The sequence below is a fragment of the Electrophorus electricus genome, chromosome 5, assembly GCF_013358815.1.
Source record: "Electrophorus electricus isolate fEleEle1 chromosome 5, fEleEle1.pri, whole genome shotgun sequence".
Taxonomy (NCBI): domain Eukaryota; kingdom Metazoa; phylum Chordata; class Actinopteri; order Gymnotiformes; family Gymnotidae; genus Electrophorus; species Electrophorus electricus.
The window spans coordinates 23,809,488-23,934,339 of record NC_049539.1 but is presented as its reverse complement, the minus strand read 5'-3'; the positions used below and the strand labels follow the sequence as shown (position 1 = coordinate 23,934,339).

Sequence of the window (124,852 nt, the reverse complement as noted above, 5' to 3'; positions counted from 1 at the left end):
AGCACCAAGCAGGACAGACAAGCACTCCAAAGGGTAGTGCGTTCAGCAGAGCGCATCACTCACACGGAACTTCCTGACCTGCAGACCATCTAATACAAGCGGTGCCAGACCAAGGCCAGGAAAATTGTGAAGGACCCCACCCATCCCAACAATAGACTCTTCTCTCTGTTGAGGTCAGGGAGGCGCTTCCGCTCCCTGAAGACCAAGACAGAGAAGCTGAAGAGGAGCTTCTTCCCACAGGCCATTCGGGCCCTGAATCAGGGAAACTGAATAAACTGGGGACCACCACCACCATGTAACATGACTGTATATCTGTACATCTGTATATATAGATTTATACTCAATTACCTTGTTACACAACAACTGTAGATATGTTATTATACAAAATGGATCTGTACATTCTGTAGATTGTGTACATATATACCCAACCATATACATTGTACATTGTGTATATAATCATAATATACATATGTTGTACATACATTGTTAATATATTTTGTACATACATAGAATATATATATTTATCTGCATATATATATTTTTCTCTATGCACCCCTGTTTCTCTTCCTCAGTTTGGACAGAGCACTCTCCACCATTTCACTGCGAGTTATACTGTGTATGACTATGTATGTGACGAATAAACCGAACTTGAACTTGAACGTTAGACGTATCCAAAACTAGGACAGTGTGTACATGCAGAATTGGGTTTTCTAATACTGGTCCATAATGGTAAATACCTCCCTTTTATTGATATTAATTAAATGTACTGTGGCCTTTTAAAATACGGTGATACATCCTTTAAAGTTCACCTAGTAAAACAGAAATTGATGGTTAAGTTTGTTGTTGTCTAAACTTTAATTGTTTTCAAATCGATTTGTTCCAGAACAATAGCAAGCAAGAACATTTCTATAGTTAAATGTTTACTTAGACAGAGAGTGAGTGTGTCATGCTGATTCCTGGCGCTGCCGCTCCATACTCAACTTCCCAGGATGCCTCAGTCAGTCATGTGGAGAGCCTTCCAGCAGATCCCACCTATCCGAGAATTCACTTACGATATACATCGCTAGAGTACTAGTCACACTCACCTGTTACTTATTAACGTTATACTTAAACGCTTGTTCGTTTCTCATCGTTAGGAGGCATTGCCGTTATACTTGATCTGCATACTAAGTGTTCTCTCTGGTCAGTTTGTGGTCTTGTCTATTTTCTGGACTATCCATGTTTGCATTTGTACTTATGTTCCATTGGTTGATTACTGCCTACTCGATTTTTACATCATTTATTAAAAAATGTTTGTCGGTTTAAACAAAACATTTTAAATACTTTTATGACTCATTGCTAAAAGGTCTCTCTCCTTAAAGAGTTGTTTAATTAGCACAATATCTTACAAGCATTAAACATTCTGTTCTACACATACAAAAGCACAATCATGAACATATTTGCATGGAAAAAAACCTTTTTAAGTGCGATTTTAGGAGGTCCTTGTACCAGATTATCACTCCCCTGTGTCTCGGGCAGATGTTCTACTGGTGTGTTTGAATGAAGGTTGGGGGATTTACCTGTAGCCTGGGGGACAGTGAGTATCTGCATTTCTAAGAACAGTAATGTCCTGGTTGTTTATCATTTTAAGATACTCAGGGTTTGGGCTTTTTGCTCCTAAAAGGGATGAAGAAAGACCCTGGTTATTCTAGGGGCTTACTGAAAGATTTTATGAGTTTCAGTTTTTAAATTTATGGAAAAGAGTAAGGTAAGTGTAAATATGCAATTGTTAAGTATAAGTTTTTAAAATTAACCAAGTTAAATATGAATATATAATAACATGCCCACAGACAATTCTACATGAAACACTATATAGGGTACTTGTTAGGGAGACAACGCAGAATTTGGACAACCCTAGCTTGTGCCACATAAAATATCTGGAACACCAGCAATAAGTAGATTAGCAGGAGAATCCCAATGGACTGAAGAAAGGCTGATAAGCAATGTTTTAGTTGTTTTGGCATGAGTTTAATAATACCTACTTCTACAGCCATGTCCATGTTCCCATTTAACATGAAAAAGGCTGATGGAGATCCATTTATCTCCTGTACTGCACTTCCTGACCATCATGTTGTCTCCTGGTTTGAAGGTTCTCATCCTTCTGCCTTGGTCACTACATTGTTTCCATTTTGTATTTTGTATTTTTCCTTTCAGTTCTGATGGCAGCAAGTCAAATGTAGGTCTGTGATGGTGTAAACAAAGTATACACATCACCAGAGCTTTTATCAGGTAAACTTTACCTCAACAGATTATGCTGTATTAAAACAGGTAGTAAATATTATATGCATTAAATGTTTACTTACCTTGATGACCTTGTTGACGCACTAACACCTGTAAAAGAGAACATATTAGACCAAGATAGCTGACGTTACATTAGATAGATTAGATCAAGTGCAAACATATATATATGATTGATGACCATAGTGTTTATGTATTGCTAGTATAGATTTGTCATGTAATTATTTTTTTCATGTTTCCATTTTTTTGTGTTGCCCTTTGATCAGACGGGAATGACCTGGATCTTGAGTGGGAGGGGTGTCATGTTTAAAGAGGGAGGAGTTTTATTTATTTTGTCTTGTTTTGAGGAGAGTGAGTTGGGTGGTTTTGCAGCTATGGCCTCAACTTGGTCTGCTATGCTTCAAGGTTTGGGAGGGATGATATAGCCTGATATTGACTAATGAGTCATATCACGCTTTGCTAGCTTTATTTTTGAAGAACCTAACTGCTACCAATCTGCTGTTCTGATGACTCTCCATGTTGACCTTCATCTTCCCTGGTGGAGGAGCCCATCACTGCATCCAGTGCTGCTGGTATCCCTCTCGCTCCACCTGTTGTGGGCCACAGCTGATGATCAACCCACTGATCCCCGACCTGCTCAAATGTGTATCCAAGTGATGCTTCTAAGAGTGAAATTCACAATAAAAAGGTCAAATGAAAATAACACATTCTGCACTGACCTAAGATATTTAGCTATTTTATCATTTCCATACACTTAAATACCAAAACATAACCAAAACTTAAACACCAACTGTATGCTAACATACTGTGCATTACAACAGTTGGGTTACACATTCTAAATGCATCCCTACCAGCTGTTTCTAATGAATATTTAAATTTTAGATTTATAGATTCAATTACAATTATTTATTGTTTGAACATGTCCTAATTGGACCGTTACACAATGCCCACATGTAATGCCTACTTTAGCATTATATATTTAAGGAACTCACAGTGACAGAAAGTAATGACTTATACCTGTATCTGCAATTAGCCTATAAACAGGAATAGAATTACACAGGAGCACCTGTTAAAAAAAAAAAAAAAAAAAAAGAAGCCCCATGTAAATGTAATCTGGATAGAGTAGGGCTATTATAACCCATTTAATCCCAATTAAAATTCCAAACCAAAACACTCCTTAAATTAAAATATCTTTATTGTATGAACATGTCCTATCTGGACTGTAACATAATGCCTACAGCTAATGCCTTCTTCAGGACACAATACAAATAACCTAAAGAATTATTTTTACCTTGGATGGTTGTCACTAAACTGCTTTAGTGATACAGGGCTTGAGTTTGACACGAAACGCTGGCTCATTGTTAGTTTCTTGGTACAACAGTACCACCTAGTGGTTCCCTGCTGAGCAGATTAGCAACACTAAGAGCAGTTCCGCCGTCTCCCAGGCAGTGGGTAGACCGTTCAGTGACAGGAATTTCACCATTTTAGAAAACCGGTCCACAATCACCAAGATTACCGTGTTGCTTTCTGAAACAGGTAGGCCAGTCACAAAGTCTATAGTGAGGTGGGACCAGGGTCGAGGAGGCGTGGGTAGCGGAAGTAGTTTATCTGCAGGCGTTGTGCGAGGTGTTTTGCTGTGAGCACATACCTGACAACCTCTCGGCTCATGGCAGGCCACCAATAGCGAGCGCTTAGGAGCTGGGTGATATGGGTTGCCTCTGGGTGTCCTGTCCCCACGGAGGTGTTTGCCCAAGCGATCAGGGCTCGCCGGTGACGGAGAGGCACAAAGAGACGTTCAGGTGGGCAGTGCGGGTGTGGATTTGCTGCAGTTATTTTCCGGTCTAGGTCCCATCTTAACGTGGCCAGGAAACAGGTGCGTGATAGAACCGGCTCTAGACTGGTGGATTGGGCTTCTGTGTGGTGTTGATGCGAGACGGTGTCCGTCCTCACGTTTTTCGTACCTGGTCTGTAGGTCACGGGGAATGCAAACCTCGTGAAGAGCGACCACCGGGCTTGTCTGGAATTGAGCCTCTTGGCGGTCTGGAGGTTTTCCAGTTTCTTGTGGTCTATATGACCAAAAAGGGGTGCCATGCTCCCTCCAGCCAGTGCCTCCACTCCTCGAACGCTAGTTTCATGGCGAGGAGTTCGTGATCTCCCACGCCACAGTTCCTCTCCGCAGGGCTTAGTTTCTTAGAGAAGTATGCAATGGGCTTTAACTGCCTTGCCGGTCCCTTGTGTTGGGACAGCACCACGCCCACTCCCACATTCAACGCATCTATCTCCACCACCAACGGCTCGCCCGGGTCGAGGTGCTGCAATACTGGAGCGGTGGAGAACGCAGCTTTCAGCTCCGCGGAGGACTTTTCCACCTCCGAGTTCCATCTGATCCTTTTGGAGGGTCCACGCAGTAGTTCCGTGAGTGGTCTAGCGAACTTACTAAAAGAATTAATGAATCTGTGGTAAAAGTTAGCGAATCCTAGGAAACGTAATTCCCTACGATTCTGGGGTCTAGGCCAGCTCATTACTGCCTCCACCTTGCAGTTACATGCATACACAACCCTCGCAGATGACATAAGCGAAGAAACTCACCTCTCTGCGGTGGAACTCACTTTTCCAGTTTGTAGCAGAGGAGGGTGCCAAGGACAGCCCGTACGTCATGCACATGTTGGTCCCAAGAGGGGGAGTAGCTCAAGATGTCGTCGATATAAGCGACAAGAACTCCCGAAGGACCTCATTGATGTAGGCCTGAAACACAGAATGGGCTGTGGCTAGACCATAAGGTAGGACTACGTATTCGTAGTGTCCGGATGACGTACTGAAGGTGGTTTTCCACTCGTCGCCTTCTCTAAACCTAATTAGGTTATACGCACTACGCAGGTCCATCTTAGTGAATCAGCGGGTTCCCCATTGCTGCTCGAGTGCTGTGGGGACTAGTGGAAGGGGATAGAGTAACTTGTCAAGCCCTCTGTAGTCCACGCAGGGTCGCAACCCTCCATCTTTTTTCTTTACAAAAAAAAGACACTCGCAGAGGCTGGCGAGGTGGAAGGATGAATGTACCCTTTCTGCAGTGCCCCTTTGATGTACTGTGCCATTATCCGATCCCCCTCTTGGGAGAGCGGGTAGACCCTACATCGGGGTGGAACAGCGTCTTCTTTGAGAGTGATGGCACAGTCCCATTCCCGATGTGGGTTGTGAGCCCTTAGCCATGGGTGTCCTAGAGTTACCAGATGAGAGGGAGGTAAGGAGGTAAAAGGAAACCCACTCCACATGGCCCCCTCCGGTCTCGAGGAGCAGCACGCGGGGAGTGACATGGGTTATGAACCCCGCTCCCACGGGTCCTCCGTCTAGCGCCCGCACTATAGCATTTGCTCGGGAACTTGCCTCGCATTCCTGCCACGCCCAGCTGCATGGGCTCTGCGGGGTTGTCCACCGGCCCCATGGGAGAGTTAATCTCTCGCTGTGGCAGCCCCCGATGCAGCTGCCTGCGCCGCTCTAGCAGGAGGCGATCATATGTAATCGCGAGGTGCGCCGCCTCGTTCAGGGAAGAAGCCTCCGGTTTGCACGATAATTCCGCCTGCAGGTCTGCTTTCAGTCCGTACATGAAGGCGTCTACTAAGGCCGGCTCACTCCATCGAGTACCAGCCGCGAGTGTGCGGAACTCCATGGCGTAGTGCGCCGCGTTGTGGAGTCCCTGTCTCATCCTTAGTAGCGACCGCCCGCAAACCCTCCCTTCGCGTGGATGATGAAATACCGCCTTTAAGATCTGCAACGAAACCGGCATAGTCACTCATAAGCGTTAGTCACGAGAGCGGCTCCCGAGACGCGGGCTTTCCCCGTGAGCCTGGAGACTACAAAAGCCACTTTGGCATGTTCGGGCAAGTGGGGCTGATACGAAAAAAGACTGGACTGCACGAGAAAGCCATCACACCCCTCTGGGTCTCCTCCGTACGTCTCGGGGATCGCTATGAGGCACTTCATCCCTTCCGGCATAGGCGGGTGTTGTGGAATTTTGAACAAACAGCAAGTCAGACGTGATTAAGAGAGTAATTTAATAAGAAAAAGAATAAAATTAATGTTTGGCTCTCCTCAGGTAGGGAGCCCCGAGTATACAAAACCGTGGCTAGTTATACTACTCTTGTGCTGTCTTTAACCAATCATCTTTTCTTAAGCAGCTCTTCTTTCCTTTGTTGCTGTGGCTATAAGCCAATCAGCTCTCGGCTTGGTTTTTTCCACAAACCAACCCAAACTGACTCCAAACAGTGTGGGTTGTGTGTCAAGTTGACCTTGATGTTAACAGTTCCTGATACATGTTCAACTTAATCAGCAACAGGCGGATACAAATGTGCAAACAGCATTATTAATTTACGAGCAAAAGGATCAGTGTGATTTTATATGAATCACATAATACATAGTTTCGTATCATTTTCCATCACAGCGGGGAAACGGGAGCGGTGACTCGCTGTTCTGTGCCGGGAGTCAGAACGAGGGAACGTATCTCCTGCTGTTGCTGCTCCATAGCCGCCTTCTGGGCAGCAAGCAAGTGAACCCAATCAGGTTTAAATGAGACAATTTATGAATAAGTTCAATTAAAAGTCATTTAAAACCATATTTCCACTCATGGACGTAAAAGTGCAGCTGTACTGAGAACAAAATGTACAGTTTAAAAGAGCAGAAGGACAAACATGTATGAAGGACCCAAAAACCTTTTACACAGTCTTCTCTATCATAGCATTCCCCAAAAGTCTTTTACACAGTCTTCTCTATTAAAGCATACCCCAAAACCTTTTACACAGTCTTCTTAATTTAAGGGAGAGCCCTCCTTTTTGTTTGATACTGTTCCCAACAAGCTTGGTTCTAAAATACGTTAAGTTATCTGAGTTTTCAGAGACATTGAAAGACTTACAGAAGACTTACAGTAGGATTTGCACTCAACATCCTACCAGCTGTCCTCTAGACACCATACCAACAAAATCATTTAAATGCGTTTTCAGCACACTGCCAAATGAAATTGTTAAGATTGTTAATCAATCACTTAAACAAGGAATTTACCCAGTCTTAAAACAGCATTTTTTTTCAGTTTGTAATAAGCAACAGTCACTGAGTAGCCAGACATTTATTTTTGTCTCAACATTCATTTTTTTTTATATCACATTGGAACATACATGCTCCATAAATAGGGGAGCTTCACAAAATCAAAACATAATTTGGTCACTACTGTGACCGGAAGGACAGCACCATTCAGATGTGAAGAAGGGCTGAGGTGTCTTCCTCATACCACACAATCCCATATACAGCCAATTCCCCAATATACAGTTTGATACTATATGTGTAGATTGTGGCTGTGGATGACCAGCCTTGAGATCTGCAACGAAACCGGCATAGTCACTCATAAGCGTTAGTCACGAGAGCGGCTCCCGAGACGCGGGCTTTCCCCGTGAGCCTGGAGACTACAAAAGCCACTTTGGCATGTTCGGGCAAGTGGGGCTGATACGAAAAAAGACTGGACTGCACGAGAAAGCCATCACACCCCTCTGGGTCTCCTCCGTACGTCTCGGGGATCTCTATGAGGCACTTCATCCCTTCCGGCATAGGCGGGGAAACGGGAGCGGTGACTCGCTGTTCTGTGCCGGGAGTCAGAACGAGGGAACGTATCTCCTGCTGTTGCTGCTCCATAGCCGCCTTCTGGGCAGCAAGCAAGTGAACCCAATCAGGTTTAAATGAGACAATTTATGAATAAGTTCAATTAAAAGTCGTTTAAAACCATATTTCCAATCATGGATGTAAAAGTGCAGCTGTACTGAGAACAAAATGTACAGTTTAAAAGAGCAGAAGGACAAACATGTATGATGGACCCATAAACCTTTTACAGTCTTCTCTATCATAGCATACCCCAAAAACCTTTTACACAGTCTTCTCTATCATAGCATTCCCCAAAAGTCTTTTACACAGTCTTCTCTATTAAAGCATACCCCAAAACCTTTTACACAGTCTTCTTAATTTAAGGGAGAGCCCTCCTTTTTGTTTGATACTGTTCCCAACAAGCTTGGTTCTAAAATACGTTAAGTTATCTGAGTTTTCAGAAACATTGAAAGACTTACAGAAGACTTACAGTAGGATTTGCGCTCAACATCCTACCAGCTGTCCTCTAGACACCATACCAACAAAATCATTTAAATGCGTTTTCAGCACACTGCCAAATGAAATTGTTAAGATTGTTAATCAATCACTTAAACAAGGAATTTACCCAGTCTTAAAACAGCATTTTTTTTCAGTTTGTAATAAGCAACAGTCACTGAGTAGCCAGACATTTATTTTTGTCTCAACATTCATTTTTTTTATATCACATTGGAACATACATGCTCCATAAATAGGGGAGCTTCACAAAATCAAAACATAATTTGGTCACTACTGTGACCGGAAGGACAGCACCATTCAGATGTGAAGAAGGGCTGAGGTGTCTTCCTCATACCACACAATCCCATATACAGCCAATTCCCCAATATACAGTTTGATACTATATGTGTAGATTGTGGCTGTGGATGACCAGCCTTGAGATCTGCAGTTAATAAGACAATGATGAATTCTGAATTCATTGATGTGATCACACATACTAAAGAAACTCAATGACTGACCATTTGAAATGCTGAAAAATGTAAAGGTATCCGAGAGAGCAGCTGAGACCATGCAGTTCTGTGATTGTCCAGTGACTGAGCTGGATCTCATGAGCAAGAGCCAAGAACAGGATGAGAGAGCAGTGATTTATTTTTTGATGACTTATGATTCAAGAGTGGGTCCTGAGTGTCTGGTTCTCTCTCTGGAACATTCTGTTTCGTCCTCTGCTCTGTTTCGTCCTCTGCTCCTCCACTGAGTGGTGTATCTCATTCAACGTTTGCTGCTATATACATTCATTTGTTTGTACATTCATCTGTAAGCAACAATTCTGTAACTGCTCTTGAAACCTCTGCATTATCACTAGTACCAGTAAAACCAATATGACCACTAAGACCAGTGACAGCACCACAGCCAACACCAGCATGTCAGGCTTCTCTAGCTCCTGCTCCACAGTGTCTGTGTCAGGTTCTTCCTTCCTACCTAAACACAGAATATAAAACATTAGATTCACCATCTACTATAAACATATATATCCTATAAGTGATTGTTTATTATTAATAATAGGATTTTCACATAACCATAATCTAAACAGTATAGTAATAATAAATCAGTCATTACACATCCTGGGCTTTATTTTCATTCATGTACAAAGACTGTCAGTATGATGTAAGTGTGGAGCTACAATATATTAGTGACATTGTAAAGTGCTTTATGGTGATCTCATGCCATGCAGACTTCATGATGGTGGTAAGTTTGAATATCAGATGAATAATGTAACTGGCTGAGAAGAATGATTAATTACAATATATTCCTATTTATATTCTCTCTCTCTCTCTCTCTCTCCATATATATATATATATATATATATATATATATATATATAGAGAGAGAGAGAGAGAGAGAGAGAGATAGATAGATAGATAGATAGATAGATAGATAGATAGATAGATAGATAGATAGATAGATAGATAGATGTATACATACATATATAAGAACAAATTCTTTATTCTTTATTCTCTATTCTCTTTACTCTCAAATCATAGGATACATTCACTATCAAACAGGACCTTGACAGCCACATCTTACTGAACAGTCATCTGCATTTAGAGACAGAATACTGAAATCAAGTCTTACCCTCAACAGTGGTTGTGGTGATGGTGTATGTAGCAATGACTTCATCATTCCTGGTGTCCCGTATGGTGTAAACGCCACTATCAGACTCCTTCAGATCCTTCAACTGCAGACTGGAACTGAATGACACTCTCTTCTCATACTCAGGGACACACTGAATTTCATGCCCCCTAATCTCACACAGTCTGACAGTGTTTGGTTTGGTGTCATCAGTCTTGTTCAGCTCCACTGGCTCTGAGATGGGCACATCCATGCTGAGAGATTCTCCAGCAAGGACATGAATTTTTTTACTGAAAGCTGGAGGCAGAGAACACAAATATGGAGTATATGATATACACAATATACATGTACCTGATATTCTGTAGTGTATAAGTATTGTGCAATATTATGGTCATACTCCTCAGAATTCTCAATTCTAGTTTTATAAAAGGCTTAGACTGTTCTAACCTACTGTTCCATCTGAACATGACCAGACAGTAAAGCTTTAATTTTACATACCATGGACTTGAAGAGTCCAATCACATATAGTTTCAGAATTGCAGGAGCAGGTGTACCAGGCCCTCTTATTGAATTCAACATCAGTGATGGTGAGGGAGAGATCTCCCTTCAGGTACTGATCGTGGGACATGTAAAATCCCTCCTTTGACTGGCATGATGTCTGGTAACACTGAGCCAGAATGTCACCTGGTTTATGGTGCATAGTCCATGTGACCAGACCAGAACACACCTGATTACAGGGGAGAGTTGCAGCATCATGAGGATTCACCTTTATAGCAGGAATCAGTGGCCCTTGAGGCAGAACTGCAGAAAATCACATTGTCACACAGAAAAATTTACTTAGGCTGCATTCAGGGCTGATTTATTCTGTTTTGTAATACAAATGCAAATTCATTTAAAAGTCATGTAGTTGCTATGTGAGTGCAGTAAAGATGCTGTATAATTTAAAATGGTTCCATTTTTTAAAATATTGCTAAGAAAAGGGATATATTTGGTAAATAGGAATTTAAAAGTATTTTCCTCACTAAAGAGTTACAATCACGTACAGTAAAATCAAATCTTACCACCAACTATTACTGTGTATGTACCAATGACTTCATCATTCCTGGTATCCCGTATGGTGTAAAGTCCACTATCAGACTCCTTCAGATCCTTCAGCTGCAGCCGGAACCTGAATGACACTCTCTTCTCGTACTCAGACACACACTGAATTTCACGCCCATCAAGCTCACATAGTCTGACAGTATTTGGTTTGGTGTCATCAGTCCTGTTCAGAATCACCTCCACTGGCTCTGAGACATTCACATCCATGCTGAGAGATTCTCCATGATGGACATGTTTCTGGATATTTACAGCTGGAGAGGAACAGCAAGCAAAATATCAACAAATATCAACAAATAAAGTGTCTAAGTGGACTGATTTCATCTATAAACATGTTAGAACAAATTAAACATTAAAACACTTACACTCAATCTGAATGCTCACATCACAGATCTCTACACCATCACACTCACATGTGTACCAGGTCCTCTTAGTGTAATCAACATCAGTGATTGTGAGGGAGAGATCTCCCTTCAGGTACTGATCATGGGACATGTGAAATCCCTCCTTTGACTGACATGATGTCTGATTACACTGAGCCAGAATGTCACCTGATTTATGCAACACAATCCATCTAACCAGACCAGAACACGTCTGATTACAGGGGAGAGTAGCAGCTTCATGAAGATTTACCTTTACAGAACTGAATGCTGAAACTGGAGAAAAGACCAAATAAAATACATTTAGTCACAAGAGAGGAATAACAAAATATTAATAAGACATAACAGCAGTGATCAGCCATCAGTCATGAAAGTGTTGTTTTTTAGTTTTACATTTTATTTTCAAACTCCATTATTTTAATGGTTCAGTGTGTAATTATTAACACATTGTTGTACTTACCATTATAGATCATCAGGAGTGGTAACATGGAGTACAGGAGGATACCTAAACTCTTCATGGCTGTGGAGAACACAGATGTCTTTGCATATGTTCAGGTAAAAGGATTCAGGAACAAATAAGTAAATTACTTTTTGTGGTGTGGATGAGATTTCTTTTAGTGTACTCCTAGAAAAGATAATAAAATATCTTAATAACTCCGTAACGGCTTTTTTACCCCCTTGGTTTAATCTAAAGCAGCTTTTTCAACTACTGTTGTCAAAAACATTGTCGGTGCACCGAATAAAGCGATCACTCTGTGTATATCTGGATATATCGGATAAATGTAGTGAGAAAATCTTAAACTGCTGTCTCCAACTAAACATCTCCTGTATGTGTTACGTATATAAATGAAACTGATAAATAAACGTGCCTTTTGATTTAGATGATGTAATTTTTTAAGCAATAGCCTGCCGTAAATATACGCACTTTTACTGCATTTAAAACTACAAAACAGAGTTTACTTCATTACAGTACAATTGGTAAGATTTTTATACAGCTCTATAATTAATCATCGTGAAAATGCCTTCCCTATGTGTTTCTCAGAAATTTATTATAAAGCTTGACTGCCAGTATAAAACTAAACGTTTGGTAGCTTATGTATCAGTTATATGTTGAAGCTAATAAACTACAAATTTATTTTTAAATTCCACTTTATTTTTTATTCCGACTTCTGCGATACGCCGTCTCTCAGTTTTGTGAAGCTTACCTGATCTTGGCGATCGATAGTGAGACGAACACACATATATAAAAGGCCGACAGAAGATCCAGATGTGTGAATTAACTGGATGAGGTGTGTAGATCTTCTACGTTAAAAAATAAATGGAAGTACTTTCCCTCTTGCCTTGCACCTCTTTACCTGAGAGGCATTCCCTCTCACACACACCCCCGCCGTTACTCATACTTGAATTTCGCAATCTTTCACAACGCACGAGGAAGCGCGAGTGAAACTCGATACGTAAACAAAGTTGTGTGGTCGCCTCCTGCTGGCAGTTTTGGGGACGTCACTAGTTTATCTGTGTTTATCACAACAGGACCGTCCACAAAAACTACTTAAACCAGCTATACATTTACCTGGTCAGCTAGTTTAAAAAGATGATGTTATCATGAGTGGGTGACTGAATAACTAGTTGACCAGGTACATTTTTTTTTTGCATTAATAGAAAAATTACTTGTAGTCACATCTTAAGATTTTGTTCCTTTTACAATTGCTTCAAGCATGGCCCAGCTAATCAAATATGTGAATTTGTATTGACTGGTTTTTACTGCAACATCATTCATTTACCCCATACTGAGATGTTTTCCTATTCATTTCATACACAGAGAGAGAGAGAGAGAGGTAGTGAAGTGGTGCTTAAGCTTTCATGTCTCATGTTTCATGTAAGATGTTAGTGAAATAAGCCCATTCTGGGGACATCTTAGAAATTCCAAAACTATGGCTCAGGAGCAAAGGAAATTAGATTTGCTTCTAGTACACAGAGATTCACACCGGTAATGGTACAAGGCAATGGAGTGACATTGCTTGCTTTTCCAGTTCAGAGTTTCTGGGAGAATAAAGTGAATGGAATGATGGTAGTTAGGCAGGGAGGGAACAATCTATTTTGGGACTTGTTAGTGCTGAAGACATAAGAACTGACACACCTACTGTAGACCAACTCAGTAAAATTAACCTCCTTCAGGTATGTAGCTATTTTAAGAGCTGCTTTTTTTGATGAGGTGTTTTGTTTGAGTGATGAGGTGTGGACATGAAGCTTTTACTGAGTGGAAACACTTCAGAAAGAGTTCTGATGGTATTTCACACAGTAAACAATACTTACACACACACACACACACACACACACACACACACACACACACACACAAAACAAATTGCTTGCTTTACAGACAAAAAAATACACACAATTTTGTTTAGTAAAGACTTTAGAATATTCAAATGTTTACACGACTGATTTGATTTTACATTTTACAAAGGAACTATTATTATACATACATGTAAGTTTACAATGACATTCTTTTTTTTTTCAACTTTGACCTGCATTTCATGTAGTGCAACCAAGTTCATCACTTCGTGTTCAAGCACAGAAACAGACATCAAAAAGCTTTAAGTCTTTTCCTGGATTTTTCAATTCAAAGGGGAAAACTAATGCAGGGCAGAGATTCTATGACATCAATAAAATCAGAGGAGTGACCTCATCACATGATCTTAGCCTGTGAGATGAACTTATCATACTTGCTCTTTAAAAAAGAACTTTGCATTTAATCTTCAGACTACATAAGTGCCTGGATGAGCCCCAGACGTCTGCCAGTTCATCTGGATGGATATGTCACAGTAGGGGCCAAAGTCCATCGGCCTTGGGTTCACTTCATTAGAAACAGTAACATCATCCACTTGACCACACCAAAATTATAATGCTTGTATATTTGTATAAAACAGGGGGAATTCAGGCAGATGGATGTGGTTGGTGGGGGACGACACTGCAGACACATTTAAATCTAAAAGCAGACGTGTATGGAGGCAAGAGAAGATGGCTGAAAGGGCCAGACACACTTAACACCACTGAGTTAACCGCAGCTGCTCCCAGACTCACTCAGAGACTCCGTCTACCTCTGCTGCAGTGATTGGTGCTCTCCTCCATCAACCACACCTCTTTAAGCTCATCAACTAATCCTCATCAAGTCCTAAATGAGCTACATCAGGTGTAGAGCAAGCAGACACCCCTGCTGTTTTAAATAACTAAATATCAGTACTTCACTTGTTTTCAAGGGGAAAACTGTACAACATGCAGTCAAATAGGTTTTTGAATCTGGATCAAACCAATCATCAAAGGAAGGAGCTGCAGAGGGACCGCACAGGATTATGGTCCTAAACCTCCTGCAGGCTGATGAGAACGAGAAGGTTCGCATGCACCACCAACTGAACAGTAACTTATTGCTCTTCACCCGGCCTTAAAAAAAAACTACAAGTCCCATCAAGCCCTTAAATAAACTAAAAGTCTCATCAGGTCTATAGCAAGCTAATGCCCCAGTGACTGGGCCATATAGAAAGAAAATCTGTGTAATAGGTGTGTTTAAAAATATTGACTGCTCAGAGAACAACTGAACTAGAAAGGAGAAAGAGAGGAAAGAGGGGGAAGAAAGCCCTAATTTTCCAATTCTGTAACAGCTCATAAGATCACAGGTTTGAACTGTTCAGTGACATCATAGAGTTACTGGCCAATTCCAAAGTGTCCGTTGTCCAGGGAGACCACACCCAACACCCCCATCAGGACCAGAGACAGAAGCTCCTGCTTCTTCTCTGGGCTTTTCAGCGTTCAGTCTCTGAATAAGCTAGTAGATGGTTTGAGACTGAGAGGTCTCCTTTGTATGGCTTGTTTCCAGTGTAACACTAACACAGAGCAGTGTGTGTTGTGGGGGTTTTACACGGGTTCCAAGGCGGATAACAATGCAATGTGGATAACAAACATCAGGTAATGATGCCGCTATGGTTTTGGCCAACCATTTCTCCAAAGATTTCCAGAGAGGAACCAGGTGAACTTCATAGCAAGGGCACCTCCTTTCACAGTCCAGCGCTGCTGGACCATTTCCCCCTCTCCCTTCACATAGGTGCCAGCTGTGGTGACATCATCATCTACGGGTGGCTCATAAAAGCAGGAGTGGATGTGGAATGGAGAGTCAGGTTTGGGCACCTGTCAGCATGCAGTACAGCCAACACACACACCCAGCCACCTCCATGAAGGACCCAGAGAGGAACCACAAGAGCAAACATGACAGAAGACAAGCCAAAGAGAAGAGACAACCTCACCAAAAGAAAATGAGGATACCTGAAGTTGTTCAATTCAAAATGACTTCTATAACAGTCTCACTATCCTCCTCTAAATTGAAGGACTTCATATTATATGCTTTTTGTTCATTTATGACATTCCACGTTCATTAAGTTTGTGAAACTTGAATGTGAAATGACAGAACATGATAATGTCAGCCATGTTACAGAAATAACTCCCTTTACCAACTAAAACAAAATAATGGCTCTTCACATACACAAACTGGATTATTTGGTGAACAGACTTCCTTCTCTTTTTTTGGTGGTTTATGCAACACTTCACCGAAAATATTTAGTGCATTCTACCTCAGCCTAACATTATGGGGAATTATTTTAAAATGAGTTTAAAAATGGCTTTTCTAGTTGTGTTTAAAATCACCCAATTCATTACATATAGGCTAGGTTCTTTGCTTGCCCTGGTTACATAAACAATTCCATTAAACAGGTATTTAGGTTTAAATTGTTTTACGTGATAAACAACCTTCCACAAACCAGCACGCTTTGTTACTCCAGCTTTCCCATGTGGGGAAAGCTGCAATCCTTTGTTAAACTCCCCACTGTCTCTGCTAAATGTCCTCAGCTAAGGAGTGAAGATTCCTGTTCAATAGTTGAGGTTTCCTTTGTGCCATGTGTTGCATGGCTTGCAATGGATCTGTATTGCTTTCTATTGCAGAAAGAGACAGACAGACATCAAAATGTCTCCAACTGGCCTGAGAAAGACTCATGTAGGGATTCCGTCCCAATTATCACATGAAGTTTGTTAGTAATGTTAGTGTGGTTTTCATTTTTCAAAAACAGATAGACAACAGATAGATTTTACAAGCTGTTTCAGTCAAAGTCAAGTATACTGTGTACAGGACTGTGGTCTGATGGTGTGGGTGGATGCACTGCCTGTCCTGAGGGGAGGGTCTGGTACAGGTGTAGACTCTAGCTGAAGGTGTAAGGCCCGTGGAGCTCCTTTGGCTTCAGATGCTGATGGGATGCTGACTAGGTGATGACTTCCAGAGTGATGAAGGCCAGTAGGAGGCATTAACAGACCATCCAGTCCATACACACTGGGTAATTCATCTGTGGTAGTGTATGCACATGCGTGTGTGCACACATGCGCGTTAGGAGAGCTCAAAGCCTGTGTTCATGCTGATGGCGTAGCGGAGCTTGTCTCGGAGGATGCTCTTCTTGCTGTAGTTGGGCAGTTTGAGCAGGTTGAAGCAGGTGGAGGACGTGGGCAGACGCCCACCTGGCTCCTTCTTACGGATGGTGAAGAAGCCCCGGAGTACGCTGCCCAGAGTGTCACCCGTGTCCTACACACACACACACACACACACACACACACACACACACACACACACACACAGAGATCAGGCTTGAAGTGTATGAAGCATACTGGTACTACTACTTTTACTACCACCACTTCAACCATGCAGTGATGATAATATTTGAAAATAAATAACAACAACAACAACAACAATAATAATAATCAAAACATGTATAGCTGATCTGACCTGGTCGTCGGAAACCTCCACACAGCGGATGGAGAAGGGGGGTTTGAGGTAGGCAAAGCCCAGGAGGGGGGGTCTGGAACAGCTGGTGACAAACTTAACACAACACCACCACCATCATAATAATTAAACACTAACATCATCACTACCACAAGTATATTAACTACCACTTAAAGAACACATTAAAGCCATTAGCCAGCACTTTAAAGATGGGTAAAACCCGCTACCAAGAACTTAAAGGACCAAGTTTAGTACACATCTCACTCCATTCATACATTCATGCATGTGACTCTGGCTCAGTGTGCAGAACAGCATGTGTGGTTATATACTCAACTTCATACGCCATTACAGACTACAATGGAAGTTCAACGTGCCTTACAGATATACATGTGAACATTTAAATATTCACAAAGTGAAAAAGTACTAATTCACTGAGTAAACTGTGGTGTCAGGGGAATAATAATCCATATAAAACAGTGTGGACTGTCAGCTTGGTGCTGTGTAGTCTACAGGGTCACCTTGAGGAACATAGCTCTCTCCTCTGGAGTGAAATCGCTGGAGAGGATGTCCCACAACCAGATGATCACCCTGTGACTGCTATGGAAGCCTCCGTAGTACACCGTGTGTTTCCTGATGGACACACACACACAGACACACTCACGCACGCGCCAGAGCATCATGTTACAGCCATAGCTCTGGTTCTAATGCAGGAGGTGAGATACAGGGTGGTCTGTAATGAACCAGACAGTGACAAGTTCTGTTAGTTCAAATGTTGGACTTCAGCACAATGAATATGAAATGAAATCATAACTATAATGTTAATACACAGAACGTCAGTTTTAATTTCGCATTTAAATTTGCATTGAGAATTAGACTTCATGACAACACAAACTTCAGTGTGTGCTGTGTGAGCTTAAAGTGAGACGCACTTGAGGTCATCGAGGTCGATCTCTGCGTTGTCCCCGGAGATGAGCCTCTGAACCTCAGGCGTGGAGAACATGTGCAGCCAATCTTGGCTGATGATGCTGCGGAAACCGCGGATGAACGCTGCCGTCTGCTCCTTGATCTGTGTGTGCATCCGAAAGTGCGCCATCAGGTGGATGTAGCTGATCCTGCAACACAATTTACGTCACACTAAGGTCTGCTTCAGTTACAGTCTCTTTGTCTTTGACACTCCTATCCTACAATCTTTTTCTCTGAGCCGGATCTGAGTCAACAGCCCCTCTGTGGTTCAGAACCTGACTGGCACCTACACAGAAGATTAGCAGGTTCATGGTGTGTCACGCTCTGAGCTCTTTTTACTCTGTTCTGTTTTAGCATTAAGTTTCACATGGCGACACTCAGGGAAGAAAGACATGCGTGTGTTCTAGACACGTTCCTCATGTGTTAGAAGCATCCTCATGCTGCTTGGCCTTTAGGACAGGAGGAAGGACTCACTTGTTCTCATTAGTGACGGCCATGGTCTTCCCCCCTGGAATCAGCTCATGACACACTAACTGTTGGAAGAGAGAGAAAGTTAAAATATGAGTGGAAGGAGGTTGAGTGAGTGAGTGAGTGAGTGAGTGAGTGAGATTTCTTTACCTGTCCCATGACGTCCTCATCATATGAAAGAGTCAGCCCCAAGTCACTGACATCACCATCATAGCGCTAAAAGGCAAACACACAAACAATTTAAACAGATTACAGTTTACTTGATTATTCTATAAATTGAGAATAAAGTCACCAAGAAAATTATCTTCATCACTAAGTACAGCAAAATTAAGTATATATTTGTATGTTATGTTAATTGCTGTTTTTAGAAATGTCAAGTAGCTAAGCTAATACTGTTAGCATGTATGCTAGCAGGTAGTTTACAAGCTTATATTTTCATATTCTAGAGTCAAAAGTAAGGTTTGCTTGACATCTGTCATTTATGTTTATAGATGCGTGTGAGGATGACAAGATAGTCACTCCAAATCACAAATATTACACACCTGACCTAATTAAAGAAAACTGACTTTTGGGAGACATCCCAACCAGATATTAAGATTCTTACAGTACTAAACAGAGACAGACCTTCCAGGGAGGACTGATCATATTCTCAGTAGGTAAAGAGCATTTGTCCCTTTATGACTGGACACACACACATGCGCGCACACACACACACACACACACACACACACACACATACATACACATACATACACACACCTTTATGGAGGTGAGGTTCTTGTAGAACTCTGCGTCGAGTGAGGGCAGCTCGTCGATGAAGCTGAAGGTGCTGTGGTGGTGTCCCAACACCTGGCCCAGGAAGAAGGGGGCGAAGGGCACGTCCACCACGATGCCCTCATACAGAGCCTTGCCCAGCATCTTCCCCACAAACTCGAACAGCTGCAGGTGATTCTCGTGGATGCTGGACGTGGGCGACGGGTACAGTCGCTCCGTGCCACTCGTCGTCTGGGTGGGTAATCAAAACTCACTTCAGTAGAAGTTCATAAAATCTTGGAACTGATATTTCATTGGGCAAATATATGTTACCTGTCGAGTGAAAACACTTCCAGGTTGCATTTTGTTTAAAATCCCATGTGCTTTATCAGCATTCATCAGGATTTGTGTGTTAAATGAAAACATGTTCTTTCATGAGCACCTTGAACAGGTTGAGTGCTGGGTTGAAGACCTTCTTAATGATCTCCTCCAGAAACTCCTTAAACACCCCGTCTTGATCGATCCCTGCCTCGTCCACCCCCAGGTCGTTTACAAACTTCACCCGGATCACCCCCTTCATGGAGTTCACCGGCAGCCTGCGTAGTTGGTCATAACCATCCTGAAGAGACGGGATGGAGAGACGAAAGAATGAGGAGAAACAGAGATACTGACGAGATGAGGTGAAGGTTGAGCCGAATTACTGCTTAAAACATCACAGAGGAAACAAAGTGAATTTTCTGTATCTGCATATATTTAGCAGACTATATAATGAAGGACGGGAAAACCCCTCACCTCCAGCATGCGGGAGCGGCGGATGGTTATGTGAGTGACGTGGGGTGAGGCGGAGCTTGTTTCCACCAATCCCAGTGTCTCCTTTTCTTTCGTGACAATATTCCGGAAGAGTAGAACCCTCTGAGTGGAAATTGGAGAAGTGTTTAGATAGAAAGACTGACAGATGCATAAATACTGTACTGTATACAGTAAGAAATATTTATTTGTGGAGAACTTATGTGCTTCACAATACAATAAAGCAAAATAACTGAACTGATTTTCTGACAAAACTGATGTTAGATTGGAGTAGAAGAGATTTCAAAAAGATTTATGTAAGGAGTAAATTTATGGCACTAGGAGAACAGGGGAACACTGGCGTTCTTGTGTTGGACACACTAGGGGAACACTGGCGTTCTTGTGTGGGATGACGTGGGGGAACACTGGCGTTCTTGTGTGGGATGACGTGGGGGAACACTGGCGTTCTTGTGTGGGATGACGTGGGGGAACACTGGCGTTCTTGTGTGGGATGACGTGGGGGAACACGCGTTCTTGTGTGGGATGACGTGGGGGAACACTGGCGTTCTTGTGTGGGATGACATGGGGGAACACTGACGTTCTTGTGTGGGATGACATGGGGGAACACTGACGTTCTTGTGTGGGATGACGTGGGGGATGTACTGTAGCAACAGCTGGGCTCTCTTCTTCCCTTTCTCCAACTCTTGGAACAACAGACTCGGCTTCAGGTCCCTGATTCCACACACGCATGCAAACACGCACACACACATACACAAACTGAACCACCTGCAGCCATTGCAAGGTCTGCTACTTATTTTTTCAGTATTAAACATCAGTTCAGTATTACACGTCATGCATATAAGCATTTACTGGGTAAGAGGGTTTTGCTGGCTTTGATCAGGCCTTTGTCATTATCCAAAATCACAGCACTTCACACAGTATTAGACTCCTAAGCAAAAACTGTAGAGGTGCACCATTAGTAACACCAGTACTGATATTCGCAATCACCACTGAAGCCAGTATTAATGGTACTGATACTGACTGGCACTATAAAACATGGGAATAGGTCATAGCAAAGAAGAGGCAGTGTGTGTGAGAGTCTGTGTCTCACTTGTGCATGAGGTGGAGTTTTTGTTTGTGTGTGTGTGTGTGTGTGTGTGTGTGTGTGTGTGTGTGTGTGTGTGTGTGTGTGTGTGAGGGGCAGTGTGTTATGTCTGAGAGGCAGGGACTCACTTGCGGAGCCAGTGTTCGTCTGGGCTGAACCTCCTGCGACAGTCTCTCTCATACAGCACCATGAGCCAGCCATGGACACTGTAGAAGAGGTCCAGCCTCTCCCCCTTTGCATTCTCTGAAACACACACACACACACACACAAAATCTATGAACTGTTTCCTGGGAGTCTTGAAGAGCTTCTTTTACACACAGCAGTAGCCATGCCAGTAGTTCTGCAGCAGATTTCAGTCCTACTCACGCCTTCTTTATATGTTCATCAGAAGAAAAGGGGAACTCACCCAGAATGCCATCCCAGATCATTTTATACACAAATGTGTTCAGGAAGGAGGAGATGGTGATGAGCTCCTCCATCTTAAAGGAAATCTGCTCCTCATAAACCTCAATATCGTCCAGGATCCTACCAACAAACGTATAACATTACAGAACATTACCACAAAATGTGTGTAACATTACCAGGTGGCTGGAGCAGTCACGCGTGCGTACCGTGTGTATTGGTGTAAAATGGTAATGTTATGATGTGTCTGTAGTAGTGGTGTGTATGTGTGTGTGCGTGTGTGTGTGTGTGTGTGAGAGAGACACAAATGTTATGAGGTGTCTGTAGTAGGAAATATGATACAGTAAATTAAAGTCTAATCAGTTGTTTTACCTGTGATGTGAACTGCCTTTAGCCTGAGTGAGTGAGTGAGTGTGTGAGTGTGTGTGTGTGTGTGTGTCAGTCACTAACGTGATGAGGTGTCTGGAGCAGTCACAGAAGAGCATGAGCATGGCCAGTAGGCATTTGGACTCGTCTGTGTCATTGTTCAGACACTCCAGGAAGAGTTTGAGTCCCCCCTGAGGACCCAGTTCACAGATAAACGCCCACAGCTTCGGCAGTAGGTCGTCCAAATACGTCAGACCTGCAAGTAAACACACCACAGTAACACACAACAATAACCGCTCAGTTAGATCTGCATGCAAACACCCTGCAGTAAGACACCACAGTAAGGTTCAGAATCGGTTCCAAATTTCCGAGAACTGGCTACTCACAAAAAATGTATTCCACTTATTGATTCCTACTAACGCATTTTATGCTTCAAATACACACCCACGATTTGTGCAAGAAGCGTCCGTGAGGAGGCACCTATTTGCCTGGACCAGTGTGTTGTGTAATATGTCATAACATAGTTCTGTTTCGTACACTGCGCTACAGCGGGAATCGCTCAAAAGTTTGCCTCCACTTTGTGAGAGAAAACGAAAAGGGGACATGCAGTATGTGTGGAAGGTTGAGCTGTTGTGAAGGAGGTTGTACGTCCAACATGGCCAAACATCTCAGGCAACATCCTGATACTGAGCTACAGTAGTGCTTTAGCCAGCTCCACAGATGGTGCTAACAACTCACTAGCATGTCCCCAGTACAACCCTTTCTCCTTAGCAAAGAGGGTCACAGCGCAGGGACGGCATTTGTAGTAAATGGGTTACAGTGAGCCACCATCCCTTAGGAAGGCAGAGATTCAAATGTTAAAAAAGTTAGCACGATGTTAGTTTTCCTCTACAGTATTACCAAGTTTTATGTAGATAGTTGATTTGTTTTTCCAGGCGCTAAATCATTATTTCTCTTGCTCACTGGGGGCTTGGACTTGGACATTTGTAAAGCTGCTTTGTGACAACATCTGTTGTAGAAAGCACTGTATAAATCCAAAGTACACTCTGCCCCTCCAGAGAAAAGGCAGATATGCTAATTTTTCTAAACAAGAACTGTTAGAAAGATTAAAAAAATACATTTGGCACCCTTTTTCCTCATTTCGGAATCAAAGCTTGGAATCGATAAGCAGAACTGGAATCAGAAACAATAAAATTCAAACAATACCCAACCGTAACACAACACAGACACACACCACACATGCAGACCTGCACACGTTAACAAACCACTCGTTCAATTAGGACGAAGCTTCATCACATACAAGCTCTCAGAGGTGAGCCGTTATAAACAAAAAAAAAGAGTGTCAAAGTAAGTTAGGCCAGCCAGTAACCCTGCCATACATTTCCATCTAAAATGTTTGAGCAAAAATTTTAGAGTATATAAGTTTCAGATTTTCATCCTGTTTAATTATTCTCCATCTGGAGAATTACTGCTTGATTCCACATCTTTGTCCTGCAGTGTATATATTATTGCATAACTACTTTGTGTGTGTATCTGACCTGTGAGGATTTGCAGGCGGATCTGTGTGAGCGTGGTGAGGGCCGTCTGGTACAGCACACACACGCTGCAGATCTTTTGCACCTCAGCCGAGTCCACCCTCCTCCCTCCGATCGGCTTCAGGATGTTCCGCACTGACGCTGACTTCTGGAAGGCGCGCTTGAACAGGTCTGGCGTGCACAACGCAGAACACACCCATCACCAACACACAGCAGAAAGCACGACACCAAAACTACTGCCTTTACATAGATCGCACACTCCATAAAATATCAGAAAGTGGCTTTTCTCTACAGCGTTAATGTCCTGTTCTTGCAGCCTAGCTTCTTTTCAAGGTACACTGGGAGGTACACTGGCTCACTTTTGACTGGCAGGTTGTTCTGCAGTGTGGTTGGCTGGGGAGGTGGAGGGGTGGGCTCTTGGATTTCTAGTTTTTTGCTGAGGACGTCACAGAAGAGTGTGCAGATCACGGGTACGCCCCACAGACACTGCAGCTGCCTCGTCACCAATGGCATGGACTCATTTAGCCTGCGGGCAGAGCCGTGTATATTAAAACCAAAGTATTAATTAACCACAGTAATGAAATGATCCTGCTGTACTGAACCTAAATAAACAAAGAATGAAAAGTGAAAAAGGTGCAAGAGAGTTAGAAACGGAGAAACAGGCGATGTGTATGGTGTATACGTGGCGTACCCATAGTCGACGGTCTGGGAGAACCAGCCCAGCACCGGGTGCCAGTGGGTGAGATTGGACTTCTTCTGTGAGACGTATCTCTGGCAGTAGGACAGCATGTCCGTCAGGTCCTTCACAAAGTGACACGCCTCCAGCTCCAGCACCTTCACATTCAGGTAGCCCAACTGAATCAGGTTACCTCCACACACACACACACACACACACACACACACACACACACACACACACACACACACACACACACACACACACAATTAAATCCCAGATCCAAACACTGATTAATATGATCCCCTGTTAAAGTGCACCATGGGCGATCAGGAACGCTAGTACGAGCTATACAAGCAGTTGGTGGAACTCCCAAGTATATTCATTCCTTAGTGACTCTGATCTTCAAACTGTCGTATAGTCAGAATTAGACGTGGACATATTTTCCTTTTGTTTTTTAGAGACCTTATATTGATAAGCATGCGGTAAAGATGTTAAATATCTGCCTTCCTGTTACAATGAAATTACTTCCAGTCACACTAAAAATGCAAGTGTAAGTTATCATATGCAAATGTAGGTAGTAGGCTATTTCATATGTTTCATATGTATGTGCGCACTTCACTTATTTTGCCCTAAACGGCCTCCCATACGTTCTGGTTCCCCCAGGCTGCAGTTCAAGTCAGCAGTACAGCACCCTCAGTGACACACACACACACACACAGTCTTACCCAGTAAGCAGAGAGTATGGCTTCCCTCTAGACACACACAGATGTCCAAGCACTGTTCTTCTCTACTCAGGAACAAGATAAACTTCCTCATGAGGTCATGACTCTGGATAGTAACCATACACTGCATGTGTCGCAGGCACACAGGCGCGAGCACACGCGCTCTCACACACACACACACACACACACACACACACACACACACAAAGTCAGTTTTTTTAGATTGCCTTGTGAAGGTTCCTAAGCTGATCTGACTGCCTAATGCATCTCTTGGAGGTACAGTGCTTGTGCAGACACATTAACTTCTGCTGCATATGCAAATTTTCCTCAGGTTTGTTAGAATATGCACATTCTTTTTCTTCAATATATACGAGTATGTGTATGTATGTATGTCCACGTGTATATGGGCGTTGTCTGTATGTATATGTATGTCCACTTGTATATGGGCACTGTATGTATGTATGTATGTATGTGTGTCCACATGTTTATGGGCATTGTATTTACAGTGGTGTGAAAAAGTGTTTGCCCCCTTCCTGATATCTTATTTTTTTGCATGTTTGTCACACTAAAATGTTTCAGACAATCAAACAAATTTAATTATTATACAAAGATAACACAAGTAAACACAAAATGCAGTTTTTAAATGAAGGTTTTTATTATTAACGGGAAAAAATCCAAACCTACATGGCCCTGTGTGAAAAAGTGATTGCCCCTCCCCCTTGTTAAAACATAAATTAACTGTGGTTTATCACATCTTTAGAAAGCTGAGTTCAATTTCTCTAGCCACACCCAGGCCTGATTACTGCCACACCTGTTCTCAATCACTTAAATAGGACCTGCCTGGCAAAGTGATGTAGACAAAAAAAAAAAAAAAAAAAAAAATCCTCAAGTGAGATAGCATACTGTGATCCAAAGAAATACAGGAACAAATGAGATACAAAGTAATTGAGATCTATCAGTCTGGAAAAGGTTATAAAGCTATTTCTAAAGCTTTGGGACTCTAGTGAACCACAATAAGAGCCATTATCCACAAATGGCAAAAACATAGAACAGTGGTGAACCTTCCCAGGAGTGGCCAGCCGACCAAAATTACCCCAAGAGCGCAGCGACGACTCATCCAAGAGGTCACAAAAGACCCCACAGCAACATCCAAAGATCTGCAGGCCTCACTTGCCTCAGTTAAGGTCAATGTTCATGACTCCACCATAAAAAAGAGACTGGGCAAAAATGACCTGCATAGCAGAGTTCCAAGATGAAAACCACTGCTGAGCAAAAAGAACATGAAGGCTCGTCTCAGTTTTGCCAGAAAACATCTTGATAATCCCCAAGACTTTTGGGAAAATACTCTTTGGACTGACGAGACAAAAGTTGAACATTTTGGAAGGTGTATGTCCCATTACATCTGGTGTAAAAATAATGCAGCATTTCAGAAAAGGAACATCATACTAACAGTAAAATATGGTGGTGGTAGTGTGATGGTTTCGGGCTGTTTTGCTGCTTCAGGACCTGGAAGACTTGCTGTGGTAAATGGAACTATGAATTCTGCTGTCTACCAAAAAATCCTGAAGGAGAATGTCCAGTCATCTGTTTGTGACCTCAAGCTGAAGTGCACTTGGGTTCTGCAGCAGGAAAATGATCCAAAACACACCAGCAAGTCCACCTCTGAATGGCATAAGAAAAACAAAACAAAGACTTTGGAGAGGCCTAGTCAAAGTTCTGACCTGAATCCGATTGAGATGCTGTGGCATGACCTTAAAAAGGCGGTTCATGCTCGAAAACCCTCCAACATGGCTGAATTACAACGATTCTGCAAAGATGAGTGGGCCAGAATTCCTCCACAGCGCTGTAAAAGACTCATTGCCAGGTATCGCAAATGCTTGATTGCAGTTGTTGCTACTTAGGGTGGCTTAACCACTTATTACGTTTAGGGGGCAATCACTTTTTCACACAGGGCCATGTAGGTTTGGATTTTTTCCCATTAATATCATCCTTCATTTAAAAACTGCATTTTGTGTTTACCTGTTATTTTTGTCTAATACTCAAATTTGAAACATTTAAGTGTGACACATGCAAAAAAAAAAAATCAGGAAGGGGGCAAACACTTTCACACGTATGTATGTATGTATGTATGTATGTATGTATGTATGTATGTACGTATAAGTTCTTACTTCAGGAGTAAGTGTGTTGAGATGGGAAACGACAGCAGGGACAGACATGATGTGGATAAGGAAAGACCTCAGCAGGTTATCGGAGAAATGAGCTGCTATGACAGGTCTGTACCACACACACACAAACACAGACAGTGAGTTAGTGTTGAGTGTTTAACATCGTTTTTCAGAATAGAAAGAGAAAAAAAACTGAACAATCTGTAATTGGATGAAAATGTGGTTTGCATGGTAACAAACCTGAGTGACAGAGTGAAAATGGCTGTGAGTGTGCCTTTGGAGAGGGAGGGCCTTGACCGCACCAGCCCATTGGTTAACAGAATCTACACAGGGTTCAGAAAGCACAGGAAAATACAACAATAGTCCATTACACAGTATACAACACTGAACAAGAAAGCTCAAACCAATGATGACAGCAGATAAAGGTGTGTAAGGTATTTAAATGAGCTGCACATGCAGATGAAGGCATGTAAAGTGTTTAATTGCACCTGTAGGACAGAGTAGAAGCCCTTCTGGTTGAGGTGACCCATGATGTTCTCACACATCCTGTTCAATGCAGGTTTCATTGCCTCTCCTATAAGGAACCACAGGAAAACAAATGCCACATTTCCTTTAGTGCACCAATGAATCATTAGAATGTAAGGAACGTGATGAGTATTGTGGCAGTGTTTAGTCACGGTTTAGTGCAGGTCTGAGGTTGAGGGGGAGCTTCGTTTGCTCACCTTTCCCTCGCACTATTTTCCACGTCGTCGTGTCGGTGAAGGTGACTAGCATGGTCAGATAGAGTGTCACTAGCTTGTTGTCTTGCAGAATGTCTGGCTACAGGCAGAGAGGGGAAACCAAGCAGATGCAGAGGCAGCCATTTTAGAGCAACTGGTGTAAAATGTGACCCAGGTCACTGGCAGACTCAGGGCTGGACACATGGACCCTGTTACTGATCATAAAAAAGCACCTCTGACCTGCAGCTGCAAAAAGCTGGTTTTCAGGCAGTATAAGAGTATTAAGTAAATACCTTCAAGGTTTTGAGGAACTCACAGGAGATCCACAGCACATCTTTGATCTGTTTGATCCAGGCAATGGTGAGGTCTTTAGAAAGAGCCAAAGAAACATACCACACCTACGAGGGAGGGGGGGGGAGGAAGGGAGGGGGGCAAAAAACATATGTCCCTTTCACAATACGCTCCATCATATTCATTTATTTACAGGAAATAACCACAAAATGTTATGGTACTAGTAATCAGAAGGTTGCCCGTTAGTCCACCACTGCCAGCTTGCCACAATTGGGGCCCCAGATCAAGACCCTTAACCCTCAGTTACTCAAGTTGTGTTCAGTCATAATCATAAGTTGCTTTGTATAAAAATGTCAGCTAAATACTATAAATGTTGATAAATGTACACGCTGGTGCACAGAGTTTAACATAAAATACCTACTTTGCTCAAGCATGTTCATTTATTAACATGAAATACTCACTTTGGGCTCATTTTCAACTTCCATGCTACTCAGAATAGTTCGACACAGCTTCTCAAACCTCTGTAAAAATTTAAGAAAAAGTACAATGAAGGAGAAATATTTGATTTATATAAACACACACGCATGCGCACACAGACTAAAAGACCTCAGTTCAAATCAGAGGTAACTTTAACAACTGATTAGACTTTAATTTACTGCATCATATTTCCAGTGGTTAAAAAGCTACATACAGTGAACTTGGTGTATCTTTAAGCCGATTCGAGAAGATTGTGTAGTGACTTTTAGAAGCTTCTGATTGGCCAACTAAAAGTTTGTTTGGTACAATGACATACAAATATAAAAATCCTGAAATCCTAGGACCAAAACGCATGCATAAATTTACTCCCTAATCTGAACCAACATGCTGTGTTAAAGGTTCAAATTTAACCCCAAGATAACAACAAAAAACTGGTAAAGGAGCTGGTGTCAGCCACCACAAAAAGTCCCACCTCCCAGCGTCAAGCAAACAAGAAGCCCCTTGGCCAAGCGTCAACTCCCAGACCAGAATAAAAAAGCCAAAAAGCCTGAAGTATGCAGGTTATCACCAGGACAAAGACCTAAACCTAGACAAAGACCTAAGCATAGACACTCAGCCTCCCAGTCTGTTGGAGCAAGTGTCTAGTCAAGTAACAAAAATTGGCCTGAAATAATAAAGGTTGGGGCTTTTAATCCCCACCAGGGATGAGGAGAGGGGTTATACCTAATAAAGTACATAACATTTAGTTCCATAGAAAACCTGTGGACTGAAAGCTGCTCACCTTAGAGCATGGTGATAACATCACCAAGGTCGTGGGTTTGAGTCCCAGGGAGCGCACATACTATTATACTGATAAATATGTAAATCACTCTGGATGAGAGCATTTGGCAAATGCTGAAAATGTAAATGGTGCAATAAAGGGGCAGACATGGCATAGTAATCTTGAGAAGCTTGTGTAAAGCTACTCAAAGTATTTAAGATGGGAAATGGAAAGAATGGCACAAAATCCTAACAGTGTATGTAAACCTTTGGACCCAATGTGATTTACTAAATTAAAAAAAAAAAACGTGTGTATCTATATCTATCTATTTCTCTCTTTCTCTGTCTGGGCTCTTATTTTGAAACTTCTTAAGTAATATAGCTCATAACCATGACACACATACACAAACATAATTCTTTACACATTTCCAATGTTACTTTTAAAAAAGCATGATGACGCATACCACTTTATCATCTTTTCCCAATATGAACAGTAATTTCCTTGCGATTTTCAAGATGGACAATGCATTTCTCTTTATAGGTCCCGCCTCACTCGCTATGAAGAAGTCGTCGACCTCTTTCCTGAAGTGGCAAGGAACAGAAATATGAGCAGAAGACCCACACTGAGGGTTTATCCAGCAGGAACAATCAACGGATGCATCAGGCCTGTAATCCAATAATGTCACAAGTCTGCCCAGCTGTAAGTGAACATCCACAACAAAAGGCATCACAACCAAAACTCAAATCAATACTCACTGAAATCAATACCCTCTAATCACTGGCATTATAGATGATTTAACAGCCATTTGTTACATGAAAACCTTTAGCTGATGTGTTAACACAGTAGCTGAGGAATTCAGCCTTTGTTTTTGATAGATGTTATCAGATTTAAACGTTATACCTACCTACCTCAGTATAGCTCAGTTTATTGATGAATATGGGCACTAAGAGTTAAGCCAGGATCATTTTTCCCCAAAGCTGCTGAGAAAGTGACTCTCTGAGCTTAAACACCTTTGAACAACGCCTCCCCGCACACCAACCCACTGACGCAGGGCTCTGTCTAACACCCCAGCAGCCCGGAGCCCACCTGATGTCCCTGTGCAGTCTACAGCGACAGAGGAAGCGGCGGACCAGAGCCTGGATCTGCGTGGCTGCCCGCTCTCTCTCCTTGACGCCCTTCCTCTCCTCACGTGCCAGTCGCGCCTTGTCCAGGAACTGCGACTTGGACGTTTGCATGGCACCGAACATCTTCTGTTCACTCCAAACAGCTGTGCAGAAGGGAGGCAGCAGGGTCGGTGGTCACATGACTTGAAAAGCGTCATGGCTGAGCATAAATGTTCAGTTGGTTTTTTTTTTTGTTTGGTTTTTTTTTTAATTCTAAACAACAAATTCTGTATGTGGAATGACTATAGAGTCCAAGTTGATAGTGCATAGATGACGACATGTAGATTTTTTTTAATTAGATATTTTATTCAACAACTTTGAGATTTAGCTGAATATTATTTCCGCAGGTGGCAAGTAGAAGTACTGACTATTACATTTCCTTCAGGTAGTGATGTGTGTTGGCTTCAATTGTGAAGCTCATATGAATGTCTAATGATATCGTACGTCCACTTCTTTAAAAGTCGATATCCTGGGGTCCATTAGGGCAAGAAAAATAGAACCTCTGAGCGAGACCTCATATTCAAGGAAGCTTTATGGTATTTCTGTATGAGATAAAATGATATTGTTACTCGTCCCAATGAATCACAGTGACCACAAAAACACCAAAGTCTCTATACTGACAAACTGCATTGATGATGATGACCATCATTATTACTATTAGTTATTAGTAGTATATTTATAAGAAAAAAATGCATGTTATAAAAAAAACTTGGTTTTCTAGAACACTGATCTTTGTGATATTGTTTGAAAACCTTCAGCACCAGCATAACATGTTCATAGCTAATTTATTCTCTGTTTGTAAATAATTTCCATCGCTTTCAATCGCGACGTATTGTCTCCGTATTTAAACAACATCGATTCCTTCGCTCTCAATCGCGATTTATTCGATGTAGAACCGTTAGTTATGCTAGCCACCAAAATAAGTGAAGATTCCACTGGGTTTGATGAGCTTTGGTTTGGTGCAAATAGCAAACAAAAAAAACCGCTTATTGTGAACGTCAACCTATCGTCTTAAACAACACACGTACTTTATGACTGACATTTTAATAGAGGAAATGTTGCTTTAGTTAAGCGAAACAAATGGTTAGCTTTCATTTGTGTACACAATAAACCTGATGGATTGTGCACAACTTCGAATAAATTGCACACAAGTAAAAACGTTGCCGACTGTCTCGCTAACAAAACAATCATGCTAGCCAGAAAGCTAACCTAGCTAGGTTATCTACATAGGAACTTTGCAGCATTTGATTTGTAGACAGTAGACAAATATTGTTGTCACGTTTCAAAAACACACGAAGGCAAATGCTAAAGACAAACTAGGCCAGAATTTAGCACACAATCGACATACCTCAGCGTGTGTGTCTTCTTTCGAAATGTAAACATTAAGATGTCTTTCTAAACTGCTGCCAATAATCCTACATTGGTGCATCCCGTAAAACCTTCCGGAGAGAAACAGGCATAAGTGTAATAACGGCCGCTCCCACGGTCTTTTAGAGGCTATTTGTCTATGAAATAAATAAAGACATGTCACGTCAATACATGCAAATTATAAATAGCATTTCTGGGTATATTTAGTTTTATAATAGCTCACATTTCCCGCTCGAAGAGAATATCAATTTCTTATACACATTATACATTGAAAATTTCATTTTAACGTTTTCATAAAATGTAGGAACTATTTTTGATTAAGTCTGCGATGTTTTAGAATGTTTCTTTTTCATAGTTTTCGGAGACATCAAATTCCTTATTGAGATAAGTTATCAGTACAAAATAAGTTTCTGTGGTTTGGGATCGTGCAAATAGTAAGAGTTAGAAAATGACTGTGGCCTAATAGTGTTGTGGTAATCAAGTTTTACGGCTCTTATATTTCAAACAGTTCGGAAACAATTTCAACGGTCCTCTCTTGTGAACTTTCCTAGCGGACGTGTCCATCTTTGGCCGGAAGTGACTAATCGTTACCAGTTCCAGGGCCCGAAGACGTCGGGGAATTTCTATGGTAAATAACGCAATCTTTGTTGTATTTAATAGCAATACTTTATCGTATTCGTCTAGTATATAATTGTTTTATATCTTTTACATCTGTCGACAGCGCTCTGTGAAGCAAGTCGCTACCTTAGCTACGTTATCTAGCTAAAGCTAAAGCTAGTTCGATAACACCAAAGGATCTTATGTTATGAATGGTTTGATAACTGTCTACTTGGTCTCTTATAATTAGTTATTATTATTAATATACATTATGACCGTCACTTGAGCGTAGTCATCCATACAGTAACCACAACCGAGTTTTTTTGCGACGCAACCAGTTGGCTAATGTAATTGGTTTAGCTAGAGCTAGCTAAGTTAGAGTCTGGCCTGGTAGACTGGGCAGGCTACGATAGGAGTATGAAGGGTAGCATGGTTTACATTTTAATGTAATGGACTGAATGAACGTTTTTTTAAACTTTTGTTGCGACCTTCGAATAACAGTAGTTTCATTTTGTCGTAGCTAGCGTTAGCTAGCTGACTAAAGACATTACTATCGGGTCATTGTTACTAAGGTGTTACTCAATTAGACTTTAATAATATACAGTACAAGCAGATAGGTATTCTGTACTTCTAATATTTGTGTTTAATATAAATGTTTATATATATATATATATATATATATATATATAATATGTGTGTGTGTATAATTCTGGGTGTAGGGGGGCAGGCATTCACCCTGGTTTTAAAGATCCACTACCGAGTCATAAGCTTATAGTGGGGATCATGTGTAGTTGTAACTCTGTCCTCTGTGCATGTGTATCTGGCAGGAAGAGATGTCCGGAGAAAGTGCGGTGAGCTCGGCTGTGCCGGCAGCAATGACGCGGACCACCTCGTTCAAGGGCTCCAGCCCGAGCTCCAAGTATGTGAAGCTGAATGTGGGCGGGGCGCTGTACTACACCACCATGCAGACTCTCACTAAGCAGGACACCATGCTGAAGGCCATGTTCAGTGGGCGCATGGAGGTCCTCACCGACAGCGAAGGTGAGTAACTTCTCTAATTCCAGATCAGCCCTCCTGCTGGTTGCTGTGAATGCAGTACATGTGTACTTTATTCCATTATACAAGTCCTAACAGGAGACCATTGTAAGAGCAATGACTGGTCTGGTCTCGGATCACTTTAAAAAGTCATCTTCCACTGAAGCTGTGATTCCTATCGATTGTTAATATGAATGAATGGATGGTTGGTTGATTCAGCAGCAGATTAAACATTTACAAAAGTAGTGAAAGGTCTTCTCTCTACTTTCTGTTTTTTATAGTGACCTGCTAATAATATTGACTGATCAGCAGTTTTCCTTCATTGATGACACATTTTGGCAACATACATAAATCATTCACACAATTATTTGCAAAGGTTAAACTCATTGCTAAGTCACAGCACTCAGGTTGTTCTCTCTGTCAACCCCCTCCCTTCCCCGCAGGTTGGATCCTAATCGACAGGTGCGGGAAGCATTTCGGGACCATTCTAAACTATCTGCGGGATGGTGTGGTGCCTCTGCCTGAGAGCCGGCGTGAGACAGAGGAGCTACTGGCCGAGGCCAAGTACTACCTGGTACAGGGCCTGGTGGACGAGTGTCAGGCCGCACTGCAGGTACCGTTTACCTGAGCACAGTACGCTCACCTGAACACACCAGCAGGTAGCACTCACCTGAGCGCAGCATGCTCACTTGAACACACCAGCAGGTACCACTCACCTGAGCGCAGCATGCTCACTTGAACACACCAGCAGGTACCACTCACCTGAGCGCAGCATGCTCACTTGAACACACCAGCAGGTACCACTCACCTGAGCGCAGCATGCTCACTTGAACACACCAGCAGGTACCACTCACCTGAGCGCAGCATGCTCACTTGAACACACCAGCAGGTACCACTCACCTGAGCGCAGCATGCTCACTTGAACACACCAGCAGGTACCACTCACCTGAGCGCAGCATGCTCACTTGAACACACCAGCAGGTACCACTCACCTATATATAGTACAGTTAGCATAAACTTACATACACCAACAGGTATCTCACCTGTATACAGTACAGCTATTATTAATCTGCATACACCAGTAACACAGCTAGCAGGCAGCCCAACTCAGAACCGTTAGCTGCCGTGTGCTAATATGGCGGTCGGACATTGTACAGCTTGTATTTGCTCATTCTGCAGTTCCTCATCTGTACTTTGCTACCAATTAACATGTGATTGCACCCCCCCCCCCAGAACAAAGATGCATATGAGCCCTTCTGCAAAGTGCCCTTGGTGACGTCATCTAAGGAGGAGCAGAGGCTCATCGCCACCTCCAATAAGGTGAAGCAGTCAGCACATGCCCCTCCTCCGTGAGCGGGGTCATCCAGTCCTGGACCGCCTCAACTGCCCAGTTTAAGTGTTTGTTTTGCCAAGCATGAGCCGAATTGTGTGTGGTTTTGTTTGGAGTCTGGGCGGGGCAGTTATCCTCCTTTATGGCTGGCATTGCATTACTGTGTTACTGCAGTATCACATATCCCCATGAAAAAGTCCATTACCATATTTTGATCTGTCTCTCCACAGCCTACTGTCAAACTACTGTACAACAGAAGCAACAACAAATACTCCTATACCAGGTGACTGCATGTGATGTTTATTGAATAGCAATTATTCATCATTGCTTTAGATGTGTGCCATTAGTCCACAAGTCCTGTGGTCTAACTGACCCTAGGGCAGCTCTCTGGCTATTAGGTTTGGTATTTGTGCCACAGAGTACAATTCTGTACATTCCCAAGGTAAATTAATGAATTTGGGCTCTCTCTCGCTCTCTCTCTGCAGTAACTCGGATGACAACATGCTGAAGAACATTGAGCTGTTTGATAAGTTGTCCCTACGCTTTAATGGTCGCGTGCTCTTCATCAAGGACGTGATCGGTGACGAGATTTGCTGCTGGTCCTTCTATGGCCAGGGCAGGAAGATCGCCGAGGTGTGCTGCACCTCCATCGTCTATGCCACCGAGAAGAAGCAGACCAAGGTGAGCAGCAGGAAATCCCCCACAACTCCATTTCTGAATAGAACTGCTCTTGGGTGGTGTGGCCTCCCAAGGTGTTCATTTGATATGTTCTCCTGTTGGCTGTGTCCAAAACGGCAGCTGGGTTAAGGGTTACGGCCTGCTTGTGAAACCATAGTCTTGCAGAGACCGGAAGTGTCACGCAGCTTGCACTGCATGATTTGAACGAAGCGATCCAGGCATTTTGTCATAGCCTGTGGAGGTACTGCTGCTAGCTTTGATCTAATTTCTAGCAGCTGAAATGCTAAAGAAGTGTACCTGTTGAACGCTGCCCTCCCAGGTGGAGTTTCCCGAGGCGCGCATCTACGAGGAGACGCTCAACATCCTGCTGTACGAGTCGCAGGACGGTCGCGGGCCAGACAACGCCCTGCTGGAGGCCACAGGGGGCGCCGCGGGACGTTCGCACCACCCCATGGACGAGGACGATGAACGCGAGCGCATTGAGCGCGTGCGACGCATCCACATCAAACGCCCTGACGACCGCACACACCATCACCAGTGACCCAGCCCGCTGCCCCTTCAACCTTTGACCCCTGACCCCACCCCCCTCCCCCTGTCCTGTGCCTTAATGACCACCAGCTCTTCATTTGCTACACTGAACCCACCTTTCTTTAACTGCTACTGGACAGACGCACACGCATACACATCTCTAAACAATATTCAGGGTTTAGCAGTCAGGCCCTTATAAGATACAGTGGAGAACTGTGACTGTAGTACTGCATACATTGGGCACTTTGTTTCTTGGGATTTTGCATTGTTCCTAGAATGAGAGATACCACCTGGTCTCTGTGTTGCGTGACGGGGATCCTTCGTGTTTTGTTGATGTGGAGATGGAGTCTGTATAATTGAGGGTTCATGAGCTCACAGAACTCTCTCTAATACAGGGTTGTTTCAGCCTCCAGGATGTTGGGACACAGACTGAAATGGTTTCATGTAATGCTCACTTCCGTATTGTACATACAGTCTCTCTTTGTTCAGCCTGTCTTCCAGGTTATAATAAAATCAGTAGATTAGCAGCTAGAGATGACTGGCATGATGCTCGGAACAGCACCATCATTCCACCTTTTAGGGCTCGTTATGTCTAGGGCTTGCCCGGCCTTTCTGAACATAGAGGGCTGTGTCCTGGTATGTGACAACAGTTTTTGTTGGTGCAGCAAAAGCTGGCAAACTGTTCTAGCTCCTGATTGAGAATTTGGAAACTAACAATGTTAGTTTTGTGAAGTTGTCATATTTTGTAATGTAATAAGCTGATAAGTGAAAAGCTCCCTCATCTGTGTGTGTGTGTGTGTGTGTGCGGACTGTAGATTTGTGTGTGTGTGTGTGTGTACTTTTTGAGGGGCTTTATTGGGACTTGTGCGTTTTCTGTCACACATAATTGAAGTATCATTCATTGAAAGCCGTTTTTTATGTGGGTCTGCAAAGTAGGTGGATGGTTTGAATTTGCTGAGAGTTTGACTTTAAGTATTGATGTTTTATGCTCTGAAAATGGAGCTTGTAGAATTTTTAACTTGTGTGGCATTCTTGTTTCAGCCACGGGAGGTCAGTGTTGAGCCTATTTCTGCTTCAGAACCAAGGCACTCTTCAGCGTGAGCAATAAATAAGCTATCATGATGTCACTGACATTTACTTTCGTTCTGAATTAATGCCCCAGATTGCGAGTTGGAAATGGTATGTTGTTTCACCAGGTGATATTTAATTAATGGCAGATAGGTAATGTGTTCTCCGTGTGAGTCTGGCAAGTGATTGTGTCAGATGTTGAAATTGAGACTTCAGCAGAGGCAACAGATTGTACATGGCTAATTGACTAATGGAGACAAAGGCCTCGAAGGTAACCAGAGACTTTGTGGAATTTGTGGAACAGCAGCCTCTGCTGGCCAAGTGTTATCACTCTCACTGGTGGCAGGAGTCATTTTGTCACAATTCTAAGACTGCAGAGCTGGGAAAAGTGTATCTTCTACATGTTAATGACAATGGTGGTAAAGCATAGAGCTGGTCTGATATTAGCACCCTGGGCACACATTTAATCAAGTGAAGAGTGACACTGCTGATCCTGAAACAGGGCCCTCTGAGTTTGATTTGTGTAGAGTATAGCAGACCCAGCTGATCCTAGGTCAGCACCCTTACATTGAGAAGTTTGCTAAAGATGATTTCAGATCTGTTGTTTGTTGAGTGTGTGTGTGTGTGTGTGTGTGTGTGTGTGTGTGTGTGTGTGTGTGTGTGTGTGTGTGTGTGTGTGTGTGTGTGTGTGTGCAATGTTCATTGTCACTTGTTAAAGGCATATTTAGAAATTAATACAATCTGTATACTGTAGAGATATTTGTACAGTTGTACACATGATTTAAATAAACTTTTACATACAAATATATTTATACACACCTTATCACAAATAAAGATTTCTACAAACTTCATAAACTTCATGTCCTTTGTTGCAATGCCTTTGTATATCTAAGTATAAAACTTATGTACATATTGATTATGTATCATGAAATGGAAAAGTAAAATGGGGATGGGATTTGTTCATATTTAGATTTCATGGTGGAAAAGTTGAAGATTTTACATGTGCTGCATAGAGGGTGGTGAAGTTAACAAATAGCAACTGTTTCTGTATTCATGATATGACTGAACGCTTCCACCACAGGACAGATGCTAGTTATCAAGGCAAGGATGCTCCATCTGCGCTAAGACGTGCCAAAGACAGAGTACGCCGGGTGTAATGTGTCATCTGTCGTTTCGTTTAAAACATTTAGAAATTAATGCAATCTGTACACTGTAGAGATGTTTGTACAAATGCTAACATGATTTTTAAAAGTTTCACCATTGTCCTGTAGTCAATAGCAAATGGGTCTTGTGAACACCCTCTTCCAGAGATGTATGTTACAAATCATAATGGCGATTTGTTCAGCCTGTATCAGTTTGAGGAAGTGTTTTTGTGATTGTGCATTTGTGAAAGCTGGTATGGTAATGGTGGGTCCTCCTCCCTCATCAGATTATCGAGACTTCGTCCGTGGTGTGACCTGTGGTAGACAGATTACGTCAGTCTGCGCAGTCACACTGCAGGTGACAGCAGTTAACGTGCATTAGATCAGTTCAGTTCCCAGAACAGTTCGCATGATCACTCTGTTCCAGTTCCCAGCCCATCTAATCCGGCCAGCTCAGCTCTAAAGCCTTTCACTACCTGCCTCAGGTGGGGCAGGAGTGAAAACAAAGAAGCGTGCAGAGCCTAGAAGAGTGTGAGCTTCTGTGTTGCATGTCTGCACGACTCAGGGAACATTGGGTCTTCCTCTACAACATCTGGGAGGGAGGACGTGTCACTCACCACCATCAGATGGCCGTTCTTGTCCCTGTACGCCATTTGTTCCTGCCCTGTGCTGAAGTCCACAACGTTCTCCTTTCCTCCATGGATCTCAAACTTTATACTGGAAGAGAAGTGAAACATAGGTTCACTACACCAGTGTTTCTGAACCCGGTGTTCTGGGAAGCGCTTCAATCAAAAGCATCGGATAACTGCTTGTATGATGGAAGCTGGGATTTAGTAACCAAAATAACATCATTTAAACACCACTGGTGACACTGCCACCTTGTGGACAATTTCCAGCTTGTTAACCATCCATGTGCGAGTTACAGTACAGCTCCAAGAAATGCTTTGCATCTAAAATTGGTAGACTGCTTAGTGGCCCTGAGGACTGAGTCTGGAAGCAGTCAGGAAACAGTGAATCACATTATGGAGAACTTTGCCTATGTGCAGAGTTTAGCTCCATCCCAGACCTCATACACGTGAGCCAGGTAATCAGAGTCTTCTGAAGAGACTGAGTATTTGGATCAGTAGATTCAGGGTTTGAACTAAACTCTGCAGGAGGACAAATTTCCAGGAAGAGAGGTAATAGTAACTGTTACATAGCACAAGGAATTAGTCATCAAGTTATTATCTTATACCACAGATAATAACACATAATTTGATCAACTACTTTATGGCTGTTTTTTAAAAAAACCCATTAATATGCATTTTATGTAGATCTTAAGTTCCACAGGTCATATTTATAATGTTCTGTGTCTGATGGGAAGTGATGTCAGACTCCTTACCTTCCCTGGAGCACTTTGATGGCGTTCTGCTTGTTTGCAAGCAAGCTGAGTTTGGTCAAAACTTCATAGAGGTGATCACACTGAAGCACAACACCTCCCTGACAAAGCAGGATTTGTTAGGGCATTTCCAAAATTGGTCCATTTCCACTTCATCATTTGACTCCACTCACAGTAACCGTACTACGCCATATTGTTCTTATATCTGTAACAGTGTTTCCCAGTCCTAAGACACCCTGCCCTTCAGATTTTAATATTTTCCCTACTTGACACATCATCTTAAACTTGATGGGAATGATGAGCTGGTGTAATAGTAAATCAGTGAATCAGTGGATCAGTAGTTAAAGTACAGCAGCCAGTATGCAAGTAGTGATCTGGGAAGCGTTATGAGTCGACAGGTTCATGTAAGGTCTGTATTGTTTGAGTCTGAGTTTCTTGTCTGGCTTGGGGTTTAACACATTTAAAATGGATTTTGTCATAAATCTTTTTGATGTTTAGGTAGTAGCACTGAGTGTGTGCTCTTTCCATACTGTGAGTGTGTGCTCTGTCTACACTGACTCTGAGTACATGGTTTGTTCGTTACCTTTTGTTTGGGTCCATCACAAGCAACATGGAAGATCATGAAAGTGTCTCCCAGATTACTGACAGAAACACCTGTGAGCACATTGTCAGAGTACACATTAAAGAAATAGGACACCACTGACAAATGCCAGCAAATGAGCACAAATGGTGATCTGTTAGCATGGCTCATTTTCTATAATCCAAGATGGAAGGGCCACAAACTTATGAAAATGGACGTGGTGTGATGGGTGCTGAAATGACGAGGCACCCAGCAGGTACACTGTGTGGCAGGTACGCCGTGCCGCTGCGAGTCACCTTTGAGAGCAGCATAGCTGATGCTTTGTTTGAGCTTGGCCTCCTCGGCGAGGTGCACCGCAGCCTGGGTCAGGAGCAGCTGTCTCGGCCTCGGCTTAAAGCCGTTCCGGTCATACTTCACCACGGGAACGCTGTACTGGAGAGGGAGAGACGGAGAGAAAGAGATGAAAAAAGGGAATGATATAGCAGAGTGAGGGAGATGGAGAGAGAGAGATGAAAAGGGGGGAGAGACAGAGTGATGAGAGAGAAGAGAGTGATAAAGAGAGTGAGAGATGAAAAGGGAGTGATGAAGAAATAGAGCAATGAAGAGAGAGTGAGAGAAAACTTGGAGCAAGTGTGTGAGTCCAAGAAGAAGAGAGAAGAAGAGAGGGATGGAGAGATGGAGAGACAGATGAAGAGATAGAGTGAGAGAAAAGTGTGTGAGCCCAAGAAGAGATCAACAAGCAGAAGTATACAAAGAGATGAATAGAGATGTTTCCTGAGATAAACAAAGATGTTTCCAGTATATATGTTTAAAAGGCAATCCAAACATTTGTAAATTGCAGTTATAAGTTCATGTCATCATGACAAACCTTGATACGCTCGTGGCGAACCATCTCCAGGACTCGTATGTTGATGTCCTGCTCATCTGCTCAGCAGAGAACAGACACACAATAGTGAACATTAAATAAACAATAAGGCCAAACTCTAGACTGAATGGTTATGGAGGATTAATGTGCATTGACTAGACCAAGCTAAATTTTTCAAATATACCTTAGCCTCATCTGAGCTTCTGGAGTCTATAATGACTATGATGATGTTTGGATAAAGATGATAACACTTACTGATCCTGGTGTCCATGAAAGGCATGGCAACACTCTGAGGGTAGCTGTCCTTCTTGCCTTTAAAGATGGCACTGGTGACCACCTTTATCTGCAGCTAGCAGAAGAGAAGTCATTGTCTCATTAACATTAAAACAGTCACCTAATGATTAAATCATGAGGTATGTAGGAAAGTCATCAAAGAGCAATGATGTATGACCTTTTAAGGCAGAAACTGAGCTTAGCCTCAAAATGACTTTTGTGGTCTGCTTGGAGATGCACTCTAAAAGGCCTTATTAGTGTAGTGCTGAACTAAATCAGCACCCAGCACTGAGTAACCAAGCTTAAAGACAGACTTCAACCAGAAATGCAAAGGACAAGAACATAGCATTGACTATTGAGCTTAATACTCAGTGTCCCCACTGATTCTGATTGGTGATGAGGTGACATGTTCCTTTAGGTTTCAAGCCAGGAAAAAACACATCACCAAACCCAGTATTCCTAGTCCAATTTATTGTGGCCTGGCCTCATGGGGAATGAGCAGAGGAAGAGGAGGGAGAGGAAGAGGGGTAGCTGAGTGATGGTACCTGGGCCTTCCTCTGGGGTGTGAGGCCTCGCACGTACTTCCTCACCATCCAGCGCAAGTGCAGTCGCCGCAGAATCTCTGAAGCCTGTCAGTACAAGAATAGGGCTCCAGGAAAAGGGCTCTAGAACAGGGCTCTAAAGCATGGCTCAAGGATAGTTCTGGAAAATCTCTCCAGAAAGGGCATGTAGTGTAGTAGGGTCTATAATGTTGATCTGGAACATGACCTGATCACAATAGCTCTAGAACATTTCTAGGAACCTGTCACAAAAACAGGAACTGGGATTTAGAAATGCATAGCTCGAGCAGGAACACTCGGGACTGTGGGATCAGGAATATAAAATCCCTCCTCAATGCAGCACAGTCTAGAGTTTTGCCTACTCCATCATGCCTGAGTCAACTCGCACAGGCACTTATCAAGCATGTCTTGAATCAGGTGTATTAGAATAGAAAAAACAAGAAGCCATTAGAGCAGAAGCCCACCCATTATCATATTGTGAGACTCTGAGGTACTGAACCAGTATGGCCAGTAAATCCTTCTTTAAAAAACAAAGCTGCTACATATAGATAGAAGCCATTAGATGCTCATTAGATCTTTTTACCTCTGTCATTACAGGTGGAGGGGAAAGCCATGTGTTTTTATCCAGAACTGTCTTTGGTAAATTGTCTCTCAGCCTCATGAGGTAGCTCTGTCTGACAAAGGCCAGGTACTCTGAATTGTCTGTAGTTTTTGCCTGACCTCGCGTTATATATCCCTTAATAAATCTGTAAAACAACAGATAAAAACAAAAACAGATCAGATGCAAATTCACTAGTGTTCCTCTTAAAGTAAACGCGACCAGCCCTGCTCCTGGAGTTCAGTTCCAGTCCTGATCTTATGCCTGATCCAGTTAATTAGAGCTTTATGAACCAAGATCTCCAGTAGCAGGTGTGAGCATCCAGTACAATCTGATTAGCGTTGATGCCTTTGGTGTCTGTTTGTATTTTATTTCAAGTGTTCCTCCACTCACTGCTTGATCACTTTGACAGCCCACTCTCGCCGTTGTTTTTCTTTCCGAGCCTGAACTCCTCTCCAGCATGTTTCGATTTTGGTAGCTGACAGGAGGAAAATTCAACTCATCACAGTGTCTTAAAAGCAGGATCTACAGGATCTGGAGTCTCGCTTTAGGGGAATATGTCAGGTCCAGATGATTCGTCACTAACCTGCTTCCTTCTGCTTTATGAACTCTCCTCTAGCTCGGTAACCCTTGTATTTTGCTTGAATCTTTGCAACTGCAACATGCATATGTAAAACTTATTTATATGAATATGAATATGAATATCAAAGTCAGTAATCAGTTATCTGACTGAACTCTACTAACCCAACTCATGTTTACAGATCTCATAAGCATCTTCTGTGGCGAACAGCGTCCTGGCGTAGCGAATGAATATTTTAGTCCTGAAAAATGACAGAGATGTAAAATAAATCACAGTAGATGAAATCCAGGTCACTGCCACAGTTTCTCTATGTACAAATAAGTGTTTCCTTTAGTCCTAGAGCAAGCCTGCACTACCTGGATTACTGACACCAGAATCACCTTGACTGATTGAGTCTAAACTTTGGTGTCAAAGAAGGACACATTTTATAATGGGTGTGTCCACTTCCCCACCTCCACCTCTTCTGATTATAAAACTCCTGTGACTCATTAACAAAGCTATTATAAACACTATTATAAACACTTAATGGTTACTCCCCTCAGCTGTGAAAGTACAACAGTCTGTTCCTAATTATTTTATATTTTGTTACTGTTTCTACTTTAGATTTTTAAAAATTAAAATCTTGCAATTGTTTCATTACAGCTGTGTGCACAGGTTTAAACTTACTATGAATTCAGTATGATAATCAGAATCACTTTATTTCTTCATAGAATTTGTCTTGGTGTGTGCATACATGTATGACATGTAACATACTTGACAGACCAGACTGTGTCTGTCTGTGTGTGTGTGTGTGTGTGTGTGTGTGTGTGTGTGTGTGTGTGTGTGTGTGTGTGTGTGTATGTATGTGTGTGCGTGTGTGTGTGTGTGTGTGTGTAACTGTGTATTACCTGCCCATTTTGTACTCATCAGGCTGGTAGCCCAAGTGTTGGACGAGTTTCTCCACACCCTCAGAGGGGACACCACGCCAATGCGGCCAAGTGTGTGGACACAATGGTTTGTACCTGATCAACATTACAACATGCCTGAGCCCTCATAGTGAACCATTTTTTGGGCATTATTAACATTAGCACACAATTCCTTACTGGATGCTCGAGTTATTACATTATACTATAATGTTATAATCAGAGTTGGGAAGTTTACTTTAAACATTAAAGATTACTGATGACCTCATGATAACACTGGAAAATAAAATCCTGTGTTGATCATAATCAAATTTAGTATCCACATGAAACAAATCCCCAGTTCATGATCAACAAAACTATAAGCACTCAAGTGGTGTCGTGCGTGTTAATGAAGGCAAAGAAAAGCATGAATCGCACCAGAAAGATCACACAAATGCACAACTTCTTCTAGTCAGAATTTGCAAGGGAAAGAATCAGAAAAAATACCCCAGAAGCACTCTGAACAAGAACATAATGCATGGTGCATTTTTTAAACCTTTTAATAAATGCAGGCCACATTCATTGTTCATGCTGTTATAATGAGACAACACAGGGCAGGGGGGGTCACAACTACCCTTATATAATCGCTGACCCCCCCAGAGGCTTTATATATATATATATATATATCAGTGTTTGCCCCCTTCCTGATATCTTTTTTTTTTTTGCATGTTATTAGACAAAGATAACACAAGTAAACACAAAATGCAGTTTTTAAATGAAGGTTATTATTATTAAGGGAAAAAAATCCAAACCTACATGACCCTGTGTGGAAAAGTGTCCCCCCCCCCCCCCCCCCCCCAAATAAATAAATAAATAAATACAACATAAATTAACTGTGGTTTATCACATCTTTGAAAAGCTGAGTTCAATTTCTCTAGCCACACCCAGGCCTGATTACTGCCACACCTGTTCTCAATCAATAAATCACTTAAATAGGACCTGCCTGACAAAGTGAAGTAGACCAAAAGATCCTCAAAAGCTAGACAGCATGCTGAGATCCAAAGACGTTCAGGAACAAATGAGAAACAAAGTAATTGAGATCTATTAGTCTGGAAAAGGTTATAAAGCCATTTCTAAAGCTTCGGGACTCCAGGGAACCACACTGCGAGCAATTACCAACAAATGGCGAAAACATGGAACAGTGGTGAACCTTTCCAGGAGTGGCCGGCTAACCAAAATTACCCCAAGAGCGCAGCGACGACTCATCCAGGAGGTCACAAAAGACCCCACAGCAACATCCAAAGATCTGCAGGCCTCACTTGCCTCATCTATATATATATATATAGAGAGAGAGAGAGAGAGAGAGTATATATATATATATATAGAGAGAGAGAGAGAGAGAGAGAGTATATATATATATATATAGAGAGAGAGAGTATATATATATATATATATAGAGAGAGAGAGAGAGAGAGTATATATATATATATAGAGAGAGAGAGAGCGAGAGAGTATATATATATATATATAGAGAGAGAGAGAGAGAGAGTATATATATATATATATAGAGAGAGAGAGAGAGAGAGTATATATATATATATAGAGAGAGAGAGAGCGAGAGAGTATATATATATATAGAGAGAGAGAGAGAGAGAGAGAGAGTATATATATATATATATATATATATATATATAGAGAGAGAGAGAGAGAGAGAGAGAGTATATATATATAGAGAGAGAGAGAGAGAGCGAGAGAGTATATATATATATATATATATATATATATAGAGAGAGAGAGAGAGAGAGAGAGAGAGAGAGAGAGTATATATATATATATATATATAGAGAGAGAGAGAGAGAGAGAGAGAGAGAGTATATATATATATATATATATATATAGAGAGAGAGAGAGAGAGAGAGTATATATATATATATAGAGAGAGAGAGAGAGAGAGTATATATATATATAGAGAGAGAGAGAGCGAGAGAGTATATATATATATATATATATATAGAGAGAGAGAGAGAGAGAGAGAGTATATATATATATATATATATATAGAGAGAGAGAGAGAGAGAGAGAGAGAGAGAGAGAGTATATATATATATATAGAGAGAGAGAGAGCGAGAGAGTATATATATATATATATATAGAGAGAGAGAGAGAGAGAGAGAGAGAGAGAGTATATATATATATATATATAGAGAGAGAGAGAGAGAGTATATATATATATATATATAGAGAGAGAGAGAGAGAGAGAGTATATATATATATATATATATATAGAGAGAGAGAGAGAGAGAGAGAGTATATATATATATATATATAGAGAGAGAGAGAGAGAGAGTATATATATATATATATATATAGAGAGAGAGAGAGAGAGAGAGTATATATATATATATATAGAGAGAGAGAGAGAGAGTATATATATATATATATAGAGAGAGAGAGAGAGAGAGAGTATATATATATATAGAGAGAGAGAGAGAGAGAGAGAGAGAGTATATATATATATATATATGCACATGCTGCATATGTTTCTATCTGATATATTACATTAGGTACTGTCGATTTAATTCAATAATGTATATTTTTACAATAGTTCATTTGAAGTGTATCACTGCATCACACTGCATCACACTCTGACCCCTCCTCCTGCCTGACACTGCGCAGTGTGTACTATTCTTGGTTAGTCTGCAATTTTTTTTTTTTTTTTTTGTGTGCCACACCAGGATTTGCAGTGGCCCCATCGGGACTCCCTGGACATGAAAAACCTCTGGAGTGCCACTGACACAAAGAACTGTTCATTTGATTATGTGACTGTTCATTTGATTTAATGTGAAGATTCTTGCTGTAATGTAATCCTGATAGTAATGGCCATGTTTTTAATGTGATGATTCTTGCTGTAATGTAATCCTGATAGTAATGACCATGTTTTTAATGTGACGATTCTTGCTGTAATGTAATCCTGATAGTAATGGCCATGTTTTTAATGTGACGATTCTTGCTGTAATGTAATCCTGATAGTAATGACCATGTTTTTAATGTGAAGATTCTTGCTGTAATGTAATCCTGATAGTAATGACCATGTTTTTAATGTAATGATTCTTGCTGTAATGTAATCCTGATAGTAATGGCCATGTTTTTAATGTGATGATTCTTGCTGTAATGTAATCCTGATAGTAATGACCATGTTTTTAATGTAATGTAACCTAATGACAGTCTTCTCTGTAACTTTAATGAAATACATTTTCCCTTTTCAGGATCCTGATTCCGTAACACTGTTACGTGTTCCGTTACTGCCCAACCCTGGTTGTGATGAACAGAATTGAAAAAGGTGTGTGCCAGACTACCTTTTCAAAAAGTCCTCATATCTCCTCCGATATGCAAATCCGGCCCGTCGAACTCTCAGGTGTTCCATCAGCCCAAGATACTTCACCTGGTGCTTCACCAGCGCATCATCAAACTTGCCTAGAGAAGAGAGCGAGCAAGAGAGGGAGAGAAAATGTATTTTTAAAAAGTCCTAACTTTTCATATTCATGTATTTATACACTTTTGTACCTTTGTACATTATTCACAGTATAATTAATATGCTGATATTTCCTCAGGCTGCTGTTCACAGGTGGCGCACATGTGAACTGGAGGGTCTTTGTATGCTGGCCCGGAGGTCTCACCTGAGTTCTTGTTGTCGTTGGATTTAAGGCAGCGCACGTACCAAGCTTCCTTAGCCATCAGGATCTCCGTCAGCTCCTGCAGACTGCTCCTGAACTGAGTCGCCACCTGCACATGCGATTCACAGGCTGAATCACTTTGATTCAGTTCACTTGCATTTGGTTGTTGTTCTACTCGATGTATCGCAGGTTCAGGTGCTTTATTCATTTCTGGTTTGTCCTGAGCAATATTAAGGTAGAACCCCTGAATTCCTAATGAAGAACACAACACATTGGAACTCTTATGTAATTCTTATATCACCACTAGTAGTACAGATGGTCCTGTTGGAGAGGAGCAATATGGGAATATGGCATACAAATATAGTGATTTAAACAATAACATATGATTATATATATTAGGATTGTATACAGTTAAAATTGATAAATCACAAGAATATAGAGACCCTGTAGCAGAAGTTACTATTTACTGCTCAGTTCAATATTGTTAATTGTAGTTCAGTTTAAGTGATGTTTAAGTGGTGTTTAAGATCTATCACCATATTACAATATCCAGAAGCAAGAATCCCCCTCTAAACTCCCTATTCCACTCCAGAATGACCCGCACTATGGACCAATCTATGGTGTAGGGCCAAGTCATTCTTTATTAGATGTTCTTGTAATACTGCATAATTCCCATCAATCTGTGACTTTTGATTAAAGAATCATCTTTAGTAGAGATTATAAAACTGGTGGGTACTGTTACATACAAAGACAGAGAGGAGAGACAGGGAGTACAGTGTATAGAGTATAGTGAGTATGTGTTATTTTATTTAGAACCTGAGTTCCTATTTCATTCTCAGCATTTGTAGGTCTCCCTCTTCTTCTTCTTCTTCCAAACCTCACACTAAAGATCACTGCCACTGATGCCACCGCAAAGCTCATAGCCTCAGTGGCCGATCTTTGGGTCAGCCCCCAAATTGTGATTGGCTATTTCCACGGCATAGCTCCGCCCAGCACCTGACCGTTTCCGGCCTCCTCCTGCCGTCCCCTTCATCGGGCAAGAAACACTGCTGCACTATGGAGTTCTTCGACTGCTGCATCACCTGTCAGACGTACACACACACACAGAATCTTTTCAGCCCCATTTACCACTGTCAGCTGTGTGTCCTGGGTGAAGTCATCTTGCTTTCTCCAAGCAAGCCAAGCCAGCTCTCTCAGGTTCATTTACCTCTTTGATGTGCCGGTATAACAGATCGTTGTTTTTGTCAATGAAGCCTAACAAGAAAAATAAATCAAGTCAGAACTACTTAAATGAGCAGCAGCTGAGCACATGGCCTATGGTCAGTGTTTGATATTATTCTTCCATGCGTCAGTAGAAAGAAAACGGAAGTACATTAAAGAACAATTATAGTTTACTCTGGAAATAAAGGTCCTATTCCTTAAGACCAGAGAAATAATAATGCTTTGTCTCCCCTGTCACTTATTTTTATTTATAATGCGAGATGACCCAGAGTGACCCACAATGTCACTCACTATACACTTTAAAGAATGTATGAAGCTATTCTAACAATTATGCATTACATTTTAAAACCTACACCCAGGACCTGTGGCTCGGTATTTATTCTGGTGTTTGACAAAGCTGTCTCACCCACGACACAGTAGGTCACTTCGCCAGCATAGTGTAGGAGACGGAAGTCTCCCCTCTCCAGGGTCTTACGTGTCTTCTTATTGGCCAGCCTGTGTCTGGATTTCAGTCAGAGAATGACAGATATCAGAATACTACTGAAAACAGTGACTCCTGACAGATGATTACTCCCATCAGACCTGCATCAGATTGGTGGTGTTGCCTGCATAACATTCCAGGACATCCAAAAATGCTTCTGGAGACCTACAATGCTGGAGGGTTCCATAATGAAGCAGTTAACCAAGGTTATTGCCCTTCCTCTGATGACATAGCAAAATATCATGTGTTCCTTTTATCTGGTTCTGTTGCTGGTCTAGCCCCTTGTTTCGTTTTCTCCACCCCTTACTAGACTCACCTGTGTCTCATTAGCCCTTGTTAGTCTGAGTATGTAGAGCACTGTGTTTCTCCTGTCTTGTTACTGGTCATTGTACTATGTTTGATGTACCACGTTCTATGTACCACGTTCTATATACCACGTTCTATGTACCATGTTCTATGTACCATGTTCTATGTACCGTGTTCTATGTACCACGTTCTATATACCACGTTCTATGTACCATGTTCTATGTACTGTGTTCTATGTACCACGTTCTATATACCACGTTCTATGTACCATGTTCTATGTACCATGTTCTGGCTCCCTGTTATCAGTTTCTATTTTTTTCTTAGTTTCTTTTTTTTCCTTTTTTTGTTCCATGAACAGCACTGCTTGGAAAATACTCCCAGTGTGAGTGTGTGAGTGTGTGTGTGTGTGTGTGTGTGTGTGTGTGTGTGTGTGTACATGTGCGTGTGTGTGTGTGCTTGTGCGTGAGTGTGTGCGTGAGTTTGTGCCGTGAGTGAGTGTGTGTGTATGAGTGTGAGTGAGTGTGTGTGTGTGTGTGTGTGTGTGTGTGTATGTGTGCTAGAGAGAGAGAGAGAGAGAGAGAGAGAGAGAGAGACTCACGTGACAAAGTGAGGATGGTGGCCCATTTTCTCCTCCAGCTTCTCCAGAAACGTAAGGTCAGTGGAGTCACCTGGCCTCATGCACTCCTCATCCTAACCACAAACACAACAGAAGCGATGAAGTTTTAGAATAAACACAACTAACATGAGTGATAGCTTTAGAATAAACACAACTAACAGGACTGATAGCTGTAGAATAAACACAACTAACAGGACTATAGCTTTAGAATAAATACAACTAACAGGACTGATAGCTGTAGAATAAACACAACTAACAGGACTGATAGCTGTAGAATAAACACAACTAACAGGACTGATAGCTGTAGAATAAACACAACTAACAGGACTGATAGCTGTAGAATAAACACAACTAACAGGACTGGTAGCTGTAGAATAAACACAACTAACAGGACTGATAGCTTTAGAATAAACACAACTAACAGGACTGATAGCTTTAGAATAAACACAACCAGCATGAGTGATAGCTGTAGAATAAACACAACCAGAATGAGTGATAGCTTTAGAATAAACACAACTAACATGAGTGATAGCTTTAGAATAAACACAACTAACATGATTGATAGCTTTAGAATAAACACAACTAACAGGACTGATAGCTTTAGAATAAACACAACTAACAGGACTGATAGCTTTAGATTTAATTAAAACTAAGAGGAGCACCTGCCTTAGATTAAATTAACCCTTTAACTACTGCACTGTTCCGACTTGCAGAGCTCCAGCAGTGCACACACCTGTTAAATCTCTTAAAGAAAAAAGTCGCTAATTAATGGATGTTCTGCAGTGTGCTAAATGTCTGATCACACACAGAATTCACAATTACTGCTTAGACTGGGATTCACAATTACTGCTTAAACTGGAATTTGCAATTACTGCTTAAACTGGAATTTTGTCAGAGTGAGAGATCAGTTATCAGATTCTGAGTTCTGAGTGCTGATGTGAATGGCAGGTCAGTAGCCTCTGACTGTGTTCTGTTGGTTTAAGTTAAACCAGGCTCAGGGGCTGCTCTGGTTTGGGGCCTGAACCAGCACAGACCAGCTTTAACTAGTGTGCAGTATTACCATAAAACTGATAACATACAGTGGCCTACAGTATCATTATTATACCACTGACAGTATTAGTGCATCTCCAGTGTCATTGTACTACTGACAGTATTAGTGCATCTCCAGTGTCATTGTACTACTGACAGTATTAGTGCATCTCCAGTGTCATTGTACTACTGACAGTATTAGTGCATCTCCAGTGTCATTGTACTACTGACAGTATTAGTGCATCTCCAGTGTCATTGTACTACTGATAATATTAGTGCATCCTCAATATTACTGTACCAGCACTGAGATAATTCCTCTGTGTTTCTCGTCCACCAAGTCACAGATGATTTTATTATTGAAGAACTGTACTGGCTCCCACTAACACACACATGGAGAGAGAGAGAGAGAGAGAGAGAGAGAGAGAGAGAGAGAGAGAGAGAGAGAGAGAGAGAGAGAGAGAGAGAGAGAGAAAGAAAGAGAATAATCAAATACAGACTAAAAGTACTGTGCTATTTACCCTAGCATTGTTACATTAAGGCTACACTTCTACATCTTCCCATATAGTCATGAATATAGATTAATATAACTGACACCTAAGCCTAAGCTTTGCCTAAGCTCAGTGCCCTTTGCATTAAAGGTGCAGTAAGGAGTTTTGATTTACCTCAATGCCCTCAGCTTCATAGTTCTCCTGTTCAGATGTCAGTGTGTATTAAAGCTGCAGTAATGAGTTGTGTTTTACCTCAATGCCTTCAGCCTCATACTCTTCCTGTTCAGCCTTCAGTGTGAGCTGGATAAACAACTGCTGGAGCTTCTCATTGCAGTAATTAATGCAAAACTGTTCAAAACTGAAATGTCCATACACACACACACACACACACACACACACACACACACACACACACATAAGCGCACACCACTTGTATATGTGACATCTTGTGCAATGTAAAATGATCTATACTGTTCTATATACATTTTGTGCCACATTGTCCTCAGTTATGAGTGCTGTGGGGTTCATATGCCATATTAGCAGTGCATCCACATATCAGCTCTCTAATTAGCAAGTGCTGTGCTTCATTATCATGCTAATAGTTATTAATGCATATGGGGATTTGGAAAATGCTGCATAACTCAATAACCTTGTAATGGGGTATTTTGAGGTAGCTATGGTGATCAAATGTATTGACATGGCAACCTACAGACCAGTGTCATTGCTGAGCAGAAGCACAGGACAAGCAGAAGCCATGGACAAAAAAATGTTCCCAACTCGTACCTGTTCACGTAAAAGACCTCAAATCCATAGATGTCAAGTAGTCCAATAACAGTCTTTCTGGCAGGGTCCTGAAAATCAGTAATAAAACACAAAATTAGGATTTTAGTATGATGATCTCACACTTAGAGCAGTAGTTCCTTAGACCAGAGTCAGTATTAAATAAAAGATTATAGTGTAAGGCCACTTAGAGTGCAGAACCTATTTAAAGAACATAAAAATTATTGCTGTTTTCTCTCTCTCAAAAAAAATCTCCCATTAATTAATTTATTAATTAATTTTTGTTCCTGACCTGGTTCTCGAGCGACTCGTTGATGTGATTGACAACCCAGGTGAAGGTACGTCCATAGATGGCCTTGGCCAGCGCATCCCTGGCGTAGATGGCATGGTCCACAGTGAAGGGGCAGAGCACCTGGGACAGGACACCAGCATCCAAGAGCAGGGCAAACCAAGGAACCCACAACATGGCCTCCTCTACCCCACTCTACTACACCATACCCTCCTCTACTCCACTCTAATACACAGTTTCCTCCTCTACAGGCTCTATTACCCCACAGCCTCCTCCACCCCACCCTACTACACCACACCCTCCAATCCCCAGCTTTGCTCCACTTTAATACACTATGGCAATCTGTGTGAAATGAGCATGCAGTGTATTATCACATGATGTCTGATGGCAGTCCATAAGCTAAATCTTTCTTTTTTAGGAGGTGGTGTTTGCCACCTAAGGCAATGCTGTTTAAACCATGACCATTTGTCTCAGTTTAAAATCAGCTTCCAGCGATGGTAGTGCAGAAGCGGGGTGAGAAAAGATGCATTACCTCCTCTGCTTTGGCTTCAATCTTCCTGTAGGACAGGGCCTTGGTTAGCACCTGCACGTGGATGCCCAAAAGCTGCACACAGACACACACACACATCCACATACAACAAAAGCAAAAGCTCTTACAAACAGTTTTATACCATTCTGTTACAGAGTGTGTGATGGATGCCTGCCCTGGGCGAAGCTTCATTATAACAGCAATGCTCTTAGTAAAATGTGTAACATGTGTTTACTAGAAACTTCACTGTGCAACATATGGGGAATGTGATTGGCTGGTTGCCGGGGTTTGTGACAGCATCATACCTTCGATACCCAGCGCAGCTCTGGGCTGGAGTTGAGCACTGCGAAGCCTTTGAAGTCTCTGTCAAAGTATATGTTCCCCAGGTGAAGGACACTTGCAATGATCCCGAACAGGTGCTACAGGTGAAATAGGCAACTGATAAAGAAGGTATCATTTTTAAATGGATAACTATATGTATGTACACACATACACTCACTATGACATGCTCTCACCTCAATGTCACTGTCATCAAAGTGGATGACCGTGAGGGCATTTTTGACAGTTTGCCAATCATTCTTATCGTTGATTGTTTTCATACTGGTACACTCTCCCTACAAGAGCACAGAGCAGTTTTGCAATGCCTTCTTTTCTCTTAATCACTTTTTCAATTGCTTAAATCCAGAAAATCCAGAAATCCTCAATAGTTAATCTAATCTGATCTATCCAATCTTCAATCTAGAAGGAAAAAATTGGCTTCTGGGGTGAGCTGGCTGGGGTGGCCCAGCTGGGGTGAGCCAGCCGGGGTGACCTAGCTGGGGTGACTCGGCTGGCGTAGGCCAGAGTACCTGTGCCAAGTAGTTATAGTATTCTGTGTCTCTCTCCAGACCCAGCTGTCTCAGCAGGTCCTCATCTGCCCCCTCTACCAGCTGGTAGAAGATGTGGAAGTTCCTTTCGCCATGATTCTGATGGACCACGCGGGACTTCTCTAGCAGGTAGCTGAGGATGTGACCTCCCACGGCATCTCCCTGTGACAGGAAATGATAATTTGCCCAAAGGGTCTTCTGTGTCCAGCAGGGGAGACACTGCACAACCAGTCAAAAAGACCTGAGCTGTAGGGGTGTACATATGTGTAAAGTCTTATTCCAGCACCCACCTGGGAATTTTGGACCAGCAAAATTCAGTGTTACTACTAGCTTTCACTATTTGTTGGCCAGTTTAAGCTTTTCAGTTAAACCACCCCTTTGATAGAACAGTTTTCAAGATGCAGGTTAAAGGTACTGCTCGACTAAATAAGATAATCTGTGGAGTTTAGCCATTAGAAATCTCCATTTAGTCCAACACTAGTCTTAATATCTGACAGCGCATGTGGTCCAATATAATACTAGAAACAAAGACAGACAACAAGGGAATGATAAAATAAGTGCCAGTGGGAAATTTGTAAAAGCAGTCCCAACCTGACTGTCAAACTGGATGTCCATGTACTTCCCGAAGCGGCTAGAATTGTCATTCTTCAATGTTTTGGCATTTCCGAAGGCCTGATGAGCAAAAAAGAAGACCACCGTTAATAATCTAATGTCCTGGAGAATTCTCCAGCACACTGCTGCATGTTTAAAGGTTGATGGAGTGTGTAGAGGCAGCAGGGCTTTGATGACCTGACCTCCAAAACGGGGTTGGACATGAGCATGCGGTCACGCACGGTGTCCAGCAGGGCGCTGCTGGGGCAGCTGACAGCGTAGTACTGCAAGATCTTCTTAGTCGTCTCCGTCTTGCCCGCACCACTCTCGCCCGAGATCAGGATGAAGTGGTTGTTGGCCTCTGTCAGCATGGTTTGGTAGGCGTTGTCAGCCAATGCGTAGCTGCGAGTGGAGGAATCGGAGGTGGAGAGTTGTGTATCTCAGCAACTCGAGAACGTGGAAAAGTATTACCATGCATCAGCCTTCAATAACAGTTTTTGTTCTGCTTCTTTTGTAAAGAACCACCTTAGCCAAGCACAGTCAGCTCTAAAGGCAGCTCTAAAGGCAGCTCTAGAGACAGATCTACAGTCTGCGTTGGACTCAGTTCCACAGTCTGCTCTAAAGTACATTCTACATTTGGATATAGAGTTGGATCTACAGTCTACTCCAGACTCGGTTCCACAGTCTGCTCTAGACTCGGTTCTACAGTCGAATCTAGAGCAAATTCTACAATCCACTACAGATTCAGTTTTACAGTTGGCTCTAGAGTAACATTTTGATGTCTCTTTTTTCTAGGCCAGGTGTGTTGAGACTCAGGGCAAGGCAAAAATGTAGATGGCTGTTGGGTCCTTAGGGACTGTGTGGGAAGCACGGGGTAATGGGCTAGTTACTGATGGGGCAGAAGGCTGGGGAGGGGGTCATCAGTATGGGCGGAGTCACACACACACACACACACTTACATGTGAGGTGGAAGCTCATAGAAGTTAACCCCCATATAGAGGTCCATGTGTTTTTTGCTGTAGATATCCAGCTCTTTGTATGGATTCACTGAGATCAGAAGAGTCCCAATATAAGTCTAGAAAGAGACAAAAAGAGAAAAAAGAAAATAAGGATGAAAGAGGTTTTTAAAAAGCTTTTAAAAATCGCACAATATTTTAACATGTGATAACTGCCCATTAATTAAAGTTTGACGTGCTCACGCCTGACCTCAGTTAGCAGGCTTAGTAACGAGAGTGGTGTAAAAGAGAAGCATTCCCTGGACTGAATTAGTTGTCTGGACTCTCAGACATACGTAGATCAGGTCCACTGAGAAGCGTGTCTTCAGGTTGTCCAGGACTGCCCCCTCACTCTTGTGGGCATCCAGCAGCACTAGGTCTTGGACGCCCACTTTGTCTCGAGCCGTGAGCGCTCCCTCCAGGTCCCGCAGACCCAGCTTGCTTTTTCCCTTCTGCCAATCAGAGAACAGACATCGCTGATTGAAGAGCGAACGTGGTTGGACCACGATTTGTGTGGCTGGATATGATTGGCTGACAACAGGGCTCTTGCGTTCTGGTCTTGTAGGGGCGTAACACTGCATAGTTCAGTGTCTCCACGGCTTCACTAAACTCAGTTCAGTGGAGGAAAGGTGCTAGCTATTGGGAGAACCAAATAAGGAATGTTACAGCAGGTAAAACTCAAATGTGCATAACTGAACGATAATCGGAGAACGCTTGCTTTTTTTGTTGCACATTATAAGGCTATCAGGATCAGAAAAGACACAGACTGCAAATACTTTGCACAACTGGACAGAATTCATTCCTAGTGAAACAGCTGAACTGATTCCCTCATACAGAACTGATTCACTGATTCCCTCATACAGAACTGGTTCACTGATTGTCTCATATAGAACTGATTCACTGATTGTCTCATACAGAACTGATTCACTGATTGTCTTATACAGAACTGATTCACTGATTCCCTCATACAGAACTGGTTCACTGATTGTCTCATATAGAACTGATTCACTGATTGTCTCATACAGAACTGATTCACTGATTGTCTTATACAGAACTGATTCACTGATTGTCTCATACAGAACTGATTCACTGATTGTCTCATACAGAAATGATTCACTGATTGTCTTATACAGAACTGATTCACTGATTCCCTCATACAGAACTGATTCACTGATTCCCTCATACAGAACTGGTTCACTGATTGTCTCATACAGAACTGATTCACTGATTGTCTCATATAGAACTGATTCACTGATTGTCTCCTACAGAACTGATTCACTGATTGTCTCATACAGAACTGATTCACTGATTCCCTCATACAGAACTGATTCACTGATTGTCTCATATAGAACTGATTCACTGATTGTCTCATATAGAACTGATTCACTGATTGTCTCCCACAGAACTGGTTCACTGATTGTCTCATACAGAACTGGTTCACTGATTGTCTCATACAGAACTGGTTCACATCATCCACTGTAAACCTCACCCACGCAACGTGTCCCACTTCCCAACTGACGCCGCCTGCAATGATCACACAGCTCAGCTCATGTGCAGCTCTCTCATAAATACGTAATCGAGCTGCCATCATCCACACACTCCTCTCGCTGATGTTTAACTAAAGCGCCTCACAGTGCTTTCTTTCCTCCTGCGGCCGCGAGTGGTGTAATTAGACACCGCGTGCGCTCGGCCTGGATGACTGGCAGCTTGCTCTCAGGCCCATGTGAATGGCCTCCCGGGCACTGGACGTGTGCCCAACGTCTGTATCGGGTCACCTCCAGTTCAGTGGCCCTTAAATACACAGGCGTGGACTGAAGCGTTCACCTGCTCAGGCTCCGACTAGTGCCCACACTGGCAATGATGTGAATGTCTCATGCCGGAAAGACCTTTTGGTCAGCATGTCATGGTGGAACTGTTGTGGGGAACCGTGGACTGTGCTTTGGAGGGGAAAGGGTTTGTAAAGGGTTTGTAAAGGGTTTGTAAAATGTTTGTAAAGGGTTTGTAAAGGGTTTGTAAAGGGTTTGTAAAATGTTTGTAAAGGGTTTGTAAGGGGTTATTTAGACTATTCAGTTTTCAAACTGTTGTGAACAGCCTTATAAGCCTAGTACAGTAAACCTTTTTTTAAATCTGAAAATTATTAATTAAAAATGAATAAAATCAGATTATTTATTTACTTATTTATTTATTTGGAAAGGCCTGGCGAATCATAAAAAGTTTTTTGTTTTTTTTTGTGAAAAGAAACTTCCCCTGCAGTGAAAAGAAAAACTAAAATTGTGAAATACGGGTCACATTTTCCAGTTTTTTGGGTGTTTTGGGTCTTCAGATCCTCGTTTATGTTCATTTGCACGTCTCCTTTTCCCTCCAGTTCTGAGAAGCAGAAATTATTTGACTTTCAAATTGCAATGAAAAAAAAAAAAGAACATTCAATCTAATCTGATGTTTGAAAGCCTGTTGAAAAGCTGCTCCTGGTCCCCTCCACACACACAATCCTCGTTAGTTCTCTCCTGAAAGGCACCACTTTTTTGTCCTGTAAATTCCAAAAAGACGACAGACAATGAAAAAGCTTTTAAAATGCAGTCTACATTCCATTACATATATTCCCTCTGCATATCCTTTCAGAATTTATTCATTAGAAAACATTTAATGTCACACCGAATTTCACACTGGCCAGTCCAGGGACAAAGGGGCAGATTTTGGCCTATTTGAGCTACGGGGGGAACTGAGAAAGAAGAGAGGGCAAGAGAGCAGGGGGTGGGGGGGACGGGGCGGCGGGGGGACGGGGGTGGCCTGTGTTTGTCTGATTTGTGCCTCTCTGAAATGGGGCCTTCCTGAGACAGTGGCACAGACTAAATAGTACCGTAACGGTTTGTGTCCTGCCTCTCTCTGTGTCTCTCATTTAGAATGCCCTCAGGCCAGACAATAGAGGCTTGTTACGAGCAGCACAGTAATATGGACCACTGAACCCCAACGTTCAAGAAGGGTGGTGTGAGTGTGTGTATGTGTGTGTGTGAGTGTGTGTATTAGTCCTGCAATGGGTGATTTCCTCTTACCTGATGGCCCATAAAAATTTCAACTCCTTGAAAAACACACACCCATGCAAACACACACACACACACATACATGCACACACCATCCCCATCACTTTATAGCCCCCCTTCTCCCAAAATATCATGCCCCCACCACCAAAACCCCCTCCTCCCTGCACCCCCCCCATCCCTCTGCCTAAGCCAAAGAGGCAGGTGAACAATATCATTGAAGGTCCCCCATTTCAGATGTCAGAACCAATCTCAGTCTCAGGGGTATTGTAGAGCGGGTGGAACTCCACCCCACCCCCAAACTTCACTCTCTGTCTCTCTCTCATTCTCCACCACTGTTATATGGGAACAGGCAAAACTAGGAGCCAAATGGCAGGGCACAATGAACAGAGAAACAGAAGGGATGCTAATACTTATGGGTTTGACACACTGAGTGTGATAGGACATCAGCAGACGAAAAGCCGGTTCCTCCCACCAGAATGGCCTCATGAATCTTGAGAAGAGGCACAAAACGACCACGACAACAGCACTTTGCTCTTAATCAGCTCAAGAGTTTCAATGGCCTTTCAAGGAGAGTCCACATGTTCCTGTTCAGTGGAGTCCATTAAAAAGTGGACATTCGTCCTTTTAGGGTTGCACTGTCCAATTGCATGAACCCCATGCTACAGATGTAAAGGTTTCTTCACACACTACAGACTGTATGCGTCATGAGTTGACCTCTTATTTTAAACTCACCTGTACAACACCTAGACCAGCAGGCCCAGTTTATGAGTAATCAAGGCTGGCATAGAGAACCCAGCCTGTCTGAATATAGATTTCAGGCATAAATATGGGTCAAATACTTAAATCCTCGACAGTTTCAAACAAGGAAATGCACGTGCAAAGCTATATTATGACATCAGTCCTCCCACTGCCAGATCAGGTGGTCCTGTGTATCTCCCGAGAAGAGGAGCTGTTGTCTTTTAATTAAGAGATGGTTCTTCTGTGTAGCGTAGTGTGTCTGTCACAGCTGAGTGGAGATGACCTCATCGGAGGGAAAGAAAAGGGGAGGGAGGAAAGGAGAGAGGGACTCAGAAGGAAAAGGAGAATGAGAGAGAGAGAAAGAGAGAGAGATAGAGAGAGAGGATACCCTACGCCTCAAATAGGCCAAGAAGAAGAAAGAGTATCCATGATAGGATGTCTTGAAGTACCCCGTGGGATCCTGTTACACCCCTCTCATAATAAGCGGGTGGTAAATCCTATTATTAGATGCCACTTATTGATCGGTGATCAATCAAATGGATGACAGATTTGGGTGAGGAAGCACCTGTACGGAGTTGCCACATGTACATACTGGGTGTAGGGGCAGGAGATGCTAGAGGAGAGGGCAAGGCAGAGTGTAAGGAATACCAGAGCCGTGTGGACCATGCAAATCGCACAAGTTTCAGATACCAGCTGAACGTTCAGACATTTGATCAACTGTCCAACTTCAATCAGTAAAAAGTCTTACTTATCAATTCATGTATCTCCTGTATGTGACCAATAAACACTCCTCAGCTGCATCCAAACCTTGCACACTACTGTATTAAATTTCATTCAGTCTTATGTGCCCACTCAATTCATTTAACTTCCAAAAAGATTACACCTAACATGTATTGATTCAGTATATTTCACAGTGAACTAACAGTACATTCATAAAATGGCAACATAGTACTTTGTGGTGTGCAGCATGTAGTACATGGGTTTGCACATCACCTTTGACCATTTTTAGCATAACACTTTGTAAACTATCCTCTAGTACTTTAAGTGACCTCACTCTGAGCATCTACAAAAGTCTTTGTGAAAGGTGTGAAATCCAAAACTTTCGCCACTATGTGCGTCTATTTACATGGTGACAAAAGTGCCACTGATGATTAAATGAGAGTCGCTGCTAAGCGCTATCGCACAGAATCATGACATGAAACACACACCAGGAGGTTCAGAAACTTATTCCCATCATACCTGCATGCTGGATGTTGTGTGGACCAGTGACTTCTCAGAATCTTCAATCGGATGATATCCAAGTCTGCCTGGGTCCTAAATTTCCCCTGGAGAGTTCAGCCTCTATGTTAGATATGAACCAATCCTTTCATGCCTGAGTGTGATGCAGAACACCCTCAAATCCCACTCAGGTTCCTTAGAAATTCAGTACTTTAGAACCTCAGAACATGGAGTGAATTTGCTCCAGCGTTCTGGAGGTGGCCTTTCCTGAAACCGGCCTGTTCCAGGCTCTGCAGGGCAGTTGCAGACACCTGTCTCGGAGCTCAGCTCCTCACGCCGATGGCCCAAACCCCAGCCAAAGAGTTAAATCATTCATGGCCTGCTCAGGGGGAATCGCAGGCAACCATATCTTATTCAGCACCTGGGTGTCTACCTAGTATAACGGGAGCAGCACAAAGATGCGGAAACCTAATCCGACCAAACCCAGTTACCAGTCCTCGCCAGCGTCCCCTCCAGCATGGCCACCTCTCTCAGGGAGACGCACTGCCCGTGGGCAGGTCTGGTTACTGATCTTTGATTAGTGAAATACACCAATACCTAATCACTCTCCAATCACTCAGTCACTAGATTTGTGGGTGGCAACTGAGCTAGCCATGATGATCACTGGTATCTGGTAGCTCCTGCAGCACCTGCAAAGTTCCCCAAGAATGGAGTTCCCCAGTAGACCCGCAGGTGGAAGCCACAGCCGTGAAACGTCTGTTCAGACTGAATGAAAGCCTGTTTTCCTCAGTCTCCAAGTTTCCTTGAAGCACATGGACACCAACGCCTGGTGTCACTTTTCTCACCTCAAGTGACCCAACCCTTCGAGGCACACATTTTGAACTTACAGCTCTTGGATTGCATGGTTTAAGAGGGTCACAGGTAGTGAAGAGGTATTGGGAATGGAAGAACACTTCAGTGGGACCTGAAATAAAGGAACACTTTAGCATATCTCCCATCAGTCGAGCTTGATGTCACAATGGACCCATGATATTACTGAAGTAAACCTAGTAGCAGTCGTTTACAGATGCACAACTGGAACCATTAGATAGGTTACTGTTGCATTTTCTACATGTGGCTGAAAATCAGATGCTCTGATGGTGTTTGAAGGTTGAGGTTGATTACTATTGTTTGAATGCATTAGGTGTGAGAGTTTCCCTCCCCCAATTAAGGTCAAGTGTCAAGTGTCACCTCAAGACATGTCAGAATTAGGTGCAAAGATTTATATACACCCACAAGTGTATATATGCATGACATTCAAGAATTAGGAGCGTATATGACAAGAGCATGCAGGAATTAGTAGCATATATGACTAGAAGACAAAAGGTGTCCTGCATGTGCCGTGCTCTCTAACATCTTTCCCCATTTGGAATCGTCCCACTGCTGAACCGCGTTGTCAGGGCTACCTCACACCTCTGGCACTGTTCCCGCCCCCTGCACCCTCCAATCCTGCAATGCTTGTCCAACCCTAACAGGCTTTGTGCCGCCCGCTGGGCCCGAGGGCCGCACGAGACCCGGCAAATCCCATTACACAGGAGTCGCAGCACTTGATTCTCTCATTAGAGATTCCAAACAGAGAATAAGGGTGCATTATAACACAGGCTGAGCGGCATTCCCACCGAAACATCCAGCCACCTCTCTGTCTCCCTCTCCCTGTCTCTCTCTCATACACATATGCTGTCTGTCTCGCTCACATTTTCTGATTTGCTTATCTCACATCTGCAGTATCTGGATGTCTTTTATCACTGGCCTTTGTCTGGGCAAGGTATCGCACCTTGTCAAGAAAGAAATCAGTGACAGAAGACATGCAGACTATTTCCACAACAAAACCTCCTGCTATGGTTTTCTTTGTAACTACTGTTGAAATACAGATTTAAATAGTTCAAGTTTAAAGGAAAGCACAATGAGTGGTATACGTATGGCAGACTAAAGCTGGATTCTCCAATACAAATCATCAATATGTGTTAAAAACACCTATGGGAAATTTTTGATGTAGGTTCACTCCAGGAGTGCTTAACTTAAATAGCATCATGGGACTTCTCTTTGACAACATACCCTTGAACGTGTGTGTGTGTGCATGTGTGTGCGTGCGTGTGTGTCGTGGCATCTTCAAAGAAATCAAAAGCAAATGGCTCTAATGGGAGCCACAGATGCACTGCAGGCAGCCTGAAAGGATGATGAGAATGACGATAGCACGGAGAATTCTGTCCTTCGGACAGAGCGAGGATGCAGTGTGACCTATGGATGGGTCAGAGGTCACGTCTGAGGTCGGGGTGGCTCTATTGATGAGCCTTGGGTGTGATGTGTCTGAGAAGGCAAGTGGGAGGCCAGTGGAGTTCTGAAACCCTCATTCAACAACTGCTGATGTAACTATCAACACCAACAACTTACTACAACAGCTACAGACCTTTATAAATAAAACCTCAAAACTCAGAGCTGAGTGCTTTCGTTCCTGTAAAGGGATGTAAAATTTTTACCTAACAGGTTCTTCAATTTATAACATCAGGACCTCAGCGTACAGTAATGGTCTAGCGGTAATGTGAGAGTCATTATGTCTCTAACTGAACAAGGGCTGTCGATGCTTTTGAGACTCTGGCAGCTTCTCTTAAGATAACCTTGCATTTCCATATTTGGAGGTGTTGCAAGAGCATATGTTCTTTTTAAAATCATCTGGGATACTAAAACTTATTGTTTTGGTTTTTTTTAATAAATGCATTTCTCCAATGGGAAAGCTTTGGTCTTGATCCAAAGTTAACTTGACAGGCGCTTCTGATCGTGCCCAGGAATGCTGGCACTACTGAGCCAACCCACCCACTCTCTGACCCTATCTACTGGGCCAAATCACCAACTCTCTCACCCTCTCTATTGGTCCAACCCGCCCACCGTCTGACCCTCTCTACCAGGCAGAACGATCCGCTCTCCAACCCTCTCTACTGGGCCAAATCAACCACTCTGACCCTTTCTACTGGGCCAAATTACCCACTCTCTTACCCTCTCTACGAGGCAGAAACATCCACTCTCTGACCCTCTCTACTGGGCTAAACCACTCACTCTCTGACCCGCTCTACTGGGCCAACCCACCCATTCTCTGACCCTCTCTACTAGGCTGAACCACTCATTCTCTGACCTGCTCTACTGGGCCAACCCACCCACTCTCTGACCCTCTCTACTGGGCAAGCCCATCCACTCTCTGACCCTCTCTACTGGGCCGACCCACCCACTCTCTGATCCAATCTTGGGCCTGGCAGCTGTCTGCCAGGCACGCCTCCTCCACCCCGCTGGGCTGGGCACGCAGAGAAGCCAGCTCAACATCCCTGGCTCCGCTCTCTCCCTGACCAGGCTTGCCGCCCGCTTCATGCCTGTGGGTGGGAGGTCACCAAAGATCTCTTGTTACCTGGGTGATGCTGACCCCTCAGCCAGCACAGCCAGTACAGAGTGAAGGGAGGTGACCTTTCCCCCGCTAGCAACGGGGTTTTGGGACGGAAAGTCAAAACAAACACAGCATGGTGATTTTTCTGATTATGGGTAATTAGTGTGAACTGCGTGCACAGAGATAAGGCCACAGAAGGGCACTGCTAAGACACTGTCATGAGTGAGGACATGTGTGGTGCTCTGTAAACAATAACAGTGAATGGCCGACACTGGTCGATGTCTGTATTAAAATGTCTGTTGCCCATAGTGACGTCGTTCCCTTTTTTAAATGTCTGCTTCCTATCAAAGCAGATTAAAGACGGAAAAAAAATTAGGAACTTGTATGAATAAATGAACACACCCACAGGCACGTGTTTATGACAGCTTTAACTGTGTTAAACTGTGGAAGACGACGTTTCTCCCCAGTCGCCTATATGCTGACACACTGATACTGTCACATTAGTCATACCAGGGTAATGGCAGGAACCTGAAGGCGTTAGGACCTAGTGTAGCTACCCTACGGACGGTCTTTTTGTCCGTTGCAAGCACGCATTGATTGTGGCCATTGTGACTTTGCGATTTGCCATCTGTAATGTCCCAGGTGGTTCAAGTCAATTAACGTCACAGGCTCGCTCCCTTCCCATAGGATTAAGCATTTGTATTTGAACGGGTCTCACTTTTGGGTAAAAATAGTCTCTTGGAAAAAAGCGCCTCTGTTAAGAGGAATGCGATAAAACACTAACTGTCCACTTTATGAAGTTGTACTTCCAAAAACACACGATAGGCACCATTAGATACTTTGGCTTTTACCCCGTCATAACAGAGGGGTGTAAAAGGCGTCTTTCTCTGCTTCTCCGAAGTGTGATCTGATTCTGCTCGCCTGCTGAGGCATTGACAAATGTCTTAGGTTCGTTTTTGCACATACTTCAGATAAAAACAGCCCCGACTCGCACCTTCAGCGCGCCACTTGCGCCTCTTTTCCCGCTGCAGGAGCGCCCGGATACGCGGCTACTAAGGCGCTTAATGTTTATTTAGATCTGCATGTTGTCGCTAGAGCAGAACAACGCGCAGAAGCACGCAGAGAGGATTTGTAAACAGTTCTCCTGACATGAACAGCTAAGACACGGACCAATAATATAGATAATTATTTTATGTTGCCAAGGATTGCATATGACCCTTCTAGTGGTTTTCTTTTTAAATATATATATATAAGAGACGATTACAGCTTCACAAAAGACGGTTACTACATCTTTCCTTCTTTTTGTGATTTTGCAACTTTTGGAGACGCGACCGTGGGACACAACTTATTTCACGCAAACTTGGCGAGCGGCAGAGGGCAAAGGATAAAGCTGCTGTTCCGGAGGGAGAAACCGATAGCCAACTGACGCGGATTAAACAACAACAACAAAACAATAACCCAGCCATTGGACAGTGCGCGAAGATGAGCTGTTGTGGTAGTGCATGACACTAACGCTATTACAGCGGCAGCAGCTGTCAAAGCTCGAGACCCAACCCCCGGGCTGGCTCGCGCTCTTTCCGCGCACTGCGCATGACCGAGCGGCACGAGAGAGGGAAATTTAAAAACGGTTTTTTTGGACCAGCGCCCCAGCTACAGAGTCCCCTCAGATTATCCGCATCTCACTGTCAAATCAAAACAGGTAAGACACGTTTGTCTTTTCATTTTTCTCTCTCTTTCTTCCTATACGTTTAATAAAAAGAAGGAGAAAATCTGGTCCGCTTCTAGGTAGTTGTTTTGGTAGCGATTTTAACGTTAGATGCACATTTTGACATATGGATCTGGTTGTCAAGTTGTCATTCAGTTAGTGTGATTTTGATGTAGCTCAGATAGCTGGCTAGTTTGCTAAACGGGTTAGCTGGCTAGTTTAGCTGCGATAGCCAAGTTTGCTATGGCAATCCATCATGCCGTAAACCGCGGATTACAAAATAGCCAAGTTAGCCACACAATAACATATTACATTTTCCACCTTAAACGCACATTAATAACGGCGCGCTAAGATACAAGAAACAAGGCTATTTATGTATGCGACACAAAACTTTTTAAACTCCAAAGTGACCTACAACGCGATTAAATAATAACCTCGGATAATATAGCCAGCTAGGTATTTTTAATATTTTAAAAACAAAAATACAAATTTGCTACTGAGTATGTCACTAGTATAAAAAGGCAGATACCTACAGAGTATAATATAGGTTAGGTGGGCTATTAAAAAAATCTTGTGACCCTGGCTTCAATTGCGCTTAATTTTTGCTAAGAAAAACGAATGAGATACAGTTACCTTACAGCAGTTTGTCTAGCTTTAAACAGCCCAATTTATTAGCTAGCGTTAGCATTTTAATTTTATTATCTTTAGTTTGTTCCTTTATGTATCTTAGCTAATAACATAATTAGGCAATCTGTAGTCTAGCAAAGCATATGAATTTTCAGAAGTTATTTGTTTACTTAAATATTACAATTATTTTTAAAAGTGGACGATTAAAATGTACTGTAAAATGTAAAATGTAGTCTAATAAGTTAGCAAGTAATATCGAGGTTTTCGGCGTTTGGTACACTGATGTGTTTATCTGTTAGGAGATGATAGAAGGTGGTGTTACCAACAGGATGTCAGGACTAATCGAAAATCCAGGACAAAGTCATAATTCTCCACAAGACTACAGGTAGGATTATTTTTCTTTGCTTTGGTTTTTAACTTAAAAAATATTGCGTATGCTGTAACAGAACAGGGGGCGCTTTTTATTATAAGTCATCCCCCTTCGTGTCCTGTAAACTGGAGGTGTGTTTTGAGAGGCAGGGAATTGGGGTTTGAGAGAGCAGAAAGAGGCTACAGAATGCATCATTTTTCGCTCTGAATGGATCTGTCAGAAAGCATCAGTTCTGTTTACACGCCCGCTGTCGGCACTGAGCGCCTTGGCCGGGCGTCGCGGGGGGACCAGGGGCTCCCCGGGTCAAGGAGAAGTGGATCCCAATTAGAATGTAAACGAAGAGCGACGTGGTCGGTAACAAACCGTGAATCTGCGCAACCGCCTCCCTCTTTCCGGGGATATTTTACGGTTTGCATCATTGAGCAAATAAAATAACATTTTCTTCCACTTGTATAACTTCACTTTAATTGCCGTAAAAACAAATCTCACAATACTCAGTTTACAATGAGACGTCAGAAATGCAAATCAGTACAAGGATTCGGCCTCTTCGCTTGATTATTCTAAGTTCGTGTTATTGTCACGTTATGAATGATTTAGGAATGACAAAAGGCATGCTTAATATTGTAGTACTCCGCAGTTAGTGATTCAGTATTGAGAGCATTTTATTATTTCTCTTGCCATTTTATTGTATTAGTAACAAAAAGTTTGATTCAAACGTAATTCAACGGTAGTGCATTGTTGCTGGGCTGCTGGACGAAACAAATAAAGGGTTTATTACAGGTTAAATATTAGGATGGTCAACGTTGCAGCTTCGCTATTGTGTAGCCTCGAACAATCCTCCGCAGCAACAAGTGGTGTAGCGTCCGACCGTCTGGCTCAAATCGGGTCCAGAAAATCTGTGGGGTGCATTGAAAATTTGAGTGGATTTGGGCCAAGCATTTAGAATAAGCGCTCCACTGGATATGGTCAGAATTAAGCCAAATCTAAGTATATAGTACGTACTAAACACAGGCTACTAACCATGCTAATAATGCTGCTTTTCACTGGATTCATAAAAAGAAATGATATTTTAATTATTACTTATTTAACAACATGATGTATTTGAGGAACCACCATAGACACTATAAAATAAGACCATCAGAAACAGCAGCTGATATAACAAGAATTAGTGATTATTTTCATCTTTGTTACAAAGTAAGAATTTGTCTTCATAAAAGATTTGGGGGAAGTTAAGTCCCTATTTTTAATGATGCCCAACAAACACTTAATCTTTCATGGTAATATGGACAATGCAACATTTAAGAAGTGGCTTTCAATGGCTTTGACATGATAACATTTACAGAATGGGAAGTCACGTCTTAGCCCAGCAGCTGTGTGTGTGTGTGTTTATTTGTTTTTGTGTGTGCACGCACATACATATGTGTGTGGTTTTGTGTGGTTTTATATTTCTGAATTGGGCAGTAGGTCAGGAAATCATATATCAAAGCTGAAAGAAATTAAGGTCAAGCTGTGTGTGCAATGTGAAGTTTACCCTGAGTGAGTGAATGCGGCTGTGTGTGTGTGTGCGTGCCCGAGCTACTATGTGTGTCTGTATGTATGTGTGTGTGCGCCTGAGCAAGTACATGTGTCTGTATGTGTGTGTGTGTGTGTACAAGTGCACGCCCGAGTGAGTACGTGCGTCTGTGTGAGATGAGTAATTATTCACACAGAGCAGAGGCTGCAAGCCTAAGGCCCCTGGTCCACTCTCTCCTCTCCAGTGACGTGACGTATACTCAGAGTGCTCCTTCTACTACCCACCCCCACCCCCTTCTCCAACTACCCCCAGGCCATGTCTACTGCCCCGTGGGCGGGAGGGGGAGGGGCAGAAGGCAGCACCCGAGTGGTAAGAGACAGGGAAACAGATGGCATCCTATTTGTCTATGCTGTGTGAGGGCTGTCATTCCAGCAGATTAATGCAAGGGGTTAGTTAAAAAAAAAAAGGGTAGAGACAATCAAGGAAGGGTCAGGGTGGGGTAGGCGGAGACAATGCTGCCACGTGCCGTTGTGCAGATTTGTCGTTTGGGACACAATAGGTGATCATTTTTCAATAGGGCCTGACCAACTGTTGCAGACAACGCGTGCCCCATAACCATGTTTCAAATGATCCCACGCGCTGTTTATGTACGATTCAGCCAATGGCAGGGAGGCAGGCCTTGGTCACCTGACCACTGTGGGGGACTTGTGGGGTATGGGGGATACCACAGTGTCCCCAGACCCACAAAATAACTGAAAAAGTGAGGGTTGTCATAGCGACCCCAATTACTGGGCTCAATGGTGAACAAGTGCGGGCAAGCCTGGAGTGGATTCAAGAGTCTCTCTCTCTCTCTCTCTCTCTCTCTCTCCCCCTCACTCCCCCCCCCCCCCTCTCTCTTCTGCTCTGTTTCTGCCTTTATCTTTTCTCCCCACAGTATTTCTCCTCTTCTCAAAAGTAGTTTACTTCCTTCAAACCACATTTAATCATCTTCCTTACATTCATTTTTATATAAACTTAAACTGAAACTTAATCTTTTAATTTTTGAATAATACAAGGTTGAAAGGATATTGGAAGGAAAAAAAATTCAGTATACTCAAAAAATTAAAAAAGAAAATCCAAGCAAACAAACAAACAAACAAAAAACATTTTAGACAGTGGCAGTGCCTTTATAACCAGGACCCTGTGTGTGTACCCTGGGTGAGTCCCCTGGGTGAGCCCCTTGTGCATGGGCCCTGGGTGAGGCCACTGTGCATGGTCCCTGGGTGAGTCCCCTGTGTGAGGCCTCTATGTGAGGCCCCTGTGTGAAGCCTCTGTGTGGGTCCTGGATGAGGCCCCTGAATGAGGCCGCTCTAACTGTGGCTGTGGTGCGCTGTGCCTGCAGGCTCCTGACCACTGACCCCTCCCTCCTGAGTAAGGACGAACTGCCCAGTGACCTGCAGTCATTGACCTGGCTCACAGCCGTGGATGTGCCCCGCCTACAGCAGCTTGGCAGGCCCCGCCCTGACTACGCTGGACCCGCCCAAGACAGCCTGCTGGAGCAACACGCAGGTCAGAGAGTCTTTCACAGCACAAGACACACACACACACACTCTGATTTGGTCATAAACACCTCAAAATCATTAATAAGCCATCAGAATAAACAATGGCTTTTGTTAACAAATCATCATTTCTGACTAATAAGACATCCAGGTTGGTGCTTACATAACAGTAACTTTATAAATAATGAAAGTGACATTATAGCGCTGACTGATGGAGAAGACAGTGTAAGCTAAATAACCAATAACAGCTGAGGGTAACAGGATAAATGAATGTAGACACTCTGTAGAATGCAGCAGATCACTGTTGCTATTTTCATTTATATATTATTACTTCCTATAAACCATTCATGTACTACCTTATTGTGAAGTGTTACCAAACTGACTGCTTTTTACAGAGAAATTTTCTTTAATATTTATCACACTTCTACAATATCTTGTATTAGGTTGATTTAACTTTCTTCAATTAAAAGTGTTAATTAAACCTTGATTAATTAAAAACATGAACTAATTAATTAAGCACGATCTTGAAAACCTGCAGAATGTGGTGCCAAACATTAAACCATTTCCGTCTGTTAATATTACTGTAGAATCTTACCATAATTAATTGTTTTCAGATCAGAGTATTACTTTGGGCTAAAACACAGGTAAATGTAATGGCTTGACTTTGCCTTATCACTGGTTAATAATGTACAGCTCAGCTGAACCTGAGTGTGACGGGAGGAGCAGCGTCCATGATCCCCCTACAAAGCACCATGCAGCACAGCCCTCTTGGATTGAGTAGCGTGAGTCCCACCACTGAGCCCACCTGACCCGAGCACCTCTGCACGCTCTCTCATTCACAAAGATATCATCACTGCGGCCAGCCGTGCTATGTGTGCTGATGTCGGTGCTGTGGCTCTGTGTTGCTGTGGCGTGTCGCTAGGCATGCTGACATCAGTGTCGCGGTGGCTCTTTCCCCCAGATGCCGCAGTTCTCTCCTGGGTTCCCGTGTGCTGCCTCTGTCTACCAGGCCTCCCCTCAGCAGGTGATGACCTTTACCCAGGCCGGCCAGCAGGTACCTCACTCACCCACATGGGGTTGCACTAATGTAGTTCTAGAGGGCCACAGCTCTGTGTAGTTTAGAGTGGGGGTGCCCTCCCTCTGGAGATCTAAGTAATAATGGAGATTACTTCCAAAGTTAATCAAACGTACTGGTGAACCCTATCAAAGTGCTCATGAAAATCTGAACATTGCAGCCAGATGCGTTGAAGAGAAATTGCAGTTAAACTTTGTATGGCAGTTTTACCCAGTTTTTCCTAAGTGGTGTGTAATTCACATTTATGTAACAACATTAGTTATACTCTTTTAACACATAGTCCACTGGTCAAATCCAGTGGTTAAAATACTCTGGGACAAACTGCTTCTGGGGACTCACTCCTGCATTTGTGCTGTGCTGCGTCCCAGTGTTCCCCCGGGGGGCTGTACGGTGGCTATACCAACCAGAGCTTGTACCTGCAGCAGGGCCTTGCCCCACACAGCCAGGACCTGACTCCCAAGACCTTCCCCAAGCCCATCTACTCCTACAGGTGAGCCAGGCATAAGCCCACACAGGTGCATGCAAACGAAGCCAGGACCTCATCCAGATTTGTGACGCGTAACGTGACATCTCTTCTCAGCTGCCTGATCGCTATGGCGTTAAAGAACAGCAAGACTGGCAGTCTCCCGGTCAGTGAGATCTACAGCTTCATGAAGGAGCACTTCCCGTACTTTAAGGTGAGATGCAGTTTGGAAGAGAGTGAGAGAGAGAAGGTGGACTAGATCAAGAGAAACACCTTTATGTGCTCCAGAGCACAGCCCACACAAGCACAAGCCTCTTAGTTAGGAGTCCTGTTCTCATAACAGGGAAGAAAGCTACAACAGTGGTAAATGAATACAACTAGGGGTTCTAAAAATGCCCCTAAATACTACACACCAGGCCTAAATAGTAGATGACAGATGTAGAGAGAACACACAATAGATATACAGACGGGCAGCCTCATTCACATTGTTTTTCTTTGGTACCTCTGGGCCCCTCAGACAGCACCGGACGGCTGGAAAAACTCGGTGCGGCACAACCTTTCTCTGAACAAGTGCTTCGAGAAGGTGGAGAACAAGATGAGTGGCTCGTCACGGAAGGGCTGCTTGTGGGCGCTGAACCCTGCCAAGATTGACAAGATGGAGGAGGAGATGCAGAAATGGAAGCGCAAAGACCTGTCGGCCATCCGCCGGAGCATGGCCAACCCGGGTCAGTGCAGCTCAGACCTTCCCCATCGGCAATAGATTGCTTCCGACTGCAAATTTCCTCCAAGAATCAGACAAATATCTGACTCTCTACTCTTCCTCAGACGAACTGGACAAGCTGATCACAGATCGTCCGGAGAGCTGTCGGCGGAGGCCCCTGGAGTCGGGCCTGACCAACCTGCCCGGCTGCCCCCCAGGGACGGCCCAGCCCCCGGCCCAGCTGCAGGTGCATCCGGCGCCGGTGGTGACGCTGTCACTGCAGTGTTTGCCTGTGCACCAGCAGCTCCAGCTGCAGCTCCACAGCCAGTCGCGACTGGCGCCCGCCTCGCCCGCCCCTGCCCAGACGCCTCCCCTTCACACGGGGCCTGACCTAGTCGGCAGCAGCCCGCTGCCCCAGCACCCACCCGCCAAACAGCCCTCGGACGTGTACGCCGAAGTGGACGCACTGGACCCCAGTATCATGGACTTCGCCTTGCAAGGTTGGTGCTTTGGGGACGGCGTTCGAGACAGTAGCTTAAGTGCTTGTCACTGAAAATGTCACCTGTCAGTGTTGATGCGTAATATTGTTGTCCTGAGGTAACAGGAATCAAATGTTTATATTTATAAACATTTATAGACATTATATATTCTATATGTTTAATATAGTCAGTCAGGTTGAATGTGCCTGCTACTTCCAGAGCTAACTTCTCGACAAAGCAGCAATAAGCCCTTTAATGCAACTTTAATGTAACAACCTATTTATTGGTCTGCAGGAAACCTGTGGGAAGACATGAAGGACGACAGCTTTAACCTGGAGGCTCTGGGTACGTTCAGCAACTCCCCCCTGCGCCTGTCTGACTGTGATCTGGACGTGGTGGGTCTGACACCAGTGTCGGGCACTGCCGGGCCGCCCAACTCGGACCTGCAGGTGGCTGGTGTCTACACCTCCTACAGCACTTTGGACAGCTTCTCGAACCAGTACATCAGCACACAGGGCACCGGCAAGCCCATCGTCCTGCACTGAAATTCCCAGCACTGCAAGTTGAGCTTTTACCAAAAGGACCCCAGTGAAAAAGCAATTATGGCATTTTAATATTTCTTCTTTTAACTGCTGGTGGGCCTTCATGAGTTTTTAATACCATAGACACTATAAAGGTGGACAAACGACACAAAGGTGTGTTGGCGGAAAGTTACGGTTGGAGGTCATCAGCACGGGGACAGAATTACCGGGACACTGAGATGGAGCCTCTTAAAGCTTATGCCACCGTATTAAAATGTTTGTCTTCAGCCTTTGAAGAAAGGGGCATCAAATTTTGGGAAAGAGAAAAAAAATGATGTGATGGAGTATTTCTCATTTTGTCAGCATCAGTCAAAATGACAATGTTTGTACAAGTCCAACAGTTTCTGGATTCCTGAGTGTTTAGTAGTTCCTCACAAAACACTGACACTGATCAGCAAACCCCTACACAACATCATATCACTGAGAAATGCTAAATTCTCAAGGTCCCCTTCAGCTGTTTTATGCATGTTGTCAGCGTTTTAACCAAGCTATTTCCTAAGAAAGATTCAGTTTTTATTTTTCACTGTTTACTGGCTAGTGTGGTAATTGTAGTTTGTGTGTCTTTTGTTGTGTTGTGTTAGGTAATAATTACATCTACTCTGTAATTATTTTATTTATATTTATAAATGAGAGTTTGAATGGTGGACTAATTAAATTTTGTTTACTGTATGTACTCATATTTCCAAAAAAGACTGGCTAATCTAAGGAAAACGCAGACACACCAGACACTTTTGGCCAACAAACCCTTCTACATATTAAGGCCACAATCAGGAAAGACTACAAGTGAAAAGCCAGTTTGAGTGGCAGAATCTTCTGGAAAGCCAACACCTTGCCTGTCATGTCCTCTGAGCTTCATCCAGAGTGGATGCCATTTCTGCTAGTCCTGAATAGGGTTGTTAGATCAGATATATTCTCAACACCACTGATAACACTTAATCCAACCACCAAAGAAAAAAAAATCAAAATGATACATCCTTAAATATACCGGCCACCATAAATGCAATGATAATCCTGAACAGTGCGAACTAGTGATGGCTTTCAAACGCTGGACTCATTCTCCTGCCTTTTGTTTTGTCTTGGTTAATTATTGCTAAAAACGAAGGCAACATACAATCAAAACAATAGCTATAAACAGGTTCATCTGCATTATTTCAGAGGTAGCTCGTCTTTGTCAAACCAAATACAAGTTAAAAAAAATAGACAAAGCTTGAACCTAGGAAACTTAACCCATAAATTATGAAATGGGGAGGTCTATAAACATAAGCAAACATTAGTGGCCACATTGCAGGTGTGTGTACACTCTGCCCAGCTCCAAACACTGGGTGCAATGCCAACAGTACTTACTGGTATACATTTCAGAATTAACTCATACACCTATCCCCCATTGCCACAAACTCAGTGTATGGAAACAAACACAATAAAAACACTGGGCAGATCAATCGCAAGTACGCTTGGGATATGGAAAATATATTTATTCAGAATAGACATCATGGTGTTTTTAAAAGCATCTGGATAACAGACAGCAAAAATCCAGCACTTCAGAAAGAGACAACTGTCATTTGGCAGCTACAAATTTTGAGAACGTTTATTACTTTGTAAACTAAATGTCTGAAATGTTTAATGTCAGTACAAACAATGAATTATTACAAAATGTATAACAGCAATGATCATAACCCTGCTATATTTAGATAACTCCATTTTTTCAGTGTTGACTATAACCTTGTGATAATAAACACAGAATGCATATTTGACCACATGACACTGAAAATCTCCCATGATGCTCTTCCATCCCAGAGCTTGGCTTCAACAGTTTCCACCCACTACAGCTTATGCTGACTGATACTGTGTTTCAAATGAATGAAAGCATAATTAAAAACATGACAAACCAAAGGAAGATACACTGGTGCACAAAAAAAAACCAAAAAAACCCAACATACTTAAACACCCCAAAATACTTTTTAAAAGTTCTCTGTATGATTTAATACTGCTATTATATAAAAGCTATTTGCAGTCATTTGATTCCTTGGCAAGTCTGGCACACAGAAATAAGTCAGCAGTTCCATTTCCCTGAAAGAAGAGTGCGAGGTGTACAGACTGCGTGACTTAAAAACAAAACAAAACAGAATAAAACACCACAAAAAAAACCGAAGGGCAGCTCTGCCTGAGGGGCAGCTCTTTCCAAACATAGGAGTGATGTGAAATCAGGAGGGCCAAGGTATAGATTAGTGTTTAGGGTTTGCCCTGCTCTGATGCACCCAAACAGGTGCACTTCCTGGAGTGCAGTTGGACCTCCTTCGGCTATTCCTTCACGTGCTATCTGAACTGAAATGATGATTATGCTCAGGCCTCAAGTGTAAAGTGCAGACAATGAGAACAGCAAGATGTGGACATAAGGTTTTGATCAGTGGTTTCAAGGCAACACTGGCGATTATTAACATTTTAAGTACAAACATTCAATGATGCATCTCGGTGTTGGTGGAAAACCCATTTTGCAATGTCATGTTATAAAGCAACAAAAAACCAAAAAACTTTGACAGGTAAAATGCCCAATATCTGGACTCTGAAGTGATTGAAATGCACTGGAGGGTCTAGCCATCTGTGTTTGTGTGCGCGTGTTTTTGTGTGCGTGACCGACACTTGCTTTGATCCTGAGAAAAACAAAAAGAACGTCCTTTTCCATTGGTAGAAGTTTTATTTGCTTACCCGGTTCTAGCCAGGGTAGTGAATGCCCAACACTGGCCTGATATTTACTGTGTGCGGTGTTCCCACTGTGGCAGTGGTAGCGGCTACAGTGGTCCTAACTCAATGGCTGGAGGACGGGTCCATGGTGTCCATGGTGGCCAGCAGGTGGGACAGTTTGGCTCTCTGGGACGGAGTGATGTTCTCGGCCATGTGGATGATGCAGTCCATGGCCACCTCTGGGTTGGACTCCAGCAGACTGTCAATCATAACACACAGTCCTTCTTAAGGGAGGATTAGATTTACTAAAGTATCAAAGCATACAGCTAGTGGGTGTATTTTGGTTTGAACTCGCTCTTCAATTTTCCATTCATTACTGAAATATGACAAGAAATATTGAGGTAGTTGTGTATGTGTTTGAGGGCGTGTGGTACCTGCGGGGTCGTGTTTGGGGTGTGTGGTACCTGCGTATGTGTTTGAGGGCATAGTCCCTCTTCAGGTACTGGATGTTCTCTCTGACTGCTGAGCGCATGCCGTCCTGCTGACACAGCTGTCTCTCCAGCCAGTCCACCACTGCTCTGTTATTGTCCCACAGGTAGGCCTGGACAAAAACACCAGTCCAACTCAGTCCGTTAAAGCTAAAATACTGCAACCACGCTCACTACACACATCTCTGAACTCCTCATCCAGGAAAAAAAATAAAATAAAAAAAATCACCAAAAAAACAAAACAGTAAATGCTAGCAATGTTAAGAAAGCACACAGCTGGCAGTTTGTGCTACGCATCGGATGACGCTAGCTGGTACCCATTAGCTTCCTTTTACCGTTAGCATTCTGTAGCAATCAATCAATCAGTTTCCTCCAGAGGCACAACAGCACACAAGAGTCCTGAGAAACAGCAGTGTCTGTTCCTTTAGGGCTCACTTCTAAACGCCCACATTTCCAGCAGGTTCCCCTGTGAAGCGGCTCCACTCACGTTGACGGTGCCCTCGGTCTCCATGAACCAGCGGCGGAGCATGGACTGGAGCTGCCCGCTGCCCAGGTCCTGGTTGGCCTGCACGATCTCGCCCTTCACCACCTCCTCCAGCAGGAGGCGCCGCAGACGCCAGTAGAAGAACGACCGGGCGCTCTTCCAGTCCAGGATGTCCTGCCAACACAGCACCAGTGCTAAGTAACTCAGACAAACACAGGACCCTTAAAATTGTGAGCAGTAAAGGGTGTGATGATTCAGTGTTTTGATAGCAGTGGTCCTGTAAACACTGCAGTGATTATCCTTCTGGATGTGCTAGTTTCATAATCAACTCCAGTATAGAGTAAAAAACTATTCTGGAATTATTTTCTTTATATTACCCTACTCTAGTCCTGATATAAAATGTCTTAAGCAGAAGACCTGCACGAGTCCATAGCTCCATGATTAAAACACAGTAAGCAGTAAGATGTAGAGAGACTGTATAAACTGAGCATTGAGGTAGGACGGATCACTATTGCTGTGTAAATGGGTCTTTACCGTGATGACACCCTTCTCCTGCATTCTACCGGGCGTGTCGTGCAGGTCCACAAACTGCACTGCCACCTGGTGGTAGATGGGCAAAAGGTAGTCCTCTCTGGCTTTGAGCTTGGCCTCCATCTCACTGTGCTGCTTTGGGGAAAGCTCTGGAGAGCCTGATTGCGATATGAACACCATGGAATAAACTCAACGCTGAACACACACACATACACACACACACACACACACACACACACACACACACACACACACACAGCTATGTCCACTCACTGAGCTGTTCCACCAGTCTAACACACTCAGGGTCAATCCTGTGCATGGTCTTCAGCAGATCCTTCCTTCTGAACTTAATCTCCACTGTCCCCTCTGCCTCCAATACACCACCCCTACAGAGAGAGATTTTAGAATTCATAGCAAAAATTGATCATTGGTAAGGAAGACACAGAAAAACTGATACAAAAACAATGTGTGTGAATAGAGGGGCAGTCCGTCTCTTCTAGCATGTAACATCTTCATAATGACCTGCACGCCTGTAATCCCAAAGCCCCATATATTGTATGTGCGTATGCACAAAGCAGGAGGAGTAAACCTCTTATGTAATAGGTTGTCGCACCTGCTCTCTCCATCAGCGTAGAGCTCCATGTACTGGGGGTTGATGGTGGGGTCAATCACTACCCATGATCCTCCTCTAAGCTCGCCGTGGGGCGGGATGTAGACCAGCACCGGCTGCCGGAACTCACGCAGAGCATCCACGATGTAGGCGCCGAACTTCAGCACCTGGTCGTACATGTCTGAGGCGCACAAGCAAATGCAAACATTTGTTCGCGCGTACACACACACAAAAATATATCCACCTGTTAGTGTGCTGCTGTTGTTACTGTAATGAGAGAATGGTAATGTGCCAGGCTGACTGTGCTGCTTTTGTTAATGTAATGAGGGAATGGTAATGACATTAAGGCCTGCTGAGACTGACTGTGGGAGTGATGGCTGCACCTTTCATGCCCCCTGAGAAGCCTCTCCAGTTGGCGAAGACCATGAGGGGCAGCCCCTCTCTGTTGAAATCTTTAATAGCCTGAGCGGTTTTATACGCAGAGTCCGGGAACCAAACCTGACCAGCCTGCTGCACCAGCTGCACACGCGTGAACACAAACACACACGCACACACACACACGCAGTCTATGAAGCTGCTCTGTGACAGCATCCATACTCAAAATCTCCATATAAATAAAACATGATCACCATGATATAAATAAAAACACTAGAAAACCTAAAACTACCCTTCCACCATGAAGCCTGCAAAAGAATTATACTCATAGTCTGCACACATGAGATTACAGGGTCACAGAGCTGACTCAGAGTGCCAGGCAGAGCTGACCCAGAGAACTGTGCGAAGTGAGCAGCTGTGTGGTGCCAACACTCACCCTTGCCTCAGAGTCCAGATTGGCTGGATCTGCTGGGATGGCAACCTCCACGGTCCGGGTTTCCACAGCAATGACCCCAAGGGGAATCCCGCCCAGTCTGGAAACAAATACCAAGCAGAACGTTAGTGGGCCAGCATATCCCTAAAGCAGGCCGGCAGGTAGACAGAAGTGGGTGTGGCTAAGATCACCTGGCCCTGCCCACCACCACGGTCTGAGCCCAGGTGGCCATCACCTCCATGAAGGTGCCGTGGTCAAAGAAGCCACTCTGCCACACCCCCTTCACACCTGCACACACAAAACAGAGTAAGCAAATAAAGGGTATCAGAACTGCTAGCATTTCACTTCACATAACTGCCCCAAACAACTCTAAGCAGATGCCAAGATAATCCAACAGTGGATTAAAGATACAGTAGGCAGATTCTGGGTGGACTGTGATGGTGGAACAGGAGAGTTGTTAGGTTCTCTGAGCAGTTCTCACTAGGGTGGGGTCGTCCACATAGCATCCAGCGGGGGTCGTATGGCGCTTTGGTGGGGATGAACTCTATCTCTCTGTCCACCGGGTCAGTAGGGGGCATCACAGGCACCGGACTGCGATTGTTCTGAGAATACAAAGGTCATGTGTCCCAATAAATACCACCATACTAAGAAACAGTAGCCATAAAAAAAAAAAAATGAAAAAAACCCCCCACACCCCCCCACCACTTAAAATCAGTCCAGACTATATAACTGTTTATTAACAAAGGACCCTACATATAGAGCAGTGGCTTTTAATGCATTCCCAGACATTACCAACAGATAGTGTTGATTCACCTGCAGTGATACACCTGCAGTGATGCTAAAATACCCTCGCTACTTATTATAATGAACGCACGTTTTACAATTCACGGGCTCCTCTCAGCCCAACAGCCCTTTTCTTGACTCCGATGAGACCAAAGCCCAGCTGGGCAGCCTCAAAACACCCACTGCACCCGCGTGCTGACCTTGGGCATGTAGGACAGCCACTGCAGGATAGTGAAGACACCCTCGAAGTCATCAGGCACGGTGGTGTGCGTGACCCCGTTGTTGTGCATGATCTGCACTCCGCCCAGCTGGTTGTTGGAGGTGTAAACCTCTCGCCCGAGGACCTGGGGAACGGTAAAGTGGTAAAGACATGTCAGACAAATCAAACTTGGAGGACGGGAGGATAACCATTGCTGAAGACTAAACCGCAGCAGGGTTTTAAACTCCAGCCTTGGTGTAAAAGATGGTGTTGATGGGGGTTCTCTGGATGCAAGTAGTATTGTAAGTAACTGATGGAACCTTTAGGAGGGCGTGTATGTAACAAAGTGCCGTACCTTGTTGAGGGCCCCTGCTCCAGTGAGGATGATGTGGGAGTTTTCCACCTGTATCACCCTCTGTCCTAAACGCACCAGGTACGCGCCGATGCCGATAGCACGACACGTCACCTGCACGAGCAAATGGCACGTCTCAACGAACAACAACCACCCTGAAGCCCCACATGTGCCATCCCAGCAGCCCTTGGCAATAACCCCTAAACAGTGCTCACCATGCTGATGGTGACAATCTCCTCGTACGCCAGGCTCGACTCCCCTGCGATCGTCCCTGACCCCCTCAGGTTCTCCACTCCTAGCCCCTCCTCCTTACCGATGATGTCAGTGATGATGTACCTACAGCAGGTAATGAGGGCATGTGACATTGTCAAGGCAACAGCGTGAAACATTCTAAAGTTCTGTCTCAGGGGCCTGACCTGGACTCGCCCCCCTCCTCCACATGGCGACAGTGCACGGTGTTGGTGGAGCTGATGCGGGTGTAGTCCTGAGGGGTCAGGTACAGGTACTTAAAGCCCTGCGGTAGGAGATGACCTCACACACAGACACACACACACACACACACATACAACCCATCAGGGAGATGGTTTTAATTAATTAACATTAATTTATTAAAACAATTTTAATTAATGTTGTTTAAAATAACATGCATCTAAGAAAAACTGCACGAATGCCTGTGTCACATTTATTAATGGTGAAGTACCACAGTTGATGGCTTGTGGTGTGTTGTTCATGTGCTTTCAGATTACAAAGTACTACAATAAAAACCCCTTTGTTAAATCCACCAATAGGAGATCCTTAAGCTGTCTGGAGGTTTAGCGGAGGAGGAGACCCAGGAGTGTTGGATTAGGGAAGGCAAGAGGACATGCTGAACAGTGGACGCCCAGCAGGGGGACGGGAGCGCTTAACCGACAGTACAGCCTGTAACCAGTGAGTGACGGTCGTCACCTTGTAGGGGTCGTTGGGGTCGACCCAGGCCACCTGGAACATGGGGCGGAGCTCCTCGGCCAGGCCGATGCGAGCGCCGCTATTGGCTGAGATGTAAATGCGTGGGATCCCGTCGGCCCGCGCCAGCTCCGACGCCCGCAGGAACAGCTGGTCCTCCTGTGGCCCGAACGAGCCGATCCGGTGCGTGATGTCGTTGCAGATCACCACCACGTCCCGCCCATCGGGGTACTCCGGAGCCTTCATCTTCATCCGGAATGCCACCATTCCCACCTGCACAGGAAGAAGAAACATGAGGTTGGGAAGAGAGAAGACTGAGCAGATCAGCATTTAGCATTCCGCATGTGCGTCAGTCTGACACCTCGTTGTCTCCGGGCAGCCGGTTCATCTGGACGAGTCTGCCCTGATGGTCCAGCACCAGCTCGTTACACAGCAGCACGTCTTTAGGGTAGACGTTCCCCGGTCCCCACAGCTTAAATAGAGCCTGACAGAGCAGAACAATGATGGGGTGTCCAAAATACACGCCACAGAGCCGTCACAATACATACCGCAGCGTGGTTACGTTAATCTGTCCCCCACGTTCCTAGAGCTTAAACAGCCTTCCAGAGACTGAGAGAATATGTGGGATACAACTGAGATGTGGAAACACTTGCTAATATTAACACTATTTGCAGGCCAACACAGATCCAGACCCTGTAACATGATACTCCAGTAAAAGCACACACACACGCGCACGCGCACGCATGCACGAGTAGGTCAGAAGCATGACCCCGCAGGTCAGTAAAAACCCACCCCAGTGTAAGTGGCTGTAGGAGGATGTTGCTTTTGTAAGGAGAAGTGGAGAAGGTGTGGTCACCTGGCGAAACATCTCTGGGAAGTCGTAGACATAGGTGGTGCCCAGACTCTGGGCCTGGAAGCGTTTGGCTTGCAGCAGGTCTTTGGTGACGTAGGGCGTGTTGATCAGCATGCCATGGAGAGGACCATGCTTCTCTGTGTACGACTGGAACATGATCTGCAGAGCGTGCACACACACATACACCCCCACACATACACACCCCCACACCCACGGATATAATGGGTCACATGAGAGAACACAGACATATCAATACGAAAGATGCAGAAGCGAATCATAATATCAGCATGTTATGTCATGTAGCATTAAATTAATGATATTAGGTCATTTGAGCTTTTCAGTGTACCTGGCCTGAGGTGGTGTGTGAGGGCGTGAAGGGTCACCTGGCCTGAGGTGGTGTGTGAGGGCGTGAAGGGTCACCTGGCCTGAGGTGGGGTCCGTCACCTCCTGGTAGAGGCTGATGTCCAGGTAGTATCCGCTCTCGTTGGTGAGGAACAGACAGATAGGGATGGTGCTGCCCGTGGGGGTCAGGCGGATGTTGATCTTCAGCTCGGCCTGCAGCACGCGCAGCTTCCACAGGCGGCTGCCGTAGCGCATTACCATGGAGCGCACGGACTCCTCAATCTGGAGGCGGGGTCAAAGAGACAGGTCACGGTGCAGTCAGCCTTCCAGCCAGCAGATGGCGCTGACCTGAATGTCCAGAGTAGGACACCTTTTCAAAAATCTCCAAACAAAACATACAAATCTTACCTGGTAAATGGACTGTCCTAGAGATGTTGTGAACACTAATGCTGATTTAGGCACTACGTTTCTGTTTCATGAACCTGCCCTTTTACATGAAACATTTTTTTATTTGTTTTGAGTTCAGGACATGGCTGCTGTCTGTGCTGTGTGTGTGCGCAAGTTATATGGCCACAGTTGCAGTGTGACCGGCTAAACAGGAGCATGGTGGACTTTTCCGGCGGGCCGCTGACCTTGACGGGATCCATGATGACGGTGGGGACGAAGTTGAGGAAGATGTGGTTGCAGTCGGTGCGTGTGGGTGTGTTACTGAACGCCACCTCCAGCTCATCCATCGCCTCCAGCAGCAAACGCTCGCCCTCGTTCTGCAGGTACTCAAACGAGGCCTCCTGCAGGCACACACACACACACGGCAAACAGTACTGCCTGGTTATAATACCAGCTTGTTTTGTTTACCTTGAGATTCAATTAACAGCCAGTACCAAATCTCCTGAGCTAAAGTGCTTAAATTGTCAGGATGCTGCTTAGTACTTGGGTGACAGTCATTTTTGCTGCCATACACTTGACAAGTAGTAACTCTAATAATAGGTAAAATAAGCCAAATAAATGAAAATGAAATAAAATGGAAAATGAGAGTGAGTGTTTTGGGGCATGAAGCGTTTCTGTGACAGCGGTGGTCACCTTGGTGATGAGGTCAGAGTGGCGGATGATGGCCCTGATGAAGAAGCGGTAGTCAGTGACCTCTGCCCCCTGGCGGACACGGGCAGCGCCCAGGTACAGGTGCATCTTGTGGTTGGCGCAGGGCACGGCGGTCAGGTCGAAGTTACGCATGCGGTTCAGCTCCAGCTGGAAGGCCAGCGCCGGCTCCAGGTTCCGGTAGATCCGATCTTCCTGGAACTGCAGGAACAGGTACAGTTGGACACTGGTGCTGTGCCGGATTCGGGAATTTGGGAAAAGACTTCGCCTTCATATTCTTACCTCATCTCTGGCCCTGAATGTGAAGTACTTGGGAAATTCCCTCTGTTAAAAAAAAACAAAAAAACAACATTAATTAAAAATGCTGATAAAGATATTGAAGATAACACAGCAACATGAATTACTGCTTTTAAGTCAATCTCATAAAGTAGTTTTAAAACAGGTTTTCCTAAACACATCAGTAAACAAGCCGCATGCACACTTACTTTTTGTGCCACCAGGAATGTGATTCTCCTGATTCCATACTCGTACAGCAGAGATTTCTGACAGAGGCAGGAATAGCAAACTTATAAATGTAGCCTGCAAACAAGCCCAGTTTCAGCTGGAATTACCTCAGCTGAACGACCCTGTTCTGGACCAATCCGTACAGTTCAGATGTGCATGGAGGCGATGCTTAAGTTGACTGAGTTATAAACTGTCCAGATGAACTAAATTCTGGTGGAGGGATATGAAAGCGGACGGATGTGAAAGGATTCATGGATCTTTACCTGCACCAGGTAAAAATCCAAAAGCCAACTTACTTTAGACTGAGCAAAGTCCGTAAAGGCTGAGACCAGTGCATCGTCATCCTCAGTGTCCGCTGACTTAATTGAGACGTTGATGATATGAATGGGGTTCTCCCTCATGTTCTGCAGAGGACAGCAATGTTTGACATGTCTCTAACAGACGTACGTGTGTGTGTGTGTGTGTGTGTGTGTGTGTGTGTGTGTGTGTGTGTGTGTGTGTGTGTGTGTGTGCGCGCCTCTACCTTACTACTCTCCTCATCATAGAGGCAAGGGACAACCTCAGAGAAGAGCGGGCTCTCATACAGTGGGTCAGCAAAACAGGAAATCACCTCATCAAAACATCTGCACATATGTGTATATGCACACGCGCACACACACACACACACACACACACACACACACTTTTCATGTCACAGGACAAAGACACGCTGCCTAAACCTTTCTTTTCTAACACTTGGGTCAAGAGGAACGTTTTACCTCTTAAAGTCGTCGAAGCACCGAAAGGCCACCATGGCTCCCATCCGTTGGCAAGGAGGAGACAGCGACCCCTCCAGGAAGAGGGGGTCGCTCCCCTGCCGCTTCGTCTCAAACTCGCCAGAGTCGCTCGTTGGCATGGACAACCTGGGGGCAGGGAAGGAAAAACAGAAAATGTAGGTTATGTATATCTAATTTTACACAAATCAAAAGCTGTTCTCCACTGTATGCAAGAGATCCATGACGATTTAGGAACTGTATGTCTTCTAAGATGGAATTCTGGCTTGGATGACTGACAGTCAATCCTGCCCCTTTTTGCAAACTCTGACAAACATGGCAGTAAAAGGTTCCACTTATTCCAACACAAAAACAGCTATTTAACATCTAACTATTTGATCAAAAATTGCTATGCTAAAATCTGTAAGCCAAGCACATGCAATCAATTCACATGATACAAGGATTGTTTTTCCTACCAACAATGCTGCTTAGTACTAAAACCGATCAAATTCCTCAAAGTTGTTTAAAGTTAAATGTAGATTTTAAAAGCACTCTGTTCTGCAGCAATATGTAGTATCCTCCTCAGCACAGATCAAGTAGCCCACACTGACTGGGAACTCTGATTCACACCAAATCCAGCCATAATATAGGCGGAGCCAAAATGAAAAATAAAATGTTAAAATAACAATTAGGAAGGGCATAAAAGTGACCGTTCCAATCAACCAACCCTCGCACATTAGCATCAGTTGACTGAGCTATCCTCTTAAGCCTGTCCTTCTAAATCTTAATGGAATAAGGAATGCAACACTGTGCACCCAGCATGCACTGCCCACAGACAAAGCCCAAATGAGGAGAGTCCACGGTGTCAGCTGACTGGCTCGAGGAGAGACGCTTGTACTCTACCTGTTCAGCGTTGGGCTGCTCCCTCTGTAAGGAGAGCATGCACAGGTGAGTGTTAGCGAGGGGTCATCGACCTCTAACCATTAACCTCTAGAGGCCTTGCTACAAAGCAGAAAAAAATACAGTCTCTGGAAATTAAAAATATCAGGTTAGGTCTAATCAAAGTGGTGAGTGACCCCTGTTCGTTATTATTGGGTTAGAAGTCAGAAGAAAAAAAAAAGACTACAAGAATAGATGGTAGCACTTTACTTTCAGGCCCCACTTAGGTACTTCATAAATAAATAAAAATGCACCAAAGCCAAAAACAGCATAATGTTAAGCTTTAATGGTCTCAACAGCAAATAACTGGAGCATTTTGAACACGCAGACATGTCATCTTGAATTTTATATCAAAACATTTATCTTTCATAATTGACCTTATATAATTGTTAAATGACTTCTTGTAAGGACCATTAAATTTTATTCTGGATTTGGCCCATGCATTTGCTCAGTTTATATATATTTTTAAATGCACGTGCAGAGTAGAAAGCTGAAACGCCTTTGGCTGTTCTCATAGTATGTGTAAACACAGGAAACTACATGTTATGTGTTTAGCAAGTTACCAAATAGGGACTTTAAAATGTAAACCAAAGAGTGGAAACTTCTCAACCAGTGAATGGTGCGATGATGAGAATACAAGGCATGTGATTCCCTGTGATTAACCAAGGGACAGGACGAAGCGATCCCGGGGTGAATATGGTCACACAGACATGTGTGAAACTTTTATATACACAAGTAAGAACACAAAAGTTACTCTTCTCACCTGTGACTTTGCAAGCTGACGAATCACTTGAATCAGTGAGGCAGTGAAAAGACTGCATATGCATTAAAGGCACACGGGGTGGGGCCATTAGTCCCTTTAACCCTGCTCGCCCCGCTAGCCCCGCTAGCCCCGTTAGCCAGGCTAGCTCAGCTAGCCCCGTTAGCACCCTTAGCCAGGCTAGCCCTGCCACGTACTAATTATACGGAGATTGGGATCTTTAGCATGGTGAGAGCAATAAGTTACTTTACTGCCACAGACCTTGCACAGTTATAAAGAGTTTATTAGCAGCATAAAGAAAGAGAGGCCATTACGTGGGTTTGGGCATGGGAGGTGTTCACTCTGGTGTACGTATCTCTTTTATGGGAAAACAAGACAGGACACACAGGCAACATACTGTGACTAGAGATGGAAGAGAAGTGGGAAGGATGAAGAGATAGGTGCAACACAGGCATCACTGGCATTTCAAAAACTAATGAACACTTAAAAAACACCCTTGACATCACACATCTCCCATGTAACTACAGAATCCAGTTTTGTCCATTGTTAACACTGCATGACTGACATGAGGTTTGTACTGTAGTTCTTATGAGGCTGCAATCAGTCAGTTTAAGGAAATCAGTAAACTTAGAACTGTCTAGTGTGTGTGTGTGGGGGGGGGGGGTGGACTCATTCAGGTGCAGAGAGGACTCTGGGATACCTGTTGGGGTGGGAGGAGGGTAGCATGAACTGGAAGTGAATGGCACATGTGCCGTCCTGCAGTTGGTGGTGTTGGAGACTGTTGAGGTCGTATGCTATATAAGCTCTTCGCACATATACCTGCACACGCAAAACCCCGATGAACACAGCGCTTCTGCATGTACTGCACGACTCTCAAATTAGTATAGTTAAACAAGACTGATGCTCTGAAAAGGCAAGACACTGATACTAGTTGACACTAAAAACCAACAAAGTATGATAGCACTGAGGCATCTGTAACTCATTCCGTTACTAGCTTCTGTTCAGAAGGACGGGGTGTTTACCTCCACAGCAGCCATGCACACCACACGGTTACTGTGGTAGAAGAAACTGGGCAAAACGTCAAAGATGGAGGTCTCGGACAGGATGAGTTTCTGTGGGAGGAGACAACATGAGGAGACTGAGGGACAGGGGTTCATACTTGCTGCTGCCATAGCAATCTAAAGCATCGACTACCAGTCTGGCTGGACAGTCCCTGAACTGCAATAGGAAACACAGGCTACCTGGAATCTAGGGCTGTTTAACCATATACTGTATGTGGAAGGTCTCCCCAGATGTCACGTGGCTCACCTTCAAGTTCTCGGGGCAGAACTGGTGGCCATACATGTCTATTGCGGACAGAAAGATGGACTCCACCTGGTTGTGTCTCACCTCATATGACGGTAAATGAGATGCAATCAGTGCCTGGAAATGGATAAATATTCCTTACCCGTCATAGCATAAACTGTATGATTAGGTCAAAGGTCAAATGTGAGAGGTCGTCACCCCTCTACTTGCCTGTCTGGCACACAGAGCAACTTTGGAGTTTTCCATCTTACTGAGCTGGGTAAATTCATTCAGTATGTCCACCACATCATCCGGCAGTGTTGGGTCCCGCCCACATAGCTGGTCCTGCCAACCAGATGACAGAGTGACTTATCTCTACAACAGAATGAGGCCTAGTGTATAAATAGGTAACACACTATACCATTAAATACACAACATAAATGTTTTAAGACAGAAATGGTTTACATTTTTACATTCAACATAACTGCTTTAGCCTTTATGTTGACTGACATGACACAATAGTTGAAGTAGAGCATTAAAGTGAAATGTTAGACCATATGGCAGAGAACCTAGCTGACAAACAACTTGTAAGGGGTTAGATCCTGTGTGATGGCATTCTTGAGCCAGTACTGGATAACTCCCAACTCCCTCTGGATAAACCTGGTACGTGAGTGAATGTGAATGTGGGTGGCTTACTATGAGCATGGTGGCAAGTGCGTTCTTTTTGGAGACCTGCGCGTGGGAGAAGATAAACTCTAGCACGGGGGTCATGTCTGGCTTGTACTGTTCCCTCAGGTTTATCACACATTTATCATAGGTAGCTGGGGAAAAGGGGAAAAAAGCATATTTAAGGTGAGCCTCAGCAAACCTGAACCACTCTGGTTCCTGTCATAAGCTTTTTTCTGTTCCAGCAGGCATCCTTCAAATGACAGAGATGAGATATACCAGTGTGTAAGTGATGGAAGGGCCTCCAGTCAGGGGTGGGCCTCTACCTCTAGTTTAACACACCTAGTGCAGGTAATTAAGGCCTTCAGAAACATGGGAATAATACAGGCAGGTGAGCTGCATTACTCCCCCAGTTTGACCCAACTTCCCAGGGCTTTATTAGCTGTGGTCATGCTCCTTTATTGTCAAAATGTCAACACTGTTGAGTTTCAACTGGGATGTGACTGTTGGCAGCAATTTAGACAAACCTGTTTGTCTTTTATAGGTGAGCACGAGTGTTAGTATCCATTTGTCTTTTATAGATGAGCACGAGTGTTAGTACCTTGTTGGAACTGCTTCTCCACCTGCAGGTATCGTCGTAACAGATCCAACACTACAGACTTCATATAGCCTCGAATACCACTGCGATACCTATACAAACAAACAAACAACCTCACTTCTGGTCAGGTACTGAACTCAGTTAAGCGACAGTCTTCCACACAGATTCAGCTCAAAGTCCTTTCAGTGAGGAGTGTCCATTAATTTAAAAAAAACAAACAAACAAAAAAAAACTGGTAACACCAGCACATTAAAATATGTCAAGTGAATTTTAGATGAAACCAATTGCAAATCGTATTTTGAAGGAAAGATTGAGCTGAAAATGCTTTACTCAAAAACATTAATGCAGTTAGACATGACTGTCAGATACTGAGAGGGACCAGTTAACATGATTGCATCTGCTAAAGGCCAACTCACCCATTTTACATTTAAATAAAAATTATTAACCAATTAGCATCTGCTAAAGGCTAACTCACCTCTATTACACTTAATAAACTCATTATTCCCAGAGATGGAAGTGTGTGTGTGTGATTGCTCTCTCCACAAACCCAGAGAGTGAAACGTGTGTGATTTCTTGTGCAGTAAAGACACATGTAGCTCCCACCTCTGGACCAGCTGTACAATGCTCTGCGTGTTCATGAAGAAAACCTCGCGGTCTGCCTTCCTCTGGAGCGTGGCCGCGTGGCTGTCTAGGATGTTTGCGATCTGTAGCACAGAAAACACACAGTGTCATGCCAAGTTCATTGGCTTTCTAAAAAAACATTTCTATTACCGTCAGCCGCCCATTCGCATCATAGCATTTTACAATGTTTTAAAAACTGTTACAACCAAATCTCTAGTCTCTAATCCAGAAATTCCAGTCTGTAATGACTACTTTCAGTCATCAGTCTCTCTACCTGCTTACCTGCATTATTACTTACGGAGCTGTTTGTTTGTCTCTCGGTATTGTAATATTTTTTGCTGCATTTTCACTGGTTTATTGTATACTGTTACTGCACATATTCTGAACTGTGGACATGTTAAATGTTCACTCCCTGGAGAAATTCTGTGGGATTTGTGAATCTCTGCTGTACTTTAAACTCATGGACAAGTGCTGAAGCAGTATGATGAGTATTATTACTGTAAGTTGTTACTATGAGTAACACGTGTGTGTTAAATATGTAACACACTGACAAGTGTGTTGTGCTGTGATCAGGATCAGCAGGCTGGCTGCCAACTCACCCTCTGACTAGGGAACTGACAGAGTACAGAGGTGATGTTACTAGCGTATTGGGCCATAACCTTCCGGATGGCCTTCTCCACGGTAACAGGGATGCGGCCCGCCACACTGGTCATGATCTCCTGGAGCTCCAGTAGGGGGAGGGAGGGGTCACGCAGCGTGTGCATCAGGGTGCCCACCCACTTATACAGCTGCATGTGGGATAAGGGGGCAGAGTCAGACAGGCATGAAACCAATGGCTCACCCAAACACATTACAACCGCTACGATGTGCATTAGATGTGTTAACAGACTCGCTGCTAATGTTCAGCCACAGTGCTTGTTTTTAAGCATCTCTGTGAAGATGCAGCCAGGTCCTTTTAAACCAGCAGAGTGGCTATATGAGAATACTGCATGATTTGTCACTGAAGATACACATTGTTTCAGCAGGTCTTACCCTGTCACTGAAGTAGGGATCACCAAGGCAGTAGCCATCCATGACCTTGGCCAGGTTCTCCTGGACACTGTGGAACACCTGGTGCAGCTTCTCCCCCACCATGGGGAGGGGTTCCTGAGCAGGTAAGGACTCGGTGTTCAGCTGCACCTGGACAGCAGGACAACGGCTGATGAGCAACATCATACAACTTCTTAGTCACTTGTGGCGACTCTACTAGATGACATGGCGTTTATCTTTACTGACTACCTCCTAAGGCAAAAAAGCTTCATACAAAAATACTAATATAAAATGTTTTTCATTTTACAACTTTCTCTATTGACATTAAAAATATGTCAGACACATTAGACATGATCTAAGGATGCTAGCAGACACTGGGGTTGAGCTGCTTACAGGGTGAATGGTGCCAGGGTTATCCAGGTTCACGTGAGCCACCACACAGCCGGGCTCTAGCACTGCTCCAGGTCTTTTTACGAAGTGAATGCAGCCCGATTCCTGCACCGTCAGGGTCATCACCATCTTCATCACCTGCAAAGCATACAACCAGCCAGAGCACAGGGTATTAGAACGGCACTGACCTATGATATGTGCATTATACATTGTGTCATCGTTTGTGAAAATTACATTTGTCAGGTTGGATGAACATTTAAAAAAGAGAGAACGATGCACTGATAGTCAAAGACAGACAAACACACAAAGACTGACAGATGCCCATCTTAAGGTTGTAGTGAACAAAGCACCCCCTGGCTCCGGTCATGAGCACCTTAAATTTTATCTAGCTGCTTAGTGCCCAGTGGATCAAACTTCAGCGTTTCCCCTGGCAACCTCACCTCTATCTCAGCATATGGATGCCCTGACATCACATGACCCCCATCCTCCACCAGGTACTGCACCAGCTTGCCAGCAGAGGGCGACCTGAGAACAGTAGGGTCTCGCTCTTTGTCGAACACACACGTCTTGTTGCCCACGATGACTCGGTAACTGCAGAGAGAACATTCAGCCTGAAGCTTCAGAGGAAAGATTCCAAAGCGGTTTACTAAATAAAAGTCTACCCACAGTAACTAATTAATATCAAGTCGTACCTGATTTATCAAGTAATGAGATTGTAGTTTCAGGATTGTGTCTTGTTTTTAACCTTGAAGAGTTGTTCTCTCACTATACGAGGATGATGGAGCTGCTCTAACAGCCGCTTTCCCTACAAAGTGAGTGGTCTCAGCACTTTCTGTGGCTTCACACATCCATCTACTGTCATTAGCTGGCAGGTTCGTCCTGTCATTTCCTCTTTCAGTATAACGTGAGCATTAACAGCACCTGGACACCTATCCACCTGCACCCTACCTGTATACTAAAAGGTCGGTTTGCTTGAAATGTAGTATTCTGCACTCTAAATTCTGCAGGACAATGGGTCTCCTGGAACAGGTCAAGTACCTTTACTGTAGCTTTGAACTACAGTAAATATGTAGTTTGATATTATTAAACAATTTAAGATCACAAAGAGACAGGAAGCAGAACCTCTCTACTTCCTCCTTCATGTAGGTGGTGTAACTGCTGCCACTGTAAGAGAGGAGCAGGCCGCCATCACTAAGCCTGTGGACGTCAATCTCGATGTCGGAACCGTTCATGATGATCACGTAGGTAGTGGGGGATTGACGGGCCACCTGTACCATGCGCGCGCGCACACACACACACACACACACACACACACACACACACGACTAGACAGATCAGAGGAATAGAGGAATTACATGATGAAGAGAGACTAGGATTATCCAATCATTTGTTACCTTGAGACAGTATTTGACCCCCTCGTAGATCAGATCCACCTCCACTGTGTTAACCAGGCTGGCTGCAGGCAGCACCTGCCCCCTGAGCACATGCGACAGAACAGAGATTAGTGCCTCTCATCAGCCTGCAGAGTGACATGTTACACAGGTGATCAGATGACTTTACCAAGATGAACTCTTCAGGCAGGGTCGGTTATCTGATGAGCCTTAGATTAGATTTGGTACATGAAGTGCTCACCTCTCTAGAGAGTGCAGGAAGTCGGACATGCTTTTCCTGAAACTGGAATCGGCTACATGAAGCGCTCCGCACACCACCCCCAGCATGGTGTCTGGTCGCTCAGCCTGGAGAAAACAGACACAGACACAGATACACACAGAACATTCCACTGGAACATAAAACCTTTGGATAACCCACTCTGCCGTTACAGATTTTACAAAGTTACTGTGATCTTTATCTTCCTTCTAAGACTCTGTACCTGAACCTTCTCGGCGATCAGATGGTCCAGCCAGCCCGTGTCAATCTCGTTGTTCCTGAAGCTCTCTGTCTCCAGCAATTTAATGAGGTACTCGACCGTGGTCCTGAAATCTCCCCGGATGGACAACTCCTTCATGGCAACCACCATGTTACTACAAAGAGCAATAGATTAACGCGGAATTATCAAACAATTCAACAAATGATCTGATTAAACCACATTAACCGATTATCAGACAAGTGCAAATTTGGCTAGCGACAGTTTCTGAGTTCCCCATTAAGCCTTAGCCTGCATTTAGCATTGGCACTACAGTTTAGCCAGTGTGTGGGAAACCACTGCTTGTTTTCTCTTAGTTTGTTGCTGGAATAAGTAAATTCATGGATTTAATTTCCAGTACAATAAACCAACAGTGTAATTGGAGTAGCAGTGACGTAACTTCAGCAAACTCACGAGATGGCCTCCTCGCGGTTCTCGCCCCAGGAGAAGCAGTGTCCGAACTGGGAGTCTGTGAACTCGTGCAGGCCTCCTGCCGCCCCTACACTGAAGTAGCCCCACACATTCTTACTGCTGCGAAAATTCAGCTCTTGCACGGTGCCTGAGCTTGGCTTAAAGCCCTGCAAGAGAGCCCCCCACACACCCGGGGCACCAAAATTTAAAATGCACTACATTGTATTCTACACTTAGCCTTTTAGTATACAGCACAGCCAAAGAATCCCTCAGAGCTGCACATTCGAATAATAATTCTCATTCACCTCGTCTGGGTTCTCACTGGTGATGCGTGCAGCAATGACATGTCCACGAGGGCAAGGGATGCACTCAGGAGACTCAAAATTAATCGGCGCGTCTCCCCATGGCGTCTCCCCATACAGCACACGTATGTCTTTGATCCTGTACAGAGGGATCCCCATCGCTATCTGCAGACACAGCAACACAGGACGCATAAGCTGCATGCCCAGTCTTATCTGCGCATGACCATTAGCTGATGGAGACGTGGAGCAGATCAGGTGTGTGCGGTACCTGGAGCTGGGCAGCGGGCAGGTTGACGTCAGCGATCATCTCGGTGCAGGGGTGCTCCACCTGAAGCCTGGGGTTCAGCTCCAGGAAGTGGAAACTGCCATCCTCGGAGAACAGGTATTCTACAGTCCCCGCACTCACATAGCCTACCATCTTAGCCATGCGCACTGCGAACTGACACACACACACACACACACACACACACACACACACAATTTCCACTATTCAAAATGAGATCATAATTAAAAAACAAAAGTAACAAAAATACAAAGAAAAATCATCTTTACTGTCCTCTTACCCACTTTAGCCAGGGCTTTAGCCTGATAGTATTTTTGACCCTAACCTATACTAGCATGAGGTTGTTTGATAGACTACAAAGTCACTCTGGACCAGGATGTCTGCCAAATTCTGTAAAGGTCATACTCAGAATCAAAACTGAAACAAGCAGAGCCTTTACTGGCCACTCCAGTTTTGGAGCAGGAATACCAACACTGGCGCTTAACAACCTGGACTTCAAACTAAACAGTCCTGCTAGCTTACAATCACAGTTAGTCCTGTCAGCACTTTAGGTGAAGTAATCCTTGAAGCCTTATCTGCTGTTTTGCAGTACAAATACCCAATAACAATCAAGACGGAGAGCGTAACTGCAGTATCTCTGTTGTGCAGTCTCACTACTCCACCCATGCTACAGCAGGACTACATCTGTGCTACGAACAGGCACAAAGACTCAGAGTGAAGACAGCTGACAAGTTCAAAACATGGCCGACTTGTGAGAGTATGAAAGTGTCCTCACCAGTCATAATAGTAGCGATTTTAACATAAGAAATATGTTGCACATGAGATTAAACTACGAGGGCACGACCTTTATGTGCACTGTCCAGTTAGTCACACTACAGCTACCAAACCCACCGAAAGGCCTGCCAGTACTGAACAAAAATGGAAGAAAATCTATTTTGGCTTTATTAGCTATTTATATGTTTAGGAATATCTTCAACCATTTGATGGCTCCTTGGCTACCGATTCTAAACAGCTCATGAGGCTTCAGCTGGCTTCTTGCTCATTTTTTGTTCCACCTAAAATCTTTTTAGAAATTACAACTGATAAGTCAACTTCAGATTCAGGAATGACAATGCGTTTATTTAAATGGTAAATAACTGTAAATAATGCCTTTTCTGATGGGCCAGATACATGCGTGCTGTAGTGTAGCTGTTTTAGCTGTGTGGCTAACTGTGCTGCAGACACCTGTGCTCGTTTCAGACTGTTGGTCTGGACTTCAGCATCTCTGCTTCACTAGCCTCAAGGGGTTTGTAAAGTAAAAATAACCCTATGGACCTTTTTAGACAGTAACCTAAACAAACTGTAAAACTGCATGTAGCAACAAATGAAAAACTCAGCATCGACTCTGTTAACAACGTTAGCAATGTTGTGTTTGATGAGAGCAGGGACTCTTCTTGTTGGCAGCAGACCAAGCCCCAAATAAAAACTGCTCGAATGTACACAAGTGACGTGAATGGCTTATTTTTACATAAAAATGGGGTGGTTTTCAGGCAGGCACCACAGGTCTGTGTCTCACTGCTCACCCTCTCCATCTGCTCGAAGGTGGAAGGCGGGGCGATGGTGGCAGGAGCTTCCTCGATGATCTTCTGGTGGCGCCGCTGGATGGAGCAGTCGCGGCCGAACAGTGAGACAGCGTTGCCATAGTGGTCCGCCAGGATCTGCACCTCCTGGTGACGGGCGTGCTGTGCCAGCTGCATAACGAAGATGGGCGAGCCAGGGACCTCCACTTGGACCTGGGCAGCCGGCGGGAAAACCACACCGTCACCAACACGCGAAACATACAGGTGGCCGCAGTTCTGGAGCTCTGCTGAGCTCGGTGACCCGACAGCCTGCAGTCCTACAGTGTCACCTCTTAAGTATCTGATTCAATAAACCACAGCTGAACAGATCTGTGCAAGGTTTCGGAAAACATCAACCCAGAACTTTACAGAGATGGGGCGTTTTTGAAAACTTTACAGCTCTGCACAAGGTTTTTAAAATTTTACAATTTTTACAATTTATTTTTTTTTTTTACACAATTTTGTGTTAAAGTACGGAGATCAATTTCCCATACAGTGACTGAAGCGGTGTTGGGATGTGGGGCGGGAGGTTGTATGCCAGCCAGAGGAGCACACGCACCTGTCTGAAGAAACCGGGGAAGTCTTCAGCACAGTCCACCTTCCTGATACCCTTCCCTCCACCGCCCTCCGACGTCTTGATCACCACAGGGTAGCCGATCTGCTCTGCCCCCTGCAGAGAGAGATTGCAGCACACGCGTACCCCACTTACCCCAGAGCCTACTCTTAAAGGACATGCAACTATCAGTCCATAATAACCTCTAGGTTGGTGGTGACTTCTTACCGAGTTCTTGCTGAACTCAGTAAGAATAAAAAAATTAACAGAGCTAGACTTTAAGATTTGTGTGAAGAATTAACTTTACAATTTGAAAACCTATTTCTTCCCCAAGCATTCAGTCTTAAAGCCGTTAGTGTTTGGTCACTGTGTTTGTGCCATCCTGTTACCTAGGGGTCTTATTTAGTGTGGTGTTTTTTTGTGTGTGTGTTTATTCATTTTTATGCTTGTCTCCGTTTTCTCAAATTCTTCATATTTTAATCAAAAGGTTTAAACCCATTGACTTCACACTTAAGCTTCTTGGCCAACACCAGTGGGATTTTAAGGTGCTCTATAAATAAAAGGATGGCTCATGTTATAAAGAATGGCAGATGATGCAAAAGGTGTTCAAATGGAGGGCATGCAGGTGGTGTATTTACAGCCATGCCTTCGTCCACATCCCTCACGCAGCCCTGGGCGTAGAGCTCTGGCGGAACGCTGATCACATGGCCGAGCTTCTTCTCCTCCTCCCCCCATGATACCTTCAACCCTGTGGAGTCAAACACGCAGCTAGGAGCTCTCCTATTGGCCAGGCCTTAGCAACACAGACCGCACCTTGTAAAACTCAAAAATAAAGGCTCGTTTCCAAATTGGAAAGGCAGATTCTAGCATGCTGGTTTTCTTTGAAAGGAAGGGTGTGTGTGTGTGTGTGTGTGTGTGTGTGTGTGTGTGTGTGTGTGTGTGGGGCGCATAGCTGTATTAAAGGAAACAGGAGAGTGAAGAGTGCTTCACTGTGCATTACCAGAGCCAGTCCAGGGTAGAGTGGGGATGCCCGCGGTCTGAGCTACAATAGAGGATGCCACCTTATCTCCCAGAGCCCACATGGCTTTGCTGGAGGGTCCTGGAATGGACACCCACACATACACACCACAAAAGGCACAAAGAGAACTCTCAACCATTGGCCACAAATGTCTTCTTTTAAGATGGTAGAGAAAGTAAGAATTGTCTAGCATTCAAGATATTTTTAACACTACAGTAGTTTTGGGCGTGGAATAGTCCAAGTTTCCTGGACAGAGACCAAGTCTAGACTTCAACTGAGGTTTTTTTCTTCTTCAAAGAGGTTGACACTTTAGGAAAGAAGTGGCTTGGTCCCTGTGCAGGAAGCTGCTTCTCACAGCATCAGCCTGAGCTGTCCAAAGGAAAGGGCTGCAGAGGAAGGGCTGTGATCTGGAGGAAGTGCTGTGCTCTGGAGGCCATACCTAGGAAGGAGATCCCAGCTTTATGGAGCAGCTCTGGAAGCTTGGGATTTTCTGAGGCGTGGCCCCAGCCAGCCCACACTGCCTGAAGAGAGACCACCACCATCATCACCACCACCAGTAGCAGGCACAGCTTCTTGCACACAAACTCATCCAATATCAACTACATAAAGAATCAGCTATATAAGTTTTGTTGCGTTGAGTAAATGCAGCTTTGTGGTACTGCTGTATAAACCCATCTGAACATCAATAATGCCTTGGTGGAGAATCAGTGAAACAGGCAGGAAGGTCTTCAGCATGGCAACACCACCAGTGCCCCCAGTAACACACGTTTACTGCATTCTGTCTGAGTAATGTGCTCGGTGGAGAAGTTTGGAATTGCCCCGACACTGACCATGACCATCTCTTTTTACTGGTCCTTAATTAAAAAACAAACAAACCAATGCTCCTGGTGTATTTCAGACCTCAGTCTGAGTTCAGTCCAAGCTCAGGAGCAGTACCTGCACTGGGATTCTCTTTGCGATGTCCACGATCATCTCAACGTTGGCGTAGTTGTTGTTGTTGGGTCCTCCGGGGACAGGCACATAGTGGTCCGCCATTTTAATGTATTCTGAAGTACCAAAGCTCTGGTCATGTGCGATTAACGCTAGCAAACACCATAACAATGACGAAAACCTACATTTGCCATTACAAGAGAGGACTTTGTCTTTCAAGTTTTTGAAATCACTTATCACCCTGGGCATCACAGTGAAGTGGTAGTTTAACAGGGAAATCTTACCTGCGTTGGCCTTTAGGTCCTCAGGCGTTACCATGACAACGAAGCGAATGGTCCTTTCGTTGCGGAACATCTCATAGGACCAGCGGCGGATGGAACGCATGCACTTAACTGCCGCAATGCCATTGTTGGCAATCAGCACCTGCACAGAAACACCACGCACACGATCTCCAGGTGCAGAGCAACACCACGCACACGATCTCCAGGTGCAGAGCAACACCACGCACAGGATCTCCAGGTGCAGAGCAACACCACGCACACGATCTCCAGGTGCAGAGCAACACCACGCACACGATCTCCAGGTGCAGAGCAACACCACGCACACGATCTCCAGGTGCAGAGCAACACCACGCACACGATCTCCAGGTGCAGAGCAACACCACGCACACGATCTCCAGGTGCAGAGCAACACCACGCACACGATCTCCAGGTGCAGAGCAACACCACGCACACGATCTCCAGGTGCAGAGCAACACCACGCACACGATCTCCAGGTGCAGAGCAACACCACGCACACGATCTCCAGGTGCAGAGCAACACCACGCACACGTACAGTAACACCATGCACACGATAAGAATGTGCACAGCCTCAAAGTAAAGAAAACAAGGTTCAGCCTTGAAAAACAAAAACATACCCCACACACACACACACCTTATCTATGACGCGGGTTCCTCCAAATCGTTTGACAAACTCAGCTGGAGAGGCCACAGTGAAGTCTCTGGGCACATCCATCCTCCTCTGCTCACGACCTTTCCTCACCAGGTAGGGTCCGGACATGCTAGGCCTGAAACACACACACACACACACACACACACACACACGAGATGTAGCTTACTGGAGATAAGGTCACACACAAGTAGGTATTGTGGGACAATGTAACCTTTTACTTTATGATTTCTAGATAATCTCCAGAGGTCTGGTGACAAACAAAGCAAAGCTTCTACCAACTTTAGTGCAGCCTGTAGTTTCTAATGCACCAATCACAAAACCCCGAGGCCTGGCAGGAAATGACCTGCCTACCAGGTTCACAGCAAAAGTACATTCTATACTCTGGCAGCACAAAATGAAGGCAGATTATGACATACACCAAATCTTACCACTTTTACAACAAATATTCCCTACAATATTTGTATGTTCAAGGAAATTTTTACAGCATTACATGGAACATACAAGTGTGTTGTTGTACATACCCGATAATCATTCATCAAAACAGTATAACACACGCTGCCTATGTATGTTGGCTGTTGTATTCTCTGCAGTCTGTTCCCTAGAGTGATTTGTATACATGCAGGGGAGTGGTCACATGGGGCATGATCACATGGCCCTCAGAAGCCAATTATTGCTTAGCGCTTTATCACTGGAACCATAGGCAGGAGGGGCTACCCCCGCCCTGAGAGTCTGGACTTTAAAACTTTCTGTAATGCTGTAAAGTGGTGCCATGGCAACAACAAAGGAAAAAGTAAAATAAATAAACATTTTTGATAATCAAGTAGTGCACATTAGGGCAATGTACCTAGGATAATCAGCACTCTGCCTCACAACAGAAGCCCCGTTATGACCCTTCAGTCAGCAATGTTGGCTTGGAGCTTACTAAAGTCTGCGAGGATCATGCAGTCCCTGCTTGGACATGCCCGACCGGTCTTACACAGGGCTCGATAAGAAAGAGTTGAACCAGCAGCGGTGCGCAGACCCCCAGCCGTGCCCTGCCTACGGCCCCCAGCTGGGACTGTCGCTGAAGACCTCTGTGTTAAGCCACATTGGTACGGTCCGGCTGGGGGGTTAAGCTGGCCTGTACTGCTCTCGCCTTCTGAGAGGTTAAAGGGATACATGTGTCTGCCCAGCTAGCTTTGGTAGGGTTCACTGTGAAAATGTTTAAGCAGAAGACAGATGAGACAGAGCATTCCAACTACAGCGTTAGGCTGGGTGATGTGTCAAGAGATTGCCATTATCACAACAGAGAACTCAAGACAGTCCATTCATTCAATTAAGAAGCAGATTTTTTTTTCTCTGGGCTTTTCAATATTTTTGTTCCAATTTGATTTCTAACTTTGTCTAGTTTTGATAATATACCAAAAAGGCTTACAGAAATTGTAACAGAAAAAAAGTTTCAGAATATTAGTTTTATATTAATATTACTGACATGTAATATACTTTATCCATGTTACCCGAACATACATGGAAACCACTGTTTGCTGGGAAACAGAAATAAGGCCAATGTCTTCATAATGTCTCAAAAGTTCTGACCTATCAAAAACAAGTGTGCCATAAGAAACTAATAAGCAGAACAAGCACTTTACGACGAACCACGAAGCCTTGTTAATATACCAAAAAAGTCTTAGCGACTTTCAAGTTTCATAATATTCATTCACTGACCTTTTTTTGGTATATTAACAAAGAATGGGGGAAAAAAAAAAAAAAAAAAGACAAGTGATGAGTGAAATAATCCAAGAACGGTGGCTTCCCTCCGGAGTCCTACATGGAATCCTGCACCAACACCTCAGGATGTAAAAAAAAAAAAAAAAGTTCCCTCCGGGACTACAGCCTCCCCTCCCCCGCCTTCTTCTCGTCCCAGCTCAACGCAAACGCGCAGCGAGCGCAACCACGTCTGCGCGTGTGAACGCAGCACAGATGGTGCACGGTGGAGAAGCCAGTGGGCCGAGGTGGTACTGACCTCCTGAGCTCCTGCAGCCAGCCACCCTCTTGCCCGCCATCGCCACCCATGGCGCCCTCCAGGGACGAGGAAGCAAGTCTGGTCTGCTGTCGCCGTGCTCTCCCTTACTCCCCTGCTCTAACTCTTCCTGGGTTCTCTCCCTCTTTCTCCTCCCTCTTTCCCCATGTCTTTGTTTTGTCCCCTCCTTCATTCTTTCACACACACTCCCACCCTTGATACTGTCCTTCTCTCTCTCTCTCTTTCTTTCTTTCCCCTCCCCCCGTGCTCTCTCTCTCTCTCTCTCTCTCTCACACTGTGACCCCTCCCCCACCTGCACCAAAACAACTCTCTAAAACATGAGCACACGTTTCGGACGCCACGTGGAAGTGCCCAAGCAGGGCTTTCGGTATCGCGACATTCCAACTACAGGAAACGTAACGCGATGCACAGCGGACGAAGCATCCGCTCTCAGAACACATTGTACCCAAACCCAAAATAGTATCACTCCGCGGCATGTGTTGCACAGAGTCAAAGGTGCAGGCCTCTAGAAACGCTGGGTGGCAACCCTCGCCATCAGCGCTGCAGTGAAAAACTATAGATCCACCAAGAAAGTCCATGCATGTGGATTTCTCATTTGCTGCAAAGACTTGCTTCAGAACAGCTAAGGTTGAAATGAGTTACAACACCGTGTGGACCCGCCGCATGGTTAGAGCTATGGGTTAGCTAGACAACAACCAACTCAGTTTAATTTAGCACTAATTTGAACTGAAATTCCCTCGATCAGTTAAAAACTGAGTCAAACAGGCTGAGCTATGACCCCACTTCCTTGGTCTCCCCTCACCTCTTGACCTATGGTTCTCCTTAAAAAGTCTATGTGCAATAAGAAAAACTGGTTGTGTTCTACTCCGAGTTTGTCCTTTATTGACTAGCCATGCAGTGTCAATTAAGTGACTCCTGAACAAGACTCTAAACAAGCTGATATGGTACTCACAAATCCTCCTGGAGAGCTGATCTGGGGTCAGATTCCATCCCCTGTATACACTGACCTACCACAGCAGAGAGTGAACCAGACACAGCATGGCACATGCTTTTGAAGGGTCCTGCCCAGGATTGTCTCACAGGTCAGGCAAACAGATCAAGGTGGCTTACTCTACATACCAGTGCACACAGATCAGCATTGCTCTCTACGGTATTCCCCAAAGGACCAACAGGGGAATGGGGAGACACCGAGTGTTTGCCAAAACTTTGGATACACTTGTTTTTCTGCCATGTCATGTGTGGGGCACCGAGTGAATGTCAGAGAAGAGAATTTCCATTAATAGCCATGTGGAATGAGGTCATAACATGCAGCCCCATGGCACGCTGAGGGCATGCGGAGGTCATGTGACCAGCTGCAGGGCTGAGTGTGACCCTAAGAAAATTCTGTGCCATGATGATGAGCGATTTGGAGTATGTCAGCACCCCCTGCTGGTGTTTTGGCAGCAAAGCTTAAAAACAAAATCGGAAAAGATGAAAACAAAAGCAACAATTTGGTGTGGCAAACATTAAACTGCTGAAATTATTACAAATGTTAAATATTCTCAGCTGAAAGTAGAAGTAAAGAAATTACAACAAATAAGCCCCCCCCAACTTAAAAAAGACAAGAAACTACAAGGATAAACACTTTGTTTACATATTAGAGCATGTGAATGGACAATGTGTTTTATAGAGGCTCTGTTTATATAGCTAATGCGTTACTGCAGCACCATGTTGTATCCTGCCCAGGAGCTCAGGTCTTCCACAGGCCACTCTGGCCCAACCCAGGCCCAGGAGAGAATAAGTGACTCCTACCTCATGCTCGTAGACAGGGTAGGAGGGCGGCGAGTCACTGTCTCCTCTGAAGTAGAGGGTGTCATATCCAGTGGTTCCGTGACTTGGGAGGTATTTGTGGGTTTGGGAGCTTGGCCCGTGACTGGGGGTTCGTCATCAGATGAGTTGTCTTCTGATGCACCCAAGATAAACTTAAGCTTCTCTCTGATTTCCTCAGGCTTTCTAAACCTGGGTCTGGAAGCTTCGGCAGTACCCATGGTAACAGAGGAATGGCACAGAGATTCCGGGGATGTCTGCTCCATGGGCTCTGAGAGAGTGTGGTTCACCGGTGGAGGCTTTTCCATGCTGTCTGATGAAGCAGAAGAGGTCTCACAGCCAACTGGCACAGAACATTGCCCATCTGAATGGATTTCAGTCTTAAAGCGGCTGGCTACTGAACTCTGACATCTTGGGTTCTGTTGAACAGTAAAATAAAGCATTTTCACACTCAATATATTTGGAAAGCAGAGTTCCAGTTAGGCAGAGCTAACTGTTATAATTTGCAATTCAGCAAGTTCTCAGTTTACACAAATGTACTAGCAACAAAAACACATGTTTCTCAAGTCTTAGAAATGTAGACGCACCTGCACGTAAAGACTGTTTTATCAACACAAATAACAGCCGAGATCTCTGTATCCTACAGCGGATAGATTAACTGTAACGATGAAAGTCTTGCGTTAGTAGCGTCTGTGAACACGTCTGTACGTCCTCCGGGTTTTCGCACCAGATCAGTTCTACATTACTACTCTTCCTCAGAGTGAGATGTCACCCAAGAGGAACCTCAGTCAGTAATGCCACTAAAGGAATGGCGCCCCAACAGTAAGCTTAGCCTCTACACAGTTAGGACTAAGAGGAGGTATTATAGTGAAATGTGTGCCTTCCAGATTTAAAATTAAGCTGTTTCTAAAAAAACAAACAAACAAAAAAAACCTTAAAAGTAAGTGTTAAGAGCAAACCTGGAGACCGAGGAATGCTCCCGACCGTCTTCTGCGCTTTGATGATGGTGAAATGAGCAGCTAAACCACGTTCTTGCAGTTATTTCCACGGTAGCTCCAAGAGAAATCCTGACTTCTCCTCCCTGTAACTATGCCTGTGCCATCTGGGTAAAAGGTCAGCTCGCGGTGGGTAATACGGCCAGGAGGTCCATGCGGTTCTCACAGATCACTTCCTAGGGTGTATCTGGCACCCTGAAGCTAAAGGTCAGAAATACTTCGGTGGCACTTCTTATAAAGACTGTCGTCCAACTAGGGCATCAAACTCCGCCACGTGTACTGCCTGGCTCATTTCAAACACTAAGATACACACATTTCCTCTTCAAATGAACAAGCTGGTCCCTTAACCAGGGAAGCGCTAGTTGGTTTAACATGGTTTAAAATTAGACACGACGTAACGTGGTGCGTTAATTTGCATCCTGTGTGGCTGAGACGTGAGAGTCAGTTAACATTATAGATTACATAAGGAGTCAAATAGCAACATAACGAGTTGCTTTTCACCCTAGAAAACAACTTGTTGAACTAGTGAATCTGCAGTGAAATATTAGCCATACAGCTAACGTCATTCGCGAGTTGCTAATGATTTGGATTTTTACATCGGAATTAAAACTGAATCATTGCATCAGCTTCTTGTAAAAGAGGTGCAGCCTATTCGACACGGTTATCTTCACTTGGGTACCTTCTCTCTGACGGGGGATCAAACTGTTGAGATTTGGCTCCATATTTTCCCCTCACAACCTTCCACACAGTATACTGCACGTACACTAGGCGGTAGCAAAGAGAACTCAGTGAAATATATATTCATTCTACAGCACACTGTTTGGAAAATGAGTTTTGTTTTTTATTTTGGGATGTCTTTATCAAGTATGCTCACTCACACATTTATCTTTTATTCTTCTATACAGTTTGTTTTCTTGTCCAAGCTACATGACTGTCCGTTGTGTTCCCGCCACACCTTTGTGTGCAAGGTCTTGATGCTGGTTGGTTAACATTACTTCCATGAAGCTGAGCCGTAAGGAATTAAATAAAATATATTTATATAGCACTTTTCCCTGAGACATAAGTCACAAAGTGCTTTACAAAAACACAAAGACACAACATAAGAATGCAAATACAAAAACAGAATACAATACACAATCCATATATGAAATGCAGCCCTGGTGCAGAAGATTTACTGAAAAGCTTGAGACATTCAGTAGATCTGCTACGTTCGATCTAAGAGAGCGAGCTGAGAGACGTGGCTGGAGTAGATCAGCCACAGAAGTAGCGGCCAGACCATACAGTGGATCCTATACACAAATGCGCTTGTACTTCGTGGCTAACAATATTTTGATGCCAAGTCCCTTCATTGCTTGGCCACACTTGGAATGTGACGATACTGCACCCGATAAAGTTTGAAGTCTTCCTGAAGGCAATACACAGGAAGGAAAAGGGAAGGTGAGCTGAGAATAAAACCTATGCACATATTTTTTTTAAGTTTAATTTAATTTAATTTAATTTAATTCCAGAGAAAACAATTCATATAGACAGATATTTTGTTGGCATTCTCCATCTGTGATTTGCCCCACTAGTCTCGACAACATTTTATATTTACATGAGGTACCGCTTACAAAAGACAGTTCAATATGTTGCAGGTTTATTGCTGTAAGCAGAATAAATCCCCGGTTTTAAAACTAAATTTGGAGGTTGTTAGCCTGCGTACAGAACTGATGGCTTGTTATGATACTACTTTGACGTACGGAAGTTTGAGTATTAATTTCTTCATTTTTAGCCAGTGAGTGAGACCATAGCGCATGTACCTGCCGGTTGCCTATTTACAATTTGACATTGCAGTGTAGCGGACAGGTGAAGGTAACGTGGTGTTTCGTAAAGAGCTGGTTTGTCAGGTAAATAAAAACAAAGGGATATGGAGGGATGGTAAAGCAAGTGCAGTCCTATTTAACAGTGGAAGTAACTGAGTGTTTAGTGGAATGTAAGTTCAGTGTACACTTATTAGAAATTTCTGTTGGATTCTAGCTGAACATGTGCAAATACATCTGTGTTCTCTACAGCCATGAAGGACTTCGGTCCCCCTGTACGCCATGTTAGCACTCCTGATGATCTCTAATGGTAAGTACAACAAGGTCTTATTAATGATACACTGAACCATTAAAATAAACTTTGAAAATAAAAGTTAACAGCACTTTCATCAACCCACTGGTGGCTGATATCTTTAAGAAACAGTAGTGTTTACATGCATCATATGATAATTCAGTTTTATTTCAGTGATTACAGTTTTGTCTACAAGTTTTCTGCTTTAAATATGCAGTAACTTAAAACTGCTATATCATGGATTAATATTTTGTAATTTTAATAACATATTGTTAAATCATTGCCTACTCATCAGAACTATTTCCCTCTCTTGTGACTAAATGTACTTTGTTTTGTTCCAGTCTTTTCTCCAGTTTCAGCAGTCACTCCTGTAAAGGTGAAGCTTCATGAAGCTGCAACTCTCCCCTGTAATCAGACGTGTTCTGGTCTGGTTACATGGACTGTGTTCCGTAAACAACGTGACATTCTGGCTCAGTGTAATCAGACATCATGTCAGTCCAAGGAGGGATTTCACATGTCCCATGATCAGTACCTGAAGGGAGATCTTTCCCTCACCATCACTGATGTCGATGACATCAAGACAAGCTGGTTCACATGTGTGTGAGATGATGTGGAGATCTGTGATGTGAGCATTCAGATTGAGTGTAAGTGTGATTGCTTGATATTTGACTTGTTTTATTGATATGAGATTGTTTAGAATCGACTGTTTATACAGTGAAATACAGTTTAGACTATATTTGTATGATATTTGTGGTGTTTTGCTTGCTGTTCCTCTACAGCTGTAAATGTCCACAAACATTTCCATCCTGGAGAATCTCTCAGCATGGATGTGAATGTCTCAGAGCCAGTGGAGGTGATTCTGAACAGGACTGGTGACACCAAACCAAACACTGTCAAACTGTGTGAGATTAGGGGGCGTGAAATTCAATGTGTCCCTGAGTATGAGAAGAGAGTGTCATTCAGTTCCAGTCTGCAGCTGAAGGATCTGGAGGAGTCTGATTGTGGAGTTTACAACATACGGGACACCAGGAATGATGAAGTCATTGCTGCATACTCAGTAATAGCAGGAGGTAAGATTTGATTTTACTGTGTTTGTAACTCTTTAGTTAGGGTTAACCTAAGATGTGAAGAATGTTTTCCCAGGAATGGGTCATAAACCTGAGAACAAATATTTCAGGCTTCTTCAATGGTAAAGATTTTTAATCTGAAATCTCACAACACAGCATATTAACTGTACAATACAAAACAAATATGATGGCTGAAAGCTCTTTTACTCATCACAGTAAATGAGAAGAGGGCAAAGTCACACACAACATCCTTCCCATGTTCCCTTCCTGTCCTGGTTATATACCTGTAGCCCCTTCCCTTAACACTGGGCTAAACCATTTCAGCAAGCAGGTATAACACAGATTAACACTAAAAATGGATCCATATCTTTCCTGTCATTAATGTTCACCATATGGACTTTAATCATTAATGATACTAGGTCATGCCCTTTAGATAAGATTACATACTTAACTAGCCAGCTGTGATTCATATTTTCTTTCTTTCCTGCAGGTTCTTTAAGCAGCCACCCCTGTCCCAGCTCTCCCTGGAATGGCCTGGACTCTACAAAGGAGCCGGATGACTCACGCTGTCGTTCCCACCTGAAAACAGGTAAGAGATCACTCATCATTAGTCCATAGATATAAATGTCCTTGCTGGCTTCTAGAGGTTACTACTCTCCTGGTGATGTCTTTCATGGCTTCTAGAGGGTTTCTACTGTCCTGATGTATTAGGTCAGCTGACTGAATCACATCAGGGAAATGCTATCAAATTCCTATTTTTCAAATATATTCAGTTTCCTAACCATATATTTTTTAAATGGAACCAGGTTACAGCTTGCATAAGGCAGTGTGAGCATTATGGTCTCGCATTATGTCATCTTGACTGTACTCACATGGTTATAACAATTTTAGTTGCTTGGGTACTTGTGTTGTAGAACAGAGAATATCTTGTGTATAATGTAAAGTATAATGTGTATACATGTAAATACAATACAAATATGAATGAAAACTGAACCTACATGCAGCCTAAGTTCTGTTTCTATGTGATTATGTGATGTTTTTCTGCAGTTCTACGTCAAGGGCCACAGAATCCTGTTATAAGAGTGAAGCTTAATGAGAATCCAACTCTCCCCTGCAGTCAGACGTGTTCTAGTCTGGTCACATGGACTGTGTACCATAAACCAGATGACATTCTGGCTCAGTGTAATCAGACATCATGTCAGTCAAAGGAAGGTTTTCACATGTCCCATGATCAGTACCTGAAGGGAGATTTCTCCCTCACCATCACCGATGTTGAATTCAATAAGAGGGCCTGGTACACCTGCAGCTGCAGTGGTAAAACATTATGTGATTGGAATCTTCAAGTCCATGGTAAGTAATATTTTACTGTCTTGTCATGTTCAGATTGAACAGTAGGTAAGAGCAGTCTAAGCCTTTTATAAAACTAGATTCAGTGTTAATTATGTGGTGTGACTGTATTATTGCATATTACTTATACACTACAGAATGGAATATCAGGATGTTCTTCATATTTGTTTCTCTACATCCAGCTTTCAGTTTTAAAGTTCATGTCCATCGTGGAGAATCTCTCAGCATGAACGTGCCCATCTCAGAACCAGTGGAGGTGATTCTGAACAGGACTGGTGACACCAAACCAACCACTGTCAGACTATGTGAGATTACGGGGCGTGAAGTTCAGTGTGTCTCTGAGTATGGGAAGAGAGTGTCATTCAGTTCCAGTCTGCAGCTGAAGGGTCTGAAGGAGTCTGATAGTGGAGTGTATACCATACAGGACACCAGCAATGAGGAAGTCATTGCTACATACACTGTCACCACAGCCACTTTTGGTGGTAAGCTTTGATTTCATGGTGTCTGACTAACTCTTTAGTCAGAGAAAAGCTTTTAAATTCATTTTTACCAAATAATCAATTTCTTATCAATATTTTAAAAATTAAATTAGGTTAAAGCTTGAGTACATTTGAATTTTAATACAGTGTTACAGATTTTATTATATAGATTTTTTGGTTTTCCAATACTTTGTTGAACTGGCTAGATCCTTAGAACATAATGCATAACATCCTATTGTAATGGGGGCTCACAATGCTGGCTGTCTTCCACCTGAGAAAGGTCATGAGTTGGGAATTAATCAGTGCTCGTTAGCCTGATGTCCCACAGGTGGCTTCACCCATATATAGCTGCCTCACAAAGACTGTTTCTCTCCCTCTGTGTGAGAACTTTCTTTCTGTTGCAGGCAGTCTCCCTGCATAATTGTTGTGTCTTACAGTGTAGTGGTTAGAGTCAAGACTTCATTCTAGTTCAGCACCTGGTTTGAACTCTGCACCAGGCCAGTCTAGTGGGGTTCACTCCCTTTTATTTGTTTATTCAGAAGCAGCTGGGGTTTTCTTGCCTGTAATCCCATCCTGTGTGGCTTGGTGAGACCTCAGATTCCTTCTGCTCTTATCAGCTTCGATAGAAGTTATTCTCCATATTTATCTCACTCTCCCAGTGGTGTAGCAAGAACAGCAGATTCTTCTAGTTCCACACATCTTCAGTTTGAACCCTGTGCCAGTAATCCTGTTCACTCTGATGCCTTGTCACATCTGTACCTTGTTACATAGCACCCTAAGTCATATGGACCATCCAAGACGGCCTTTATTTTCATGCAGATGTGTCAAATAAGTGCAAGCTACAAAAATGATAGGTAACATGGAATATAAATAGGAAGGTGTAATTGATGCCCAGACCAGTTACATGAAATGTGTGCTGTGTATTATGGGTAATGTTATGTTGATAACAATGAAGAAAAATGCAGAGAAAAGAATACTGACATGTGAAAATGTTCAGGATGAAAATGAGCAAACAAGGAAACTAATGCTCAGTGTCACAGTTGTCTGAGCTTTTTCACTTTTAATGAGTGAAATCAAATTGTATCTTTGATGTGATTTTTACCAGATAAACATAATAAATAAAAACAGGAAATAAACTAAGATTAAAGCAATAAGTTTACTTATTTTAGTCAACTACTCTGCCTTCCCATCTTTTTCTAACTCAACTGTTCCTGGTTGCAGCCCAAAGCATTTTTCTGTATCCTCAAATCTCATGATCAAATCGTACTCAACCCAAAACACAAACTAGTGCATTTAACGCCAAGGGCCTTTTGCACAGTTCACTTTCAGAGTGTTTAAACCCTCCTAACCTTTTGTGTTCTGTGTTTAGGTATGAAGGAAGAACCTGACACACACACTGTGCTGGCAGTGGTGCTGCCACTGGTCATACTGATCTTACTGGTGTCTGCAGTGGTGCTGTTCCGAAATAGATTACAGAATTGCTAGTCATGTAAGAACATTCAACCAAATGAACTTGTACAGCAGCAAGAGATGAATGAGGAAGACAACCAATCAGAATGTTCCAGAGAGGGAACCAGACACTCAGGAACCATTCTTGAATCATGAGTCATCAAATAATGAATCACTGCTCTCTCATCCTGAGCATGATTAATCAAATACAGAATTGCAGTTTTCTGTTCCTGATTCATCAAAACTGAATCGCTGCTCTTTATTCCCATGCCTGTCTCCTGCTCATGAGTTCCACCTATCTTTGATAATTCACTGAAGTGAATCTGAGGCTAGTTTTGATGCCGTTTTCGACCACTGAAAAAGGCATCTTTTCACATCTGCTCTCTAAAGTGGCTAATTCTAAAACACAGCTTTGGTGGTGTACTGTCGATAAGAGAAAATGTAACATTTAGAAAACACTGATGTAAGGTTCTCGTGTGATCTCCACAGTTCCACAATGGCAGAACCCGTTGTCACGCTGTTTACTGCATTAGGTGTTTTAGTTTCATGTTTAGTTGCTCGAGTTCGTTATCTGACCAGACAAAGAAGCTGTCTCGCTTTCTCACCATGCCCTACACAACTGCAGCATGTAAACAAAGCATTGTGATGAAGATGACATAGAGGTCATAGGTCAGACACTTACTCATGCCCACCATTCACCTTTTCCATTGTTTTTGTGTTTCCTTGTAGACGTCTAGAAAACAGAAGTCTACAGTGTTCTGCTCTGCTCACAGAACACTGGCATCAGCTGCTCTGTCAGACACCTTTGGGCATTTCCACACTTGGAATGTTGAGTGATTTCACATGCTGAGTCCTGGTTTCTATAGTATATGTGAACGCATCAATAAACTCGGACCTCTAAACAGATCCCAAAATAAACAGAACTCAGGCCACATCCCAAGGTGGCCTCAGTATGGTTTGTTTCTGGTTCATATTGTGGTCTACTTGGTTCAGCATTGTGAAAACAACTGAACTTCTGGACACAGAACTACCATTATTAAATGTTCTGGTAGTAAGCTAACTGATTTAATTTTCTCTCTGACTACTTCTCTTTGGCATGACCTGTTATGTTTGCCGATCACCTGACTTTCTGTCCTTATAATAAACACCTTTTTTTTTTTTTGCAATTCATCTATTCTACTGGTCATTTGTGACAACTAAAAAGTGGTGCATGCCGAATCAAAAAATATTTTGGGGCTGGGTCATCAGCTAGGCCATCTTCGGCCACCAGAGGGAGGCATAGAACTGCTTCCCAGGACTGAAGGACAACCAGCAACACCTGTCATCCAGCCTATTTAAGAGCAGCTTACAGACTGTGTTCAAAATAGCCTGTTCTGTTAGTGTAACTGCACCTGCAGCTCAGACACACTGCATTCCCCCTTATCACTGTAAACCTGCTGTTCAGACACACTGTATTCTCCCTCATCACTGTAACCTGCTGCTCAGACACACTGCATTCCCCCTCATCATTGTAAACCTTCGCATTTACTCTCTTATTTCTCAGCAGGAAATGGAGAAGAATGCTCTATCCACTACACACCAGCATCTCTCACTGCCCTTTAGACCAGAATTCTGCATGTCTTTCCTTCAACAAAATGGATCAATAAGTTTGATATTAGACAGCAAAAACATATGTAACACTTTTAAATGATACTATGAAAAATGAGGTAATCTTTCTCTTTCCCCTTATGCTTGGTAGCATAACCTTGATGTAACCTCAGGCTAAAGGGTAGTAGGAGCAGGCAGGTAGTGTTGTCCATGAGCCAGTTCTGAATTGCTGATAAGAATTCAGCTTTTTATTATACACTGGGATTTGCAGAAAATACAGGTTTTCCTACTGATTCATGGCCCCATATTTAATAAGAAATATATTTCCTTCAGTTATTTCAATTCAAGGAATCCTGGACCCACCATCACTAGTCTGTTTTCATCAACTTCCTTTATATCACAACAGAAAACCAAAGCATTAATAGACCAAAGGGCTTCAGACCGCTAGCAACCACAGACACAGTTATTCAGTGTTGGAGCAGAAGTTGTGCTTACTCCCTTCATGTACTGAGAAATGGAGCACAGGGACTTTTAGGAAGTCTCTCCTGCTTCTGACATTTAGTATTTATCTGGCATCTGTGGGAGAGTATTAATAGTTTGGTCATATACATAAGAGTTTAACAATGGGTTACAGTTATACTAGCTTTATGTGCATGGACATTATTGTTTTAACTCTTGTGTTACAGTGCTAATAACACAAGATAATGCTAATAACACTTCACACTGGTCTAATCAGAGCTTTTCCATTTGAAGATTTTTCTAGTAGAAATATTTTCTTTGGAATCAGTTCTGTTTTATTCAGCACTTCTGTTTTATCAACTAATAACCTATACAGTATAGACCTAAATATATATAATCCAGAAAACATTATAGTAATTATAATTAATTATAGATGTAATTATAGATTATAGGTAATTATAGATGTTTTATTTAGTATTTTAAGCATTTTAGAAAAAACAATAAGGCTTTAAGTAATATACAGCAATTATCTCTGTATAGTAATTTCCTCTAAAAGTGTCTGCAACACTACATATATTTGTAGAAATTATTATTATTATTATTATTATTATTATTATTAATAATAATAATAATAATAATTTAATAATAATAATAATAATAATAAATTCATCAAAATAATAAATTCAATAAAAATAAATTCATGAAATAATTAATTTAAAAAAATCTTACAACAAATCTTCAGAAAGTTGTGTAGTTCAACCTGAAAAATAGTACATCATTTCCACACTTGGAATGTTGAGTGATTTCACATGCTGAGTCCTGGTTTCTATAGTATATGTGAACGCATCAATAAACTCGGACCTCTGAACAGATCCCAAAATAAACAGAACTCAGGCCACATCCCAAGGTGGCCTCAGTATGGTTTGTTTCTGGTTCATATTGTGGTGTACTTCATTCAGCATTGTGAAAACAACTGAACTTCTGGACACAGAACTACCATTATTAAATGTTCTGGTAGTAAGCTAACTGATTTAATTTTCTCTCTGACTGTTTCTCTTTGGCATGACCTGTTATGTTTGCCAATCACCTGACTTTCTGTCCTTATAATAAACACCTTTTTTTTGCAATTCATCTATTCTACTAATCATTTGTGACAACTAAAAAGTGGTGCATGCTGAATCAAAAAATATTTTGGGGCTGGGTCATCAGCTAGGCCACCTTCGGCCCACAGAGGGAGGCATAGAACTGCCTCCCAGGACTTAAGGACAACCAGCAACACCTGTCATCCAGCCTATTTAAGAGCAGCTCACAGACTGTGTTCACAATAGCCCACTACTGCCACTCGTGTACTGACTGAGCCCATTATGTGACCAAAATGAATTTTCCAGAAATGACATTTTTACATGAAAAGGTCCCCAGAGGACGTACTACTCCAGCCGAATATTCCAGTAGGTGACCAGAGCTGTCTCCGTGGTGTACCGGATTCTGTCATGCAATGGTAGTGGAAAATCTGTCCCAAGAGGGTGAAACCTTCATACATTCATGTGACCCTGTAGTATGGTCTGTTACATACTGATTACCATACTGCATACTACTATAGAGACCAATATACAGTAATTACTGAATGTAGTGTGTAGTAGGTAATGGATAATGGGTCAGATACAGACAACACAGACACAAACCATAGACATGTATACATGACAAAAAGTGGATAGGGTGTTTCTGTGCAGTAATCATAATGCATAATACACAGCTGTATTATCTATGCTGTATTATGTATTATTACATGTATTATGTATTATTACATGATTTTAACAGAAAATAATATATCTAATTACCAAAATATTGGCCTTACTAGTTCCCTCTCTCCTGACTAAATGTACTTTGTTTTGTTCCAGTCTTTTCTCCAGTTTCAGCAGTCAGTCTTGTGAAAGTGAATCTTCATGAAGCTGCTACTCTCCCCTGTAATAGGACGTATTCTGGTCTGGTCACATGGACTGTGTTCCATAAATCACGTGACATTCTGGCTCAGTGTAACCAGACATCATGCCAGTCAAAGGAGGGATTTCACATGTCCCATGATCAGTACCTGAAGGGAGATCTCTCCCTCACCATCAGTGATGTTGATGACATCAAGACTAAGCTGGTTCACATGTGTATGAGATGATGTGGAGATCTGTGATGTGAGCGGTGGGGTTGATTGTAAGTGTTTTCATGTTTCAATACATTTGTTCTAACATGTTTATACATGAACTCAGACCACTTCAACACTTTATTTGTTGATATTTGTTGTTTTGCTTGCTGTTCCTCTACAGCTGTAAATGTGCACGTACATGTCCTGGAGAATCTCTCAGCATGGATGTGCCCATCTCAGAGCCAGTGGAGGTGATTCTGGACAGGACTGATGACACCAACCAAACCCTGTCAGACTATGGGAACTTGATGGGCGTGAAATTCAGTGTGTGTCTGAGTATGAGAGTGTCATTCAGTTCCAGTCTACAGTCGAAGGAGATGGAGTCTGATAGTGGTGTTTACACCATACAGGACACCAGGAATGATGAGGTCACTGGTACGTACACAGTAAAAGTTGGTGGTAAGCTTTGATTTTATTGTGTCTGACTAACCCTTCAGTCATGTGTGAGGAATGTTTTCTGAGAAATGGGTCACAAACCTGAGGCATACCTCCCTTAGACACTGGGCAAAGACTTCAGGCTTCTTCCACAGTAAACATTTTTAATTAGAAATCTTCACACCACAACATATTAACTGTAAGTACAAAAACAAACATGATAGCTGAAAGCTCTTTTACTCATCACAGTAAATGAGAAGAGGGCAAGCATGACAGCCACAGCAACCTTCCCCATTTTCCCTTCCTCTCCTGGTTATATACCTGTAGCCCCTCCCCTTAACACTGGGCTAAACCTTTTCAGCAAGTGTGTGTAATACAGATTAACAGTAAAAATGTATCTGTCCTGTCATTAATGTTCAGTGTACAGATTTTAATCATTAATGATACTAGGTCATGTGCTATAGGCAAGTTTACATATTTAATTAACCAGCTGTGATTCATATTTTCTTTCTTTCCTGCAGGTTCTTTAAGTATCCACCCCTGTCCCAGCTCTCCCTGGAATTGCCTGGACTCTACAAAGGAGCTGGAGGACTCGCACTTTTTTTGGCCAGGCAGTGTACGTGGTAATTGTTTAGAATAAAATTTGTGGATTAAAAACAATGGATTTCAACAGTGTATTAAATATTTTGCAAATTGATGTGAAAATAGAATTTAAAATTAAATTTTATGTAATATTAAATTACAATTGAATTTATGGTCAATGGAACAGAAATTACATTATGAGGTGAACTATATAATGTACCTGTGTATTCTAAAAACCTTACAAGTAGGGATTGAAGCTGTAAACAAATCATTTAGGTTGGGTTTTTACATCTTGTGGTTAACGCAGACTTCCTGTCGACTCAATTCAAAGCGGAAATGTATGCTCGATTGTACTTTTTGCATGTCTTATTCATCCGGCATTGGGAGGTAAGTTTAGTCATGTTTAGTCCATTTAGCTAAAATCATAGAAAATGTTTGGGTAATGTGTTTAGTTTACGTGTTTCCATGACTAGTACATTGCCTTTAGTAATTGCCTTTAGTTAAAAATTAACTCGTTCAGCGGGCGGGCAGTTATCAAGTAGTCTGGTAACATTTTGTCAGTGTTTGCCTGTGTGTGTACCTGGCTACGCATGTCCTTGTTAGTCTATTTTGTGTTACACCTGTCTCTCATCATCATCTCATCATTCGGCGGTGTTTGAGTCCATGTATCACCTGCTTCCTTCTGTGTTAAGACTGCCTGTTACATTGTAAGAAGTGTTGGTGCTTAATGTTCATGATGTTTGGTTTGGTGTTAAACGTCTGTGTCGTGTGAACCACGTGTAACAAGTACCACCTTAGGCTTTCTTTAAAAAGCAACACCACCAGTACGAGGGCAGACAAATTTGTTAATAGAATTTAAAAACTATAAAACATACTGAGTGGAAAAGCTGTTTCTGAGTTTAGGCACAAAAGGGCTTCACTAACATTTAACGTGGTTACCATCACGCATGCGCAAGAAATCACTTCATCAGTACAGTTTGTGATAACTAAAATACTTCCACACCCAATAAAACCGAACATCACAGAAAAACTCAATCAGAAGACAATCATCGCGGGAACGAACTTATCGGGACCAAACGTAGAGGGAACAAAAAAGTAACTCAGCTCCAGGCACACAAAAAACAAAACAGATTATCCCACATCATAAATTAAGCACAAAGTCGACAAACATTATAACGCTTCATATTTAAACGTCACCTTACGTCATATTCCATATTTACCGAAATTGCGCTCACCCACTTAAAATGTTTTCACTTTTCCCACCGCTCTCCTTTCATCCAGGACGCAACCTATCACGCTGCTATTTTCCCGTGTCTGTTCGCGCCGACTAGAACACTTTCCAAACGCCATCCAACCACTTTTAGCCTCTGCCGTCTTTATACCGCTCAGTTCGTCGCCCTGAAATACACTCGCTCATAACGAAGGGGGTTCCCCCTCCTTAATTACATGGGTTCTGGGCATGCGCCTTTCCCTCGGTCGCTCACAATCATATTCCGTTTTCTCTATATCACACACGGCTCATCTTTGCATCCTGCCTCGCCTCCCACGTCACATACTTCATTAATTTATGAGATGAAATATCATCCTTATATATTATAAGGAACCAAAAGTACAAGGCAACTTTCTCCTCTCGACTTATCTTCTCCTCTCTAGCTGCTCATCTATTCTAATTTGCTTTCCATTCATATCTTGTCTTTCCTCTCCTTTGTTACTCAGCTGTTCTCTCCTCTCTGTCTCACCTCATCTCTTTTCTCCAATCTTCTCTTTTCGTCTCCAGTCATCTGTTCTCTTCTCATTTCTCGGGGGCCACTTTATTAGTCTTAAGTTTTACGAGGTGGGATGCAGAGGCGAACCGAGACGAAATAAACGTTTATTAAACACAATAAAACGAAATTAAAACACGAGGAATGACAATGAACGTGAACAACACAAAACAATACAGGTTTACAAAACAGCTTTACGCACGATAACAGGAATGCACTTAGGCAGCTGAAACACAGCATACGTGGGTTACACACCAGCAAAGAGTAACAACTAAACAGGACCTTAAATATACACATTAACAACGGAGAACAGACTAACAACAATAAAACACGAGACATATACATATGACAATTACATACAACAAGGAAAACACTTTTACGGAGTTGTTAACAGAGATTTTATTATGATTCCCAAGTGAGTGTCACTGCAGGAATATTTGTCGTTGTGTCCCTTTACACGCGGACTTCTGCTTGAAGTAGGATCTCTTCTGATGTAAACGGGCTTTAGTCTACTTAGTGCGTGACACTGGGTTATAACACGTGTACCTGCCAGTGAGAGAGACAGGGTTATAACGCCAGATATCGGCTGGCTGCATAGTTGCAATTTCACAATGGCGAGGACAGGGGAAGATAACATTTCATAAATAGTTGTTTGCAAGTAAATAATGGGTATAATGGATATTGGGAGGACAGATATTATACAGTGGCATAGTGCAAAATTCTGGGGCACCAACATAAGAGGCGGGTTTACATGTGCCCATTCCTTACGCTAGTAGTGGTATAGGGAGTGCAGCAGTATTATAAATTTGTTATATATTTGTAAGGTTTATAGTGTTATAAATATGCATATAATGACGTGTTAATTTCACTCGCATGCACTCCTATTCATCTCATCTACATGCATTCATTTTGTCATAGTTAAAAAAAATATGTATGGCATGTGGACTTCCTAAAGCCAGATACTTTAATTCATTATGAACCTTTTTGTTTGTGGTCCTGTACATGCTCATTACAAGTATTATTATTCAGTGGGTGCAAATTCAGCACATTTCATATGAGTAGCAGTTAGACATGTCTATGAGATTCCCATGGGAATTATCCATAAGACTTTCTGAAGGTGGTCAGTTAATTTTTACTTCACTCCAGCACTCCTCCCCACTGCTCCCAAAAATCCATTTCCTTATTTGTTCCTGAATCCTACTTGAACATGTGCAAATACATCTGTGGTCTCTACAGCCATGAAGGACTTCAATATCGCCCTGTACTCCATGTTAGCACTCCTGATGATCTCTAATGGTAAGTACAACAAATTTATTTTTTAAATTAATTCCTCTGTTGTAACTGACATCTTTGAGTTACAGTAATTGCATTGTTTACACAAACAGCAATCAACAACATAAATGTGTGACGCGGAGGTAAAGCAGGATGCGGGGACGAGTCACATAAACAGGAACACACGGTTTATTTTCACATATAACATATACAACATAGCATGCAGGCTAATGGGTCAGACACAGACAACAGACACATAAATGATAAACATGTATACACGTATACTAATGACACAATGAAGAGCAGGTGTGTCACACAGGGAGGGTGTGGCCACATTGACGAACACACACGAGGAGACGTTTAGGGGGAAGGGCTGTACAATGACAAAATGTGGATAGGGTGTTTCTGTGCAATAATAATAATGCATAATACACAGCTGTATTATGTATGCTTGTTATTACATGATTTTAACAGGAAATAATATATCTAATTACCAAAATATTGGCCTTATTAGTTCCCTCTCTCCTGACTAAATGTACTTTGTTTTGTTCCAGTCTTTTCTCCAGTTTCAGCAGTCACTCCTGTAAAGGTGAATCTTCATGAAGCTGCTACTCTCCCCTGTAATAGGATGTGTTCTGGTCTGGTTACATGGACTGTGTTCCATAAAGCAGGTGACATTCTGGCTCAGTGTAATCAGACATCATGTCAGTCAAAGGAGGGATTTCACATGTCCCATGATCAGTACCTGAAGGGAGATCTCTCCCTCACCATCAATGATGTTGATTACACTAAGAGGGCCTGGTACACCTGTGAGTGTGAAGCTGTAGACATTTGTGATTTGAGCATTCAGATTGAGTGTAAGTGTGATTGCTTGATATTTGACTTGTTTTATTGATATGAGATTGTTTAGAATCGACTGTTTATACAGTGAAATACAGTTTAGACTATATTTGTATATTTGTGGTGTTTTGCTTGCTGTTCCTCTACAGCTGTAAATGTCCACAAACATTTCCATCCTGGAGAATCTCTCAGCATGGATGTGAATGTCTCAGAGCCAGTGGAGGTGATTCTGAACAGGACTGGTGACACCAAACCAAACACTGTCAAACTGTGTGAGATTAGGGGGCGTGAAATTCAGTGTGTCCCTGAGTATGAGAAGAGAGTGTCATTCAGTTTCAGTCTGCAGCTGAAGGATCTGGAGGAGTCTGATTGTGGAGTTTACAACATACGGGACACCAGGAATGATGAAGTCATTGCTGCATACTCAGTAATAGCTGGAGGTAAGATTTGATTTTACTGTGTTTGTAATTCTTTAGTTATGGTTAACCTAAGATGTGAAGAATGTTTTCCCAGAAATGGGTCATAAACCTGAGAACAAATATTTCAGGCTTCTTCAATGGTAAACATTTTTAATCTGAAATCTCACAACACAGCATATTAACTGTACAATACAAAACAAATATGATGGCTGAAAGCTCTTTTACTCATCACAGTAAATGAGAAGAGGGCAAAGTCACACACAACATCCTTCCCATGTTCCCTTCCTCTCCTGGTTATATACCTATAGCCCCTTCCCTTAACACTGGGCTAAACCATTTCAGCAAGCAGGTATAACACAGATTAACACTAAAAATGGAACCATATCTTTCCTGTCATTAATTTTCACCATATGGACTTTAATCATTAATGATACTAGGTCATGCCCTTTAGATAAGATTACATACTTAACTAGCCAGCTGTGATTCATATTTTCTTTCTTTCCTGCAGGTTCATTAAGCAGCCACCCCTGTCCCAGCTCTCCCTGGAATGGCCTGGACTCTACAAAGGAGCCGGATGACTCACGCTGTCGTTCCCACCTGAAAACAGGTAAGAGATCACTCATCATTAGTCCACAGATATAAATGTCCTTGCTGGCTTCTAGAGGTTACTACTCTCCTGGTGATGTCTTTCATGGCTTCTAGAGGGTTTCTACTGTCCTGATGTATTAGGTCAGCTGACTGAATCACATCAGGGAAATGCTATCAAATTCCTATTTTTCAAATATATTCAGTTTCCTAACCATATATTTTTTAAATGGAACCAGGTTACAGCTTGCATAAGGCAGTGTGAGCATTATGGTCTCGCATTATGTCATCTTGACTGTACTCACATGGTTATAACAATTTTAGTTGCTTGGGTACTTGTGTTGTAGAACAGAGAATATCTTGTGTATAATGTAAAGTATAATCTGTATACATGTAAATACAATACAAATATGAATGAAAACTGAACCTACATGCAGCCTAAGTTCTGTTTCTATGTGATTATGTGATGTTTTTCTGCAGTTCTACGTCAAGAGCCACAGAATCCTGTTATAAGAGTGAAGCTTAATGAGAATCCAACTCTCCCCTGCAGTCAGACGTGTTCTAGTCTGGTCACATGGACTGTGTACCATAAACCAGATGACATTCTGGCTCAGTGTAATCAGACATCATGTCAGTCAAAGGAAGGTTTTCACATGTCCCATGATCAGTACCTGAAGGGAGATTTCTCCCTCACCATCACCGATGTTGAATTCAATAAGAGTGCCTGGTACACCTGCAGCTGCAGTGGTAAAACATTATGTGATTGGAATCTTCAAGTCCATGGTAAGTAATACTTTACTGTCTTGTCATGTTCAGATTGAACAGTAGGTAAGAGCAGTCTAAGCCTTTTATAAAACTAGATTCAGTGTTAATTATGTGGTGTGACTGTATTATTGCATATTACTTATACACTACAGAATGGAATATCAGGATGTTCTTCATATTTGTTTCTCTACATCCAGCTTTCAGTTTTAAAGTTCATGTCCATCGTGGAGAATCTCTCAGCATGAACGTGCCCATCTCAGTACCAGTGGAGGTGATTCTGAACAGGACTGGTGACACCAAACCAACCACTGTCAGACTATGTGAGATTACGGGGCGTGAAGTTCAGTGTGTCTCTGAGTATGGGAAGAGAGTGTCATTCAGTTCCAGTCTGCAGCTGAAGGGTCTGAAGGAGTCTGATAGTGGAGTGTATACCATACAGGACACCAGCAATGAGGAAGTCATTGCTACATACACTGTCACCACAGCCACTTTTGGTGGTAAGCTTTGATTTCATGGTGTCTGACTAACTCTTTAGTCAGAGAAAAGCTTTTAAATTCATTTTTACCAAATAATCAATTTCTTATCAATATTTTAAAAATTAAATTAGGTTAAAGCTTGAGTACATTTGAATTTTAATACACTGTTACAGATTTTATTATATAGATTTTTTGGTTTTCCAATACATTATTGAACTGGCTAGATCCTTAGAACATAATGCATAACATCCTATTTTAATGGGGGCTCACAATGCCGGCTGTCTGCCACCTGAGAAAGATCATGAGTTGGGAATTAATCAGTGCTCGTTAGCCTGATGTCCCACAGGTGGCCTCACCCATATATAGCTGCCTCACAAAGACTGTTTCTCTCCCTCTGTGTGAGAACTTTCTTTCTGTTGCAGGCAGTCTCCCTGCATAATTGTTGTGTCTTACAGTGTAGTGGTTAGAGTCAAGACTTCATTCTAGTTCAGCACCTGGTTTGAACTCTGCACCAGGCCAGTCTAGTGGGGTTCGCTCCCTTTTATTTGTTTATTCAGAAGCAGCTGGGGTTTTCTTGCCTGTAATCCCATCCTGTGTGGCTTGGTGAGACCTCAGCTTCCTTCTGCTCTTATCAGCTTCGATAGAAGTTATTCTCCATATTTATCTCACTCTCCCAGTGGTGTAGCAAGAACAGCAGATTCTTCTAGTTCCACACATCTTCAGTTTGAACCCTGTGCCAGTTATCCTGTTCACCCTGATGCCTTGTTACATAGCACCCTAAGTCATATGGACCATCCAAGACGGCCTTTATTTTCATGCAGATGTGTCAAATAAGTGCAAGCTACAAAAATGATGGGTAACATGGAATATAAATAGGAAGGTGTGGAGATTAATTATTATGAAATTATTACCAAATTGATGCCCAGACCAGTTACATGAAATGTGTGCTGTGTATTATGGGTAATGTTATGTTGATAACAATGAAGACAAATGCAGAGGAAAGAATACTGACACGTGAAAATGTTCAGGATGAAAATGAGCGAACAAGGAAACTAATGCTCAGTGTCACATTTGTCTGAGCTTTTTCACTTTTAATGAGTGAAATCAAATTGTATCTTTGATGTGATTTTTACCAGATAAACATAATAAATAAAAATAGGAAATAAACTAAGATTAAAGCAATAGGTTTACTTTATTTTAGTCAACTACTCTGCCTTCCCATCTTTTTCTAACTCAACTGTTCCTGGTTGCAGCCCAAAGCATTGTTCTGTATCCTCAAATCTCATGATCAAATCGTACTCAACACAACACACAAACTAGTGCATTTAACACTAAGGGCCTTTTGCACAGTTCACTTTCAGAGTGTTTAAACCCTCCTAACATTTTGTGTTCTGTGTTTAGGTATGAAGGAAGAACCTGACACACACACTGTGCTGGCAGTGGTGCTGCCACTGGTCATACTGATCTTACTGGTGTCTGCAGTGGTGCTGTTCCGAAATAGATTACAGAATTGCTGGTCATGTAAGAACGTTCAACCAAATGAACTTGTACAGCAAGAGATGAATGAGGAAGACGACCAATCAGAATGTTCCAGAGAGGGAACCAGACACTCAGGAACCATTCTTGAATCATGAGTCATCAAATAATGAATCACTGCTCTCTCATCCTGAGCATGATTCATCAAATACAGAATTGCAGTTTTCTGCAGTGATTCTTTGTGTGTGCAAACACCAACCATGAGACATACGGAAGACTCACATACAGCCACCATAATGGAATATGCAGTGGGCATTTTCCACTGCAAAATGAGGTTTTACAGTTTTACATTATAAAACTCATTATATGTTTACATTATAAAAACCAAATTTCTAAAACTATGCAACCGCACTTATAATGGAAATGATAAATCATAAAAGAATTAGCATGAAAAAGTTGATGGGGAAAATATATTTTAAGATTTAAACATCAGCAGCTCTTTTCATTAATCAATGATGTAACAGCAGTGTATGTGACACCGACTTACTGTTCTGCACAATTACAATATATTCAGCTGTCTTTACAAAATAAAGTAGAAAGATATACATACTTTATGTGGGTGAGAACTGTATGTACATACTGCATGAGTAAAGGTTGCTGCACTACACACCTAATGTACAAATATTAATATTATGCTTTCTCAGGGAAAGTACCAAGACTGCACTAATCTGTAGCAATCTGCATAAACCACATCTCCCCACGTGTGCTTCCACACTTTTTATTTTATAGTTCATAATATTGCATAATATTTATTTGTTAGTAATTTTATTTTATTAATGAACTTAATCTTGAAATCTGGTTTACCTTTTCTTTATGAAACACTTTGAGATTTTTGACTCCTTCTCCTGCCCCCCCCCACCTGCCCCTTCCTCTCTACCTGCCCCGCCTCTCTTACCTGCCTCTCTCTTCTACCTGCCCCCTCCTCTCTACCTACCTTGTCTCCTCTACCAGTTCTCTTGCCTTTATTTGCCTTCTCTCCTCTGTTTTTAACCCCAAAATGTTAAATCTTCAACTGCATATGTTTAGTGTGATTAAGTAATACAGATACAGTTTCAAAGGATCTTACGTGGACAGACTAAGACCCTGCACGGTTGAACATAATCTTTTAAACTGTGCATTGCTGTCCCCTTATGGCGGACATTAGAACTACTCGATTTAATGAAAATAAGTTTCAAGATATAGAGAAGGAAAGACAGGTAGCTCTAGTTTTAACTATCTTAAGTGGTCCCAATATATTTTTAATGGTAGCCCGTTTCTGGGTAGTTGTGTCCATTAGAAATATAACTTAGTCACTTTTATGGCAATTTAAAATAAAATATAGTCCAAAGATCTCCAAAACTTGGCTGCCTTTGTTCAGATCCATACAGAGCAAGACTGGGACAAACTCATTATTGTGTATGAGTGGGAGCTGCACTATTATTTCTGCAATATTAAGGTGTAAAATCCCCAAAACAAAATGAAATAATGTTGATTTTAATTTTTAGAACATGTTTCAGTAAATGGCCGAAAGTGTCCTCAGGGTGCCCAGACCCAAACGTGGAGATGGTGTTGGGCTCCCTGATCTGTGTGTAGGTGGAGGAAGGTGCAGGTGGAGGAAGGTGCAGGTCACTCCCTCAGGCTTCCACACTCTGACTGACGAC

At 43.1% G+C, this 124,852-nt stretch overlaps 8 protein-coding genes and 1 long non-coding RNA gene across 16 annotated transcripts; 4 read left to right on the top strand and 5 right to left on the bottom strand.

The window, feature by feature from the left end:
* Positions 1-8,584: 8,584 nt before the first annotated feature.
* On the bottom strand, positions 8,585-11,545 carry LOC113568030. Its single transcript, XM_035526229.1, has 5 exons — positions 11,484-11,545; positions 11,082-11,372; positions 10,519-10,821; positions 10,024-10,317; positions 8,585-9,369 (listed from the first exon to the last, which is right to left on the bottom strand). The coding sequence occupies exons 2-5, from the start codon at positions 11,326-11,328 to the stop codon at positions 9,173-9,175; spliced, it is 1,041 nt and encodes a 346-aa protein (XP_035382122.1). The 5' UTR covers positions 11,329-11,372; positions 11,484-11,545; the 3' UTR covers positions 8,585-9,172.
* Positions 11,546-11,553: 8 nt separating this feature from the next.
* LOC118241416 lies at positions 11,554-12,872 on the bottom strand. The gene is made up of 3 exons (XR_004776071.1): positions 12,704-12,872; positions 11,959-12,018; positions 11,554-11,774 (listed from the first exon to the last, which is right to left on the bottom strand). It is a non-coding gene; the product is annotated as an uncharacterized LOC118241416 (long non-coding RNA).
* A 3,989-nt stretch (positions 12,873-16,861) lies between these two features.
* On the bottom strand, positions 16,862-32,099 carry ube3b (ubiquitin protein ligase E3B). Of its 4 annotated transcripts, none has more exons than XM_026996194.2 (27): positions 32,016-32,091; positions 31,036-31,209; positions 30,591-30,771; positions 29,968-30,085; positions 28,729-28,788; positions 28,270-28,374; positions 27,980-28,076; positions 27,746-27,831; positions 27,498-27,580; positions 27,261-27,366; positions 25,096-25,216; positions 24,383-24,560; positions 24,051-24,217; positions 23,695-23,862; positions 22,241-22,412; positions 21,795-21,913; positions 21,517-21,631; positions 20,916-21,015; positions 20,290-20,409; positions 19,940-20,116; positions 19,504-19,749; positions 18,895-18,960; positions 18,751-18,809; positions 18,243-18,425; positions 17,832-17,943; positions 17,317-17,409; positions 16,862-17,115 (listed from the first exon to the last, which is right to left on the bottom strand). In XM_026996194.2, the coding sequence occupies exons 3-27, from the start codon at positions 30,749-30,751 to the stop codon at positions 16,924-16,926; spliced, it is 3,204 nt and encodes a 1,067-aa protein (XP_026851995.2). In that variant the 5' UTR covers positions 30,752-30,771; positions 31,036-31,209; positions 32,016-32,091; the 3' UTR covers positions 16,862-16,923. The 4 variants fall into 4 exon arrangements, with proteins under 4 accessions (XP_026851995.2, XP_026851996.2, XP_026851997.2 ...); XM_026996195.2 differs by having other exon boundaries at positions 31,042-31,209; XM_026996196.2 differs by having other exon boundaries at positions 31,112-31,209.
* Positions 32,100-32,417: 318 nt separating this feature from the next.
* Positions 32,418-38,126, top strand: kctd10 (potassium channel tetramerization domain containing 10). Its single transcript, XM_026996198.2, has 7 exons — positions 32,418-32,663; positions 33,460-33,673; positions 34,111-34,280; positions 34,901-34,987; positions 35,228-35,280; positions 35,483-35,678; positions 35,995-38,126. Exons 1-7 carry the CDS (start codon positions 32,661-32,663, stop codon positions 36,214-36,216), a joined length of 945 nt encoding a protein of 314 aa, XP_026851999.1. The 5' UTR covers positions 32,418-32,660; the 3' UTR covers positions 36,217-38,126.
* Positions 38,127-38,934: 808 nt separating this feature from the next.
* myo1ha (myosin IHa) lies at positions 38,935-56,574 on the bottom strand. Its single transcript, XM_035525935.1, has 30 exons — positions 56,290-56,574; positions 55,958-56,073; positions 55,202-55,400; positions 54,999-55,079; positions 54,390-54,569; positions 54,057-54,155; positions 53,847-53,960; positions 53,545-53,616; positions 53,016-53,135; positions 52,727-52,794; positions 52,196-52,301; positions 51,754-51,834; positions 50,409-50,500; positions 49,430-49,524; positions 49,010-49,056; positions 48,804-48,884; positions 47,806-47,911; positions 47,485-47,602; positions 44,135-44,248; positions 43,412-43,488; positions 43,254-43,322; positions 43,061-43,145; positions 42,653-42,815; positions 42,055-42,138; positions 41,492-41,585; positions 41,240-41,295; positions 40,668-40,803; positions 40,375-40,445; positions 39,795-39,892; positions 38,935-39,130 (listed from the first exon to the last, which is right to left on the bottom strand). The coding sequence occupies exons 1-30, from the start codon at positions 56,572-56,574 to the stop codon at positions 38,935-38,937; spliced, it is 3,303 nt and encodes a 1,100-aa protein (XP_035381828.1).
* Positions 56,575-67,030: 10,456 nt separating this feature from the next.
* foxn4 (forkhead box N4) lies at positions 67,031-73,411 on the top strand. The gene is made up of 9 exons (XM_027029771.2): positions 67,031-67,113; positions 69,993-70,159; positions 70,843-70,931; positions 71,111-71,203; positions 71,593-71,714; positions 71,805-71,901; positions 72,205-72,412; positions 72,513-72,887; positions 73,161-73,411. The coding sequence occupies exons 1-9, from the start codon at positions 67,031-67,033 to the stop codon at positions 73,409-73,411; spliced, it is 1,485 nt and encodes a 494-aa protein (XP_026885572.2).
* A 1,482-nt stretch (positions 73,412-74,893) lies between these two features.
* acacb (acetyl-CoA carboxylase beta) lies at positions 74,894-104,262 on the bottom strand. Of its 5 annotated transcripts, XM_027029767.2 has the most exons (55): positions 103,891-104,262; positions 103,519-103,589; positions 102,917-103,350; positions 99,088-99,220; positions 98,439-98,577; positions 98,161-98,270; positions 97,664-97,745; positions 97,207-97,305; positions 96,845-96,954; positions 96,213-96,323; positions 95,618-95,827; positions 94,041-94,211; positions 93,776-93,937; positions 93,474-93,637; positions 93,027-93,177; positions 92,789-92,892; positions 92,551-92,632; positions 92,279-92,424; positions 91,597-91,747; positions 91,160-91,294; positions 90,770-90,916; positions 90,337-90,525; positions 89,720-89,820; positions 89,120-89,208; positions 88,549-88,673; positions 88,084-88,197; positions 87,877-87,990; positions 87,591-87,680; positions 87,269-87,387; positions 85,773-85,796; positions 84,876-85,019; positions 84,641-84,740; positions 84,414-84,521; positions 84,099-84,155; positions 83,896-83,937; positions 83,599-83,814; positions 83,151-83,306; positions 82,597-82,800; positions 82,180-82,335; positions 81,685-81,807; positions 81,327-81,596; positions 80,798-80,895; positions 80,597-80,717; positions 80,385-80,495; positions 80,031-80,174; positions 79,529-79,649; positions 79,239-79,335; positions 79,051-79,147; positions 78,623-78,758; positions 78,243-78,420; positions 77,903-78,015; positions 77,633-77,787; positions 77,102-77,272; positions 76,591-76,727; positions 74,894-76,385 (listed from the first exon to the last, which is right to left on the bottom strand). In XM_027029767.2, the coding sequence occupies exons 3-55, from the start codon at positions 103,237-103,239 to the stop codon at positions 76,250-76,252; spliced, it is 7,086 nt and encodes a 2,361-aa protein (XP_026885568.2). In that variant the 5' UTR covers positions 103,240-103,350; positions 103,519-103,589; positions 103,891-104,262; the 3' UTR covers positions 74,894-76,249. The 5 variants fall into 5 exon arrangements, with proteins under 5 accessions (XP_026885568.2, XP_026885566.2, XP_026885569.2 ...); XM_027029765.2 differs by lacking the exon at positions 103,519-103,589; XM_027029768.2 differs by lacking the exons at positions 85,773-85,796; positions 103,519-103,589.
* Positions 104,263-107,148: 2,886 nt separating this feature from the next.
* LOC113589898 lies at positions 107,149-110,395 on the top strand. Its single transcript, XM_035525934.1, has 5 exons — positions 107,149-107,206; positions 107,575-107,673; positions 108,132-108,434; positions 108,614-108,913; positions 110,280-110,395. The coding sequence occupies exons 1-5, from the start codon at positions 107,149-107,151 to the stop codon at positions 110,393-110,395; spliced, it is 876 nt and encodes a 291-aa protein (XP_035381827.1).
* Positions 110,396-115,887: 5,492 nt separating this feature from the next.
* On the top strand, positions 115,888-123,761 carry LOC118241368. Its single transcript, XM_035526213.1, has 8 exons — positions 115,888-115,943; positions 118,556-118,615; positions 119,146-119,448; positions 119,581-119,871; positions 120,359-120,457; positions 120,916-121,218; positions 121,398-121,697; positions 123,078-123,761. Exons 2-8 carry the CDS (start codon positions 118,558-118,560, stop codon positions 123,308-123,310), a joined length of 1,587 nt encoding a protein of 528 aa, XP_035382106.1. The 5' UTR covers positions 115,888-115,943; positions 118,556-118,557; the 3' UTR covers positions 123,311-123,761.
* Positions 123,762-124,852: the final 1,091 nt, after the last annotated feature.

What these genes read in the sequence shown, in the direction of transcription:
- LOC113568030 (XM_035526229.1), bottom strand. Translation starts at nt 11,328, where the DNA reads ATGGATGTGAATGTCTCAGAGCCAGTGGAGGTGATTCTGAACAGGACT. An exon ending in TTGGACTCTTCAAGTCCATG is followed by an intron (nt 10,318 to 10,518) that starts GTATGTAAAATT and finishes CTCTGCCTCCAG; the next exon opens with CTTTCAGTAAAAAAATTCAT. An exon ending in CACCACAACCACTGTTGAGG is followed by an intron (nt 9,370 to 10,023) that starts GTAAGACTTGAT and finishes TTCTGTGTTTAG; the next exon opens with GTAGGAAGGAAGAACCTGAC.
- ube3b (XM_026996197.2), bottom strand. Translation starts at nt 30,751, where the DNA reads ATGTTCGGTGCCATGCAAACGTCCAAGTCGCAGTTCCTGGACAAGGCG. An exon ending in GAACAACCTGCCAGTCAAAA is followed by an intron (nt 23,863 to 24,050) that starts GTGAGCCAGTGT and finishes TGTGCACGCCAG; the next exon opens with ACCTGTTCAAGCGCGCCTTC. An exon ending in GCCGCTCCCGCATGCTGGAG is followed by an intron (nt 20,117 to 20,289) that starts GTGAGGGGTTTT and finishes CCGTCTCTTCAG; the next exon opens with GATGGTTATGACCAACTACG.
- kctd10 (XM_026996198.2), top strand. An exon ending in GGTCCTCACCGACAGCGAAG is followed by an intron (nt 33,674 to 34,110) that starts GTGAGTAACTTC and finishes CCTTCCCCGCAG; the next exon opens with GTTGGATCCTAATCGACAGG. An exon ending in TCATCGCCACCTCCAATAAG is followed by an intron (nt 34,988 to 35,227) that starts GTGAAGCAGTCA and finishes GTCTCTCCACAG; the next exon opens with CCTACTGTCAAACTACTGTA.
- myo1ha (XM_035525935.1), bottom strand. Translation starts at nt 56,574, where the DNA reads ATGCAGTGTTACGCCCCTACAAGACCAGAACGCAAGAGCCCTGTTGTC. An exon ending in TCTCAGTGGACCTGATCTAC is followed by an intron (nt 56,074 to 56,289) that starts GTATGTCTGAGA and finishes GTCTCTTTCTAG; the next exon opens with ACTTATATTGGGACTCTTCT. An exon ending in TATACCGGCACATCAAAGAG is followed by an intron (nt 48,885 to 49,009) that starts GTAAATGAACCT and finishes TACGTCTGACAG; the next exon opens with GTGATGCAGCAGTCGAAGAA.
- foxn4 (XM_027029771.2), top strand. Translation starts at nt 67,031, where the DNA reads ATGATAGAAGGTGGTGTTACCAACAGGATGTCAGGACTAATCGAAAAT. An exon ending in GCCCTCTTGGATTGAGTAGC is followed by an intron (nt 70,932 to 71,110) that starts GTGAGTCCCACC and finishes TCTTTCCCCCAG; the next exon opens with ATGCCGCAGTTCTCTCCTGG. An exon ending in CATGGACTTCGCCTTGCAAG is followed by an intron (nt 72,888 to 73,160) that starts GTTGGTGCTTTG and finishes ATTGGTCTGCAG; the next exon opens with GAAACCTGTGGGAAGACATG.
- acacb (XM_027029767.2), bottom strand. Translation starts at nt 103,239, where the DNA reads ATGGAAAAGCCTCCACCGGTGAACCACACTCTCTCAGAGCCCATGGAG. An exon ending in CACTTGCCACCATGCTCATA is followed by an intron (nt 88,198 to 88,548) that starts GTAAGCCACCCA and finishes TCTGGTTGGCAG; the next exon opens with GACCAGCTATGTGGGCGGGA. An exon ending in GAGCAGGGGCCCTCAACAAG is followed by an intron (nt 80,175 to 80,384) that starts GTACGGCACTTT and finishes ACCGTTCCCCAG; the next exon opens with GTCCTCGGGCGAGAGGTTTA.
- LOC113589898 (XM_035525934.1), top strand. Translation starts at nt 107,149, where the DNA reads ATGTTTTCCCAGGAATGGGTCATAAACCTGAGAACAAATATTTCAGGC. An exon ending in TATTTCAGGCTTCTTCAATG is followed by an intron (nt 107,207 to 107,574) that starts GTAAAGATTTTT and finishes TCTTTCCTGCAG; the next exon opens with GTTCTTTAAGCAGCCACCCC. An exon ending in CACCACAGCCACTTTTGGTG is followed by an intron (nt 108,914 to 110,279) that starts GTAAGCTTTGAT and finishes TTCTGTGTTTAG; the next exon opens with GTATGAAGGAAGAACCTGAC.
- LOC118241368 (XM_035526213.1), top strand. Translation starts at nt 118,558, where the DNA reads ATGAAGGACTTCAATATCGCCCTGTACTCCATGTTAGCACTCCTGATG. An exon ending in TTTGAGCATTCAGATTGAGT is followed by an intron (nt 119,449 to 119,580) that starts GTAAGTGTGATT and finishes GTTCCTCTACAG; the next exon opens with CTGTAAATGTCCACAAACAT. An exon ending in CACCACAGCCACTTTTGGTG is followed by an intron (nt 121,698 to 123,077) that starts GTAAGCTTTGAT and finishes TTCTGTGTTTAG; the next exon opens with GTATGAAGGAAGAACCTGAC.